The sequence below is a fragment of the Lathyrus oleraceus genome, chromosome 1, assembly GCF_024323335.1.
Source record: "Lathyrus oleraceus cultivar Zhongwan6 chromosome 1, CAAS_Psat_ZW6_1.0, whole genome shotgun sequence".
NCBI classification, from domain to species: domain Eukaryota; kingdom Viridiplantae; phylum Streptophyta; class Magnoliopsida; order Fabales; family Fabaceae; genus Lathyrus; species Lathyrus oleraceus.
The window spans coordinates 132160811-132304989 of record NC_066579.1 but is presented as its reverse complement, the minus strand read 5'-3'; the positions used below and the strand labels follow the sequence as shown (position 1 = coordinate 132304989).

The 144179-nt window shown below is 35.8% G+C and overlaps 6 protein-coding genes, 1 long non-coding RNA gene and 1 pseudogene across 7 annotated transcripts; 3 read left to right on the top strand and 5 right to left on the bottom strand.

Moving 5' to 3' along the window:
• Window positions 1-44874: 44874 nt before the first annotated feature.
• On the bottom strand, window positions 44875-46098 carry LOC127095630 (uncharacterized). Its single transcript, XM_051034299.1, has 2 exons — window positions 45318-46098; window positions 44875-45161 (listed from the first exon to the last, which is right to left on the bottom strand). The coding sequence occupies exons 1-2, from the start codon at window positions 46096-46098 to the stop codon at window positions 44875-44877; spliced, it is 1068 nt and encodes a 355-aa protein (XP_050890256.1).
• Window positions 46099-50318: 4220 nt separating this feature from the next.
• Window positions 50319-50821, top strand: LOC127122047 (uncharacterized). Its single transcript, XM_051052459.1, has 2 exons — window positions 50319-50466; window positions 50546-50821. Exons 1-2 carry the CDS (start codon window positions 50326-50328, stop codon window positions 50819-50821), a joined length of 417 nt encoding a protein of 138 aa, XP_050908416.1. The 5' UTR covers window positions 50319-50325.
• A 482-nt stretch (window positions 50822-51303) lies between these two features.
• LOC127095625 (threonine synthase, chloroplastic) lies at window positions 51304-51894 on the bottom strand (the record flags this gene model as incomplete). The annotated part of the gene is made up of 1 exon (XM_051034294.1): window positions 51304-51894. A coding segment is annotated over one exon (591 nt), but the record flags the coding sequence as incomplete, so codon positions are not given.
• Window positions 51895-52446: 552 nt separating this feature from the next.
• On the bottom strand, window positions 52447-55812 carry LOC127095617 (cyclic nucleotide-gated ion channel 17). The gene is made up of 6 exons (XM_051034288.1): window positions 55723-55812; window positions 53877-54029; window positions 53679-53764; window positions 53536-53620; window positions 53355-53398; window positions 52447-53277 (listed from the first exon to the last, which is right to left on the bottom strand). The coding sequence occupies exons 1-6, from the start codon at window positions 55810-55812 to the stop codon at window positions 52542-52544; spliced, it is 1194 nt and encodes a 397-aa protein (XP_050890245.1). The 3' UTR covers window positions 52447-52541.
• Window positions 55813-56768: 956 nt separating this feature from the next.
• Window positions 56769-60106, top strand: LOC127122041 (cyclic dof factor 2). The gene is made up of 2 exons (XM_051052453.1): window positions 56769-57133; window positions 58232-60106. The coding sequence occupies exons 1-2, from the start codon at window positions 56930-56932 to the stop codon at window positions 59528-59530; spliced, it is 1503 nt and encodes a 500-aa protein (XP_050908410.1). The 5' UTR covers window positions 56769-56929; the 3' UTR covers window positions 59531-60106.
• Window positions 60107-64332: 4226 nt separating this feature from the next.
• LOC127122039 (reticulon-like protein B16) lies at window positions 64333-68391 on the bottom strand. Its single transcript, XM_051052452.1, has 6 exons — window positions 68177-68391; window positions 67500-67584; window positions 66862-67042; window positions 66625-66766; window positions 65671-65740; window positions 64333-64743 (listed from the first exon to the last, which is right to left on the bottom strand). Exons 2-6 carry the CDS (start codon window positions 67534-67536, stop codon window positions 64577-64579), a joined length of 597 nt encoding a protein of 198 aa, XP_050908409.1. The 5' UTR covers window positions 67537-67584; window positions 68177-68391; the 3' UTR covers window positions 64333-64576.
• A 22579-nt stretch (window positions 68392-90970) lies between these two features.
• Window positions 90971-93552, bottom strand: LOC127122035 (uncharacterized). The gene is made up of 2 exons (XR_007803504.1): window positions 93284-93552; window positions 90971-92897 (listed from the first exon to the last, which is right to left on the bottom strand). It is a non-coding gene; the product is annotated as an uncharacterized LOC127122035 (long non-coding RNA).
• Window positions 93553-111812: 18260 nt separating this feature from the next.
• Window positions 111813-120917, top strand: LOC127095609 (uncharacterized; annotated as a pseudogene).
• The last annotated feature ends 23262 nt before the right edge of the window (window positions 120918-144179 follow it).

The following is a 144179-nucleotide window of genomic DNA, read 5'->3' as shown; positions in this document are numbered from 1 at the left end:
GGTACAATATGTCGAATGGGGATACAGTACAACAATTTAACAAAAACAAGCTTGAAAGACATTTGTAAATAAAAAATCTTGTTGTAAGAAGGCCCAAGAGAAAGCCAAGCGACCCGAAATGAAAATAAGAAATTTGAACTACATAATTTAGCGATATGTTAAGAAATCATAAGGTGATTTATGTACGAAACACCCTATCTGAGACCGATCAACAAGACTCTATATTTTAAGAAATTTCTGAAGTTAAATTGAATTTTTAACTCTGAAATTACAACACAACTATGAAAAACTGATGATTTAAGCGACATTTTAAAAAGATAAAAAAGAACAAAAATTAAACTACATAATTTAGTGCTATATTAAGCAATTGTAAGACAATTCATGAAGGAATCACCCTATTTAAGGTCGGTCAACAAAACTTTATGTGTTTAAGCAATTTCTGAAGTTAAATTGAATTTTTAACTCTGAAATTGCAACGCATCTGTGAAAAATTGATGGGACAAATAATCGAATTTTCTTCTTAACAATTTAAAATAAATAATTAATCAAATAAATAATAAAATGACAATAATAATAATAAATAATAATAGTAATAATAATTAGCAATAATGATAATAACTACTTAACAATAGTTAATCAATAATAATCAAAATAGTCATAATTAATAACAACTAATAACTAAAATTAAACAATAAATATTAATAATAATTACAATGATAATTTAACAACAAATTATGAACGATGACAATAATAATAATGACAATAATAATAATAATAATAATAATGATAATAATAATAATAATAATAATAATAGTAATAATAATAGTAATAATATTTATCAATAATAACAATAATAATCATAATGACAATAATAATAATAAATAATAATAATTAGTAGTAATAAATAAAAACAATAATAATAATGATCAAGAACAATAATAATAATAATAATAAATAAATATAATAATAATAATAATAATGATAATGGTAATAATAATATATATTGTGATAATATATATAAGTACTTAATTGACTCATAAAATATGAAAAATAATGATATTATTATTATTAATAATAATAATAATAATAATAATAATAATAATAATAATAATAATAATAATAATGGCGGTGGTGGCAGATAAACGGCGTGTAGTGTTTTCGCAGTGGTTGGATCGAAGGTGGAACGCGGAGGGTATGTTTTTCCGGATCGGAGGCAGTATGTGAAGTGGTCGTGATTGGGCTATGGTGTTTGTTGTTGAGCTATTGTGATGTGCTCGTCGAAAATGCGAAAACGGAGATGACAATGGAGCTTGAAAATGTTTCATGCGTCAATATGCATCTTCATCCACTTTTTAAAATAGTAGTTGGTGATGAATATTATGTTGAAGTTTTTGAGGGTGAAGAGAGTTAAAGGTTGTTCTGAGTGTTTGAAGGCGGTTGACGGAAAATGAATGGTGATGATGGTGTAGAGGCGCGGTGGTTTATAGGTGGAGAAATGTGGTTTTGTTGTTTGCTGCAAGGCGGAAAAAATAGTATGAAGGAGTTTATGAGGTACACGAATGAGGTTGCTTACATGATGAGTTTGAGAGGTTCACGGTGGTGAAGAGAGGTTTCATGACGGTGACGTTTGTATGATGTAGTGAGGTTTCATGGTGTGTTCTGGTGGAGTTATGGTTGTTGGAGGGAAAGAAGTTCTCTGGTGCATAGTTTGATGAGTGTGAGTGAGTGTTTGGATGATGATGGATGAAGTTTGAAGTGGAAGTGTTGGGTTGAAGGAAGATGGAAGAGTTAAAGTAAATCAGGTTGTATTGTTGCTTGAAGTTGTTGTTGTGTTTGTGGATGGATGGAAAGAAGTGGTTGTTGTTGATGAATGAAAGTGAGGTTTGAAGATGATGATATGGTTTTGTTGAAGTTGTGTTGTAGTTATGAAGGAATGTGTGGTTTACATGGTAAGAGGAAATTTTATGTGTTTTAATGGATGATAAAGGCGTGAGAAGATTGTTGTGAAGTTTTGTGAAGGTGAAAATGAGGGTGGCTCAGTGGTTAACGATTTTTGGTTGTACGAAGGTGCAGGGAGGGATAATGGTGGAAAAGTGAAGAAGAATGGATGAAGTGTTGTTTGTGTTAAGAAGGTGATGTGAGGGGGATGGGGGTGTTGAGAGGAGGAAGAAGATAGTTGTGCTTTTTTTGTTTCGGATTTTTCTTTGTTGTGAGAGAGAAAAATGAAATATATTGAAATGAGATGAGAGGGACACGTGATTGCAAGGAAAAATATGAGGAAACAAAAAAAATTTAAAAATGCCAACAAAATCCTCTTCTCCCTTGGTGCCACGTGGCTCCCATGAATTAGGGAGGAGATATTTTGATTTTCTCTAAAAAAAATTATTCTCTTTAATTAAAACTTGATAAAAAAATGCTAAAATTAAAAGTTTATTCATTAAAATAAAATAAATACACAAAATAAAAAATCTCATTTTAAAAAACAAATAATTCTAATTAATTCTACTAACCAATTTGGCAAAAATACAAAAATAATCGGATAAAAAATGGACAAAAGTTGGATGTAAAAGCACCCGGAAAAATAAATGGAATGCATCACAATGACCAACACGAAATAAACTTCTCAGAAACATATAAATTTTGATCAGATTTTGAAATAAAAATTGATCGGTTAAAAGGCTCAAGCTGATTGAAATGCGATCAAAAAAGTAGTCGAAAAAAATAAAACGAGCATGTCAGGTTAAACTACGCGAAACATAGATTAATAAAACTGATGTCTGCAAACTCAAATTTGAAATTTCTTGCCTGTAAATTCGACGTACAATGGAGAAACAGTTCAACCGGTTTGTCTATAGATCCGAAAAATTGTTCTGGTTGACATTTTAAGCGATAGGCGAAACAAAATGCATATTGTGATGAGTAAAAAAATGCATATCACTTATGAGTGCATTAAATTACTGATCGACTAATTGTGAATAGACAATCAAATGCAATGTAATCAACTTTTAGATCGTTTGCTTCTGATTCTTAATCATAATCAAAACTTTGCAAAGATTCAGATGATGATAATACTATTGATTGTTACCCTATGGACCTCTGAAACATGATAAAAATGGAATGAACAATGCATTGAGATTGAGAAATCAACCTTTTCGACCTCTTCGTTAAAAGATGATTGAATGAATGTCATCAGGACCAGATAAAATGCTAGAACTCCTTGTCGCAACCTGAAAAAGGAGATGCGAAAAAACAACCAGCGAGAAAAGAAAATGACAGAAGAGTCGCCACCGTGCGTTATTTATCCCGAGGGAGGGAAAGGAAACTGAAATTCTAGTTAACAGACTTTCGATGTCACATGGGTTGTTATGACATCCAATTCTGCGCAGACAAGGATTATGCAGAAAAATGTAAGTGCAGTAAATAACACGAGTAATTGTTTACCCAGTTCGGTCCAACATGACCTACGTCTGGGGGCTACCAAGCCAGGGAGGAAATCCACTATTAGTAGTATTAATTCAGACCTTAAACCAACTGTTTAACCCTATCACTTAATACCTATCCAATGCAATTTCAATCTTACACGAAGATCAGAGTTCCTACTCACTCCCCCTCAATCACCTCAGTGATTACTACCTTTAATCAATATTAAATACAATTTTGAAGTCACACTTCAAACAACTCTTGATTGTGCTTAACAGCTTTAATCAAGATACACAACACTCACGCTTAAAAGCTTAGAGTGACACAACACTTACAACTCAATAAACACCCTATACCAATGCAATCATCTACGTGATAATAGCTTGGCTTACAAGATATGTCTAATACAAGACTCACAAAAATACAGCAGTGAAGTATGATGGACACACTAAATCTTCACGCCTCAAAAATCCCCAGTTCTGAATGAAGGAATGACTTTCTTTTATATTGCAGCACTTGGGCCTTGTACTTGTATTCTCCTGAATTTAAGGTCACACGAGTTCCCCTAAATTCCACATCTAGGTTACTAACAAATAGGCTATTTGTTAGGTTCATTAAATGTAGCTTGGTTGTTGGTTTCCTGGATTTTCTCTCAGCTGTTGAATCCCTGAAGAATAGCTTGAGAAAAATGCTGAAACAGAAAAACTAAACAACCTACAATTTAGCATATGCTGTCAGGAATGAATGTCACAACATTCAGCTTGACATCAAGGACCATATGCTAAGTCTGTTTTTCCTGAAAACAGACTGTATAAATTTGCTGAACTGTACAGGACCAATCTGTCCATTCTACAGTAACAGCTTACATTAATAAATGTCAAAGCATCCAATTTGACATTTACACATTTAGCCTTAAGTCAGTTTTGTTATCCTCTTGAAGAACAGATTGAGAAACATACTGAAGTGTAGCAGAACACCACTCTGTCTATTGTTCAGTATATGCTGTCAATGATGAATGTCATAACATCCAGTTTGACATTCAGACAGTAGGCCTTATGCCAGGTCTGGTATTTCCTTGATAACCAGACTGAAAATAAATACTGAGTTCTAACAGAACACCAACTGTTCTATTCCTCAGTATCTGCTGACAGGGATGAATGTCATAACATCCAGTTTGACATTCAATACATCCTGTATTAGCTAATCCTGCAGTAAACTACTCAAGTATGTCATGACATCAGTCAAGACATCAGAGTACAGCTAGATATTCTAACCTAAATGCAGTCACACAAACACCTCCACAGCATGTCATGACATCAGTCAAGACATTAGAATCCAGCTAGTGTTTTACCATACAATGCAGCCAATTAAACACCTACGAACTCCCCCTTTGGCAAATTTTTGGCTAAAACACTTTGGTCTCACAACAGAGTCCATAGCAGCGGAAATATCACATCTAGCAGGAAATTAACCTAGCTAATACACTCAGAGTGGCAGCATACTCACACACATGGAAGTTAAATAAAAACTCCACAAATCAGCACACATACAGAAGTTGAATAAAAACTTCTAGTTGCAGCACACATACAGAAGTTAAATAAAAACTTCTAATTGCAGCACACTCATACATACTCACACTCATAGAAGTGGAACATCAGCTGCATAGTAGGGGAGGGAATCTTGAATCTGTCATGAATATTTGTTTTAACAAAACAGTCTGTTGTCCTGGGGTATCACCTGTTACTCCCCCTTTTTGTCAAAAATGTTGCCAAAGCAACACCTTAAATTACAGACCAACTTAACATAAACAGAATTACACACACAAGACAGAATTACATAAAATGATTTATTCCTCAGCCTCATCATCAGCCTCCTCATCAGAACTGGCCTCCTCCTCACCCTCAGAGCTTTGCCTGGCAGCTCCATCTGTACCCTCAGCAGACATCTCCAATTGAAAAATCAGCTTTTCCAAAGCGTGCTTCCTAGCCTCTAGATCTTTGCAAGTCTCTCTGAGCACAACAATGACAGCAGCTTTATCTGGATAGTTGCCGACATTGGATGTTTCTCCAGATGTCATGACAATGTCAGGGACATGCTTACCCAGGAACAGTTTATAACTGAAGGCCAATGGACTCTCTCTTCTTTTCACAAAGTCATTGTCTATCAAGATGTTTGGGAATTGATTCAGCACAATGCCACATATGAGAGAAGGAAAGGCTATAGGTCCCTTCACACTAAAACTCCCAGCATGTTTCATGGTCTGATCAAAGATGTAGGTACCATAGTCAAACTTTGCCTTGGTTCCAACAGCATAGATGAACTTTCCAAGCATCACAGACACAGTTGACTTGTGATTTGTGGGCACCCAGTTGGCCGCTCCAACTTTGTGTAACATGGCATAATTTACACTGAGTTGGCTGGCCACCAGCTTCCCTTTAAGAGGCCACTTCCGGACTTGATTTGCAGTGATGACTTGACAGATTCGGTTGTCAGTCACTTCAAGCTCTGGTTGCACCACATCTGCTCTTCCCAAATACAGATTGATTTCTGAGGGAGAGAAGGTCACACACTTTCCACGCACATAGACCTTTCTGAATTCTCTGGACTTCCCATCTGCACATTCCTCAGACAAATTGATAATGAACTCCTTCACCAAGGTCTCATAGCACTTTGGGAGTTGAGTCACAGTTCTCATCAGCCCTGCCTCTTTGATAAGGTCCACAATCTCCTTACACTCCAAGGCATTCTGAGCCAGTTCCCTCTCCAAAGCCAGCCTCTTGTGGTAGACATACTTCCACCTGTTCACACTAGAGGCAAAGTGGAATGACACATTGTCAATAGGTACCTCTGGAACACTAGCAGCCAGCTTGCTAGAAGTTGGCTTCTTCTTAGACAGGGATGTTGTGACATCACATGGGACATCCGAATAAGACTCCACCGCAACAGCCTTGGTCTTCATTTTCTTGGGCACCTCTTTGCTCCAAGATTTTGCAGGTCCATGTCCTTTCCTTTTACGTGCACTCTCTGTCACCTTTTGCTTGGGAGAGGCTGTCTCATCGACCTCCTTGGTTGGGGACCTCTGCACCACAGTCTTTTTCTCCCTCCTAGTCCTAACCCTTTTGGCTATGCTAGGAACAATTGAGGTCAATAGTTCATTATCAGAGAACTCTTCCAGGTTAACTATGTCAGCTCTAGGGTTGTCATCAACATCTTGAGTGACACTGACCGTCTCACCTCTCACCTTGTCTAAGGGTTTTTCACTCTTAGAACCCTCATGATCATCAGGTTGTTCAGAAACATCCTTTCTTAATGCGACTGCGGTTTCTCGACATGCAACATTATCGGGTATGATAGTGTTCAAGGGAGCGGAAACCCCAGGAACATCCTGATCACCAGATAGAATCTTAGTGACAATAGATGCAATGGCATTATGCACATACCTCGATCCTTCCTTGGTTGGTTTGTCCAGAGCGATCACTGAGGAGATTCTGGAGACCGTTTCTTTCGGTCTTCTTGCATGAGAAGAAGTTGCAGCGTTAACAGCAGACTCCTCCCGGTTAGGGTTGCAAGACTCAGCACTGGGGGAATCGGACAGGGTCGTGTAGGAGGTGGAATCGGATTGGTGTGCCATGCTGAATATCTCGGAGGAGAGTTGAACAGTTTCTTTGGGAGAAGGTTTGCACGACTGAGAGCTGAAGCGACGGAATGTGGAACGCTTGTTGCACGAGTAAGGTCTATTAATTTTTGACCACTCAGAGCGCACTATTAATTGTTTAATAAGTTGACTTAATAAACAGTAGCTAACTAACTTCATTAGTTGCTATAATTTCTCAGACATACACCTTCCCTCTTTGCCCCTACCATTGTCAAACTGAGTAGCATACAATGTCATGACATTCCGGGTGACATTGTACTCAGTCTGCATCAGGTTCATCCATACCAGTGATGACCACCTGCTACCAGAAGCTAGGTATTTAGCTTCTGCAGACGACAATAATACACACATCTGTTTATCCCTTGCTACCACACCATTTGTATGATGACCAATAGGTGCCAATGACTCACAGCTTTCAATCAGACATTTTCCACAGTCTGTTCTTTTATCCAAAGACAGATATGGGATTCCTCTCATTGCTCCCTTGGAAATGCTCTTCTTCATTCCTTTTACATGAAGTTGTCCAAGACTTCCATGTCCCAGCTTCCCTTCCTGCTCTCCCTTGGCTAAGGGGCACTTGGGGAAGTAGAGTGAGTCTTTAGATTTCCATAGATAGCAGTTATCTTTGGATCTGGCTCCTCTCATCACTTCCTGATTGCAACCATTCAACACCACACATCCTCCCTTAGTGAATTCCACATTGAATCCTTGGTCACATAGCTGGCTTATGCTGATGAGATTTGCAGTCAGTCCTTTTACTAACAGTACATTACTCAGTTTTGGAGCTTCAGAACAATCCAGCTTACCAACACCCTTGACTTCTCCTTTAGCTCCATCACCAAATGTCACAAACCTGGTGGTATGGGGTTGTAGATTCACCAATAGGCTGCTCATCCCAGTCATATGCCTTGAGCAGCCACTATCAAAGTACCAGTCTTGTCTGGTAGGTGCCCTTGGAGATGTGTGAGCTAATTTAGCAACACATTGTTGATTCTCAAGGGAGAGATTAAGCTTAGATGCCTGCTGCTTAGGTTTGACTTGAGGTGTTTGATTCGCAGCCCATTTTTGTTTCTTAATGGGGGCATTATGCTTAGACGCCTTCTGCTTAGGTCTGACCTGAGGAGTCTGGTTTGGATAACCATGCAGCCTGTAGCAGAAGGGTTTTATGTGACCGAATCTACCACAGTAATGACATCTCCATCTCTGAAATTTCTTCTTCTGATGTTTACTCATTCTGGTTCTCTGATGTTGAGACATCGGATGTGACTTCTGCTTGAATTTCTGAACTCCAGCCTTAGAATTTTTGAGTTCAGATGAAGAATTCTTAGCAAAGCCTAAACCAGACATGGTTCCTGACTTCTGTCCTTCCTTTAGAATCTCTTCCAAGGTGTCAGTTCCTTTATTCAACATTCTGATGGACTTAGTCATTTGGTCTAGCTTAGAAGTCAGCAAAGAAATCTCACCATTCAGACCCTCTATGACTTTCATCTGCTTCTGTTTCTCAGCTTCCAGCTCTTTGATGAGTTTCTTCTGCTTTTCTCCTTGGATACATACTTCTGCATTTTTAACACATAGTTCTTTATATGAGGCAGCAAGTTCATCCAAGGTAAGCTCATCTCCGCTTGAGTTATCCTTTGAGGCACAGACACTGGTCAGAGCTGTGACATGTTTAGCAGATTCTCCTTCAGATTCACTCTCAGTGTCTTCTTCTGACCAGGTGGCAGATAGCCCTTTCTTTTGCATCTTGAGAAAGGTAGGGCATTCAGCTTTAATATGACCATAACCTTCACATCCATGGCACTAGATTCCCTTGCCTTGAGTGACCTTTTCTTCATATTTTGACTTTCTACTGATGTCATATGAAGAGTTCTTGACATTAGGTCTACCCTGTTGATCAACCTTCTTTATGAACTTGGTAAATTGTCTTCCAAGCATGGCTATGGCTTCTGAGATGCTTTCATTTCCTCCACTGTTTCCTTCTTCTGAATTCTCTTCAGTATTTGATACAAAGGCTATGTTTTTGTTCTTCCTTTCAGTATCCTCACATAAGCCCATTTCAAAGGTTTGGAGAGAACCAATGAGCTCATCCACCTTCATCTTGCAGATATCTTGAGCCTCTTCTATTGCAGTGACCTTCATGGCAAACCTCTTAGGTAATGACCTAAGAATCTTTCTTACAAGTTTCTCTTCAGCCATTTTCTCCCCTAAGCCACCAGAGGTGTTTGCAATCTCAAGAATATTCATGTGAAAGTCATGAATAGTCTCATCCTCTTTCATCCTCAGATTTTCAAACTTGGTGGTCAACATCTGAAGTTTGGACATCTTCACTTTGGAGGTGCCTTCATGAGTTACCTTGAGGGTATCCCACACATCCTTGGCCAGCTCACAGTGGTGCACTAGTCTGATGATGTTCTTACTTATTCCATTGAACAATGCATTCAAGGCCTTAGAATTTCCAAGGGCTAATGCCTCTTTCTCCTTGTCCCATTCTTCTTCAGGGATCTGCACACTGACTCCATCCTCACCTGTCTTCGTTGGATGTTCCCATCCTTTGTTGACAACTCTCCAGACTTTGCTATCTAGAGACCTTAAGAAGGCTATCATACGAGGCTTCCAGTCATCATAGTTAGAACCATCCAGCATGGGTGGTCTATTTGAGTGTCCTACATCCTTGTCCATGGTACTAGAAAGTAACTTCACTAGATCTCACTCAGAACTTAACAGGCGGGGTGCCTGCTCTGATGCCAATTGAAATTCTAGTTAACAGACTTTCGATGTCACACGGATTGTTATGACATCCAATTCTGCGCAGACAAGGATTATGCAGAAAAATGTAAGTGCATTAAATAACACGAGTAATTGTTTACCCAGTTCGGTCCAACATGACCTACGTCTGGGGGCTACCAAGCCAGGGAGGAAATCCACTATTAGTAGTATTAATTCAGACCTTAAACCAACTGTTTAACCCTATCACTTAATACCTACCCAATGCAATTTCAATCTTACACGAAGATCAGAGTTCCTACTCACTCCCCCTCAATCACCTCAGTGATTACTACCTTTAATCAATATTAAAGACAATTTTGAAGTCACACTTCAAACAACTCTTGATTGTGCTTAACAACTTTAATCAAGATACACAACACTCGCGCTTAAAAGCTTAGAGTGACACAACACTTACAACTCAATAAACACCCTATACCAATGCAATCATCTACGTGATAATAGCTTGGCTTACAAGATATGTGTAAAACAAGACTCACAAAAATACAGCAGTGAAGTATGATGGACACACTAAATCTTCACGCCTCAAAAATCCCCAGTTCTGAATGAAGGAATGACTTCCTTTTATATTGCAGCACTTGGGCCTTGTACTTGTATTCTCCTGAATTTAAGGTCACACGAGTTCCCCTAAATTCCACATCTAGGTTACTAACAAATAGGTTATTTGTTAGGTTCATTAAATGTAGCTTGGTTGTTGGTTTCCTGGATTTTCTCTCAGCTGTTGAATCCCTGAAGAATAGCCTGAGAAAAATGTTAAAACAGAAAAACTAAACAACCTACAATTTAGCATATGCTGTCAGGAATGAATGTCACAACATTCATCTTGACATCAAGGACCATATGCTAAGTCTGTTTTTCCTGAAAACAGACTGTACAAATTTGCTGAACTGTACAGGACCAATCTGTCCATTCTACAGTAACAACTTACATTAATAAATGTCAAAGCATCCAATTTAACATTTACACATTTAGCCTTAAGTCAGTTCTGTTATCCTCTTGAAGAACAGACTGAGAAACATACTGAAGTGTAGCAGAACACCACTCTGTCTATTGTTCAGTATATGCTGTCAATGATGAATGTCATAACATCCAGTTTGACATTCAGACAGTAGGCCTTATGTCAGGTCTGGTATTTCCTTGATAACCAGACTGAAAATAAATACTGAGTTCTAACAGAACACCAACTGTTCTATTCCTCAGTATCTGCTGACAGGGATGAATGTCATAACATCCAGTTTGACATTCAATACATCCTGTATTAGCTAATCCTGCAGTAAACTACTCAAGTATGTCATGACATCAGTCAAGACATCAGAGTACAGCTAGATATTCTAACCTACAATGCAGTCACACAAACACCTCCACAGCATGTCATGACATCAGTCAAGACATTAGAATCCAGCTAGTGTTTTACCATACAATGCGGCCAATTTATCACCTACAGAAACGCTCGAAGTAAACATGGAGAAAGGAAAGGAAAAGACAAGGTCTCGCAACCAAATCTTGGGTTCGGGAGTCGATTATGCGAAGGGAAGGTATTAGCACCCCTACGTGTCCGTAGTACTCTACGGGATCCACTCTTGTTGTTCTTGTCTAAGGGGTGTAGGTTTATCTAATGTACTATTTACTAAAAAGGGGTTTAAAGAAAATGACTCATACGGATGTCGCATCCACTTCATACGTATCTCATCTGAATATGAGAATCAGAGTCTTCGTAACTCGGTTACCTAGGGGCTAAAAGGGAGTGTGCTCGGTAAGACATCGCGTCTTATGCCTACGTATCTCATCTGGAATGAGAATCAGAGAAAACCGTAGTTCGGCTAACTAGGGGGTAAGGGTTGTGTTTTGGGGTGAACGACGTTACTACGCAATCTACCGGATGCTCGACCTTTGGAGACTTACTCACCTGTAGTAGAAGGAGTAAACGTGTTCTTAGGAGAAGAGAAATCAATGAGTTGTTGGTGTTTTAGGGATGTTCATGCAAAAAGGCAGTCCTAGACGAAGGAACCGCGCTACCTTAATTGACATGCAAATAGGAGACTATACGAAGCCTAGCAAACCTATGGGGAGACGATCAAACCATACAAAACAAACATGCATAAAGTAAACATGCCAACAGGGGGCTCAAACGTACAGGGGTAGGGCTTTAGTCAAGAGGGGCCATATCAACCTCGACAAACAAGCCATGGAAGGGTAATCAAACGGGCTCTTAACCACTGACATTGACCGTCAGGGTGAGCAGATCAAAAGGGTAATGAGGATAAGACCTCATAGCTCTTAACCCTGGACAGGGTGAGCTCATGACAAGGCGTGGGGGTTCAGAAAGATGGAACCCTCTCCACTGACCGACCGGACAAAAGATCTTGGGCTTTTGTTCTGAAGCATCGACACGTAGTGTGATCTTAAAGAACGACGCACTGACTAACGGGGGGTTGACTACTAATCCCTTTTATCCGTCAATTGCCTCTCCGTGGAGGTCTTTAGCACTGGTGCCTCTTCTTGGAGGTCTTTTAGGCACAAAAGTAAACACACAAAACATTGCCTCCTATCGAGGTCTTCCAGCTAAGAAAGCGGTAAAATGCGGGAAAAATAAAGGGATCGAGAGATCTACCGCACGGATAAAGATCCGAAGTAACAACAACTAAAGAAATAAGAAACCCAGAGATCTCCCCAAGCTAGTACCATCAAAGAAAGTGAGTCAGCACAGGTAATCGGAATAAACCTCCAGATGGTATCCCACAAATAAAGTGGAACACCAAGCAAGCTATCCCTGCAAGAGTATGTGAGCTCTCACAAAAACTCAACAAACAGGTTAGGGTAACAGGATGGAATCAGGAGAAAACAATGCCATAACAAACACAAAACGGGTTAGAGTGAACAAAAAAAAAAGGCAACTGCTGTCGCGATCGCTGCTGCGTCGCTTAGCGAAGCCTCGCTACAGGCTCGCCTAGCGATGGTGCTAGCGAACGCCTGCGGGTTCTGGATTTCCCATTGATAACAGTACGATTTTAGGGACTCCAAACCCTATGGTATCTCTTTCAGAAATCAGGTGATCAGACATTCAAAGCATTATTTTGCACATTCATGCACATCTAAACCCGTGGGCAAAACCTCACGATAATACCTCATACATTCAGAGTATTCAAATGGAAAGCATAGAGTAATGGGTATAAGGGCAAACCTGATTGGAGAGATCAAAGGAAAATGAATTGCACCCTTGGGTTTGCAGAGTAATGTTAGGGTTTGCGTGAGATGGAGGTGAAAAAGTGTGTGAGTCAGAGTGAACTTCTCAGAGCTGCCTGGAGGTTGCTGCAGATTAGTTCGTAGGTTTCTGTCTCTGCCTCTTTTTCCTGTCCCCTTTTTGTTCTACTGAAACTCTAGTATTTATAACCTGATTTCGTGGCTTGGTGGGCTCAAATGAGGGCAACTCAAGCCCATGACTTTCTGTTTTATTTTCAGAAATGCGCGCGCTTCGCCTAGCGAAGGATCTGCTCGCCTAGCGAGCGTGATAGTTCCTTTCGCTAAGCGAACCATTATGCTCGCCTAGCGAGCATGACAGCTCAGAGACAGATTTTTGCTCCTTCAATATTAGCGTTCTGAATGATGAATAGACCCCATTTGAACCTGTTGGAAGTAACTCAAGTCTTTCCCTTGTGTTGACTGATAGCCCGGATAGGACCCGCAAAGTATCTCGGATGACGTTCAAGCTTTTAGGATCTGATTCTGATTAACATGATGAAATGCAATATGAAATGTTAAATGACCTAAAAATGAATGCATGAATGAGGAGGGCAAATTTTGGGGTGCTACAGCTGCCCCTATTCAATCATCATCTAACCCGAGCAGGATGAAAGTGAACAGCTTATCAGACAAACAGGGTGAGCTGTGATTGAATACCAAAGACAGACCGAAAATTTGCGCTCTGAGAACACCACAAAAATGCTGAAATACACCGCGCTGTTTATTTTTCTTCCGATCCTCTGGCTGAATCTGAATCAGTCTTCCAACTTAATCTGGAGTTTCGATCCTCTGGGTGAATCTATACCCAATTTAGTCCTCTGGTTGGATATTAATTCTGATCCTCGAGCTGGATACGATTTCGATCTTCTGGCTAGATCTACTTCAATCTTCTGGCTAGATCTTCTTGTTTTGATTCTCTGGCTGAATCTATTTTGATCTTCGGGCAAGATCTTCCTCGATCTTCTGGCTAGATCTTCTTCGATCTTCTGGCTAGATCTTCTTCGATCTTCTGGCTAGATCTACTTTGTTTCGATTCTCTAGCTGAATCTATTCTCTTTGATTCTCTGGCTGAATCTGATTTTCGGTCTTCGGGCTAGACCTGACTTCGATCTTCTGGCTAGATCTATTTTTGGTCTTCGGGCTAGACCTAACTTCGATCTTCTGGTTAGATCTTCGTCGTTTCGATTCTCTGGCTGAATCTATTCTCGGTCTTCGGGCTAGACCTGACTTAGATCTTCTGGCTAGATCTGGACTGTTTTGATGATAAATTCCCATCATCAGGATCTCGCATCTGAGGCATGCGCTGGTTGACCCTCTTTCGAAATCTACACCCAATCTTCATGTTAGATATGCAGCTTCGAGAATATTCCACTTTTTAGGCTTCGTACATATTCTTCAGGCTAGAACATGTTGTAACGACTCTTCAATTAGACTTTTGTTTTCTAAATTGCGATCCGCGGGCTGGATCCTCTTGTAGGTTGATTTTCTGTTGAGCTGTCAATCTACTCCTCCAGCTGGCTTGCTGGGGAAATAACGCTTGCAGGCGACTCTCTGGCTGAATCTTCAAATTGAACCTTAGGCTGGCTCATTGGAAAACGATTCTCAGGCTGAATCTTTTAAATGACCCTCCTGCTGGATCACACACACTTGATCCTCTTGCTGAATCTCATGACTTTGGTTGTAAAGTAACTCTTCAGTCTGCTTTGAAGAACCTATTTATCAGCTTATGTGTATGCTTGATATGATATGCATGTAGATGCAAATATTATGCATAGTGTAAAAAGAAATCTGCTTGGGGAAGCAAACTCCGGTAGGGAATGGATCGCTGTATCAATCATTGAATGCTCTGTGGGGAATGATCCGTCTGCCGGGACCGGGGAGCCACCGAAAATAAATCGGCTCTTCTTTGGGAAGTTGACCTTGCTGGGGAGTATCAACCATGGGCACTTTGCTTGACGAGGCTCGGTGAGGAGATCTGCGGGAAAAGCATTTCCTAGGGAAATGTCGTAGGAATCGACCTTTGTTGGGGATATGAACTTGCTGATCATCCTCAAGTTGGAGATCAAAACAAATCTGTTAAAAATAATCTGCTGGGGAATAAGATGAACACTGGGAACACCACCCTCTTGTCTGTTGGGTACGCAACTACTCCGCTGTTGTCGGGGATACAAAGTGCAACTCTACTGGGGGACATGCTCTGCTGAGGAGAGACTTTGTCAACCGCTTGGGGATGATGACTTGGCATCCGGTTCCTGTGACCTGCAATCACACACGTATGTCCCGGGGGAATTACTCGGTTTGAATTCACCGTCTGGGATTAAGCACATTCAAAGCAATTTTAAATGTTTTCCTGTGCAAATCATCTGTAAAAGCCACCATTATGTTCAGATGCAATATGTTTCATCAAGAATTCAGACATCTTTTGCAAACAAACTGATAAATGAAAAATAAAGAGGCTTTTTAACTGAATTATTCGACTTCTATTGGTTGAAAAATTTGTGCCAGGAATAGGCGAGTACATCAGGAAGCTGATCCCTGAAAAGAGGTGATCGCTATAAATTGAACAAAAGAAAACTATACTAATGGCAATGTGGAAACGGGGTCCCACTGAGTTTCGACTCTGCTATGGCTCGTATGACCTCAAGACGCTCTGCTCATCTTGCTTTCTGAAGTGGATGATTAGTCGATCTTTAACCTTCGAAGATTGCCGGATTGAATGAAACGGTGATATAACACGGATGAACTTAGATTGCAGTCATTCGCTTATTCCCTAACTTTTGCCTGGACCGTCTTTTTGGGTTTTCAATCCACCGGGATACCCTTTTTTGCCTGAGCCGCCCTTTCGAGTTTTCGACTCACCGGGTGTATGTTTTTTTTTTTTATTTCCCTAATTTTTGCCCGAACCTCTTTATTTTTTGGTTCGTCGGGATGCCCTTTTTTGCCTGGACTCTCTTTTTTTTTGTCCAGCGGGTTAGTTTATGCGAAGTATTTTTTTGACTGCGTCTGAGTTGACAGGGGATGGGAATTCTTCGCCATCCATGGTTGTTAGCATCAGAGCTCCACCAGAGAAAACTCTTTTAACCACGTATGGACCCTCATAGTTCGGTGTCCATTCGCCCCTGTGATCTGTGTTGGGAGGAAGAATTCTTTTGAGTACCAATTCACCGACTTGATACTCCCGAGGGCGCACTTTCTGATCAAACGCTCTCTTCATCCGTCTCTGATATAATTGGCCATGGCATATAGCTGCCAGTCTCTTAGCTGATTGTATCGGGAACGGACCCATTCTGCTTCGTCCAGCTTAACATCCAGGGTTTTAATCCGTAGGTTGATGGCTTCCTCAAGTCCTAGGATACAAGCTTCGTATTCGGATTCATTGTTGGTGCAGGGGAAAGTTATTCTGGCGCAAAATGGCATATGAACCCCCTCCAGCGTGATCAACACTGCACCAACTTCGCGACCATTGACGTTGACCGCCCCATCAAACATCATAATCCATCTAGATTCAGGGCCAGGCCCCTCCTCCGGGAGTGGTTCCTCGCAATCTTTCGATTTGAGAAACATGATATCCTCATCAGGAAAGTCGAACCTCATAGGTTGGTAATCATCAATCGGTTGCTCTGCAAGATAGTCTGACAAGACACTTCCTTTGATGGCTTTTTGTGAAGTGTATTGGATGTTATACTCTGTCAATATCATTTGCCACCTAGCAACCCTTCCGGTAAGCGTTGGCTTTTCAAAAATATACTTGACCTGATCCATCTTTGATATCAATAGAGTCGTGTGAGTCAACATATACTGTCTTAGTCAGCGAGCAGCCCATGCCAAAGCGCAGCAAGTTTTCTCAAGCAGTGAGTATCTTTGTTCACAGTCGGTAAACTTTTTGCTAAGGTAGTATATTGCATGCTCTTTTCGACCTGACTCGTCATGTTGGCCGAGCACATAACCCATTGACCTTTCCAGGATGAGTTCGGCGTAACTTTTGCTTCACCGGCGGCATATCTTCATTCAACGGTAACCTGTGCACAACGATGTCGGTATCCAAACTTGGCATATCTTGATAGGACCAAGCAAAGAGGTCGACGTACTCACGAAGCATATTGATCAACTGTTCTTTCACCTCGGCCTGTAGACTGGCCCCGATCTTGATCTTTTTCTTGTCGTCTTCGGTACCAATGTTGACGGTCTCAATCACCTCCTGATAAGGTGTAATAGCTCGGTCCTCCTGTTTCAACAACCTGAATAACTCTTCAGGTAATTCACGATCTTCCTCAACCCCTTCTCTGGCTTGATAGATAGGATTGTCGAAGTCATACTTGGCCATAACAGTGTCGTTAGCAGTGAGATCCGAGTGATCATCTCTGCATGATGGAGGATCATGCGAGATTTTTGGAAAGAAAAACGAAAGAGAAACATTTCCATTTCTATTGTAAAAGAAAAAAAAATTGAAAGAAAGAGAACACAAAATTGTTTGCAAAAGCTGTCTTTTATTGATGATGAAAATAATTGCGAAATGTAACTAAATGGATGGCCCTACAGATGAGTCATTACACCTTGGGCAAAGTGTAAGACTTTATTATGCATGTAAAAGGAAAACAATAAAAATTACTCTTTCAGTAGAGTAACCCGGACGACTTTTTCGGACGACCAATTGTTGAGCTTTTCTCCCGGGACGCACGGGGCGAATCCAGCTATCTAAGTCACAGTCGCTGTCAGCCTTGTCTTCATCTGCAGCATTGACGATGTGGGGAGAAACCAAACCCCCGCTGGAGAAAGTACCGACTTCATTCTTCTGAGACCCCGGAGTAAACCCCAATCCAACCTTGTCTTCTTTGATGACTGGCTCCACAACTTTGCCCCAGCCTTAGGCATTACCAGCTTTAACCACTTCAACAGCATTAATCCCCTGCCCGCCGTGTGCTGGCATCGGGTTTTGGATAACATTAGGCACTGGAGAAAAATTGATAGCCTGGGCATCTCTCAAATATTGTACCTTTAGCTAGAGAGCCTTGCAATTATCTGTAGTATGGCCAGGCGCGTTGGAGTGAAAAGCACATCTGGCGTTAACATCATAACCTCTAGTCAAATTATTGGGATCGATTGGTGGGGCCAGAGTTCTTAATGTAACCAGATTCAGGTCAATCAGCTTGGGAAGTAATACAGAATAAGGCATTGGGATTGGCTCAATGACCCGGTCCGTCTGTCTTGGACGTTGTTGATAGTGTCTCTGCTGACCCGGATTACCTCCTTGTTGTTGATTGTTGTACCTGGGTTGCTGTTACGGATGATACTACGGTTGTTGTTGTTGTTGAGGAGCAGGTGTTGGAATAGTGACTGCGGCCACTTGATCTTGATAATAATTAGGGCGTCCTCTGCCCCTGCCTCTGCCGGCATACACAACACTTGTCTCGCCTTCTCTTCTTCGCTGACCGCTACCAACAAACGGTTTCTTGGGACCTGATGAGCTGGAAGCACTGTTGTCTTGAATTTGGCCCATCTTCAACAGACTCTCGATTCTTTCTCCAGCAATTACTATCTCTGCAAAGTTGATTGACGGGCAAGCAGCCAATCTCTCAATATAATTGCCTTGAAGAGTGTTCATGAACATGTCCGCCATCTCCCTTTCAGACATAGGGGGTTGGACGGACGGAACAATTTGCCTCCAACGCTGAGCATATTCTCTAAAGGTTTCCTTGGCAGTCTGAGACATTCCTTGCAACAAGGTCCGATTTGGAGCCATGTCCAAGTTATATTGATATTGCTTGACAAAAGCCTCTGCCAAGCCTTTCCAGTTCTTGATGGTAGTGCGAGACAAATGAGAATACCATTCACGAGAAGCTCCAGTTAGACTGTCTTCAAAATAGTACATCCACAGCTTTTCATCTTCCGTGTGAGCTCCCAACCTTCCCAGATAAGATTGGAGATGGGTGCGTGGGCAAGAAGCCCCGTTGTATTTCTCAAAAGTAGGGGGTTTGAACTTGTGAGGAATCCTTACTCCTTGAACCAGACCAAGATTTGTGACATCAAAACCTAAAGAATTTTGAGACTCCAAAGATTTGAGCTTCTCAGCAAGCTCATCCATACGGCGAGTGGTCTCATGAGCTTCGTCGTGCAAAGAGAATTGATCATACTGATAATCTTCAGTAACGGGGCGCCTGTTAATCCGAATTCCTTGATTCACATTGTACCTTCCGCCAATACCATTTCCAACATTCCCCGTGTTGCCAACATTATCCGGGTTTCCATCAGCATTCACGTTACCTGCGTTACCAGTATTCACCGGGTTATTAGCGTTCCCAGGGTTACCAGGGTTTCCCTCAGCATTTGGTATCTCCACCTCTGGATCGGGCCTCGGTTGCTCAACCAATTCCCTCAGCTTTTCCTGGCCTTCTGCCATACCAGTCATCAATGTCATGAACTGATCCATCCTTTCACGCATATCAGCCAGCTCTTTCTGTACCTAGTCCATTGCTAGTTGCGGACGATTTTCCTTTGTCGGGTACCTGTGGACTCGCTTGGGACCAATAATGGCTGAGACAGGGAACAAACATTAGACACTGCGGTAACACCTGTAAAACAAACAAGGGTTAGTATGCATGGTATGCGATGCACTGCTTATTCAATTTTAAGGCACCCCCCCCCCCCTTTTGAAAGGGAATACCCTGCAAATGAATAAGCATCAGATGTAGGATGCAAATATGCAGATGATGTTATGCAATGCAAAGGCATGTCAATCAGGATTGCTGGATCCGCTTGAACATCTGTCAGGTTGCACTGCCTGGAGAGAAACCCACTGAAGAATATAATACAGGATCAACACTTCGGCATGAATTCGGAACCGGGAACCATAGAACACAGTCATCAACTCAGAACCCATACTTTAGAACCAACGGTCACCAACAAGAACCGAACAATAGTCACCAACAGAACAAGTCACCATTAGTATCTGTAAATGATTCATTCCCGCCCCACTCACGGGTCTAATCTAGGCCAGGGTAAGGTGTTCGGGACCAATTAGTACTACTTTTTATATCATTTTATTGGTCCCTTTTACCAAGTTTTGATGTAATTACACACTTTTATTCTCACTATTTTGTATAAATGCAACTAGGTTTAATTTATTTTGTTTTGAATAGTTATTTCACATATTTGTTAGTTTTGTAGAATTTTTGGTTAAGAAGGCTTTGGATTGCAACACCACACTTTGGAGGAAGCTTGCCAAACAAGGAAGCTGGAGAAGCAACAGTTCGCGCCGCGAAGGCTGCGAATCCAGCAAGCTGACTGAGGGTCAAAAGTGTTGTCTTGCAGAAAAAGTTTATTGCCATTTTGATGTCTGCCTTGGAATTGCTTTCCTGCTTTAGATGATAATGACCAATTAGGGAAATGTCAACCTTTTTGTTAGAAAAATACATTATTCTATGGATACAATATTATCATACACACATTGATATTGAGAGCTTTTTGTAAGAGAGAAAAACAGAGTTTTTCTTCTTTAACTTTCTGCTTTGAACAATGATGATGAGGAGCTAAACTCCCCTTTGTCAAGATTGGAGGTAGTAGCTATTCTCACATGTTTATGTATTCCATTTGATTTATATATATGATAAAGATTGTTGATGTATTGAATATTGTTTTTGCCCTAAGTAGAAAACCAGATTTGAGTAGTTGTCGAGAGAGATTATTTGAGTCTTGACATAAAACAGATTTTCAAGTAGTGAATAAGTTGTAGAGATAGATTTATTCATTACTCTTCTTTGGTATTAAACATTAAAGATTGCTATATTGATAGTTAGGTGGAGAGATCGTCTAAGGATCAATATAGTAATTATCACAATATCATTTAGACATAAATGACTTTGAGAGGATACTTGAACATCATCAATAATCTTAAATCCATATAGTTATCATAAGGAAGCATAAACATTTGAAATAGTGAACTCCAATCTTGCCAAGCTTTTATATTAGATTAAAACCATTTTACTGTTTTTAGTGACATTTACTCACAAGATAACTTTCCAACCAAAACAACCTTGTTACTTTCTAAACTTACAACATTTGGATTATAGAACGGCGGTAATATCAACCAATCTCTGTGGATACGATATAAAAATATTTGCCGAAAATATACTTTTCAACAAATTGGCGTCGTTGCCGGGGATTGGTGTCGATATTACAAGCATTGCAATAATTCTTTGTTTTAAGTTGTGTTACAATTATTATTGTCCCTCTTTTGTTTCACTTGGTTTGTTAGTTTTGTAGATTCTAGTGCATGCGAGGAAAAGCAAACGAGGAGCAACTTCAATTCGATCCTGAAATTGAAAGAACACTTCGGAAGCTCAATAGCAAAACACGAAGAAGAAGGAAACTAACCGAAGGGAGAAACCGGAGAGAAGAAGCATCTACTTCCGCACTTGTTCCAATCGAAGAAGTGGTTGTAGAGGCTTGTGACGGAAACATGGCGGATGACAATCGTACCGAAATGTCCGCTAATAGTCCAAGAAGAAATGCTCAATTTGCCCGTGGAGGAAGAAATACGGAGATGAAGACCGGAATCCTCCAACTTCTCTACGCAAATCCATTCACCGGAATGGATCATGAAGATCCGTATACCCATCTCATCAAATTTTATGAGATTGCGGGTTCTACGGGAATTGATGAAACGGGTGAAGAGGCACTATTCAAAAGGATGTTCCCACACTCCTTAGTGGGAAAGACAAAAGAGTGGTACCTTGATCAAGCACCAAGAGTGATGACGGATTGGAATTTACTAGAAGAAAAATTCTTAGAGAGATACTTCCCTCAATCCCGATTCATGGAAGCCAAAACGGCTATTGCGGTATTCACTCAAGGAGGCAACGAGTCTCTGAATGAAGCTTGGGAAAGATTCAAATCAATGTTGAGAAAATGCAAGGGTCATGGTTTTGATGAGCTCACTCAAATCCATATTTTTCTAAACGGGCTCCAATCAACTCACAAGACACTTCTAGACGCCACTGCGGGTGGCTCGCTTATGTCAAAAACTGCGGAAGAAGCTAAAGTCATTATTGAACGGATGGCCCTCAATGATCATCAAGGTCAACATGATCGTAGCCCTTCACAATGTAAGCCGGGAGTTCTTGAGTTAAATACCAATGATGCCATCCTTGCTCAAAACAAGATACTCTCTCAACAAGTGGAGCTTCTCACTCAACAAATGGCCAAGCTTCCACAGCAAATGAAAGAGATTCAAGGGTTTCAAGTTCAGCACCAAGTAGCATGTTGCGAATTATGTCAAGGGGATCACCCTACTGGTTTTTGTCCTCCACCCCAAGAAGAAGTGAGTTATGTGAACAATCAAAATCAGGGCTATCAGAGACAACAGCCAAACAATCAAGGCTATCAACCAAGAAACAATCAAGGCTATCAACCGTCAAGGTTCAACAATCAAAATTTTCAGCAGCAAAGTCCTTACCAACATCCTAATTCTCAAGGACAGCAGTCGCAAGGAGGAAATTCTAAGCTAGAAGACACTCTTCAACAATTCATGCAAGCTTCCATGGCAAATCAGAAGAGTAACGAAGAAGCAATTAAAAATCTGGAAAATCAAGTAGGCCAACTTGCGAAGCAACTGTCAGAACAAAACGCAGGACCTTCTTTCTCTGCTAACACTCAACTGAATCCAAAGGAGCATTGTAAAGCAATCGTCACGAGGAGTGGTAAAGAGTTGGTAAGTGAAAAAGGTGAAGAGATTATAGAAGAGAACATCACTAATGGGATGTTGGAAGAAAAGGACATGGTTGGTGAAAAGAAAAATGCTACTAGAAATGCTCAGTTCGCGCCGCGAACCACCTTCGCGCCGCGAAAAGAGCAGGTTTTGCCAACTGAGCAGCAGATTGATTTGGAAGGAAAAAAGGATGCTGAATCAAAGAAGAAGAAGAAATCTGAGAAAGGGGTGAGCGTCATTCCAACTCAACATCTACCCTATCCACATGCTCCATCAAGGAAGGATAATGCTAGGCACTATGCACGATTCATGGACATTTTCAAGCAACTTCAAATCAACATTCCATTTGCTGATGCATTAGAACAAATGCCACGGTATGATAAGTTTATGAAGGACATTCTTACAAAGAAAAGGAGACACGTGGAAGATGAAACCATACTGCTTGATGCACGGTGTAGTGCCATCATCCAAAAGACCCTACCAAGGAAGGAGTCCGATCCGGGCCGGGTTGTTCTACCGGTAACCATTGGAAGCACTTACGTTGGAAATGGTTTGATTGACTTGGGTTCTAGTATAAATTTAATCCCCCTCTCCATTGTAAAAAGATTGGGGAATGTTGAGATTAAATCGACAAGAATGACTCTACAACTAGCCGACAAGTCTACCACCTCACCATACGGAATCGCTCAAGACATGCTTGTGAAAGTGGACAAATTTTTGTTTCCGGTGGACTTTGTAATAGTAGAGATGGATGAGGACCGTGATGTACCCCTAATTCTTGGAAGACCTTTTATGAAAACAGCTCAGATGATGATTGACATAGATGATGGGCTAATGAAGGTAAGAGTGCAAGATGAAGAGGTGACCTTTAATCTTTTTGAAGCTATGAAGCATCCAACCGACAAGCATGATTCTTTCCGAATCGATGCAATTGAAGAGGAAGTAGTGGAGGTCGCGAACCAAATTCATATCTCTAATCCTCTAGAAAGATCCCTTATCGGAGCATACAACGTGTTAACCGACAATGAGGAACGAGAGATCGAAGCAATGTTACACGAGCTAGAATCTTGTGGTGAGCTGGCCTACCAAGAAGAATTAACGGAAGACTTGGATGCAAAGAAGAAAACGGAAGAGCAAAAGTTAGAGTTGAAAATGCTTCCGTCACACTTGAAGTATGTGTTTCTTGGAGACGAGTGTACTAAACCAGTGATTATAAGCAACACGTTATCCACACAAGAGGAAGACAAGTTGATTCAAGTATTGAAAAAGAACAAAGGTGCAATAGGGTGGGTGTTATCCGACTTGAAGGGTATTAGTCCGGCCTATTGCATGCATAAGATCATGATGGAGGAAAATTTCAAACCAGTTGCGCAACCTCAGAGGCGTCTGAATCCATCAATGAAAGAGGTGGTCCGGAAAGAAGTTGTCAAACTATTGGAAGCCGGAATGATTTATCCTATATCTGATAGTGCATGGGTGAGTCCGGTACAAGTGGTCCCGAAGAAAGGCGGAATGACGGTGATCAAAAATGATAAAAATGAGTTGATTTCGACAAGAACAGTGACCGGGTGGAGGATGTGTATCGACTATAGAAGATTGAACCAAGCCACAAGGAAATATCATTTCCCATTACCCTTCATGGACCAAATGTTGGAGCGGCTAGCCGGCAAAAATTTCTACTGTTTCTTGGACGGATATTCGGGGTATAACCAAATTTCAGTAAATCCGGCAGATCATGAGAAGACAGCTTTTACGTGTCCTTTTGGCATCTTTGCTTACCGAAGAATGCCTTTTGGGTTATGTAATGCACCGGCCACATTTCAACGGTGCATGCAAGCTATATTTTCGGACTTAATAGAAGAATGCATTGAGGTGTTCATGGATGATTTTTCTGTTTATGGATCATCTTTTGAATTGTGCTTAAAACACCTTGATGTAGTTTTGGGGAGATGCGTGGAGACCAACCTAGTGCTCAACTGGGAAAAATGCAATTTTATGGTCACCGAGGGTATAGTTCTTGGTCACAAGATTTCTTCTGAAGGGTTAGAGGTGGACAAAGCCAAGGTGGAGGTTATTGAGAAACTACCACCTCCAGCTAACATTAAAGGGATAAGAAGCTTTCTAGGACATGCCGGTTTCTACCGGAGATTCATACAAGATTTTTCAAAGATCGCAAAACCATTGAGCAATTTGCTCAACAAAGGTACGCCTTTTCTTTTTGATGAATCATGTCTTAAAGCTTTCTTAGATTTGAAAGAAAAGTTGGTCACCGCACCAATAATCGTAGCACCAAACTGGAACCTTGATTTCGAACTCATGTGTGATGCCAGCGATTATGCAGTTGGTGCGGTGTTAGGACAAAGAAGCGATAAAGTTTTCCATGCCATACACTATGCTAGTAAGGTGCTAAATGAAGCACAAGTTAATTACGCAACAACTGAAAAGGAATTACTAGCCATAGTATATGCATTGGAAAAGTTTAGAGCTTATTTGATTGGTTCAAAAGTTGTAATTTACACTGACCACTCGGCGATAAAATATCTGCTTACCAAGCCGGATTCAAAACAAAGGCTTATTCGTTGGATCCTTTTATTACAAGAGTTTGATCTAGAAATTCGGGATAAAAAAGGTTCTGAAAACTTGGTGGCAGATCATTTGTCTCGGTTGGTCAATGTAGACATTACAAACAAGGAAGAGGAGGTGAGAGAAGAATTTCCAGATGAAAAACTCTATGTGATTCAAGTGAGGCCTTGGTTTGCTGATTTTGCTAACTGCAAAGCAACCGATTTAACACCGGAAGACCTCACTTGCAATCAAAGAAGGAAATTCTTGGCAGATGCAAAATATTATGTTTGGGATGACCCTTATCTGTTTAAAGTAGGAGCAGACAATATTTTGAGACGGTGTGTAACAATTGAGGAGTCAAGAGACATTCTTTGGCACTGTCACAACTCTCCGTATGGAGGTCACTATAGTGGTTTGAGAACAACCACTAAAGTACTCCAATCGGGTTTTTATTGGCCATCCTTATTCAAAGATGCGCACGAACATGCGAAGAGTTGTGATACATGCCAACGGAGTGGAGGAATAGGAAAACGGGATGAAATGCCTCTAACCAACATGCTAGAAGTGGAAGTTTTTGATTGTTGGGGTATTGATTTAGTTGGCCCATTCCCCTCTTCTTTCTCAAATGAGTACATACTAGTAGCTGTTGATTATGTTTCGAAGTGGGTAGAAGCAATTGCCTCACCTAAGGCCGATGCCAAAACTGTGATTAAATTTTTAAAGAAGAACATATTTTCACATTTTGGTGTGCCTAGAGTGTTGGTAAGTGATGGAGGCTCACACTTTTGCAATACACCCTTAGAAAAAGTTCTGCAACATTATGGTGTAAAGCACAAGGTGACCACTCCCTACCACCCACAAGCGAACGGTCAAACTGAGGTTTCAAACCGGGAAGTCAAACGGATCCTTGAGAAAACATTCTCGAATTCAAGAAAAGATTGGTCCTTAAAACTGGATGAAGCTTTGTGGGCGTATCGCACTGCCTACAAAGCACCTATTGGGCTGACTCCGTTTCAAATGGTGTATGGGAAGACTTGTCATCTTCCAGTGGAAATGGAGCATAGAGCATTATGGGCTCTTAAGTTCTTGAATTTCGACTCCACTCTAGCTGGAGAAAGAAGGAAAGGTCAACTCCATGAATTGGAGGAACTAAGGAACGATGCATACCATTCTAATAAGCTGTACAAGGAAAAGGTAAAGGCATACCATGATGGAAAGGTCCGCCATAAGGAGTTTCATGTTGGACAAATGGTATTGCTTTTTAACTCAAGGTTGAAGTTATTTCCTGGTAAGTTGAAGTCGAAGTGGTCAGGACCATTTGTTGTCAAGGAAGTACGGAATTATGGAGCCATTGTGATAGAGGATCCAAAGTCACAAGAGAGCTGGACTGTCAATGGTCAAAGACTGAAAGTCTATCATAGCGGTGACATAAACCACGATGTGTGTGTCATTTCCTTATCTGGACCAGGCTAATCGAGGTACCGTCGAGCTCTTAACGACGTTAAACAAAGCGCTTGTTGGGAGGCAACCCAACGTTGTAAGTTTGCACTTTATTTTTTTCTCTGTTGTGTGATTGTTGCCTCTATTAAAATTTTATTTTGGGGTTCTGTTTTTCAGAGTTCGCGCCGCGACCCCCAGTTCGCGCCGCGAACAGAATGAAGAATTTTGGGGGGTTCTGTTTTTCACAGTTCGCGCCGCGACCCCCAGTTCGCGCCGCGAACTGAGGGAAGAGTTTCAGTTCGCGCCGCGAACACTGCGTGACAGAGTCACTTAAATTCTGTTTAGGTCACTTTCTTTTCTCATTTCAACACTTTTTAAAAATACCAATTCTGCCGCGCTTTCACCCCACTCTCAAAATCCCACCAAATCTTAAAATTCTTCAGTTCCCATTGTTCAAATCTTCATTTGTTAGCAAGATTTAGTGATTCAAAAGGTATGTACTCTTCAATTTTTCTTTTCCAATCCCTTTTAGGTTTTTCAATTAGGGTTGGTTAGAAATCAAATTTTTCTGTAGATTACCTCTTGAAATCACTATGCATGTTTGATTTAGAGTAGGATTAGGGTAGAGTTGAGAACTTTGATTGATTGGGAGTAGATTGCTTCCCACTTGTGGAACCCTAGGAAGCTCTGGGAAATTTCCTGGATTCGCAGAGTTCGCGCCGCGAACTGGCCTTCGCGCCGCGAACTGTGAATTCCAGCACCATGTTTTTGTGTTGATTGTTTGCTAATCTTGTTCATGTTTGTTCTGTGGTTGTTCTGGTGTTGATTGCAGATGTCCAAAAGAACTAAAACCACGACACCTCCTCAAGCTCGTTCAATCAGAAAGTTCATAAGTGATGAACACGAGGCACGATTCGAGAGCCTCATTAAGAGAACCATTTTGCCTGAGAGGTTTATCCGGCTAGCTCCAACCGGGGTGTATCATAGCGTGGTTGCGAATTTTGAACGACGAAAGTGGATGAAGTTATGCGAACCAGAAGCAGCAATCAACTACGATATTGTTCGAGAATTTTATGCGAATGCTATGCATCGCGAGGAGGGTACGGCTTTCATCTACCGATCCAGGGTAAGGGGAAAGATCGTTTCCTTTGGAAGGGATGACATTAATTCTTATCTAGGTAATCCCCTAACTCTCGGAGAGGGTGAGTGTTGTGAGTACAGTACCATGGAGGCAGCTAACAGGTGGAATCTGGAAGCGGTCAATGCTACCCTATGTCTCAGCGGAAAATCCTACGAACTAAATGATCAAGGACATCCGAAATTGTGGAAAAGAGAAAATTTTAATTTGGGAGCTAGGGCTTTTCTGGTGCTACTGTTGACTAATATCCGACCAAGAAGCCACACCACCACAATTCCTATGGACGTAGGGTGTCTATTGTACTGCATCATGGTCGGGAAGTCTGTGGATGTCGCAGCCCTCATTGCAAGCGAACTGAGAAAGATAGTTTTAAGCGGAACCAATTTCGGTGGCAAAGCTGGTGTACTCGCATATCCAGGACTTATCATGGGGCTGTGCCGTAAGGCAAATGTTCCCATCCCTAAGGAAGTACACTTCTCGATCACTAGTGTGATCAATGACTCATATCTGAACAGGTTTCTGCAAAACCAAAATGATAAGACTGATGCACCTGGAACTTCTTCGTCCAGAGCCCGAGCCAGACCTCGACCTCAACCTCAACCTCAACCGCACACTACCCCAGGTTTTGATCAGATGGCGTTTGCCAACTACTGTTGCGAGAGCTTTGAGGCCTCCAGGAGGTCTCAATCATTTCTTTTCGATGCCATGCAGCAGCAGTTCCAGAACACGTTTCTGGCACCAGAGGCACGCACTTTTCCTTCGCAAGCGGACTATGCAGCTTATGCAAATTGGCCTGAGGGCAGGCCAAATTTTATGGGGGGTGTAGGAGGCAGTGCTTACCCAAATGAGGAGATGGAGGATGTTCTTGGAAATGTAGGTGGTGACGAAGAGGAGGAGGATTGAGAATTCGGAGAAGTGGGAAGTTGTTGTATTTCTGAGTTTTTTTGTACTATTTCTGTTTTTGTTTTTTGGGAATTTGGATGTACTTTTGGGTGGCTCTAGTTCACCATAACTTTATTTTGGCACTTTATTTTTGTTAGTAATTTGACAATTGCATGAATGCTAGTTGAGATTTAAGTGTGTTTTAATCAAATTTTGGTTTATCAACATTTTTGTTTAATTGTTCTTATTCTTAAGTCAAGCTTTAAGCAACCGAGAAATGATCGCAAAGAAAGAAGCATAGGACACTTCGAGTGGTGATGATAAGAATTAATGTTGGCATTTCAAGGTACACTTTATCGCTCTCTAAACTTAACATGAGTAGTTTGATGGTGTGTGCAAATTCCATTTCATAAAGTCATTGAAGTATATGTCAGTTTTGAATCAAAATAGGACGTAACCAATTGTGAGGAGACTTTCCATTATACACTAAAAAGCGGGAAACCGAGCATTATTTTAACTCATTCTTATCATGCCAAATCATGCATCAATCTATTTTTGTGTGAAAAATTTGAAAATGATAGAGGCATTGTTTGTGAGAAAAACCACTTGACCAAAAAGTTGAATCAACTAACCTTGTGAGGAAGAGTCCTTAGTTAAACCCCTTTGAGCTTATTTTAGGATTCATTTGATTGATCATTGTAAAATCAATTGAAAATTGTGGAATAAATGAATCCTAATTTCTTTCGTATCAATTGAAACCTCAAACCAAGTTGTTTGAAATTTTTTGCCTTTTGCTTATGTCTAAGTAGGGAGCATTATTGAATAAATTTGGTTTTGGAATCTAAGGTTGGGGAGAGTAAAGTGAAAAGTTGATTAGAATCTTGGAAAAGTGAGTTTTTATGAAAGGGTGAAAATTTGAAAAGAAACAAGAAAAAGAAAATACCCTTGAAGCCATAGAGCAAAGAAAAAAGTAAAGAAAAAAAATCAAAGAAAATGCTCATGGTTGTGTGGATGTAAAAAAAAAAAATAGGGATCAAAGAAAGGGAAATTGTGTAGAGTCAAATGTTTGGGAATGCTCCCTTAGGATAGGCAATTTGGTTGAATTCTCTTAATCATATCCTTTCTTGTGACCTAAGCCACATTACAACCTTGGAAAGACCTCTTGATTCTCATTTTTCACATGATTTGGTACTTGTTGTGATAACCGCGTGATTTGAGTTGTTGTTGATTTAATTGCTTGGATGAGTGAAAGTAACCCTTCATGTTATTCATCATTATTATGATGTGTGTGTAAGTTTGATTCAATTTTGACATATATGGCTTTGAATTCCTTGGAATGATTTTTGCACTTTACCATTTCCCTTATTCATGTTTTGTCTAGAATTGAGATAGGTGAATTGAGAAAATGCCAAACGCTTTTGAACCATTTGAATGTCCTTGATAAATTCTTGTTTAAATCTTTTGTGTCATTGCTTTGGTTGTAAGGGTGGAAACTTTTGTTTAGGGACAAACAAAATGCTAAGTTGGGGAGAGTTGTTAGGGACCAATTAGTACTACTTTTTATATCATTTTATTGGTCCCTTTTACCAAGTTTTGATGTAATTACACACTTTTATTCTCACTATTTTGTATAAATGCAATTAGGTTTAATTTATTTTGTTTTGAATAGTTATTTCACATATTTGTTAGTTTTGTAGAATTTTTGGTTAAGAAGGCTTTGGATTGCAACACCACACTTTGGAGGAAGCTTGCCAAACAAGGAAGCTGGAGAAGCAATAGTTCGCGCCGCGAAGGCTGCGAATCCAGCAAGCTGACTGAGGGTCAAAAGTGTTGTCTTGCAGAAAAAGTTTATTGCCATTTTGATGTCTGCCTGGGAATTGCTTTCCTGCTTTAGATGATAATGACCAATTAGGGAAATGTCAACCTTTTTGTTAGAAAATACATTATTCTATGGATACAATATTATCATACACACATTGATATTGAGAGCTTTTTGTAAGAGAGAAAAATAAAGTTTTTCTTCTTTAACTTTCTGCTTTGAACAATGATGATGAGGAGCTAAACTCCCCTTTGTCAAGATTGGAGGTAGTAGCTATTCTCACATGTTTATGTATTCCATTTGATTTATATATATGATAAAGATTGTTGATGTATTGAATATTGTTTTTGCCCTAAGTAAAAAACCAGATTTGAGTAGTTGTCGAGAGAGATTATTTGAGTCTTGACATAAAACAGATTTTCAAGTAGTGAATAAGTTGTAGAGATAGATTTATTCATTACTCTTCTTTGGTATTAAACATTAAAGATTGCTATATTGATAGTTAGGTGGAGAGATCGTCTAAGGATCAATATAGTAATTATCACAATATCATTTAGACATAAATGACTTTGAGAGGATACTTGAACATCATCAATAATCTTAAATCCATATAGTTATCATAAGGAAGCATAAACATTTGAAATAGTGAACTCCAATCTTGCCAAGCTTTTATATTAGATTAAAACCATTTTACTGTTTTTAGTGACATTTACTCACAAGATAACTTTCCAACCAAAACAACCTTGTTACTTTCTAAACTTACAACATTTGGATTATAGCACGGCGGTAATATCAACCAATCTCTGTGGATACGATATAAAAATATTTTCCGAAAATATACTTTTCAACATAAGGTCAAGAGAAATGCAGGATAAACAATCCTTTCAAGAATATCATCATATGCACACCAGGTGTATGCAACGATAATACCCTATCAGAATCTGAACTGCTCGTGATACCATGTTCCGCTAAGTGGCGCCATACCACCCGCTTCCCATGAATCACTATATTCCTAGGTGTCCTAAAGTTCACTCGTAGCTTGTGTATTGGGCCTTTTACCTCTCATAGAACATCCCATCCCAACAAACAACCCAATAGAGCCAACAGACACAGCAATGATATGTACACAAGTGCTGAAAAATAATAAACTGTAAAAAAGAAAAAACTCCCAACAAACAAGAAACCTACAAAATCTAGGAGGGACTCGCTTAGGGAAACAGGATCCCCAGCAGAGTCGCCAGCTGTCGCAACCTGAAAAAGGAGATGCGAAAAAACAACCGGCGAGAAAAGAAAATGACAGAAGAGTCGCCACCGTGCGTTATTTATCCCGAGGGAGGGAAAGGAAACGCTCGAAGTAAACCTGGAGAAAGGAAAGGAAAAGACAAGGTCTCGCAACCAAATCTTGGGTTCGGGAGTCGATTATGCGAAGGAAGGTATTAGCACCCCTACGCATCCGTAGTACTCTACGGGATCCACTCTTGTTGTTCTTGTCTAAGGGGTGTAGGTTTATCTAATGTACTATTTACTAAAAAGGGGTTTAAAGAAAATGACTCGCACGGATGTCGCATCCACTGCATACGTATCTCATCTGAATATGAGAATCAGAGTCTTCGTAGCTCGGCTACCTAGGGGCTAAAGGGGAGTGTGCTCGGTAAGACATCGCGTCTTATGCCTACGTATCTCATCTGGAATGAGAATCAGAGCAAACCATAGTTCGGCTAACTAGGGGGTAAGGGTTGTGTTTTGGGGTGAACGATGTTACTACGTAATCTACCGGATGCTCGACCTTTGGAGACTTACTTGCCTGTAGTAGAAGGAGTAAACGTGTTCTTAGGAGAAGAGAAATCAATGAGTTGTTGGTGTTTTAGGGATGCTCATGCAAAAAGGTAGTCCTAGACGAAGGAACCGCGCTACCTTAATTGACATGCAAATGGGAGACTATACGAAGCCTAGCAAACCTATGGGGAGACGATCAAACCATACAAAACAAACATGCATAAAGTAAACATGCCAGCAGGGGGCTCAAACGTACAGGGGTAGGGCTTTAGTCAAGAGGGGCCATATCAACCTCGACAAACAAGCCATGGAAGGGTAATCAAACGGGCTCTTAACCACTGACATTGACCGTCAGGGTGAGCAGATCAAAAGGGTAATGAGGATAAGACCTCATAGCTCTTAACCCTGGACAGGGTGAGCTCATGACAAGGCGTGGGGGTTCAGAAAGATGGAACCCTCTCCACTGACCGACCGGACAAAAGATCTTGGGCTTTTGTTCTGAAGCATCGACACGTAGTGTGATCTTAAAGAATGACGCACTGACTAACGGGGGGTTGACTACTAATCCCTTTTATCCGTCAATTGCCTCTCCGTGGAGGTCTTTAGCACTGGTGCCTCTTCTTGGAGGTCTTTTAGGCACAAAAGTAAACACACAAAACATTGCCTCCTATCGAGGTCTTCCAGCTAAGAAAGCAGTAAAATGCGGGAAAAATAAAGGGATCGAGAGATCTACCGCACGGATAAAGATCCGAAGTAACAGCAACTAAAGAAATAAGAAACCCAGAGATCTCCCCAAGATAGTACCATCAAAGAAAGTGAGTCAGCACATGTAATCGGAATAAATCTCCAGATGGTATCCCACAAATAAAGTGGAACACCAAGCAAGCTATCCCTGCAAGAGTATGTGAGCTCTCACAAAAACTCAACAAACAGGTTAGGGTAACAGGATGGAATCAGGAGAAAACAATGCCATAACAAACACAAAACGGGTTAGAGCGAACAGAAAAAAAAGGCAACTGCTGTCGCGATCGCTGCTGCGTCGCTTAGCGAAGCCTCGCTACAGGCTCGCCTAGCGATGGTGCTAGCGAACGCCTGCGGGTTCTGGATTTCCCATTGATAACAATATGATTTTAGGGACTCCAAACCCTATGGTATCTCTTTCAGAAATCAGGTGATCAGACATTCAAAGCATTATTTTACACATTCATGCACATCTAAACCCGTGGGCGAAACCTCACGATAATACCTCATACATTCATAGTATTCAAATGGAAAGCATAGAGTAATGGGTATAAGGGCAAACCTGATTGGAGAGATCAAAGGAAAATGAATTGCACCCTTGGGTTTTCAGAGTAATGTTCGGGTTTGCGTGAGATGGAGGTGAAAAAGTGTGTGAGTCAGAGTGAACTTCTCAGAGCTGCGTGGAGGTTGCTGCAGATTAGTTCGTAGGTTTCTGCCTCTGCCTCTTTTTCCTGTCCCCTTTTTGTTCTACTGAAACTCTAGTATTTATAACCTGATTTCGTGGCTTGGTGGGCTCAAATGAGGGCAACTCAAGCCCATGACTTTCTATTTTATTTTCAGAAATGCGCGCGCTTCGCCTAGCGAAGGATCTGCTCGCCTAGCGAGCGTGGCAGTTCCTTTCGCTAAGCGAACCATTCTGTTCGCCTAGCGAGCATGACAGCTCAGAGACAAATTTTTGCTCCTTCAAGATTAGCGTTCTGAATGATGAATAGACCCCATTTGAACCTGTTGGAAGTAACTTAAGTTTTTCCCTTGTGTTGACTGATCACCCGGATAGGACCCGCAAAGTGTCTCGGATGACGTTTAAGCTTTTAGGATCTGATTCTGATTGACATGATGAAATGCAATATGAAATGTTAAATGACCTAAAAATGAATGCATGAATGAGGAGGGAAAATTTTGGGGTGTTACACTCCTTACTTTTTATCTAAACCTTGATGAATGCTTTTTGATTGATGTAATGCATGATAAAATGAGATGATTATGCTATGCTGATGCAAATTAAAAAATAAGGGTAAAGTTTAGGGTATTACAGTCGCCCCTATTTAAACATCTTTAACTGAAGGATATGAAGAACTCTTGTCTTCAAATCAACATGGTGAAAGATAGTTTAAATACCAAAGAGACATGAATTTTTCCCTCTTATGCAATATAATGATATGTTCATGGTTATGAATGAATGAAACTTTACTGGGAATGGATTTGTTATAGAGTATCATGTTCAACTATTCTTCAAACGTTCTTCGTTGAAGGTAGACTCTCATGGGTAAGAAATGATCATACGCAACTGCTCTTGGTTGATGGTAGACTCCTCTAGGGACTGAGATATTCAGCTACTTCCGTTGCTCGGATCTACCACAAAAAGATCTCTATGGCTACCGGGATTTCATGATAACGAGGAACCGAGACTAAACTAAAGTATACCCCCTCAAAGGAGAGAAGCAAAAGAGAAGAGTCACCACTGAATTTTATTTATGTGCCTCTATTGGAGGGGAGAGGGGAAATAGTCTATAAAAACCCTTGAAGAAAGATACACACACATGAAGCGCTAGAAAGGGATAAGGAATCGGTCTTGCAACCGAGATTTGGGTTCGGAAGTCGTTACGCAAGGGGAAGGTATTAGCACCCGTCACATCCATGGTACTCCATAGGAACCATTTGGGATATTTCACGTATGCGGGGATTTATCATAATTGTTGTATTATTTTGAAAATGATGTGTGTGAAAGAGAGGGGTTTTGGTTTTTATTATTATTGTGCTCGCTAAGGATTGTGGCCCTTATGCCTACGTATCACTCATCGGGGATGAGGAATCAGAGCTCCGTAGTTCAGAGTAGATAATGTTTGTGTGATGATTGATTTTACCTTTGAGAAAAGGGTTTTCGGGATAATGCCCTAAGGCACAAAAGTTAGGTTTGATGGGTTGTGTTGATTTTACCTTGAACAAGGGTTTATGAAAAAAATGTTTGTGATTAGATTGCACTAAAGTCTAGGGGCGGAGGTGAATATTCTAGACAACAAGCCAAGTGTCTTACGTCCAAAATAATCAGAGTGAGGGTAGAAATGCTCCATTCTCACTCATTCACCACCACTTAAGGCTCGTCGCGCACAATACTAATCGTAGTTATTAAGTGTATTAGTTTTGATTAAGAAAGAATCGTTTAATGTTGGATCAAGGGTTTGTTTATTTGATTGAGAAATTTGGCTTATTCAACATGAATGCAAAGTAACCAACAAGAAAATAAAAGGTTCTCATTGTAAGGTATCCCAAGAGAAAGCCTTGTGTGTGCAAAGAAGTGACCTAAGCTAAACAAAGGATAATGGTCTTACAAACATGCCCCCCTAAGGTGGTGCAATGATGTCATTCTTACAACAAGTATGTAAGTACAAATGAAACCCAAAGTTCACAAAGTGTCACAAAGATAATGGAAAAGGCCTCCAAGAAAAGGTCATAATAGGATGAGATCTTCTAAGTCCAAGTGGATTAAGTGAAATGGATTATTTTTTGTCTTATCATTTTATCATGTTTTTTTTGTTTTCAATTATAATGATAACAATAAAGTAAAGACAAATAAATAAACATGCATGATGAAGTTTATACAATGATGATGATAATAAATACTTGAATGTAAATGACATAAAAGTAAATGAATAATGAATATAACAATGATAATAATAATAATAAAAGGTTAATAGTAATCAAAAGTTAGTAGAGTTATGTTAAGTTAGGATTATGAACAATGGATCGACACTTGAGGATTATCTATCCTTAGGTCAATAGATTCAAAATATGGCGCATCAGGGGATAACTTATCACTGATGCAAAGTACGGAAGATGATCAATGGATCAACTTACCATAGATTTTTAACAATAAAAGTTATTCAACCCTAAGTCCATCTATTAATAGATTGGCAAAAGGAAGACTATAATAAACCCAAGGTTGAAAGATTATGATTGATTAAGTTAGAAAGTTAGAAAGTTATAAGGACAAGGTATAATATTGACAAGGTAATAAGATTTAGTGTATGATATAAACAAGTAAGTATAAAATGTTAGTGGGTTAGTATAAACAAAAAGGAATAATAATGTATCATATGAATCCATAAGTTAACAAGTACAAATAAGACTTCACCCACAAGTCAAATGACCCAAGTTATTTGAAATAGGGGCAACATATCCATGCTTCAAATTAACACGGATGAATACTTGATCATCCAATGGTAAATTTAAAGTATGGAAGATTTAATCAACCCTAAACCAAACAAATTATGACCTAGGTGGATTTCATTAGTCCATGAGTTCAAGACTCTATAAGTCCCTCAAAATAATCCAAATGACTTGAAATAAGACAAAATCAAATACTATAGGCAAAAATAATAAGGGTCTATGTTGGACATATTTTTCAGAATAAATAAAATAAGTGATATAAAAAAATAGAAAGAAAAATGGAAATAAATGGTGAAAATAAATAAATAAAATGAAACAAATGAAAAAATAAAAAAGGAAAATGCACACATCGGGGGTTAAACCCTTGACCTTGGGGTCATGGGGGGATCAACCCCCTCTCCCACTGGGCCAATGGATCGATAGTGTTCATAACCACACCGAAATGAATAAATATTAAAAACAATAAATAAGATGGATGTGCGCGCTGATCAACCAACCAGAGTGGGACACGACACAGTTTCAAATTCAAATTTTGCGCGAAGCAACGACCTCGATGTCGTCTTCAACCTTAAAACTTCATAAATTAAAACTTGGAAATACACATTTTCAACCAAAAAAATTCATGGAATCACATTGCATAATCATAGACAAAATGTCCTCCACACTCATGAGCCATTGATTGGCTCTGAGTGTGGAGTATTCTGCCACGAACCAGAAGAATGAACTTGACCTAATCTAAAAATTAAATCCTAAATATTCAATAATCAAAGATGGAAACTTAGGGGAAATTATCAGAAGATCATTTCGAATTGAAAGGTAACTTGTTTGGATGCTAGGGGTGAAGGGAACTACCTGATCAGAAACAGCTCAGGGAGGTTTTATGATGACTTGACTTAGCTCAGATGAAGCTTGGGGAAGGTGAGTTAAGAGTTTGGAAAGCTTGAATGATAGTTAGTGAAGGTTTCTGGATGGTTGTTTGGAGTTAAAGCACTTTGAAACTCAAAAACACGGTCTCTATTTTGGATGGTTCAACTCGAATGTTCAGCAGAGGTTTGAGGGGCTTTAAAGCTTAGAAAATGAAGGGGACACCTTCACCTATTTATAGGGAAGGTGTGTGGATGGTTTTGGAGGGAAAATGTGAAGGATTACTCAGAAAAAGGAAGTAGCTCGAGGCATGGTTGAAGTTGGATCATGGGGGACAAGTGTGGTTGTGGTCTAAGCCTGTTTGCACCACATACCACTTTGCCTTGGTCCTTAGCATTAATCTAGAATAGACCAGGGCAAAGAGATAGCCTGCAATGAATTTTGCTTATTTTGGGCAAAATCTTATTTTTGCACATGGGATCGGTTTTGGCATTGTGAGGATTTTTGGCATCCAAGTTGACTTCCTTCTACATCACACTACCATATTCGAAGTGTTTGTGGACCATTGGGATCAGAAGGGGTCGATTTGGAGACTTGGTGAATCCATTTGCACATTCTGACTGGTTGTGATTTGTCTTGCACATCAGGATGAACCCCCATGTTTGAACTAAGGCAAATAAAATTGGCTGATGAATTTTGTCTCAATTTTGTGACATTTGTTCCTTGCCATGATATTGATTGAATTAAAAAAGAACCAGGTCAAAAGGGTTTGTGGTTTGGAAAAGGTAATGTGTCAAAGTAGTGGTCATGACATGATTTTAAGGCATGGTGGACCAGTTTGGCCAATAGAAAAATTGAACCCCTTCCTTAATGAATTAGGTCTTGGACCTTGAAACAAAGTTGTAGAGGAAGTTATTTAGGACACTTGGCTTGAAGTGTAATTTAAAATTCTTAAAAAATGAGAAAGTTATGGTCTTTGGAACTTCTCATAGACCATTCTTGCCAAAATGTGACCAACCAACGTGACCTAAAAATGAGATTTTGTGATTTCTTGATTTCCAAGGCATAATTGTGGATAGTTTTAGTTCATATGATCATACCATGATTAGAAATGAGATTCGGACCTTTATGGGATGATTTTAGGTCAAGTTGATGGGTGGATCAAAACATTGAAAGTTGAAAAATCATGAACAAACCAACTACTTGTAACATGGGTTGAATGGAGGTTTAAATGATGGATTTTGGTTGTAATAGGTATGAGATGATATTGAATGAATTGTAGTGATTGGATGGTAAAAAATGAGCAAGTTCAATGATCAAGGGATCCCTAAATTACGATTTCTTGAGCCACAAGTTTTGTCAAGAACCAAAGCCAAATGAATTAGGGTTTGAGATGCAATGATCAAATTGAGATGTTTCAAGGATGTGGGGTATAAAAAACTTTGAATTTGAGGGGTCCTAAATGGCATGGTCAAGATTCATGGTGAATCATGACTTGCACACGCCAAAATAGTGTCAAGAACTAAGGTTTGGTCCTTGGGTGACCAGATGAACCTTAAAGCTTCTTCAAAGGGGACTCACCACCCGAATTGGGTTTGGGGAGTGAGTCAGATGCCTTGAGTGATACTCTAAGCTTTTTAGGGTGCTTGAGAATGATATTAGGGTTTAGGTGGCTTGGGCACACCTCAACATGATCAGGTCTTAGGGCTTTGTAGATGAATCACATACCTTGAACTTGAGGGTTATTGTGGTCATTAAGCATAAATGCATATGAGATGATATGTATGGGATGTATGCTTAGGGTTTAGGGCTTAGGAAAGTGATATGGGGTAGGGAAAATTTGAGGGTATGATAATCTTCGCCTTTTGTTGTAGATGAATACTCTAATCTATCACAAAGAGATCTTCATACTGTTGGGAAATGGATGACAGACCTAACACAAAGACACAAAAACAACCTTCTTGAAATTATAAAGCTCTGATCTAACATACAAAGGTCTTCACATTGTTGAAAATGATGCTAAGATCTAACACAAAGAGATCTTGGCAAGTCTAGAAATGATGTTAAGATATAACACAAAGAGACATTGGCATCACTGAAAATAAACTCTGATCTAACACAAAGAGATCGCCAATTTGTTGATAAGAAACATCGATCTAACACACATAGATCTTTGCTCTTTCTGAAAATTAACTCTGATCTAACACAAAGAGATCTTCGTATTGAAAATGATGATTTGATATAACACAAAAAGATCAGTGTACTGCTTGAGAAGATGCTAAGATCTAACACAAAGAGATCCTCATATTGCTGAAAATAGAGGAACTATGATTTACCATAAAGAGATCTTCGTCATGTTGAGAGTGATGTTTAGACCTAACACAAAGTGATCTTCACATGCTGAAAAAGAGACTTTGATCTAACACAAAGAGATCGTCGCCCTTAAATAAAGTTGTTTGGATCTAACATAAATAGTTCCTCACACTGCTGAAAAGTTTGATGCTAAGATCTACCACAAGGAGATCTTCATAATGATGAAAATAAAGAACTAAGATATAACACAAAGAGATCTATATAATAAATAAAAATGATGCCCAAAATTTACCACAAAGAGATCTTGGCATTGCTAAAAGGGAAGCTCTGATCTAACACAAAGAGATCATTGCCCTGAAAATGATGCTCTAATCTAACATAAGGAGATTGTTTCGTTGAAAAGAAATGTCGATCTAACACAAAAAGATCTTCGTTTTGAGAAGAGAATTTGATCTAACACAAAGATATTGTCGCCCTTACAATGTTGCTCCGATCTAATACACAGAGATCATCGTACCATTGAAATTTTGATGCTCAAATTTATCACAAAGATATCTTGCACGATCAAAAGAAACTATGATCTATCACAAAGAGATCTTCGTCTTTGAACAAAGATATTTGGATCTAACACAAAAAGATCTACAAATGTTGGGGATAAATGCTCAGATCTAACACAAAGAGGTCCTCACATTGTTAAAATCGAAAGTTCCGATCTGACACAAAGAGATATTTATACTGAAAAAGATGCTAAGATCTAACACAAAGAGATCTACACTCGGTTGAAAAGAAATGTCGATCTAACACATAGAGATCTTTGTATAGCCAATAAGAGACTCTGATCTAACACAAAGAGATCGTCACCCTATTGAAAGTTAATGTCATACATAACACAAAGAGATATTCATAAGCTAAAGAAATTATAAGATCTAACACAAAGAGATTGTCACGTTACTAATGTTTGATACTCAAATCTAACACACAGAGATCTTCATTCTGCTGATGATGAATTATATTGATTGTCATCTGCTCGAAGGTTGTTGCTTACATAAAACATAAAGATTCTCTGGGGATTGAGAAAATACCAGAGATTTGCTAGGGAATGAAAGGTTAATATTAACCAAAATGTTTAGCATTACTCTCAACTATCAGACTAAAGAGTCCAATCCAATTTCTTCTTTAAAGAGTAGATCAGTAAAGACCACAGACTTTGACGGGAATTGACTGAAGTAATCTATTGAGGAATATAAGAGAATCCCTGGGAAATAAATGCACAGGAGACTTGCTGGAGATGTATTGAGGATCATTCAGTGGAACTTGTTCGTTGGGGAACTCCTGTCCATTAGACTCATTGGGGAGATTGCTAGCTTGTGAAAAGATGACCATCTTAGACAAATACTTTAGAGATACTTGCTAAGGATAAAGCTACTAGGGATACCTTTCTTAAGGAATCCTGCTGGTATGAAACTCGTATGGTGAGTTCATGAATTTTTGATGGAGAAAATTACAGGGGGAACTCTATAGGGAAATATCTACTTGGGAAACCAAGTAGAAATTCCGTTGACACCAGAGTTCAATTGGGAGAATATAAATCACCTTGATGGGGAAGAACCTCGCCTTGACAATCATCACTAACAATGATCGAGTTTTGAAAGAACTTACTAAAGAAAAGAATTGTTATACTCTTAAGAACACCTCTTGAATGTTGATTCTGCTAAGGATTACACTGAAATTCCTTGAGTGGTTGCTGAATTCGGATGAGGTTTATGCCTGATTTGTTTTATACATGATATGCAAGAATAAAAATGAATGCATGAATTTACTGGTTTATGCATTTTGTGGGTATCAAGCTATGATTCCCCAACGCCACTGGCCTTGAATAGTTTTGACACCATGAAGATGGTTTGCAAAACTCTGATTTTTGCTTTGCCGCCTGGCGAGCTTTAGTGAGGACTCTTGTCTTTGGAAGAGTAGCAACTTCTGACTAGCTTAGATCAAGATGATAATTAATATGCTTCAACTCTTTGTGAACTTATCATGCCCCAGTCTGTTACGGCTTTGAAAAATCTTCCCTTGAAAATGAATTTGACAGTTGTTTTCCAAAATATGACCTTAAGACGGTTTGCCCCAGTATTCTGAATCCTACAACAGTATGCCCATGATTGATTGACTTTTGGAGTGGCGGGCTTTCCTGTACTATGAAAGTTGCATTCCCCAGTATGAGCCTTGGAGAGACCTATTGCATCTCGAAGTGATTGCCCCAGATTCACTGAATCTTGAAACGCCTTGCACCAAGCTGACTTCTCTTTGAAAGAATTTCCTTGATGCTAAGTGTCGATTTGAAAATGAAATTGTTTATTCAAAAATGGTAATTTTAACGCAATTCTCATGCAAATTTCGAAATCAATCATTATGGAAATGAAGGTGATATACAGTGAGAGAACCACTGGTTTTATTTGAAATGTGAAAGATAATGGGATAAGACACCGATACAAATGATTAGCAAATATCTAGGAGTTAGATTAATGCAACCTTGTTGAGTATGCTTTCAAAAGGAACCTTGCTACAATTAGGTCATTTGAAGGTTGTAACATAATCTGGTTCACGACTTTTGAACAAAAGGATATATGCTCAAATTTTAATTTTAACCTAACCCATTCTCCATGATGATCTCCAGTCCTACGTTCATCTAATTGGATACAACATTCAATTTCAAAGAGAGATTGAAGGTGTCAACATAATGACTTGAGAACCAATGATAATCATTCATTTGAGGTGGCAGTCACCTATCTTGTTTGGTAATCATAAATTTTGATTATATCAGGAATTTTGGTGACCCCTTAGTTCTTGATATGATGGTCACCTATTTTCATCTTTATTTCTTTTCTCTTTTTCTTCTTTTCCTAGACGTTTTGAACTCTCAGTCCACCGAAATGCCCTAATTTTTGCCTAAGTCATCTTTCAGATTTTCGACTTAGCAGGCTTTCTTCTTTACATTTTTGTTTAGATTATGACTGACACATCATTTGTTATTGAGGAATAACTATAATACTTTTTTATGTCATGCTTTGAAAATTCTTTGATGTGTGTGTAGAAAAGCATGTGGTTACCCTCTTAGTTGTTCAGAATGATTCTCTTAAAATTTGAATGCATAATCTCATTAACTGAAAACTACCCTACCCCGAGTTCAGATTAAAGTTTTTTTTTCATTCAGAAATAAACACCAACTTCTAGGCTCAAAGGGGTTCGTAAGGGTATATCTTCCTTATATCTCCGGTGTTTAGGAGTTGAAACAATGCCTTACATCATCAGCAAACTTTGTTTGAAAGCACACTTGTCAACAATTTTGGGTATTTCGTTTTTATCATTCTCCCTCCGATTTATGCTAAAAAATAGTTTGATAAAGAAAAAGGAATAGGAGAAATAAAGATATGTCTTTTTTTCTTTTTTGTGATAAAAAATGGAAAAACGAGTGAACACGAAATGATAGATTCAAAATAATGCATGTACATTTCATTACTATTACCATTAATATTTACAATATTTAAAAGAAAATAAACACTTAGCAAAAAAGAAAAAACTACAAAATGCAAATGATAAAGGGGCCTAATGATCTGCTTTGATGATGAGTTATCTTGTCTGATTCATTAGCTTTGCTTCTTGAAGTCTTCATATTTACCCAGATAGAGGATTGTCCACCATATTTGGAACATCCACAAATGACAATACTTTTTTATCAATTAACTCTTGTACCATGTACTTGAAAGCTTTGTAGTCATCTGTGGTATGCCCTGGAGATCCATCATGGTATTCACATATATCATCATGCTTGAAGTAGGGCGACAGGTATATCATCAGTAGATTAAGCTTCTTGGGAAACACCAAAGATCTCTGAATCAATTGAGGAAGCAATTCAGTGTACACCACCGGAATTGGATCAAACTGAGGTGGCCTCCGGGGACCTGTTTGGTTGTGATTATAATTCTAGTTCTGACCCTGTTGGTACTGTTAAGGTGTTGGCTATTGATATTGCTAAGAAGCCTGTAGCCAATGTTTTAAAAATCGGACCGAACCGGTCGGTTCAATCGGTTGGACCAGGAACCGGAGATGAATCAGGTTGGATCAACGTTTCAAAACCGTTAGTGGGTCAAAACCAGAGTAAAACCAAAATCGGATTGAACCGTCCAAAATCATTTAAACCAAAGAATCGGAGCCGATTTTGTAAAACTGTCTGGTTAAAAAAATGCATCAAATTGACCATTTTTTAAAAAAAATAATTAAAATTTTAACATGTCAATATCAAAACTTAACATACATTCCCAATCATAAAAAACAAATTCAATATTTTTTTACAACCATACGAACTTCTAAGTTTTGTCACTCCATTAGACTTTTTCTTTCAACCATACTTCATCATTATCACGCTGTCTTTTTAAAACATAATCATGGTATCCAACTCATTATTGATTGTCGTTCAAGTCAATATTGTTTTTTGTTGTCAATTAATATTTATTTGTCGTAGTTCAATTCAAATTCGTTTTTTTATTGTTTAATGAAGTATATTATATTATTTATTTTTGGTATTTTATCTTATTTAATATAGGTATTCTTAATTATTTGAACATTATTTTAGTTACTATATTCTATTATTTTAATTTTGGTTTGAATTAGTTTAACTTAGTTTATTGTAATTCTTTAATTTGGTCAAATTATTCTTAAATGAACGTTGAAATGAAGTGTAGAACTATGTTATATTATTATATGTATTATCGATATTATTGTATTAAATTTGTAATGAATTTTTGAAATATTTTTTTTATTACGTTGTGAACATATGATTATGTGTGACATATTTATGAAATTTAGTTTTATTTAATAAACGGTTCGACCGTAGGTTTAATCGATTGAACCAATTAAACCTTAAACCACAAGTTTCACCGGTTCAATCTCCGGTCCAATTTTTAAAATATTGCAAGTAGCGGATGCGGTTGAGGAGCTCTTGGTCGATACTATTGAGGAGCTTGTGGCTGATACTATTGAAGAGCTTGACGCGAATATGGCACTGCAGCTGGAAACGGAGCCCAAGCATCTTATAGATAAGGCATATCAGGATATTGTGTCGCTGCTATATAAGGGTACGAAAAGTAAGGCATTGGGACTGGTGCCCTTTGTTGTGCTTTCCCTCTTTGAGAGGAGATTGAATTTGCCTCGTACTCATTCTTTTTATATCCGTTGAAGGGTTTCCTCACTCCATTTTGGCTACTAGAGCCTCCTTGAATCTTTCCACTTTTAAAACCTTCTTCCACCCTTTCACCAACAATCACCATGTTAGAGAAACCTGTAGACACACTACTGATCAGTCTTTCATAGTATTGGCCTTACAAAGTTCCCATAAAGATGTCAATTAATTCATGGTCTACCAGAGGTTGGTGCACTCTTGTAGCCAATCCCCTCAAATGTTGCACATATTCCTTAAAGGATTCATTTCCTTTCTAGGACATATTTTGGAGTTGGGTATGATTTGGAGTTATACCAGTATTGAATTTGTATTGTTTTGCAAATGCATCATCTAGTTCATCCCAAGTACCTACGTTGTTGCGCTCCAACTGCATATACCATTTTACAGACGCTCTAGTCAGACTGTCTTGAAAACAGTAAATCATGAGTTTATCGTCCCTGGCATATGCACCCATTTTTCTGCAATACATTTTCAAATGGATATTTGGACAACTGGGGGCCTTGTACTTCTCGAACTCTAGCACTTTGAATTTTAGGGGAAACACCACATTAGGAACTAGACACATTTCCAGAGCACCCAAATTGGTTGAATTATTCCCCTTCATGCCTCTCATTTTCTCTTCCAAGGCGTCACACATTTGCATAGCTTCAGGATCCTGAGTAGAAGTAGGATTGACTACTAGAGCAGCCCTTTGATAATTCCGCATTTCATACTCATTTTGGATATCTTCATCAGTGAGAGGATGGGGGATTTGATTTACAACAGGAGACCTTTGTGCAACAAATCCATCAGCGACCCCAAAAGTATAAACAGGTTGAGGCACATGAGTTCCCTCGAGCGGAGGAGTGAAACTAGGAGGAAGACCGTAAATCATGGGATTGGGAATGGGAACTGGAGGTCCTGATTGGAGATGAGGCCCTTCAACATGAGCGTCATTCCTTGCAGCAGCGGAAACACGAGCCTTCTCCTCTCTTCTAGCCAGAGCTTGTATAGTCTCAAAGATCTGATCTATTTTTCTTTTGACATAGTCGATTTCCCCTTTGATAGAAACTTGTTCTTCCTGAACTAGATCCATTACTCTTCTTGTGTTGACACGAGTAGTGTGCGGACGTCGAGGAATCAACTTGAGTTATCTGGAGATGAGGGGAGATGAAACTGAGTATTTTTTTTTATATGCATGCATGCTGATGAAATGTGAATGCATAAATTTTTTATATGAAAAATTCATTGTCATGCCACGTATGGATGCAATGAAATTTCATGTGCGGGTAATAGTATGAGGTAACACTGGTAACAACAATGCAACCTAATTTAGATAGGCCTCCTACATCGAGGTAGTTCTAAGTTTTGTTTACCCATGAAACCCACTCACCAGGATAGCTCTAAGAGTTTGGATATAAGGGTTCCTAGAGTCACAGACCTTAATCAGAACTTCGTTATGCAACAGGAGAACCATTTTATGACAACTTCATGAAAAAGGTCTACTATAGGCAAGGTCTTTGCGTTGATCATACAAGGTATTTCTCCTTGGGGATCAATACTACACAACCATCATAGATGGAACGGGTTCTAAAAGGTCCTTAGAGTCATCGATCTTAATCAATGTTCTTCCATGCAACGGGCAAATCGTTTTATGACGAACTCGACAAAAAAGATCTACTCTAAGTAGGGTCTTTGTGTTAGCCAAACAAGGTGTGCTCCTTGGGAACTAACACTACACAACCATCTCCTAACTTATGTTCATTCTATTTTTTTCAAAAGCTTGGGAAGAGAGCTTCACTCAAGTAACCAATTCCCAATGCCCACACATAAATATATACACATGTATAGAAATACGATAAAACAAAACTAAAGGAAATATACAACCAAAGAAAAATAAACAAGAAAACCTAACACATAACAAAAAGCTAACCAAACTAGGGTGGGTTCACTTAGGAATAATAGTCCCCAACAGAGTCGCCAACTGTCGTGGCATGAAAAAAATCCAAGTGTAAGAAACGCTCGAAATATAAACAAAACAAAGTCTTCACCGAACTTTATTTATTCCCAAAGAGGTAAAGGTAAAATATCGATAAAACCAACAAAAAACAAAATGAAATGGTCGTCGCAACCAAATCGGGTTCGGGAGTCGGTTATGCAAGGGGAAGGTATTAGCACCCCTCACATCTGTTGTACTCAATGGAACCCATTTAGTTAGTTTCATGTTAGAGTGTTAGTGTGATATTGTTTTCGATCTTCTACTTATCGAGTTAGAAAAGAGAAAGAAAGAAAGGAAAATATTTTTTTTATTAAAGGGGTCTTTTTTAACATTAATGTGTCTGACAAGATTTCTCAATCATGCTCTTACGTATCTTCAGGTGCTATGGATAACTCAAGGCTACGTAGTTCTGCTTAAAGAGAACTACTGGGTTGATTCCTTTTAGGGAGTGATGCTTAGATCGCATTTGAGCGGTTAAACCTTTACTTGATACTCGCTCTTGGAGGTTGAAGTCTTTGTTTGTTTCGCGTCGAAATGGATATATCATACTCGTTTCTAAAAATGTTTTCGGGGTCGCACAAGGGCGAAAAACAAGTTTGATTGGTTAAGTTGCTTTTATCATAAAGATTTGATCTTTATAGAAAGTGAGTAAACATTTGAGCAGAGGTGTGCACTAAGCACACGTTTACTCGGGGTATGTATGGATGTTGTCCCGTTGTACCCTTATTCCAAGTTTGTTTTAATGTGTTTTTTATTTTAAAGACTAATAATTGTTTTATATCCGGTTTGCTCCAAACACTCAACCATCAAGGGGTCTGAAGAGATGTCCATCTTTTGGTCCTTTGTCTTTCAATTTACGAAAAAAATATTGCAACAACGACATCACATTGGATTAAGTGTTGTAAGTTGATTATAAAAAGAGTTTGGATGTGGCGGGGAAGGTCATCGACTTTCCATTCAAATTAGATTTGATTTGGGAAAAATACTCGACGTTGGATCGAGTGTTTTTTTTGTTCTCTTCTTAAAATGGTTGATTTTAATCTTTGGTTAACAATCAACTATTACAATAAAAATAAATGAAAGTTGCAAAATTATTACACTTTTACAGGAATGGGGGTATAATCTGTCGAATGAGGATACAGTACAGCAATTTTAAAAAAACAAGCTCCAAAAACAATTGTAAATAAAAAATCTCGTTGTAAGAAGGCCTAAGAGAAAGCCAAGGGAACCGAAATAAAAATAAGAAATTTGAACTACATAATTTTGTGTTATGTTAAGCAATCATAAGGCGATTCATGTAAGAATCACTCTATCTGAGGCTGGTCAACAAGACTCTATGCATTTAAGTAATTTTTGAAGTTAAATTAAATTTTTAACTCCGAAATTGCAACGCATTTGTGAAAAATTGATGATTTAAGCGACATTTTAAAAAGGTAAAAAGAACAAAAATTAAACTATATAATGTAGCGCTACGTTAAGTAATCGTAAGACGATTCATGTAGGAATCGTCCTATATGAGATCGGTCAACAAAACTTTATGCGTTTAAGCCATTTCTAAAGTTAAATTTATGTTTAACTCCGAAATTGCAACGCATCTTGAAAAATCGATGGGACAAATAAATCGAATTTTTTCTTAACAATTTAAAATAATTAATTAATCAAATAAATACTAAAAAGACAACAATAATAATAAAAAATAGTAATAATAATTAGTTAAGAATAGTTAATCAATAATAATCAACATAAGAATAATTAATGAAAACAAATAACTAAAGTTAAACAATAAATATTAATAATAATTTAACAACAAATAATGAACAATAATAATAATAATAATGACATTTTATTCTAAAGATCCGAAAAACTATTATGGTTGACATTTTATGGTTTGTGATATTTAAACTTTTTCTGTTAAAGAGGAGTGGTTTTTTAGACAATGTGTTCTGCAAAAAAAACGTGAGAGGAGAGAGGTATTGATGTGCATTTCATCATGTATATATAAAAAAAAATTAAATGAGAGAGTGAGGTTTTGTGGTGTGTTCCGGTGGAGTTATGGTTGTTGGAGGGAAAGAAGTTCTATGACGCACAGTTTGGTAAGTGTGGGTGAGTGTTTGGCTGATGATAGATGAAGTTTGGAGTGGAAGTATTGAATTGAAGGAAGACGGAAGAGTTGAAGTAAATGAGGTTGTATTATTGCTTGAAATTGTTGTTGTGTTTGTGGATGGATGGAAATAAGTGATTGATGTTGATGAATGAAAGTGAGGTTTGAAGATGATGATATGGTTTTGTTGAAGTTGTGTTGTAGTTATGAAGGAATGTGTGGTTTACATGGTAAGAGGGAATGTTATGTGTTTTGATGGAGGATGAAGGTGTGAGAAGATGATTGTGAAGTTTTATGAAGATGAAAAATGAGGGTGGCTCAGTGGTTAATGGTTTATGGCGGTACGGCGGTGGAGGGTGGGATAATGTTAGAAAAGTGAAGAAGAAAGGATGAAGTGTTGTTTGTGTTAAGAAGGTGATGTGAGGGAGTTGTTGAGAGGAGGAAGAAGATAATTGTGCTTTTTTGGTTTCAGAGTTTTTTTGTGAGCGAAAAAAATGAAATATATTGAAATGAGATGAGAGTGGCACGCAATTGCAGAGCAAAATATGAGAAAATAAAAAAAAAATTAAAAAATGCCAACAAAATCCTTCTCTCCCTTGGCGCCACGTGAGTGCCATGAAGTTAGGAGGAGATATTTTGATTTTCTATAAAAAAAAATAGAAAATGCTAAAATTCTTAAAATTTCTTGATAAAAAAATGCTAAAATCAAACGTTTATTAATTAAAATAAAATCAATACACAAAATAAAATTGAATTTTAAAACATAAATAATTCTAATTAATTCTACTAATCAATTTGGCAAAAACAAAAAAAAATAATCGAATAAAAATGGATAACAATTGGACATAAAAACGCCCAAAAAATAAAGGGTTAAATACACTTTACCCCCCTGTAATGTTAGCGAGTTTAGGATTACCCCCCTGGTAAAGTTATTTTTTCAATACCCCCTTATGTTATGTAGATTCCTTCATAGAACCCCCTAATATCCAGGTGGCATGGAATCTTGGTTTTTTATTTCAGACGTGGCTTTTTAATTTTTTTATTTTCACATGTGAATCTCCAGCATGGCATAAACTAGATTTTAGGGTTCCAAATCCATCCCTCTCTCTCTTCGTGAAATCCATCCCTATCCCAAATCCATCCCTCTCTCTCTTCGTGAAATCCATCCCTACCCCAAATCCATCCCTCTCTTTATCTTCGTCCGTGTCCCCTTCATCTGGGTTATGGGTGGCAGCAAGGCATCTTCCACGAGTGAAGTTGGAAACGGCTTACCAAGATGTGGATGCAATGAAACCATGAAGTTGTTCGTCTCCAAGTCAATTGAAAACCCCGGTCGCAAATTTTGGAAATGCAGGAATTATATGGTGAGCAATTTTGAAGCATTTTATTATTTTGAGTTTGATTTCGAAATTAATTGTTGGTGGTGTTTGTCTCAAATTGCAGAATGGGTGCGGTTTATTTTTGTGGGATGATTTGGTCAGTGAGTTTGCAGTGAAAGAAACCAATCCGTCCGGATGCCGCCAATGTGAAGTCAACAAGGCTTATTTGATTGAATTTGCTAAAGAGATTGTTGAGGAGATAGATTGCAGAGTCGGAAAGCTTAACAAGTTAGAAAAACTGAAGAAAAAGATTGCAATGGAAAAGAGGAAAAATTTATGGTTAATGTTTGTAATTGGTCTGTCATGGATGTTGATAGCAGCTATGGTTAAGTTAGTCTAATGAGTCTGTCATGTAATTGTTATGTCATTAGTGTTTTTCAGCAATGTAATGAGTCTGTCATTGTTGTAAGATTAGTGCACAGATATCTGAGTGAGTATTGTTGTAGATAAGTAGCTCCAGTGAAGTATAATGTTCTGTCAAGGGAAAACAAGTTGTTCTGTTCTGCTTCTAAGTACATGTTTGGATTAACTGTGATCTAATCTAGGTGCAAAATCACAGTGCAATTGAAATTTCTGCAAATGCTGTAGGAGGACTATTTTAGTTAGATTTTATAACATGGAAATAATGTATATAGTTGCAAATGCTTCAAGAATTTTCTAACCTAATAGAGTAATCCTTTGAGACGAGTTCTTTCTTTATAAATAACAAAATTGTATATAGTTGCTTGATAGTACCAACATTTAGCTTAAACCATCAGGATAAGAAGCAGGAAAATTGTTTTATGGGGCATTGATCTATATAATAAAACCAGCAGTGTCAACCTAATGATACTTGGGTGCCTTGCTCTGCAAATACTTGGACAAAACATCCATAACAGATCCAAAATCAGTGTGAGGGCAAGTAAACATTCCAGTCGAATCAGCCTGAGCCATAACATCCATCAATTCTTCCTCAGTAGCCTCCTCAACGATACCATTACAGTTCTTCAAAGCATGAACAGCTCTATCAATAGAAACAGGATCCCCAATCTGAATAGCAGATGCAAAAGTTGTCTGTGCTCTAACTGGCTTAAACTCTTTCCAACCCGACTTAAAATACAAATACAAAGGATTTGCATTTGCAGCTTGAGCACAAACAAGCCTTGGAATTCTATCCACAAGACCTAACTCTTTACACATCTGAAACCCTTTATAAAAAGCATAAATATTCCCAAGATTCCCACCAGGTACAATAACCCAATCAGGTACCTGCCAATCAAACTGCTGCAAAATCTCAATAGCAGCAGTTTTCTGTCCTTCAAGCCTCAAACTGTTCAGAGAATTAGCCAAATAAATAGGCAATTCAGCAGTTACTTCACGAATCAACTGCATACACCCATCAAAATCAGTATCAATGCTAAGAACAAACGCATATGTTTGTTACATTAGAATTGATCATCACAGTAAGTGCATATGTTTGTTACAATTGATTTAGTCATTAGTGAATGAGATTTTCATAACTGACCCAACTTGTTTTTATAGTTTTGACCACTCACTATTATGATTAAGAAGGGCTTGGCCCATTTCTTTGGACAAATATGTCTGTCATGATAATATAGTTTACCAATCACAGACCTAAAAGGAAATAGTAGCTTACCAATAACAACAGTATATCATTTTTTTATCCCCTCATAATCAACACTTTAATCTGAATGTAATGAAAAAGTTCAGGATAATACTTTAAGCCATTAAATCAAGTAATCTTCAAAGTGCCACCAAAAGTTCATTACAAGACAGAAACATAAAGTAAGCACACCAAATCTCCAAAGACATGAACAAAAAGTATAAACATTATAACAATAGAGCAGTGTGATATACATGTGGTATGGTATGTCAAGAAACTCTAATATACAAGAGATCAAACATTTTTTTGAAGATATACAAGTTTACAGCGCCACCAACTATGTTAAATGCGACCGTTCATATTCAGACTAGGAGCAATGCATTTAATTCTTGAAGATTATATGGAACTGTTGCAATATCAGTTGAAATGTCAGTTACTTAACATTGCAGTATTGAGCTTAATCGTCTTCATGCTCTACTGAGAAATCTGGCTCTTCGGGTTTTTGCAACTTGAGCATCTCTACATCCTTGATCTTCTGAACCCCTTTCCTTGTGTTTGCAGCAAATCTTGAAGCCAATATAGTGACACCAAGATTCTGTTTTACTTGTGCTGTGTTACCGCGCTCTTCTTTCTCGTGTTCCATACGATTTCTTGCTTGTTCATCGATGAAGGACTTGTATTCTCTCAGGCTGAGGCTATTTGCCAAGACTCTCTTCTTAAACCGGCGCCAAGCGACCTGAATGAAACAAGCAGCCCATGTCCTCCAATGGTAAGAGTAGAAACGGAACGTATGCTGCAACTTCTTGCTGTGAAGACGTCGAAACTGATTTGCCACGAATTTAAGATCTTCTGCTCTAAGTTCAAAGGCTTCAAATTCAACAAGGGCTTTAACTGTTCTTGTAGAAGAAGGCAAGTTGAGAGTAGATTTCGGAAGCAATGCCCAAGCAAGTAACTCTTCTCCACAGAAATCACCAGGCCTTAAGGTAATAGAGTTAAAGAAACCAGTTCTGCCACCATTTGTGGTTGAGCTTTCGAGTTTCCCTCTGATGATAAAAAGCATCTCGGTAACTGGATCTCCTTCTCGGACAATGTATGTGCCTTGAGTACTCAAAGATGACACCAATCGCTCGGACAATGTATGTGCCTCACAGTAATAGATTGCAAATATGTCTGCATTGATCCAAACATGCTTGCTTATGTACACATATAACAGTTCAAAAAATTGAAATGTTTCAATGCATTATTTTAAAGATTTAGAAACTCCAATTACCTGCATGTTACCATAATAGTTGGAACAGGCATATCAGTTGGAGGCTGTGGATCAGTTGGAACAGGCACATTTGTTGGAACAGTCATATCAGTTGCAGTTGAAGTTATTCTAAAAAAAATCATTTGAACTCAATGACTTTGCACATTAACTTTATTCTATATTACTGTGTTTAAAAACTGACCTCAAGAGATTGATCAAGTTTTCCAGCCAATGCCATTAGTAAGGTAGTTTTCCCACAGCTAGGTGGACCCAGAAGAAGAGTAAGCCTGCATGAATACCGAATTCATGTGAATATGAGTGCATCCTTGTAAAATGTTCACTTACCTTGCCGGCTTTATGATGCCACTGACATCTTTAAGAATGCCCAATTTGGTTTCTTGAGAACTGCATGATATAGTCTTCACTAAATCCTGTTTGAATCACAAGTTAGTTCTGTTTGCTTGTACAAATAAGATGAGGCAGTGATAAATGTAGGTTGTGGTGCATATAAATAGAAAGAGAGATTGAAGGAAGCATACTTACTGAAAATAAGCTAGAAAAAGAATTCCATAGAGTAGGAAGTGGCTTCCCTTGAACAACCTCACATTCTGCTTCTACATTCAGGTTCTTGTACCTTACCTCCACACTAGGTAACTTCACATTCACTCTGAAAACAAACCAATCTATCAGCCAATTCTTCAAAATAATCCACTAATATAAACTGAAAAGATAACCCCCTTCCTTCTTTTAACTGAGTGCCATAAATGTAACAAAAGTGCTTATCATATAAGTGCTTATGTATAAGCTATTTCTATAACAACAGTTACAAGTTATTCCGAAGAATTTATTATGGAAATAAGCTAAAAACAGCTGGTGCACATGTCAGAAGCTATTTTCATAAGCTCTCTCAAACAGTCTCGTAAGTGTTTATGTGAGTAAATAAGCTCGAATAAGTCAATCAATCTATAGTACAAAATCTACTCAACTCCAGAATTGGATGCCAAAAATATCATAATCAGTTGTGAATACTCCACTCAAACAAAATGTCAACCCTAATTTGTTAGTAAAACAAAAACAACTTATTTTGCAGCATGATCTCGTTAATCTGTCTTCATCTTCGTCTTCACTGCGGTCGTCTTTCTCGTTTGCTTCGTTCCCTGCATTCTTCTTCTTCGTCTTCGTCTTCCCCTGGAAATTTCGTCTTCGTCTTCCCTGCTATGTTCAGAACCCTAATTTTCTAAGGGGGTATTTGAAATTAAAAAGTGTAAAATGACACATAATCACTTTAACAAAATTAAAAATATGCCAGGTGTAGGACCTCTTATTAGATTCCATGCCACCTGGATATTAGGGGGTTCTATGAAGGAATCTACATAACATAAGGGGGGGTTTACAAAAAATATTTTTACAGGGGGGTAATCCTAAACTCGCTAACATTACAAGGGGGAAAAGTGTATTTAACCCAAAAATAAATTGAATGCATCACAATGATCAGTGTGAAATAAACTTCTCAGAAACATATAGATTTTGAAATAAAATTTGATCAGTTAAAAGGCTCATATTGATTCAAATGCGACCGAAAAAGTAGTAAAAAAAATAAAACGAGCATGACAGGTTAAACCACGGGAAACATAAATTAATAAAACTGATGTCTGCAAACTCAATTTTGACATTTTTCTCCCGCTAATTCGATGTACAGTTGAGAAACGGTTTGATCGATTTGTTTGTAGATCCGAAAAATTATTTTGGTTGACATTTTAAACGCTATGCGAAACAAAATGTATGTTGTGATGAGTAAAAAATGTAGATCTCTTGTGAATGCATTGAATTACTAATCGACTAATTATGAATAGACAATCAGATGCAACATAATAAACTCTTGGATCGTTTGCCTTTGATTCTTAATCATAATCAAAATTTTACAAATATTCAGATGACGGTAATACTCTTGATTGTTATCCTCTGGACCTCTGAAACATAATAAAAATGGAATGAACAATGCATTGAGATTGATAAATCAACCCTTTCGACTTCTTAATCAATAGATGGTTGAATGAATGTCGTAAAGACCAGATAAAAGACCATACCTCATAACTTTTTATCTAAATCCCGATGAATGCGTTTTGACTGATGTAGTGCATGGTAAAATGAGATGATTATGCTATGTTGATGCGAATAAAAAATTCAGGGTAAAATTTAGGGTATGATAATAGTTACCTACTATTATATCTGATATAACGAACCACGTTGTTTCATGCCAAGAAACATGGATTTGTTATAGTTGTCTCCCATATATAATGTATCCACTAAAAGATCTCTAAGTACATTTTCAACCATATATTGCTTAACTATTTGAATTTATTGACTAACTTGCACGTTGGATGCTAACCTTGCAGATTTTCTTCTCTACTTTTATCTCGTCAAAGAGGATCCTCCCCCATATAATAGTACAAATTAGTTTCACAATCTCAGCTATCATTTATGGTTCTTTGAACGGTATAATGTGTGTAAGATTAGTGGGAATATCTAATTTCCCACCTTTGTTTAGAACTTGTCAATCAACTTTGTGATTTAATTACAAGGAATATTCAATCATAGATTTTCTATGTTTTTGTGGTTTAGTTACATTTTTGGTCATCTTATTTTTCATCATTCATATTTCAATTTCAAATTTAAACAGTTTTGTTTTTTTTTCTAATTTTCTTGCATTGAAAATTAATAGCGTATTAATTTTTTAATGAACTACAAATTATATTTTTTATCTATAAGTTTTAAATAAAAAATTATTTTGATTTTTTTCTCACATTTTCGTGCAAAAAATTGATGAGAGGCCCATAACATATAACTTATAATTTTTAATTTGTCACATTTGTGAAATGACACATTATTTAAAAATGAATATATAATAATTTAAATAATAAATTTTAAATTATAAATTATAAAAAATAATTAAAATTATTTAAATTTAAAATATAAAAATTAATTTTACAAATACGTAAAACAAAGATCAAAACTATAATTAAACATGTTTTATTTATAATTTCACTATTTTTTTATCCTAAAAAGTTTTAGCATGAAATGTATACCCACTATATATTAGAAAGTGCTAAAAGCCATTTTTTTTATTTAAAAAATCGAGTTGTAATTGAGGAACAAACTTAACCTTCAATTGAAATAATCATATGAAAACAAAATGGGACTGAATGAATGATGAGTGTCCATGAGTTTATCTCTATCTTGCCACTAAATCTGTTGAAAAAGTACTGACTGAATTAAAGTGGAAAAGCTATGTGTCATTCATTCATATATGTGAAATTTAGCTATTCCCAAAAGAAAGAGTGAAAAAGTGAGAAAGAGAAACATCTTTTCAAAGCCACAAAACAACTTGTGGCTCAAATTCATTGTTGCATCTGATGTAGCAACTTTTTGTAATGACAAAAGGAGCACACAATTTAACCACACAACTTACAATGTGTCACTTTCTCTCTCTATCTAAACTTTCTCTCTCTACAGCTTTTTTCCAAAAAACAAAATATATGCTATTTTAGTTTTATCCAAAAAATTAAAAATTAAAAAGAAACAAAAAAAAGTGAAAAATGTTGGAAGCTAGAGACCCTGCGATCAAGCTTTTTGGGAAGACGATTCCGGTGCCGGAGATCTCTTCTGGATCCGGTGACTCCACCGGTGCTCCGGATTCATCTTCCGGTGATGTTGTTGATGAAGGTATCATTCAGAACCATGCTTCTTCCATTAACTCTTCAAATACAAACATGGATGAAGAAGAGCGAGAAATTGATGAGGTATGAAGAAATTTTTGATTTTGAGAGTGACCCTTTATTTGAAATGTGAAAATATTTAGTGGGTTGGTGTTAGTTTCTTAGTTTTGTGACATTGAAGATTCTGTTGACTTGCTCTGTTATCTTGTTTGTGTCAAGGGTTTAGTGTTTTTCGGTTGGGATTTAATGTTTATTGGATCTGTATTGTTGATTTGTTTGTTTCAATTTTGAAATTTCTAGTTAGGTGATGTTTTGTTTCAATTTTGAAATTTCTAGTTAGGTTTGTTAGGGTTTTCAATTTTCATGCTGTTTTTTACTTGATGCTGTTGAAGTTTCTGATGGCTTAAGCTTGAATATTAAATGGTTAGTAGGTTAAGTATATTGGATAAATTCTAGAGGTGCTTGATTTTATTAGCATTTTCTGAGAAATTACTTTGTGAGCATAGTTATTGGGAAAAACCCTAGTAAAACGGTCTGATACTGCGAAAACGTCAGCGACGAAACGGTATTGGAAGGTGTCGATACTGATATAGTTATTCACCGTTTATGTGATAAATAACAAATTGTGATTAATTCACACTGCGATGACCACAATTAGTGTCGCACCCCCTGGACTGACCGAAATTGCAAAAGCCTTTACGTGACCGCGACCGTTATTCAAAACCTTGACCCTAGTTTAAGTTAGTCTTAGAACCTAAATGGTATTATCAGAGTCTATCTTAGATTCGTATATTAAGTAAAGGGGGATAATCTACGCACCGAGTCTCATTATGGATTAACTGGAGCTTATAATCTCAAGTTCATTTTTTGCAAATTGTTTGCTTTGTCTTCTAAAACCTCTTTTTGTTGTGTTTAACATGGACAACTACGGGCTTCAATCTAATGCTTCCTTTCTATGTCTGAATACTTTCTATGATAGAGTATTTCAATTTTTCCAAATGAATAAAGATAAGATTTAAGAACTTCTGTTTCTGCTTTTGTTTTCTTGTTCGTTGTACTCTTGTTTAGAGTCAATTATCAGTTAACCTTTAGTTTTTCATAATATAATGCATTGTTTGTACTTTGTACCATTTATTTTTTGGTCAAAAATGTCGTACTAATTAAAAGTTTTCGTGAATTCAGGACACAATGGAAGAGGAACCGGCCGAGTATAAGAAGGAAAAAGATGAAGCTCTAACCCAATTATCAGAAAAGAACGCCGATATAAACACTGCTTCAAGGTTAGTGGAAGAATCTATTAACCTCTCTGCCGAGGAGGAGCAAAAGAGTAAAGAAGAACAAGGCGAGAGTTCACAAGATAAGACACTGAAAAAGCCAGACAAAATACTTCCTTGCCCCCGATGTAATAGCATGGACACGAAATTCTGCTACTACAATAACTACAATGTCAATCAGCCGCGTCATTTCTGTAAGAACTGTCAAAGATACTGGACTGCCGGTGGAGCCATGAGAAACGTGCCTGTTGGTGCCGGTCGCAGGAAGAACAAGAATCCCGGTTCTCAGTATCGTCAGATAACTGTCCCGGAAGTGGCAGTTCAGAATTCTCAATCCAAATTGGCGAATGCAGTCCATCATCCTTCCTTGAACTGTAACGGAACAGTCTTTACGTTCGGGACTGATTCACCCTTGTGTGAATCAATGGAATCTGCGTTGAACCTTGCTGATAAAGGAATTAGCATTTCCCCGAAAAACGGATTCATTAGACCTGAAGAACTGAGAATCCATGTTCCCTTTACTGGTGAAGAAATGCGCAATGATGATTCCAATAAATCTTCTGATGGATCAACGACCCCGACAGAAAAGGTAACTTCCAGCAATTCTCTAGAACAAGTTATGCCGAATTGTCAAAGCTTCCCACCTCAAGTTCCCTACTACCCGGGTGCCCCTTGGCTTTTTCCGTGGAATCCAGCTCAATGGAGCTCTCAAGTACAACCACCGCCTGCTTTTTTCCCACAAGGATTCGCGGTGCCACTCTATCCTCCACCAGCTTATTGGGGTTTTACTGTGCCCGGTGCATGGAACAATCCATGGCTAGCGCAACAATCGTCGCCAAATAGTGCATCCCTTAACTCGGGTCCTAACTCGCCAACCTTAGGTAAGCATTCAAGGGAAGAAAGCACGGTCAAATCGAACGACGCAGCAGGTGGTTCTGACGAAGGAATTGATAAAGAAGAAAAGTCCCTTTGGGTTCCCAAAACATTGAGGATTGATGACTTAGGAGAAGCAGAAAAAAGCTCTATATTGACAACTCTAGGGATTAAAAACAATAAGACAGACTTGATTCGCGGGGGAGGAGGACTTTTCAAAGCATTTGCGTCAAAGGGTGACGAAAAAGACGGCATGCAAAACTCAAACTCACCAGTTTTGCAGGCCAATCCAGCAGCATTGTCTAGGTCAATTAGCTTCCGCGAGACCTCATAATTATGTATCTTGTAAGTTTGTTTTTATTTAATATACGCAGCAAATGAGCCAATTGACACGGTAGCTATGAAACACCGACAGGACACTGTCATCGACATTTGAGAAAACATCTCTATTGGTGTCATGCAAGTGTCGAACATCGGTCACATGCCAATCTGAAGTTTCGGTACTACGTAGCACAATGGCGTTCTACAGCTCTTGAAGAAGTTACACGATCTAAAATCACGTTGGCTCTCGTTTTTCTTCTTGTTAATGTTGATCAATGGAAGGAATTAAGATGGTTCTTCCCCGCATTCGCTTTACGGAGATGATTCGAGTCTTCTCTTTGCAGAGTAGTTTCACCCCCTTAGGTGGCGGAGGCTATGCAATTTTTGATTCTTCCCTCTCATTTAGATTGCTTTCTTAGTTCATGTACATATATGTGACATAGTGAGACATAGTTATCTATCTTCCTAGATCTTAGATGTATGTAAATAAGATTGAGAGTTCAAAGTGAACATTTTTGTTTTTTGATATATTGTTTCACTATTATGATTTTTGTGTAATAAGATGGAAATATTTTATCGTTTTGAATAACTCTGCATGTGTTTGGCATCTCAAGTGCTAGTATTTGATTGGTAGTTTAATTTTCTTGTTGACTTTAAAACAAAGCTTATCTAGTTGAAGATGACATCACATACTTACAAAAAGTCCAAATCCTATCAAGATATCAATTTCTAATTGCTTCAATCATTCATCATAAACAATTAAATTCAGTATTAGTATTACCATTCCACTCCTCATATTCATAATCCAACTATGCTATAGACATGTTCTAAGAAAACAACATTATTTACCATTATTATAGTACAAATTTTGAAACTCCATTTTTAAAGCATTTTCAAAAGCTTTCTTTACAACTAGTCATAGGGGTACGAATCTTTATTAGGAGTTTTAGCACTCATGAAACTTTCGAAGTTGTTCTTCTCTTAGTATTCTCTCTTTTATGTTTGTTAGAAAAACATTGTCAATATACAAACTTTGTGGAAACACATGATACTTCTAATGTGACAAGCCTAACATCCACACATGACAAACAAATAGAAAATTAGGTTCTTTTATTAAAAAAATTAAAAGAGGATCCTATGTAGTTTCCACGTTTTCAAAATTAGAATCATATCTACGAACATGTATCACCACCATCCAAAATTTCAAATATAACACATTCTACATTCCAAAATCACACACACATAAATTACACGAATTAATAACCCTACCAAAAGTTAGTAAGAATTACAAATATGAATCTAACTTTTATTATATATATATATATATATATATATATATATATATATATATATATATATATATATATATATATATATATATATATATATATATATATATATATATATATATATATATATATATATATATATATGTTAAAATCCATGTATCATGCTTTGCATCAGACTAATTAATGAGAATCAAGTCTTCAGCCTCTTTGTCCGAGGTTGACTATTTATACTCCTCGAATGCTCTGTCAGCATGTTAGATTGCATCAGTCAGAAGTATGATATGTTGGTTTTAGGCTTGCCTGCTTGACTTGGCCCATTAAGCTGAACAAGCTTGATCTTTCCCCATGGGACAAATTAAAATCGGAGCGGCTATGTCGAGTCTAGGTTGGGTCTAGTCCAACTTATCAAATAGTTTCTTACGCACGAGGCTTGTAAGGGCGAGATGCTTTAAGTGAGAGATCGGATTGTACACAATCCTTCAAGCATGAGGTTTATAAGAAAAAACTGATGTATGCCTATGTAAGGGCGATGCGTCTAGTCTTTTGTAAGGGCGAGATGTCTAATCTTTTGTAAGGGTCAGATGTCTAATCTTCTATGAGGGTGAGATGTTTAGTCTTGTGGTGTTGTCACTTGTAGTTGAGACCGATTTTGTTGTGGTTATTTTCCTTTCTCTTGATCTTTCTATTTTCAATAGGGTTTAGCTTTGGTTAGCCCTAGTTATTGCTAAGTGCCTCAAGACTTCTATAAAAACCAGGTTCATCATTAACCTCTACATCATGTACTCTTCAATAGAATCCTTATGTGTTATTTGCTCAGTCCTCTTCATCCTTTCTCGTTCTTCAATTTTGAAAAATCATAAGTAATACCTCGACCCATTTTACATTTTATTTATCCTTTTATTAGTTATGATGTTTATTCGGGAGTGTGATTCATTAGAGAGAACCATATAACCCCAAGCCGTTTTGGAGAAATATGAGTTATGAAATCAATGCTTGCCAGCTTTGAAACATGGAACAAGAAAAGTGGATATGAATTTTGTGGATAGGGATGTGTGCGGTTTTTTTATATATATTTTGTCTAGCGATGGTGACACTAATTTGGTGTTTTCTTCCCCGTACTCTGTCATATTCAATACAGAACTCTCTTCTTTTCCCTCGAGTTCCTTATGTGAGGAAGTCCTGAGTTTGGATTCCATTTGTCTTAAAAATGACTATGTGGAGGCTTTTTGAGTGAGTATGGAGTTGTCTAAAATTGATAAAGAGGTCAATGTAATCTTGGAGCCTTGTGTTCGAAGTGTGAGAGTTTTCATGTGGCGACCTCCTGGGATAGATAATGAGTATTTCAATGTTTACATTGATGTATTTGAAGAATTTGGTGTTCTTTTCCCTTCATCCTCTTTGAACTTGAAGTGTTGTGGATACTCAATGCCACCCCTCTTAGTTACATCTAAGTAGCTGAGCATTTATCCGAGGTTTTTAGATCCTTTATTAGGGTTCAATCTTACACCCACAACCGAGATCTTCTTTTCTTTTTATGGCACAAAAGGTGTGGCTCGGGGTGGATGGGTTTCTATGAGCGATATCCCAGGGAGAGCTCTCCTTTCCTCATACACCTCTAACTACAAGAATTTGAAGAATAAGTTCATTAGGATTAGAGATAGAAGCTAGTGCTCATAGGCTATCTGTGGGGAAATGGGTGGTATAAGTTTCCCATATACTTGACAGATGAACCATTCTCCATCACGGGTTACAACCCGACTAAACTTAATGAGCAATTGAACTCTTTGAGTAGTTTCGTATCATGTAGTAAAAGATCTGTTTAGAAATGAGATGGATTACCCTATGCTGATGAGTTTTCAGGTAGGGTGTTTCCTCTAATGAATGTTCTTCTGTTTATGTTTAGTTGATTTTGAGTGACTTGTTTTCATCTTATATAAGAAGGATGACTCTGTTTACCAGTGATTTCTGATAAACAACCGCTAGTCTTCCAAATTTATATATTTTTGGTAACTTACAGGATCGACTAGATTGATCCTAGGACATGTGCCTCAAGAACTGTTATTACGGTGATTTGACTCATGGTTAGGTTTGTTTCTGGTTTGTGGACAACAAAAAGTGTCTTGACAACGATTCTAAACGAAACTTATGATTTTATGAACAACGTAAATGACGATAATTTTGTAATAAAAGGTTTTTTAAAGATAACAAAAATACTTGGGAAGGGTAAAGATAAATGACTCGAAGTAAATGCTTTAAGTTTTGAGAAAGTACAGGAAATGAAGACTTGGCGAAATGTAAATGCAGAAGTAAAAGTGATGATAAATTACTAAAAATAAGGGCAATTCGACATAATAAAAGGCAGTGAATAACTTTAATTTAAATAATTGGTATGAAATAGATAACATGAACGAAACTTATGGTGTTCTTCATACATACATTTTCAGTGTAAAACTCTTTTCTCTCGCTCTGGTACTTCGAGTGTATTTTGTGAATTTCTGTATATCTGTTTGAACACCTTTGAATCCAAAACTAAGATCCCTATTTATAGCAATTCGACCCTAACGACCTTTACACATATGACTGCCACGTTCGTCATTCTCAAGCGTTGCATATCTCAGATGTTTCCACGTGTTGGCCTGACGAAACGGCTTTGTTTAAATTTCAAATACTTCCCGCTTGAAGCTTCGACTCTGTCGACGCCTATGTCGAAGAGAGCTTTGTGGAAATCCAAAAATCTTCTAAGTCTCAAGCTTCGACAACAAAGAATTGTTTACCCACGAAAAGAATTAAACAACTTCGACACAGCCATCTTTTATTTATTCTCCAAAACATAACACTTCCAAAGAACTTCAGCTATCTGTCAAAATCTCCAGCTAACAAATTGCCCCCAAGAAATGTCTATTTCGAATTACGGTAGAAATTGACATTTTTTGTATTCACCAGATTTCGACCAGAGACCTTTCATAGACCTAAAAGTCCATATTTGTCAGTTAATCATGATTACTTTTTCAAAACGTCTCATCAGAACGTGTCCGCAGTTATTTGTCATCATGAACTTCAACTTCCAAGAAAATGAATAGTATTCCCTGTACCCTTTTCTCAGAAAAAACCACCACGTAGCCCACTACCCTAGTAAAGCGTAACCAGTCAGCTTCGCAGGTTTACCACTATAAAAGCTCACTTGTCATTTCTCTCTTTCTTTTCACGAAAATCTCCATTTTCCATCTAAGTTCATCTTCTTCAACTTCTCTGAAAACGCTTCTTCTTCCCTAAAACCCTAATTCTTCAAAATCTCCAAAACCCATTACAATGTCTTCTGATAAACAACAAAAACAATCAAAGAACATCAAAGGTGCTGGATAATGAAATTACTACAAGCAATCAGGGCAGACTCAACACCAATGAAAGTTGTGAAGATATTTAGACTTTCAAACGTGACAAAAGATACCCTATATACATAAAACTCCTTGGTGTATATTGTTAAATGATTATTGTAACACATTATGAAGTTCAATATACTCCAATATACTCAATTCGATCATTCATTACCTGTTTTTATGTCATGAGTACACAAAATTTCCTAACAAATCTTATCAAATGATTACTAAAAATTGGCTCAAATATCATCAAAGTATACTATGAAAACAGCTAGCATAAAGTTGGCTCAAACAGCATCTGAACTACAAAATTGTCTCCTAAAAGTAACATGTCAAGCCCTAGTTTAGACTTGATATCAACAAGATTGAATAGTTGATTTTCACAGATGATGTTCAAGAATCTTTGTCTTTCGGTATATTATGAGGCAATCTGTTGAAAACATTCTCATCGACAATTCTATAATGTTTTGAAAATTGGTGGTTGATAACTCCGCAACATTTATCTACATAATCTCCATATTTTCTGTACAATGCAGGGATAGTAATCATCATGAGGGTTCCTGCACCATAAGCAAAATACAAATGAGAACAAGAGTATTTACAAAGAGTCAAGAGTTTTGTCAGAATACACTTTAGGGTATATGTTGTAATTTAGACTGTAGTATTTAAATACCTAAACTAAAAATAATAAAAAGGAACTGCAGTTACTCTTCTGTCGAAGACTTGTGCCTAATTAGCCAAAACTTTGTTTGTGTTTTTCTATCATTATTCCTATGAATCGTGCTTTCTGTTCTAAAAAATTTATATATAAATTGCCGAATTGTGTTGAAACTAGAAATATTAACAAATGCTGTTCACACTTAGAAAAGAAAAATTGATTTTAAAAACTATTCTTCATATAACTTAACATGATGGATTGAGATGGAAATTAGGATGTGACACTAACACAGCGTGTTACCTATTATACTCCCTCTGTTTCAAAATGATTGTCGTTTTAGGCAATAAAATTTGTTTCGAAATGACTTCCATTCTGACTTTTCAATATAGAAATGATTGTTACTTTTCCAATTATGTCCTTTAATTATTACTCTTTATGCTACTTCCAACATATTAATAGAGCTAATTTAGTAACAATGTAACATCTTACGACAATATCATTGTATTTCTTAATCTGTGTGCAAAAACCTTAAACGACAATATAATTGTATTTCTTAATCTGTGTGCAAAAACCTTAAACGACAGTCATTTTGGAACGGAGGTATTAGTTTAAAACAACCATATGCTTGTACAAATATCCGATGAGTAATAATAAAACCATGCAAATGCAAAGAAAGTTGGACAGCAATTACATTGTGCAGGGTTAGACAAATGCCAAACGATAAAAGGCACCAAAATGGTATGGAATTTTCGATCCGTTAAAAAGAAAAGGTCTCAGTTAGAGACATAACAAACTCTTTTTAATAGATAGACTTGTAATGCAAACATACCAATATAGGCGAGTGTGAAGAAGGAGAAGATGTTGCCAATGACAGACAAGAGCCACAAGCAAATCACCACCTGTTAAGTAGAAAATAAACACTGAATAATGTTTTTCAATTTCCAAATTCCTTAGTCATATTTACAAATTGAGAAGGAGAATTACTATGTTATCATTTCTAAATGTTAAAATTGCATTGTTGTAGCAAAATAAACACTTGAGACATGAATAGTCATAATAGATCATAAAGTTCTGTCATAACAGAACATGTAAGCAGCTATTGTTGAAAAACCAAATGATAAATTTGAGGAAATAGATTTAATAGAAAAGATTCCATACCATAAGTTAAGTCTTCTATATCGTGGGAAGAGGCCAAGGAGCTCAAGAGGGGCCACTTGACCCACATTAGGTGTGACTCGCATGAGCTTTGGCACAGGCCCAACGTATTAAATAAACTATAAGTTAAGTCTTCTATTTTTCAGGCAACATATAAAGCATGTTAGAATTTTGTTCAAGTGGCAAGGAGTTTGATTCCTCTTAAGCAAGGTCTCGGGATCAAGTATTGTGAATGGAAAAAACAAGTGTTGGATAGGTATAAGTCTTTAAAAAATAAGTATATGGGTCCACCCGGCTAGACTCTGATTATAGCGAAGGACCAGACACAGAAAAAAAGCTAAAAGAAGCCTTAAAATCATATATTCATTAAACTATTTACAGGAATTGAAGCAAAATAACAATACTATCATTTGCCTTATAAAAAAAAAATTGGCTTTAGGGCTACGCTAACAAATGGCTTATGTAAAGCTGAGTAAGTTACGCTTATTTAAGGCAATTTGTTATAAAAGTAGGTTAGGCTTATATAAGGCATTTCCACACCTTAGAAAAGAAAAGTATCACTATTTATTAAGATAATAATTCCCTCATCAACAATCCCTAAAACATTGTAACCTGAAACAAAACTTACCTTAAAAAAAACTCTAAAGTCCTTGCCAATAGTGATGTCGTGGGCTATAAGAAGGACATTATTGATTTTCACCCGAAATGAAGCAGCTACGTTGCTAACCATCTCCTCTGACACTACTAGCTCTGGTAATGTTGGTGGTTGTCTGCTCAGAGAGAAAAAGGATAACCAATAACATAATGTTAGTTTTAAAATTGTGAAAAACATAAATACAAGCACAGGAAAGGTTACTAATCATACCTATTTCTAAGTGTGGCATAGTTAGAATGCAGAAAGAGTAGTACGATCAAAAGCAGCAAGACATCAGAACAAATTGTTAAGAATGGTAAATCAGTCCACTCGAGTAGGAGCCAGGCAACCGTAGAAACAACAATGGCAGCGAACGAAACTTGCCACCGCTTCCACAGTAGAACATCGGAAACTAATAGAGAAAAAAAGGGAAAACATTAGAACTAACATAAGCATATTAGATTAAAAAAACTGCAAGAAAGTAGAATGATATTCCTCAGCAAACGTTTTCCAATTTTCTAAAGATAAATAGTTTAATTTGTCAAATATATATTGTCAAATTTGAATTAAATTTTAAATGGGAATATCAAACCCTCATCTAAAACAATTTTCAATTCCGAATCCAAACCATATTAAGATTAGGCCAACACAAGAGAGTAACAAAATATGCTGACCGAAAACAGAAAGATGCATCAAACATGAACGGCCATATGTACATACTGAAGCAAAGTATCTATTTTAAGCAGAACTATAGAAGATTCAAATGTCGAGCAAGGAGGATTTATTTTTCTTAAAAAAGAAAGGTTAATATTTGTGTGTAACTATATCTATCCCTACTGAGAACAGTTATCAGGAAGTTACAACATTACCAAAGCTGCTCGCAGGCTGAGCTTCTGTCTCAGACATTAAATTGATTCTTTAAAATGGAAACTGTACCAACTAGATATTGTAGATCTGGATACAACAAAATCAATGTGTTAGCTAGTTGAATTACTAGGATAACAAGCTTCACTTTAATACAGCATCAAAATGATTTTTCAGCATTCAATCATCTAACCCAAATCCCAACAATCTTCCAAAAACCAACACAGACAATCTTGCATCCAAACAAAGAAAATAAGTGATTCAAACATGCAAAGAAAATCCGGTTTCCATCAAAGATTAGTCACCGCTAAACAGTAGTGGAAACTTTCTACCAAGTCATTATAATAATTTTTTTCAATGACCAGTTTAGACATCTAATCTAATAATTACTTAATGTTTAAAAAAAATTTATCCCCAAAGACTAAAAGTCAATGATGATGAAACACATGAAGAATTTCCAAGAATTTGAAAAACTTCTTCAGGGTTAAATTACCAAAATCAAAATCAAAACAAATCCTAAAAAAACTGAAACAATAATCAAGAATTATGAATAACAAAAGCTAGCAGCTACATCAAATCATCAATTTTCACTAGCAAAAACAACTTTGAAAACAATAACAACAATAATAGTGATAAAATTAACAAAAAGAAAAACTTGAAACCACAAACATAGCTTCTGTACCTCGAAGATCTAAGGAAAATCAAGATTAATTCCAGAAACGACAGTGGAGTGCGGAGAACGCAGAGCAGGGAGGTGAAAGGGAGAATCTTGAAACCAGAATCGGAGGGAGAAAGGGAAAGAGTGGTAAAACCCTAAGAATAGTTTGAATTGAATTCATTTAGGAACATCATATCCAAGCGTATATCCCTTTTCCCCACTTCGACGATGAGTACCATTGGACTTTTTTAAAATAAAATTAATAAAATTATAAAAAAGAAAGTTAAATGTTTAAGTTTTAATGAAATGAGCACAAATTTTTGAAAATTTTATTATTCCCTCACTTTTAAAATAACTGTTTTTTAATAAATAAAATTTATTTTATTTTTAATATAGGAATGATTATTATTTTTAATTATATTATTTAATTATTACTTTATACATTATTTTTAATATTAATATTAATTTAATAAAAGTATAATATCTTAAGATAATATTATTATATTTTTTAATTTGTGTATACAAAATTTAAAACATTTTATTTAGGAAATAAACATGAATTTAATGGGATTTTTTTAATTAGCTTTAGATTGATATCCAATACAAAATCATCATTTTGGAATATAAATCTAATTTATTTATAGAGGACTTCTCAACCCACTTCTTAAAAATAAGGTTAAAATTAGTGCAATTAAATAAATTCTATTTTTCTTTGAGTTTATATCCATTTTTAAGTTATACTCCCATAAAAATTTATTGGCGGGTGTCATTGTATCAGACTCTTGGTTGATGAGGCGGGTAATATTCTTCATTTTGTTGTTGTTTGATAATAATTCTTAAACATGATATTTTTATTTACACTATACACAAGTGTGAATGTACAGTTCATCCTATTTTTCATATGCACCCGTAGAAGTAAATAGTTATAATATACACTCTTGTGAGTATAGTTATGTTAGTTAGTTTCTAATTAAGTCGCCAATAGTTTAAAGTTGAAATATTTTTATTTCAAAGTTTATTTTGGTTTCGTAACTTTTACAAAAATCAATTTGATTTTCTATGTCTTCAAAAAGTGTCACGTTAGTCCTTTTTGTTATGTCTGTTAGTCAAAGTCAAAATAAGAGACCATTTAGTATACACCTGACGCTGATGTGGATAAAAATTATAATAAAACTGAAATGCAAAAGGAAATTCAATTTGAACGACTGGAAAAACGAAACCCTAGCAAAGAAGGCGGATGCGATTTCGAAGGAGTCTAGGGTGTGAAGGGGAAATTGAAGGAGAAATTGAAGGCGAAATCAAAGAAAAGAAGCGAAGACACCGTTGTTGACAACGGTTAGTAGTTAGTTTTAGATTTTTGTCTTGCAACTTGTAGGTGTTTAATTGGCTGCATTATATGGTAAAACACTAGCTGGTTACAAATGTCTTGACTGATGTCATGACATGGTATGTATGTGTGACTACATTGTAGGTTAGAATATCTAACTGTACTCTGATGTCTTGACTGATGTCATGACACACTTGAGTAGTTACTGCAGGATTAGCTAACACAGGATTTATTGAATGTCAAACTGGATGCTGTGACATTCATACCTGTCAACAGATACTAAGAAATAGAACAGCTGGTGTTCTGTTAGAACTTAGTATTTATTTCCAGTCTGGTTATCAAGGAAAGACCAGACCTGGCATAAGGCCTACTGACTGAATGTCAAATTGGATGTTATGACATTCATCATTGACAGCAGCTACTGAACATTAGACAGAGTGGTGTTCTGCTATACTTCAGCATGTAACTTAGTTTGTTCTTCAAGAGAATAACAGAACTAACTTAAGGCCAAATGTGTAAATGTTAAGTTGGACACTTTAACATTTATTAATGTAAGCTGTTACTGTAGTATGGTCATTTTGATCATGTACAGGTCAGCAAAATTGTACAGTCTGTTTTCTGAAAAAACAGACTCAGCATATGGACCTTGATGTCAAGCTGAATGTCGTGACATTCATTCCTGACAGCATATGCTATATTGTAGGTTGTTCAGTTTTCTGTTTCAGCTTTTCTTGGGCTATTCTTCAGGAAGTCAACAGCTTAGAGAAAAACCAGGAAATCAACAACCAAGTTACATTTAATGAACCTAACAAATAGACTATTTGTTAGTAACCTAAATGTTGAATTTATGGGAACTCGTGTGACCTTAAATTCAGGAGAATACAGGTGCAAAAGCCCAGGTACTGCAATATAAAAAGGAAGGCGTTCCTTCATTCAGTTTCGGGGATTTTGAGGCGTGAAGATTTTGTGTGTCCATCATACTTCACTGCTGTATTTTTGTGAGTCTTGTATTAGACGTATCTTGTAAGCCAAGCCATTATCAAGTAGATGATTGTTGTGGCATAGGGTGTTCATTGAGTTGTAAGTGTTGTGTCGCTCAAAGCTTTTAAGCGTGAGTGCTGTGTATCTTGATTAAAGTTGTGAAGCACAATCAAGAGTTGTTTGAAGTGTGACTTCAACTTGTCTTTAATATTGATTAAAGGTAGTAATCACTGAGGTGATTGAGGGGGAGTGAGTAGGAACTCTGATCTTAGTGTAAGATTGAAATTGCATTGGGTAGGGATTAAGTGATAAGTTGTAAACGGGTGAGTTTAGCTTTGGATTGATACTACTAATAGTGGATTTCCTCCCTGGCTTGGTAGCCCCCAGATGTAGGTCATGTTGGACTGAACTGGGTAAACAATTACTTGTGTTATTTACTGCACTTACGTTTAAGTTCTGCATAATCCCTGTCTGTGCAGAATTGGATGTCATAACAACCCGTGTGACATCCAAAGTCTGATAACTAGAATTTCAATTGGTATCAGAGCAGGCACCCTGCCTGTGATATTCTGGGTGAGATCTAGGGAAGTTACTTTCTAGTACCATGGACAAGGATATAGGACACTCAAACAGACCACCCATGTTGGATGGCTCTAATTATGATGACTGGAAGCCTCGTATGATAGCCTTCTTAAGATCTCTAGACAGCAAAGTCTGGAGAGCTGTCAACAAAGGATGGGAACATCCAATGAGGACAGGTGAAGATGGAGTCAGTGTGCAGATTCCTGAAGAAGAGTGGGACAAGGAGCAAGAGGCATTAGCTCTTGGAAATTCCAAGGCCTTGAATGCATTGTTCAATGGAATCAGTAAGAACATCTTCAGGCTGGTACACCACTGTGAACTAGCTAAGGAAGTTTGGGATACCCTCAAGGTAACTCATGAAGGTACTTCCAAGGTGAAGATGTCCAAACTTCAGATGCTGACCACCAAGTTTGAAAATCTGAGGATGAAAGAGGATGAACTATTCATGACTTTCACATGAATATTCTTGAAATTGCAAACACCTCTGGTGGACTAGGTGAGAAAATGGCTGAAGAGAAACTTGTAAGAAAGATTCTCAGATCCTTGCCTAAGAGATTTGCTATGAAGGTCACAGCCATAGAAGAAGCGCAGGACATCTGCAATATGAAGGTGGATGAGCTCATTGGTTCTCTCCAAACCTTTGAAATGGGCTTGTGTGATAATGCTGAAAAGAAGAACAAAAGCATAGCTTTTGTATCTAATGCTGAAGAGGAGTCAGAAGCAGGATATACTGAAGGTGATGAAAGTATATCAGAAGCCTTAGCCATGCTTGGGAGACAGTTCAACAAGTTCGTGAAGAAGATTGATCAAAGAGGGAGACCTAATGTCAATAACATCCCGTCTGACATCAGGAAAAGATCAACTTCTGAAGAAAAGTTCAACCAAGGCAAGGGAATCCAGTGTCATGGTTGTGAAGGGTATGGACACGTCAGAGCTGAATGTCCTACTTATCTCAAGATGAAACAGAAGGGGCTAACTATCACATGGTCTGAAGGAGATTCTGAAAGTGAATCTGAAGGAGAATCTGCCAAACATGTCACTGCACTAACCAGTGTCTGTGTCTCTGATGATGACTCAAGTGCAGATGAACTGACCTTTGATGAACTTGCTGCAGCCTATAAGAAGCTGTGTACCACCAGTGTAGAAGTGCGTGCACAAGGAGAAAAGCAGAAGAAACTCATCAAGGAACTGGAAGATGAGAGACAGAAGCAACTGTCTGTCATAGAGGGTCTAAATGGTGAGATAGCCCTGCTGACCTCCAAGCTGAATCAGATGACTAAATCCATCAGAATGATGAATAAGGGAACTGACACCTTGGAAGAGATTCTAAAGGTGGGATAGCAGTCTGGAACCAAATCTGGCCTAGGATTTGGGAAAAGATCCTCAGCTGAACACAAACGCCCAAAGGCAAAAGTTCAGAAGTTCAAGCGGAAGTCAAAGCCAATGTCTCAACATCGAGGAACTAGGATGAATGATCATCAGAAGAGGAAATACCAGGAGTGGAGGTGTCACCACTGTGGTAGGCTTGGTCATATAAAAGCCTTCTGCTACTGGATTCATGGTTTCCCTAACCAAGCCACGCATGTCAGGCCTAAGCATAAACCATATAAGCGCTATGTTCCCATCAAAAAGCAACAATGGTATGCTAGGATAGCACACACTGCTCTAAGGGCTTCTACCAGAGAAGACTGGTACCTTGACAGTGGATGCTCAAGACATATGACTGGTATGGAAAATCTACTGGTGGATATTCAACCTCACACTACCAGCTATGTGACCTTTGGTGATGGTGCCAAAGGTAAAATAAAAGGTGTGGGTAAGCTGGACTGCTCTGGAGTTCCAAAACTGAATAATGTGTTGTTAGTAAGAGGACTAACTGCAAACCTCATCAGCATAAGTCAGCTGTGTGATCAAGGGTTTCATGTTCAGTTTACTAAGGAGCTTTGCATTGTGGCTAATGGTGACAATCAGGAAGTTATGAGAGGAACCAGGTCCAAAGATAACTGTTATCTGTGGGAACCTAAAGTCTCTAACTTTTCTACAATATGCTCCTTAACCAAGGAAGAACAGGAGGTGAAGATGTGGCATAGACGTCTTGGACATCCCCACTTAAGGGGAATGAAGAAGATTATATCCAAGGAAGTAGTCAGAGGGATCCCAAAGTTGCTTATTGATGAAGGAAGAGTCTGTGGTGAATGCCAGGTGGGCAAGCAAACCAAGATGTCACATCCGAAGCTGGGACATCCTACAACTTCCAGAGTTCTGGAACTGTTGCATATGGACTTAATGGGACCTATGCAGGTTGAAAGTCTTGGTGGGAAGAGATATGCCTACGTGGTGGTTGATGACCATTCCAGATACACGTGGATAAGCTTCATCAGAGAGAAGTCAGATACATTTGATGTCTTCAAAGACCTGTGCATCAGACTTCAAAGGGAAAAGGACAGTTGTGTGGTCCGAATTAGGAGTGATCATGGTACGGAGTTCAAGAATTCCAAGTTTGATGAGTTTTGCTCGTCTGAAGGAATAAGTCATGAGTTCTCCTCCCCTATAACTCCCCAGTAGAATGGAATAGTTGAAAGAAAAAATAGAACTATTCAAGAATCTGCCAGAGCAATGATTCATGCAAAGAAGCTCCCCATGCACTTTTGGGCTGAAGCAATGAATACCGCGTGCTATGTTCACAACAGAGTCACCTTGAGAAAAGGAACCTCCTCCACTCTGTATGAAATATGGAAAGGCAGAAAACCTATTGTGAAGTACTTTCATATCTTTGGAAGTAAATGCTACATTCTCACAGATCGTGAACAGAGAAGGAAGCTAGATCCGAAAAGTGATGAGGGGATATTTCTGGGATACTCCACTAACAGCAGAGCCTACAGAGTGTTCAACTACAGGACCAATGTCCTGATGGAATCCATAAATGTTATTATGGACGATAAAGAGGAAGGAACCGATGTCATGGAGGATGTTGAAACATTCCTTGACAGTTCAACTGACATTCCAGTCAAGTCTGAAGAAGTAGAGGAACCTCCTCCTGAATGTGAAGTAGATGCAACCACCAAAGTGCCATCTATCAGAATTCAGAAAGACCACCCTAAGGATCTTATCATAGGGGATCCCAATAGTGGTGTGACTACCAGGTCACGGGGAATAAGCTCATATTCCTGCTTTGTATCCAAGGTTGAACCAAAAAATGTGAAAGAAGCCCTGACTGACGAATACTGGATCATTGCCATGCAAGAGGAACTTGAGCAGTTCAAAAGGAATGAAGTATGGGAGCTAGTTCCAAGACCTGAAGGGACCAACATCATTGGTACCAAGTGGATCTACAAAAACAAATCTGATGAGAAAGGAGTAATTACTAGGAATAAGGCAAGACTAGTGGCTCAAGGATACACTCAAGTTGAAGGGGTAGATTTTGATGAGACATTTGCTCCTGTGGCTAGGCTTGAGTCCATCAGATTACTGTTAGGGGTAGCATGCATCCTGAAGTTTAAACTATTCCAAATGGATGTGAAGAGTGCATTCTTGAATGGTTACTTGAATGAAGAAGTCTTTGTGGAACAACCTAAAGGGTTCTGTGATCCTAACCAACCTAAGCATGTATACAAGTTGAGGAAAGCCTTGTATGGGTTGAAACAAGCACCTAGAGCATGGTATGAAAGGTTGACCGAATTTCTGACCTCAAATGGATACAAAAAAGGTGGAATAGATAAAACCTTGTTTGTGAAGGATGAAGACGGCAAAATCATGATTGCTCAAATCTATGTGGATGATATAGTCTTTGGTGGAATGTCAGAACAAATGGTTCAACAATTTGTTCACCAGATGCAATCTGAGTTTGAAATGAGTCTAGTTGGAGAACTGACCTATTTCCTTGGAATGCAAGTAAACCAAATGGAGGACTCTATGTTTCTCTCCCAAAGCAAGTATGCCAAGAACATAGTTAAGAAGTTTGGTATGGATAATGCTAGGCACAAGAGGACTCTTGCGCCTACTCATCTGAAGTTAACCAAAGATGATGGAGGACCTGGTGTTGATCAATGCTTGTATAGAAGCATGATAGGAAGCCTACTTTACCTAACTGCAAGTAGACCTGACATTTCTTATGCAGTTGGAGTATGTGCTAGATACCAAGCAGAGCCTAAGGTGAGCCACTTGAATCAAGTCAAAAGGATTCTCAAGTACATCAATGGGACTTGTGACTATGGGATGCTGTATTCACATGGGTCTGAACCTGTCCTATCTGGGTACTGTGATGCTGACTGGGCTGGGAGTGCTGATGACAGAAAAAGCACATCAGGTGGATGTTTCTTCTTAGGAGACAATCTCATATCTTGGTTCAGCAAGAAGCAGAATTGTGTTTCTCTGTCCACTGCAGAGGCTGAATACATAGTTGCTGGAAGCAGTTGTTCCCAACTGGTTTGGATGAAACAGATGCTCACTGAGTACAATGTCACTCAAAATGTCATGACATTGTTCTGTGATAATCTCAGTGCCATCAATATCTCCAAGAATCCCATCCAACACAGCAGGACCAAACATATTGACATTAGGCACCACTTCATCAGAGATCTGGTGGAAGACAAGGTGATCACTTTGGTACATGTAGCCACGGACCTTCAACTGGCTGACATATTTACAAAGGCTCTGGATGCTACTCAGTTTGAAAACTTAAGGAGCAAACTGGGAATATGTCTCTCTGAGACCTTATAGCAATCACTGATGTTTGGGATGTATTGTTTAATATCTCTGCCTATTAAACAATTGGTACTATGCTCTGATTGTTCAACAGATCACAGCTATGCTACTTGTAACAAGTGTGGCTACAAGAGGGTAAGGAGACACCCTACCGTGAGAAGGCCAATGTACCTGCAGGAGTTCAAGGATGTTGTTCATGCAGGAGTGGTTCTGGATGTCAGAAACAAAATCATGGCATCTGATATGGTGGTACCTACTGTAAAGCAAAAGTGGATGATTACTTGATCAAAGCTGTGAAGCAAGATCAAGTGGATGCTAACTTGGTTGAAACTGTGGAGTAAAACCAAGTCTGTAACTTTGTCATTATTCTCTGGTTTTGTTGTTGGCTTTGGCAACATTTTTGACAAAAAGGGGGAGTAATAACCACCACCCCTGACAAACAGAGTGGGTCTCTACAACAGACTCTCGTGACAGATTCCCTCCCCTGCAGCTGCTGTGTGTTGAAGTTTAGATTTAACTTCTGTATGTGTGTGCTGCTGTGTGAAGTTTTTCTTTAACTTCCATGTGTGTGAGTGTGCTGCCACTCTGAGTGTATTAGCTAGTATTATTTCCTGCTAGGTGTGTGATTCCGCTGCTATGAACTCTGTTATGGGGATCAAAGTGTTTTAGCCAAAAATTTGCCAAAGGGGGAGTTTGTAGGTGTTTAATTGGCTGCATTATATGGTAAAACACTAGCTGGTTACAAATGTCTTGACTGATGTCATGACATGGTATGTATGTGTGACTACATTGTAGGTTAGAATATCTAACTGTACTCTGATGTCTTGACTGATGTCATGACACACTTGAGTAGTTACTGCAGGATTAGCTAACACAGGATTTATTGAATGTCAAACTGGATGCTGTGACATTCATACCTGTCAACAGATACTAAGAAATAGAACAACTGGTGTTCTGTTAGAACTTAGTATTTATTTCCAGTCTGGTTATCAAGGAAAGACCAGACCTGGCATAAGGCCTACTGACTGAATGTCAAATTGGATGTTATGACATTCATCATTGACAGCAGCTACTGAACATTAGACAGAGTGGTGTTCTGCTATACTTCAGCATGTAACTTAGTTTGTTCTTCAAGAGAATAACAGAACTAACTTAAGGTCAAATGTGTAAATGTTAAGTTGGACACTTTAACATTTATTAATGTAAGCTGTTACTGTAGTATGGTCATTTTGATCATGTACAGGTCAGCAAAATTGTACAGTCTGTTTTCTGGAAAAACAGACTCAGCATATGGACCTTGATGTCAAGCTGAATGTCGTGACATTCATTCCTGACAGCATATGCTATATTGTAGGTTGTTCAGTTTTCTGTTTCAGCTTTTCTTGGGCTATTCTTCAGGAAGTCAACAGCTTAGAGAAAAACCAGGAAATCAACAACCAAGTTACATTTAATGAACCTAACAAATAGACTATTTGTTAGTAACCTAAATGTTGAATTTATGGGAACTCGTGTGACCTTAAATTCAGGAGAATACAGGTGCAAAAGCCCAGGTACTGCAATATAAAAAGGAAGGCGTTCCTTCATTCAGTTTCGGGGATTCTGAGGCGTGAAGATTTTGTGTGTCCATCATACTTCACTGCTGTATTTTTGTGAGTCTTGTATTAGACGTATCTTGTAAGCCAAGCCATTATCAAGTAGATGATTGTTGTGGCATAGGGTGTTCATTGAGTTGTAAGTGTTGTGTCGCTCAAAGCTTTTAAGCGTGAGTGCTGTGTATCTTGATTAAAGTTGTGAAGCACAATCAAGAGTTGTTTGAAGTGTGACTTCAACTTGTCTTTAATATTGATTAAAGGTAGTAATCACTGAGTTGATTGAGGGGGAGTGAGTAGGAACTCTGATCTTAGTGTAAGATTGAAATTGCATTGGGTAGGGATTAAGTGATAAGTTGTAAACGGGTGAGTTTAGCTTTGAATTGATACTACTAATAGTGGATTTCCTCCCTGGCTTGGTAGCCCCCAGATGTAGGTCATGTTGGACTGAACTGGGTAAACAATTACTTGTGTTATTTACTGCACTTACGTTTAAGTTCTGCATAATCCCTGTTTGTGCAGAATTGGATGTCATAACAACCCGTGTGACATCCAAAGTCTGATAACTAGAATTTCACAACTATTATCTATTTTAGTTTTTAAGGTTTCATCGTTTTCAAATGTTATTTGTTTTAGATATTAGGATTCTATACATTAAGGTGTTAAATGTTTAGGTTTCAATTGTTAGGTGTTAAATGATTAGGTTTCAATTGTTAGGGTTTATCATTTGATGTTTTAGAAGCTAACATGATATAATGATATTCACCCCATTGTAATTTCAAATTTGTTGGAAATAGGTAGAAATGAAATAATACTTGTATCTGAGAATTCATCGTGGTGACGAATTTATTGATAATAAATTAAGTGTGTATAGAGGAGGATCAAATTATGATTTAAAATTTGATGTTGACAAGTGGAGTTTTTTTAAGTTGGTAGTTGTACTCAAGGAATTAGGTACCCCATATTTTTGGGATGAATGATTTGGTTGATGACAAATGTGTATTAGATATTGTTGATCTTTGTATGGTGCATCTAAGTGTTGCTATTTATATCCAAAAATATCACACCAGTAAATCTTTTCAAAAAATAATACACCAGTAGATTACATAATAACAAAGCAAATATGTCTTCAACAACTTACGTGACAAGACAAGAGACATCTTGATTAAATTTTTACCGATGAAAGTAAGTTAATCCATATGTAATGACAAAAATGATGATTGTGAAAAACAAACCTAGAGATCTTCGGACTAAAAAGGAAAAATAAAAGGTTCACTATGGTTCGAAAGCTAAAAATGTTATCACTACCGCTCTGGCAATGATGAGTTTTTTCGTGTTTCTCATTGTAATTCTACAAAAGAAATGTGGGTCATCCTTCAAGTTATCCATGAAGGTACAATCGAGGAAAAAGGGTTAGAATGAATACATTGACCCACGAGTATGACTTGTTTATGATGAAACTTGAGGAAAATATTTAGGACATGGAAAATTGGTTTATTCACATTGTTAGTCCCTTAAAAACTCTGGGGGAAATTTCCTAAATGAATATTTAATTAACAAAATCCTTAAATGTCAAAACTATAGTTAGTAACCTAAAGTTACTACGATATTTGAATCTAAAGACTTATGTTATATAGATTTGGCTACCTTGTTTGGAAAAATTGCATAAACATAAGAGTGAATTAAAAAGGCTGGGTGAAAATGAATAAGGTAACAAGAAGAAGAAAAGTCTTCCACTCAAAACCGAAGAAGCCAAAGATTTAAAAACTTATGAAGACATGAATATATTAGTTTGAAAGTTTAAGAAGTTCATCAAGCATTAAAATCAACTACAAAGCTTTCAACACAACAATCAAGAAAGATCTTTGTTCGTGTCAACTTGCTTCCAATGCAGAAAGAAATGTCACAAAGCCAAATTACCCTCTAAATCAAAAAAGCTAAAAAAAATTCAAAATACCTAAAAAAACAAAGAAGGCATACATAGATTTGAATGATAATGATACAGACTACTTTGATGAATTAGAGAAGGAGGGACAAGCCAACATATGTCTTATGGAAAAATATGAATACAACGAGGTAAATGATTTAACTTCCTATTTTACTTATCATAAACTCTTCCTCGTTTGTAAAAAATTAGAGAGTGGGTCAAACAAATTAAAAGTGATTGTTTTTGTCTCCAATTCACCTATATCATTTCTTTAAAGAGGAAATAAATATTTTATTAGAGTAAATAATTTTTTTAAAGAAAAGAAAGTCTCTTAATTCATAACTATATTTTCCCTTCTTCTCCTTCTTATGAAGGTTATGGGAAATCTATCAAGTGTGAAAAATGCAATATTTTAGAAAATAAAATTGATGATTTGCATAATACACTTGATAAATCTACCAAAGGAAGAGATAACTTGAATCTTATTCTAGGTAATCAAAGAGAAACATATAATAAAGTTGGTATATATTATGAATCGAAGAACAATTTTAAGTCGTTTAGTAATCTTTTCCATGCTAATAGGACCTCTAAATGTAATATGCTGAAATGTAACTATTGTAGTAAAAAATTGTCATATTGCTTTATTATTTTTTATCAAAAATAATCATGAGAATAAAAATAATTTTTTATGCCTTATCTCTATAAGAAAAATCAGGAAAATAGTTTAAGAAACAATTCTTCTTCATCTTAATTCTATGATCATAATTGAAAAACAAGAAATTATTTGCATTACACTAACATTAGAGAATCCAAAATGATTTGAGTACCTAAAAGAAAACTTAAGTTCATATTATGGGTACACTTTATAGTCTCAATCACTAAATGATATCTTGATAGCGGTTGTTTAAAGCATGGTAGAACTTTTTTTCTTCCTTTACTCCTAACAAAGGAGGATTTGCTTCGAATGGTGATAATAGCAAAGGAATGATCATAGGTTCTAACACGATTGGTAAGTATCTCAATCCAACTATTTGTAATGTGATTTTAGTTGAAGGTTTGAAACATAAATTGCTTAGTATTAGGCAGTCATGTGCAAAGGTAATAATATGATTTTTTGTGTGCAAGTGTCCTAGGTACTTCTAGGGAGCCCTTTTTTGTGTGCAAGTGTTTTAGTTGAAAATGATGTTTGCTAAAAAAGAATGGGGGAATGAGAAAATAATTCATTAGTTACAATTTTGTGTTTGACAAGACCTTCAGTCTTATGCCTACGCACCAACATAAAAATGAGGGATCAAAACCTTGTAGTTCATGGTAAAAATTTCAAAGATTAGTGGATTGGTTTTAACAAAAGCTTAAAGATCTTTTGTTATCCATGGGAGAATACTCAACCAAACATCCACCAATAATGAATGCTTTACAATATTAAAGAGGGAGGACTCCAACTTGGATTCAATCAACAAGTATGCCACTAACCCCTAATAAATGGAAAGACTTATAATCAATATATCATGGAATGCGAGAATTATATCTCAACCAAAGATAACTCAAATCTAAATGCTCTCTTTTGAAAAGTTTAAAAGCAAAAGGGCACAAAAAATGGCCAAAAGGATTAGATGAGGTTATTAGTTCTTTTTGTCTTTTGAAATTAAAGTCAATATGATTAAGTTTATTTACAAGTTTGATTAAGAAAGTATTTTGAAAATCAATGGCATAAGGCCAAAGTTTCTACTCATTAAAACAAGTCTAAATTGGAAACACAAACAAAAAAGGTTTTAAAATGAGGGAGAGATTTTGAAATTAAAGAAGTGGGAGGAGATGAAGGGACTATCTTAGACAAAATTAAAAAGTTTAGAGTTGAAAAGATCTTACCAATGGGATGCAATCCACAAGACAAGAATGTCAGATAGAAACTCATTTCCTTTGGACTATTGAGCAAGCAACAAGCATAACCATCCAAGCAATCAATATAAAGATTAAATGCATCAAATAAAGATAGCCAAAATCCAAGCAAGCACTCCACAAGCAAGCAGTCATCAGTGTTTTCAATTGTATCAGATGGAATATTCCTTATGGAAAACTCATAGAGACAATCATCAAATATAAACAATAAGATCAAAATGACAACTTAAGCACATAGACAAAATAGCAGATAAACCAATGGGGTTCTCAAGATTTGTATCAGATGAATGGCATTGGCCAAGATAATTCAGTCTCAGATAATGGCATTGGCCAAGATGATTCAGTCTCAGATAATGGCATTGGCCAAGTCCTTCAAAGCATAGGGATGTTGCATATTCTAAGTCCAGAAGCTCAGATTAAGTCAAGGGCAAAGGTCCAACAGTCCACCAATATATTTTTTAGGTTTTTTGTTGTTATTAGATATTTTAAAGTCCTAAGACCATAAAAAGAACAAAATCACAAGCACACAATATGATACAAGCACAAAATATGGCTCAAGTGAGCAAAGTGAAAATGACTGAAACATAAACAAGTTGCATTAAATGAAAACGAAAATGAATGATAAAGTGCATAATTTTAAATTGCATTAAAGTAAATGACATGAAAAAATAAAGTCATTACAAAGTAATGTTAGTTAAGTGTTAATGGAAGAAGAAAAATTATTTAAGTCATTCTTTGGAGAACACTCAACCATCCACTCACAAGCATGAAGATATGAACCAAGACATCATCCATGAGAAAGGCTCAAACTTGGATAAATCAACAAGTATGTCACTAGCTCTCACAAATGGAAAAAAGGTTAAATCTTCATACAATGCCATGAGGAATGAGAGACTTACAATCTCACTTACAAAAATGCTATGCCTTTGGATCAAAATTTAGCTCTATGTTAAGCACCCGTAATTGGACTTATGTAGAAGTCACAACTATCTGAGACCGGGCAATAAAAATATTGGTGTTAATGCATGCTAGAGACATGGTATAATGAACCAATCTCCTAAAGCATACCACGCACAAAAATAAAATGGGATGGACTTATCTCAATCAAGCTCGTGTTGATTCATCTGACACAAGATCATTGATGAATCAACTAGCATTTTGATTTGTTGAGAAATCATTGGTCAATGATGGATAGGGGGAAGGAGATGAAGATGAAGAGAAATGGAAATGGAAACCAAAATTGATCAAGGGAGGAATTTCATCTGATCAATACTATCCATTCATCTTGAGGAATGAAGTTTACACTTCACCAACCCCCAAAATCCAATGTATTGATCAAATGGAAGTTCAAATCAACCATGATCAAGGCCAAACAGAAGATGAAACATCACAAGATCAATCAAATAGCTCAAAATAATATTCAAACAATTAATCAAATTAAAATCAATTTTTAAATGAATAAAAATGCATTTTAAAAGAGGAAAAACCTCAAATCCCTTCAAATCACCAAATAAATGGACAAGGGATTTATCCAAGACCAAAGGACCTTAGACAAATTTTTTGAGAATTTTTGGAAAGTATTAAGTATTTAAAAATAATTAAAAACAAGCCAAAAACTATTAAATTCCCAAAAAATATCAAATCCAATCCAAAAAATGATTTTAATTTAAAATATGGAAGAGGAAATTATTTAAAGATTTTTGGTGAAAGCCCCATATTTTTTGGATTAAAATTGAAATTATTATGAATATAATAAGAAAGGGGTATTTAAAATATTAAAATGAAAGTCAATTAAATCAGAAAAAAGGAGGGCCATCAGATCTTCCTCATTAATTGAGGTGGCAGATCTGATGGCCACGCGCATGAGTCTTATAGTGGACCAAAGTCAATGCGCAACAAACAGGGTAATCAGAACCAAGGGCCAAGATTAGAAGCTATGGACCAAATTAGATGGTCTAGATCATTCCAGCGCACCACCGAAGCCCTAGCTCCGGTCATCTTCTCCGGTGACCTTCACCGGACTGGTCCAACCAAAAGCTTCACAAAAATGGAAGATCCACACATGGTTTTAAAGAGAAAATCACAAGGAACACGAATCTGACCTCCATTTCTTCCAATTCTCACTATATAGAAAGATATGTGAAATTGAAAAATGAGGTATGCAAACTCAGTTGCTTCAATTTGACCTCAAAGCAACACAATCTTGTTGCATACATTGGTAGAACTTCAGCCAACCATAAATCAAGTAAAATTATGGAAAATTGAGAGAGAATCGAAGACTTGAAGTTTCTGAAAATTCCCCTTCGGGTGGAGAATTCTGAGCTAGATCTCAATGCAAATGATGTTGGCCTTGCTTCCTCTTGCTTACAAGAGATGATTGGGACACAAAAGACTTTGAATCCTTGGAGTTTTAGTTCAAAAACAGAAAGAGAACTAAAACTTGATTTCAATTGAAACCTTCAAGGTATTTTGTCAATGGAGGTTAGAGGTTTACAGATCAAAGCTTGGGCAAGGGGCCTGTAATTTGAGGCAATGAACATGTATATATATATGCTTGTGAATTCATTTCCCCACCATTTCAAAAATTTGCCAAATTTAGAAACTTGTATGTATGGGTGCATGGGCATGCATTTAGGCCTAAATGATGATTGCAACAAGTCCAAATTCGTGTACAAATGATGATGAGATCACTTCATGAAGCCATGCAATATTGGTTGAAAATTGAGTTCAAAAGTTTCCAAATAGGGCCATTCAAAATAACCATGCGCAAGTCCCTCAATTTTGATCCAAATGCAATGATCTTGGACTCTTTAGAAAGCTAGCATGAAGGGGAACAACTTTTATGTTGGAACCTTGGATCATGATGAATTTTGGTGCGGAAGTTGGAGGAATCAAACATATTTGAAAATTTTCTAAGTTAAAAGTCAAATGACCCCCTTTTCCCCCCTTTAATAACTTTTTATATGAGCTTGAAATGAATTTGGTTCCTTCTTCAAAGTTGTATCTCTTTAAATGATATTAAATTTGGTCACAAATTTGAAACCATTTGGAACTTGCATGATGGAGTTATGGATTTTAGAAGTTGAGGAAAATTGTTTGTTCAATGGTGATGACCCAAAATGACCTATAATGTTTCCTCTTAGTACATGCCATTGCAAGTGAAATTTGACCTTCTCAAATAAGAAAAGTTGAAGAAGAAATCTTGAAATTGATCATGAAACTTGGATCTATTCATATCATAAATATTGAGAAAGTTATGGTTCTTAGAAGTTGACCTTCTATCTAGGGCACAAACAAAATGAGTCATAATCTTTCACCATAAAAAATGACTTTCCAAGAAAAATTAGCTCTTGATACCAACATGAAAGTTGTTTGTAATGTCATAAAGAATAACATTTCTTTTGGAATTATTTTCATATCACAAAATTTAGGAGATAGAGACTAGGGAACCCTAGATTTGACTAATTAACTTTTCTAGTCAAACTCCTTAAACCAACTTGCAAATCTGAAGTCCCTTTGCTCTTAGAAGCTCATGGAGGATCATATATGCATAAGGTGAAGTACAATGGTGCATCCCTTGATAATATTTTATCAAATGTTGAAGAAACTTGCTGAGGAAGGCCCACAAGATACCCAAATGAATTAGGGCTTCCATGACAAACAAGCTCCAATCTCTTGATGAATTCTTGATCAAAATGACAAATAAAGAACACGGGGATCCATATATGATGATTGGAACCAATGTGAACCTTTATTTGGTTGATCTTTTGCACTAAGGTCTCAAACTCTAGATGTGAGCTTGATGAGGCATATGTGGATACATACACTACCTACAAAAGAAATAACACTACACTAAACATATTTTTGGTATTTTGGTTAGTAAACAAAGAAAAACAAAGTATGATACAATCACAAATGCTTGGTGATCTCTCCTAATGCAAACCCAATGAATGAGGGGTGAGGATGATGCCAAGGTGTGATCCCAAAGCCAATGCAAATGATGAGATGGCATGAGGGATTTTAGGGGTCAAAATTGGGGTCTTACAGCTGCACCTATTTAAGGTCATTCTAGCCGAGGATGTGAAGGTTAAAATATTCGTATCAACTCGGTAGAATGGACTTAAATAAAAACATCAAGAAACAAATTTTGGTCCGTAAGAGACCTCATGATGCATATGATATGAATGCAAAAATAATATTTGTGGGGAATATATTGCCATAAAGGAAAAGAATCTGGAAGAGACTGAAAGTCCACAGGAGCATAATTCATTCCATAAGGAAAAGACTTCAGGGAATAAAAAGCTATGCGTAGGCCAGGCTACATCTTAAAAACTGTCGGAGACACAAGGGGATTTCCATGATAATAAATTAATGGAAAGAATCAGACTGAGGAAAAAAAGAATCTGCATGTATTGAGATAACACCAATACAACAAGAAACACCCGTTGGGGAAATGCGTAAATCAGAACAAAGCTGAAATACACAAACACCCAAAAGGAAATTCGATTTCACAAAGAAATATGAATCTAAACTCAACTGGGGAAGAAGAAGCTTCAACACATGAGAAAAAGAGATATATTATCTACCACTTGCTACTGGGTAAGAAGATAATATACTCGAGCAGACAGATATTCGTTACCGGTTAAGGTAAACATATCAAGGATGACTCGCTGAGGAAAAAATGAGGAATATTCATCACCGGTTACTGGGTAAGAATAGCCTACTGGGGAAAAATGAAATAATAGGATTTACAACTACCGGTTTACTGGGTAGAAGACCAAAGAGAGAGCATCTATCACCAGTTAAGATGAACATATCAAGGATAAACTCAAAGGAAGAATATATGTTACTGGTTAAGGTGAGCATATCAAGAATAAACTACCGGGGAAAATAGGATTTAGAACTACCGGTTTACTAGGTAGAAGATCAAAGAGAGAGTATCTGTCACCGATTAAAGTGAACATATCAAGGATAAACTCGAAGGGAGAGTCACCAACTATCGATTAGGGCAGCTTAACAAAGGTGACCGTCCTCAAAACAATTAGATTTATATCTACCATTTACTAGGTAGAATACCGAACAGGAAGAATATCCATCATTGGTAAAAGTGAACATATCAAGGATAGACTTACTGGAAAAGAAGGATTTACAACTACCGGATTACTGGGTAGAAGACCAAAGAGGGAGTATCTATCACCTATTAAAGTGAACATGTCAAGGATAAACTCAACAGGAAGAATATCCGTCATCAGTTGAGATGAACATATCAATGATAGAATTCCTGGGGAAACGAAAGAAACGAATCCACTGGAAAAAGAAGAAGTAAATTACCTTTTATCGGTTACTGGGTAAATCACAGGTAAAGTACTCAACATCAAGAAGGATATTACTGGTTATTGGGTAACAAACTCTTGGGGGACCAAAAGATCTATCTAGGTAAGAACCAGAAAGAAACGGTCAAACAAGACTCAACCCAATGAGGACATAACTCAAGGGGAGCGGTTCCATCAAGATAATGCACTAAGGAGAAGACAGAAATAATAGTCATCCACGAGGAAATAACTTAGTGGGGAAAGAGAAAGGATAAACTCTTTCTGCTTAAGGGGCTGGCACTCTATATCGAAAGAGGACAGACACACCCAATCTACACGGGGAAATGATATCACCAAAGTAGGGGATAAGATAAAAAGGTCAATGGCATAAAATGCATAATGAAATATCTGATGTTATGTTTTATGCATGTGTATGCATGAATATGTATATAATTATGCTGACAAATGAGCACAAAGGATACAAACAGGAAGACCCAAACATCATAACTAGATACTCGACTAATCTCAACAAGATGGGAACACCAACTGAAAATCCTGCTAGGGATGAAAATAAATCATCGAGGATATAAATCCTAACTGAAATATATTCAATTCCCTGGGGATGGCATACAACCAAGTGCTCAAGGAAGATTGGCTTGACTTCAGAAGCTTGCAGGAGATGAATGGAGGCAAGGAAAAGCTTGAACTCTTGGAGTTTCAATCTCAAGACAGAATGAGATTTGAAGCTCGATTTTCAAATGAAAACCTTCAAGATTATCCTTTAATGGTGAGGGTTTGGATTGCAAGTTCAAAGCTTGGGCATGAGGTCCTCAATTCTGAGCCATGAGGGTTGTATTTATAGCCAATGTGATTCATTTCCACACACTTCTAAATTTTGCCAAATTTAGCAATTTCCATTGCATACTTGCATGGGTGTGTGATAGGCCCATTAAGTGATGTATTCAGGCCCAAAAATGTGGCCATGCATTTGAATTTGAAATCATGTCATGTGGCCATGCATTTGAATTTGAAATGTGAAGGTGAAATCCATCCAAATGGTCCTTTGAAAAGAACCCATGCACAAGTCTTTCATTCTTTGACCAAATGAGATGATCTTAGACTTTTTGGAAAGGTGAGATCAAGGGGAACAAATTTCATGTTGAACAATTTTCCTTTTGAAGCTTGGATCATGATGAATTTTGAGGTGGAATTTTGGAAAATCAAACATATTTGAAAATTTTCTAAGTACCAAGTCAAATGTTCACTTCTTCCACCTTGAATAACTTTTGCTATGGACTTCAAAATGGAAACGTTCCTTCATCACAGTTGTATTTCTTTCAAACCTATTAAATTTGGTCACAAATTTTACCTCATTTGGGTTTGGGATGAAGAAGTTATGCATTTTAGAAGTTGAGGAAAATCACTTGTTCAATGGTAATGGCCCAAAATGACCTATAAAGTTTCCTCTTGGCACATGCATTTGCAAGTTTAATTTGTACTTCTTCCAAAAATCAAAGTTAAAAAGGACATCTTGAATTTGATCATGAACTTGAATAGCTTTCATCTCATAAAAATTTAGCAAGTTATGGTCCTTGGAAGTTGACCTCCTAACTAGGGTTTAGATAAAATGACCTATAATTGTTCACCATAAAAAATAACTTTTCAAGAAAAACTAGCTATTTACTTCAACATGAAAGTTGTTTGGAATGTCATAAGGAGTAATGTTGATCTTGGAATCATTTTCATATGACAAAATTGTAGGAGATAGAGTCTAGGGAATCCCAGTTTTAATATGTTGACTTTCTCTGGTCAACCACCATGAACCATCTTGAAAACTTGAAGTTATCTTCATATTTAGAACTCATGGAGGATCATATATCTGTAAGATGATGTAATATGAATTATCCCTTGAAATATTTTATCAAATGTTGAAGAAAATTGTTTAGGAAGTCACACAAGATACCTAGATGAATTAGGGTTTCCAAGGCAAACAAGCTTCAAACTCTTGATGAATTCTTGATCAAAATGATATGTGAAGACCGTGGGGATACATATATGATGTATAGAGTAAATGTGAACCATCTCTTGATTAGTCTCCTTGCATTGAGGGTCTTAAACCCTAGATATGAGCTTGATGGAGCATGGGTGAACACACACACTACCTACAAAAGTAACAAACTATACATAGACATATTTTTGGCATTTTGGTTAGTAAATAATGAAAAACAAAGTATGATACAATCAAATATGCTTGGTTACCTCTCTCAATGCAAACTCAATGAATAAGGGGTAAGGAGGATGCCAAGGTGTGATCCCAAAGTCAATGCATATGATGAGATGTCATAAGGGATCTTAGGGCCAAAATTGGGGTTTTAGACAATCCACCAATATATTTTTTTATGGTTTTTGTTGTTATTAGGTAATTTAAAGTCCTAATACCACAAACAGAATAAAATCACAAGCACGCAATATGATACAAGCACGAAATATGGCTCAAGTGAGCAAAGTGAAAATGACTGAAACATAAACAAGTTGCATGAAATGTAAATGGTAATGAATGATAAAGTGAATAATATTTAATTTCATTAAAGTAAATTACATGAAAAAATAAATTCAATACAAAGGAATGTTAGTGAAATGTTAATGGAAGAAGAAAAATTGTTTAGTACATTCTTTGGAGAACACTCAACCATCCACTCACAAGCATGAAGATATGAACCAAGACATGATCCATGAGAAGGGATCCAACTTGGATAAATCAACAAGTATGTCACTAGCTCTCACAAATGGAAAATAGGTTAAATATTCACACAATGCCATGAGGAATGGGATACTTACAATCTCACTTACAAAAATGCTATGCCTTTGGGTCAAAATTTAGCTATATGTTAAGCAATTGCAATTGGACTTATGTATAAGTCACAACTATCTGAGGTCGGGGCAATAAAGATATTGGTGTTAATGCATGCTAGAGACATGGTATAATGAACTAAGCTTCTAAAACATACCACACACAAAAATAAAATGGGATGAACCTATCTCAATCAAGCTCATGTTGATTCATCTGACACAAGCTTATTGATGAATCAACTAGCGTTTTGATTTGTTGAGAAATCATTGGTCAATGATGGATAAGGGAAGAAGGATATTAAGATGAAGAGAAATGGAAATGGAAAGCTAAATTGATCAAGGGAGCAATTCCATCTGATCAATACTATCCATTCATGTTGAGGGATGAAGTTTACACTTCATCAACCCCCTAAATCCAATAGTATTGATCAAATAGAAGTTGAAATCAACCATGATCAAGGAAAAACAGAAGATGCAACATCACAAGATCAATCAAATAGCTCAAAATAATATTCAAACAATTAATCAAATTAAAATCAATTTTTAAATGAATAAAAATGCATTTTAAAAGAGGAAACCTCAAATCCCTTCAAATCACCAAATAAATGGCCAAGGGATTTATCCTAGGTCAAACAAGGCCAAAGGACCTTAGACAAAATTTTTGAGAATTTTTGGAAAGTCAAAAGTATTTAAAATTAATTAAAAACAAGTCAAAAACTATTAAATTCACAAAAATTATCAAATCCAGTCCAAAAAATGATTTTAATTCAAAATATGGAAGATGAAATTATTTAAAGATTTTTTGTGAAAGTCCCATAATTTTTGGATTAAAATTGAAATTATTATGAATTTAATAAGAAAGACGTATTTAAAATCTTAAAATGAAAATCAATTAAATCAGAAAAAAGGAGGATCATCAGATCTCCTTCATTAATTGAGGTGGCAGATCTGATAGCCACACGCATGAGGCCTATTGTGGACCAAAGTCAATGCACAACAAACATGGTAATCAGAACCAAGGGCCAAGATTAGAAGGTATGGACGAAATTAGATGACCTGGATCATTCAAGCGCACCACCGGAGCCCTAGCTCTGGTCTTCTTCTTCGGTGACCTTCACCGGACTGGTCCAACCAAAAGTTTCACAAAAATGGAATATACACACATGGTTTTAAAGAGAAAATCACGAGGAACACGAATCTGACCTCCATTTCTTCCAATTCTCACTATATAGAAAGATATGTGGAATTGAAAAATGAGGTATGCAAATTGAGTTGCTTCAATTTGAACCCAAAACAACTCAATCTTGTTGCCTACATTGGTAGGACTTCAGCCAACCATAGATCAAGTAAAATTATGGAGAATAGAGAGAGAATTGAAGACTTGAAGTTTCTGAAAGTTCACCTTCGGGTGGAGAATTCTGAGCTAGATCTCAATGCAAATGATGTTGGCCTTGCTTCCTCTTGCTTGCAGGAGATGATTGGGACACAAAAGGCTTTGAGTCCTTGGAGTTTTAGTTCAAAAACAGAAAGAGAACTAAAAATCGATTTCAATTGAAACCTTCAAGATATTCTGTCAGTGGAGGTTAGGGGTTTGCAGATCAAAGCTTGGGCAAGGGTCATGCAATTATGAGGCAATGCACATGTATATATAGGCCTGTGAATTCATTTTCACACCATTTAAAAAATTGGCCAAATTTAGCAACTTGCATTTATGGGCATGCATTTAGGCCCAAATAATGATTGCAATAAGTCTAAATTCGTTTACAAATGATGCTGAGATCACTTCATGAAGCCATGCAATGTTGGTTGAAAATTGAGTTCAATAGTTTTCAAATAGGGTCATTCAAAATAACTATGTGCAAATCCCTCAATTTCGATCCAAATGCAATGATCTTAGACTCTTTGGAAAGATAACATGAAGGGGAACAACTTTTATGTTGGAATTTTTTCCATTTGGAGCTTGGATCATGATGAATTTTGGTGTGGAAGTTGGAGGAACCAAACATATTTGAAAATTTTCTAAGTTAAAAGTCAAATGACCATTTTTTCCACCGTGAATAACTTTCCCTATGAGCTTCAAATGACTTTGGTTCCTTCTTCAAAGTTGTATCTCTTTCAATGATTTTAAATTTGGTCACAAATTTGACACCATTTGCAACTTGCATGACGGAGTTATGGATTTTAGAAGTTGAGGAAAATTGCTTGTTCAACGGTGATGACCCAAAATGACCTGTAATGTTTTCTCTTAGTACATGCCATTGTAAGTGGAATTTGACCTTTATCAAAGAAGAAAAGTTGAATAAGACATCTTGAAATTGTTCATGAAACTTGGATCTTATTCATATCATAATAATTGAGGAAGTTATGGTTCTTGGAAGTTGACCTTCTATCTAGAGCACAAACAAAATGACCTATAATCTCTCACCATAAAAATGACTTTCCAAGCAAAATTAGCTCTTTATGCAAACATGAAATTTGTTTGTAATGTCATAAATAGTAACTTTTCTTTTGGAATCATTTTCATATGACAAAAATTGTAGGAGATAGAGTCTAGGGAACCCTAGATTTGACTAGTTGACTTTTCTAGTCAAACTCCTTGAACCAACTTGCAAACCTGAAGTTCCTTTGCTCTTAGAAGCTCATGGAGGATCATATATGTATAAGATGAAGTACAATGGTGCATTCCTTGATAATATTTGATCAAATGTTGAAGAAACTTGTTGAGGAAGGCACACAAGATACCTAGATGAATTAGGGTTTCCATGACAAACAAACTTCAATCTCTTGATGAATTCTTGATCAAAATGACAAATAAAGAACATGGGGATCCATATATGATGCTTGAAACCAATGTGAACCTTTCTTTGATTGATCTCTTGCACCGAGGGTCTCAAGCCTTAGATGTGAGCTTGATGAGGCATAAGTGGATGCACACACTACCTCCAAAAGAAATAACACTACACTAGACATATTTTTGGTATTTTGGTTAGTAAACAAAGAAAAACAAAGTATGATACAATCACAAATTTTTGGTGATCTCTCCCAATGCAAACCCAATGAATGAGGGGTGAGGAGGATGTGAATGTGTGATCTCAAAGCCAATGCAAATAATGAGATGACATGAAGGATCTTAGAAGTCAAAATTGGAGTCTTACATGTTGCACACATATCTGGTTTTGAAATTGTATTTATTAAAACAAAGTAACAAATAATTTCCTTAATTGATTTACAGAAGACAACTCACTTGCTTTGATAATTGCATCAATGTATTTTTTTTATTATCTTCCAATAATCCCAAAGCGTAACACACATCTTAAAAATTAGTGTGGGTATAACCATCAATAGTATTTATAATTTTATAGCCTGTACAACCACTTGTTAGCAATATCCTCCTATAGTATAATTCACCTGTTCCAAGTATATAGGTAAGTCTCCCAATAGATAATCCTTGTTTCCTTGGCTGCCACCTCTTTTATTGTAAGAAATAAACAAACATGGATGGAAATTCAGCATAACTGAGATCTCTTCCCACTATAAAAGTTTTATCACCCTCAAACCAAGCCAAGAACATTTCCTGAGCATATTTTAATTAATTAACAACACTATCAATTGGGTATTTATCATCAAATGCAACTGATTATCCATTTTCAAGATAAATGTAAGTTAACCACATATGACCACCTTTCATGAATATTAAAAAAGCAAATAAACTCCAAACAACCTCACACGGTGATAGATTTGTAGTCATAGTATTGTTTGATCTCATCAACATCATGTTTTTTCCAAAAGATTAAATAATTTTTCCAATCTCAATTGTAGCTCAATCAGGACCTTTATTTATATTTTGAACAAATATTTTATGAGAAAATACATAATTCAATAAACTATAAGATTGTAATGAATAAATAATGAAAATTTATGAATTGAAATAGATATTAAAATAGTTAATAGAATACATACCTCAAATGACCCATTATATTTTCTAATTTATTTTCAGGATCATCAATATTTAGTTGAGCAAAATTCGGGTTGGAACTATCTTTTGGCTATAAACTCCCAATTCGATGATAATTTTGACCACTAAGAATGAATTTGAGGAGGACCACCTCCATCATTGATTGAGTTTTGAACCTTCACACCAATTGAGGTAAATTAGAACATGTTGTTACAGACTATAATGTGATTAGTGAAATGTTTGTTCATATATGATGTTTTTCACAAATAGTGAGAGAAGCAATTTTGGTGGTATCTTCAGAAATGGAATATCAATTTTTCCTTTTTAATAACATAATAAAAAATATACCTATCAGTAGGGCCGGTCCAAATAAATTAGAGGCCCGTTCTAATTTTAATAATAGGTCATTAATAAAATAAATTATAATTTATTTTAATTTTTTGATTAAGAAGAATAAATATTATTAATATAATAATATTTTTAGTGCGTAATTATAATGACAATATAACATTATAAAAAAATAAATGAATAACAAATATTTAAATTTGAATGAAGAGATATTAATATTTATCCGTTTAAACAAATCTTACCGAAACTACTATAATATTTATATTGATAGAATATATTATAAGAGAAAATAGATGATTCACTGACAGTGTTAACAAAAGACGATCATATATTCATCAAATCAATTTGAAAAATTTAAATTATTTGTATGATATGACAAAATAATATATTCTATTAAATAACAATGTAAAACAATTTTACACTATCGATGCATATTGATTAAACTCATATTATAATTTATAATATATAAAATAAGTTGATAAACCGTATAATATTTATTTAAGAGTTCATAATTAAGAAATATCTTTCTTAAAAATTACAAGACAATCAATATACAACTTAACTTTGTGTTACATCAAAAGATCATTCATACCTTAGTAAATTTTAAATTTGGAGAATTCAACATATGAACCATTAATATAAAATTGATATTAATTCAATGACACCAAATAGTAAATACTACTACTATTCTATTGTATAATTGAATGTTATGCTGTTATACTTAAACACGTATTTTAAAGTAGTAATGACATATTAAAAAATTAAATCAATTATATACTATACAATGTAGTGTTAGTTTATGTATTAAATTATCATTATTCATTCAACATGGAGACGCAAAAGTAGCAATATATAACAGTATTGGTGGAGCACAAGATACATAATACCAAGAATAATAGCATCGTCCCGAATCCTGTACTATACTATATATATTTTTATTGTATTGGTGGAGCACAAGATACATAATACCAAGAATAATAGCATCATCCCAAATCCTATACTATATATATTTTTATTTTGAGGCCCCATGGACATTTGAGGCCTTGTGCTGTGGCACCAGTTGCACAGGCACAGGGCCGGGCCTGCCTATCCGACTCTGCTTGTCTTTTATGATCTTTCTTCATACCATAAAATTGCATTGCAGTATCAACATCAAATTCAACATTGTCCAATATTTACACACTCTAAAATGGAACATTCATATGGAATTAGTAAAAGATAAGCATACCTTAGCCTTTTCAAATATTTATTTAAGTATATCAAAAGGATAAATATGTTAGACAAATGACTTCAAACACAAGAGAGAAAGTGAATTATTGTATTCAAAATTCACAATTAAATTTTAAGTTTTATTACTTAACAATAACTTGTGTCACTAATCAAAGTAAAATAAACAATGGAAAATAAAACACATTAAAGTAAATATCATATATTAAGAGATAAGGGTTGAGAGAGATGACATCAGTGATTTATCAAAGTTCGATCGAACATTGGCCTACTCCTGTCTGCACTAGTGATTTTTACTATGAAGTTGAGCTCTTACAAGTTATTTCCACAAACCTTCAATACAATTGAATCTAGAGATTTTACAATGGCTTATCCCCAACCAAACAGGAAGCTTTTATCCATACTGAGCTAACAAATCGGTTAGAGATTTTTTAGGATGATTTCAAGAACCAAACAGAGATTTTATGACTGGTTAATCTCAAAAACCAATCTCAATTTCCCAAGAATAAGACACTTTTGACAGTAATAACAACAACACTACACCAATGCGATTTCCCAAAAATGCTTCAAAAGAAGTTGACACTTTTCGAATCGACTGGGTCATTGAAAATATTTTTAAGAGTTTTGATAGTTAAAAAAGGTTCAAAAGAGATTTTAAGTGTGTGTGTGTGTGTGTGTGTGTGTGTGTGTGTGTGAGAGAGAGAGAGAGAGAGAGAGAGAGAGAGAAGAGAATGAGAGAGAGAGAGAGTATGCGTGTGGGAGATAGATAGTGTGTGTATGAGTGTGCGCATATGTGTGTATGTGTGTGTGTGTGTGTGTGTGTGTGAGAGAGAGAGAGAGAGAGAGAGAGAGAGAGATAGAAGAGAAAGAGATAGATAGATAGATAGATAGATAGATAGATAGATATGCAGAGAGAGAGAGAGAGAGAGAGAGAGAGAGAGAGAGAGAGAGAGAGAGAGAAAGTGTATATATGTGTGTGTGTGACACACACACACACACAAAAAGAGAAAGAGAGAGAGAGAGAGAGAGAGAGATTTGCCTTAGTATTTTAAGAGTTACTCTCGTGCTTTTACAAAACTATAGTCACTCATACAGACACGACCAAACAAACTTTCACACTTTCTCTCTTTCATAACTCAAAGGATTTCCAAATTCTTTGCAACATACGTTGATTATATAAACACTGTAATAGAATCTTGAATTTCCTACTTGATGAGCCTTGATATGTCTTCAAGCTTGGTTACCATCATCAGAGAGTTGTAAAGCAATTACCACTGGCTTCAACAATCATTGGTGTTGTTGTCACTAAAGCATTTAGAAAGGTTCTCAATAGGATCATATGCTTTATACATGCAAGCACCTAAATCCACATTCTTCTCCTTTTTGATAATGACATTTCATCTCTCAAGTAGGTGGAAAATGAAACAATAAGTAGATAAAAATGTAGTGTTCAAACTCCCCTTCAAATGATTAGAGAGTATACTCTACTTTTCTTGAGAGTATACTCCTCCATTGTCATAATAAAAACGTCGGAAAATAAATAAAACACGTTGATCACCTATTAGTAGAAACTAAATTTACTAAGCAATTAATAAATCACTTACTAGAGAGTGAATTTGATATTTCGAATTTTCAATCTCTCTTAAGTGTACTACTTTAAAACCTCATGATAACTTGAGAAAACCTCATGAAATACACCATCAACGTCTTGTTCAAATCCATCACGATTGACAAGTGCCATCAGGTAACCACTTTTTCTTCTACACCTAAGGTATTATATATAACTCTTTCATCTTTCAATTTTAATCTGCATCATATCATAAACATCCTTGCATAAGGATCCGTTAGTAGCATCGAATATGCAAAAATAACATGCACAAGAAGGAAATGGATTTGAAAAATGTTATATCATTCTTCCTTCTTAGAAACTTGCTTTCAAGCATAAAACTGTTCAGATTATCAAACAAAGCTCTAGAAGCTTGTTTCATATCATAGAGAGCCCTTTCATTTTTAAAGCATGCGTAAAATCGGAAGAATGATCAACATACACTTCCTTATGGATGTGATTATTCAATAATGCACTCTTTACATTCATTTGAATGATTTTATGAAAATATAATGCACGAGAAATCTAGAAACATCCTTGTCGCTTCTAGTCGAGCTACTAAAGCATAAGTTTAATATAAATTTATGATTTGCTTTTTATTGTAACCTTTCACAACGTGCCTTATTTTATTTATCAAAAAAATTCCAAAAAATCAAGTTTGTTGTTAAAGATCCACTAAGGTTCCAACCACTCAATTAGCTTAGGAATGGGTTCCCATATGTTATTTCTCTCAAATTAATTTAACTTTTGTTGCATAGAAAGATACCTGTGTTCTTTGACGATGGCTTCATCAATTTTCTTTGGCTCAATTTGTGAAACAAAAGCCATAAGGTTACATACCTTGATAAGGGAGAGTTGATATGCAATTACCTTAGAAATATCTTCATTAACATTCTGAATGGGATGGTCCTTAATGGTCCTCCATTCTAAAGATAGACATTGATTCTCTAAGTTGACTTCTTAAACTCGAGTCTCTCAATTTGGACATCTAGCTTCCTCTTGTCTTTGAATATTTTTATTTCCTTTTATTATCATCTTCGAAAGGTGTTCTTTCAGGGACACCTGCACAATTAACAACATATACTTCTACCTACTAGGGGTTATTTCTCCAAAGGTAATATGTATGAGTCCTTCTATAGTTATGGTCTTTTTCAAATGAAGTTTTACAAATATTTTACATTAAGGTTTTTAAGTACCATGCATATAGAAAAAATGAACATACTCTATTACCTTTGTTACACAACTTACTTAAAACTAAGTAACTTGTGCAATAAAGCTTTATTCAATTAGAACAACTAAAGGCTAATATTATTACCGAAAAATAAAAATTCAATGATTATGTCTTATTTTTTTTATTCAAAGAGATTTCTTCTCTCGTAGGAGTGGAACAATAGAACACATTTATTTCTTTGTTTGTGTGATTTGAAGTGCAACTATCAATATCATAATATGCATCACAATGTGACTTTTCTACCTTTAGTATCCAAATCTTTTTGGGTTCTTTGATGTTAGTGGAGTGAATATTATGAGTAGTTATCTTTTTATTTTATATTCACAATTCTCTTTATAAAAGTATGAAGGAGGATGTCCTTCTTTGCTCACATGGATTTTCTTAATAAAACAGAACATGACAATATGACATTCTTTATTATATTAGTTGCATTTTAAGGTCTTCAGTGGGAAGGGGACTTAGCATTGCAAATGTTACTAAAGATTTTACTGTTTTTCTTAGGTTCTTAATCAAGACCAGCCTTATTATAAGATTCTCTTTGGTTTCCTAATAAAAGATTCAAGTTGTTTCTTCCTTTAGTGAGTTTATCAAGTATGTTTTGAAGATCATCAATCTTATTTTTCACAATGTTATATTGATCCCACTTGATAGATTCATCTTAGTCTTTGTGAAAGGAGGAAGAATTGTTAATTAGATCGTTTTTTCTCTATGTAAGGTTTTCTATTTCTTTCAACATGTTTTTATTTTTTAATACAAGGGAAGAGATAATGTCTTTGGAGGTAGAGATAATTTTTTCTAATCTACTTGTTTCTTTTGTTAGCTTCATACAAAAGCGAAATATACCTTGATAGGAAAAGTGATAATTGATCTCATCTTCTTGATGATTTACCATAAGACAAATGTTTTATTCTACCTTATCTGAGGGGTCCATATCATCGTTATCCCATTATATGTATGCACTCTTTTCTTTTCTTTGGGATTTCTTGAACTTTATTTAATTTTGGTTTCTTCTCTGGTTTTAATGGCAACTTTGTTTGATGTGATCTTTCTCTCCGCATTGATGACATATATGAATGAACATGGAGTTTTCTTCACTTTGCTCTTGGAGACTTGGAGTTTATTTTTCATGCTTTATGAACTCCTTCAGTTTTAGAAACATGAATTCCATGAGTTCATTACTTTTACTTTGACACTCTTTATCTTCTGGATCCATATCTTAATGCTTGTGGATTTTAGTGTAATACTTTCTTATTTATCTTTTCTTCTTCATCATCAACAGTCTCTCTAGCTCCATCTCATATTCCTGCAACTTACAAAAAAGTGTATGTGTGTCCATAGTTGCAAGATCCCTAGCTTCACAAATTACAGTGACTTTAGGTTGCACACTACAATTTAAGCATTTAAGAATTTTCACAATTAGCTCCTCATTTGAAAATATTTTTCCAAGAGTTCTCATATGACTCACGATATAAGTAAATCGTGTTTGCATTTGATTTATGTCTCTTTAGGTTTTATTCTGAAAAGTTCATACCCGTGAATTAATGTGCCCAAACTTTTCCTTTTTATCTCATTAGTTCCTTCATGGGTAACTTGAAGGATATTCTACATTTCCTTCGCACTCTCTCAATGAGAAAATCACAAAAACTCATCAATACTGAAAGTGCTAGTGATGAAAGCTTTCGCATTCAAATTACATTGAACATTTTCTTTATTAACATTGGTCTAATCCATTTCAGGTTTGTTTTCTGCAACACCATTAACTTTGTGTGTAGGAACAAACAAACCTTTCTTCATAGCCTTCCAAATACCATAATCCACCCCTTCTATGAAAAACTTCATTTTCTCTTTCAACAAAATATAACCTTATCCATTAAAGGACGAGGGATTGTTTAATGAATAACTTGATGTCATTTTTCCTTCTGGGATAATTAGTATTTAACACGATTTAGACTTTGGTGCTACTAGTTGGGCAAGTGACTACTTCAAGCACAAGAGGGGGGGAGGGGTGAATTGTGGTATTCAAAATTCAAAATTATATTTAAATTTTTATTACTTAACAAAAACTTGTGTCAATAATCAGAGAGAGAGAGAGAGAGAGAGAGAGAGAGAGAAAGAGAGAGAGAGAGAGAGAGAGAGAGAGAGATAGATAGATAGATAGATAGATAGATAGATAGATAGATAGATAGATAGATAGATAGAGAGAGAGAGAGAGAGAGAGAGAGAGAGAGAGAGAGAGAGAGAGAGAGAGAGAGAGAGAGAGAGAGAGAGAGAGCTTAAGATTTTTTTTTGTGAAATAGAGAGATGAGGTGCCTCATGTATAAAGGAGAAGAGAAATCTAAGAAAGGAAATGATCCATGGGCAATTTTTTTGGCCCAATCGATTTAGTCATTATTCAAATCGATTGAATGACCTAAATAATTGATTAGTTTTTATAATTATGGAAATTTTAGATAAAGAGCCATAATCAATCATTAACACATTGTCATAATAAATTATATAATTTATTTTGCTTCTTCCAACTGATTGGCTTAAGGTCCCAACTGATTTGATAGTTCAAAAATGCTTCAAAAGAAGATGATAGTTTCCTAATCGACTGGCTTAGACTTGAAAATATTTTAAAGAGTTTTGATAGATAAAGAAGAGGTTCAAAAGAGATTTTGTGTATGTGTGTTGCTTTAGTATCTTAGGAGTTACTCTCATACTTTTACCAACTCTGGTCACTCAGACAAACATGACCAGACGATCTTTCACACTTTCTCACTTTCACAACTTCGAGGCTTTCAAGATTATTTGCCACATAAATCAGTTACATAAACACTTCAATGGAATCTTGAATCTCCTGCCATATGAGGCTTGAGATATCTATAATTTTGGTTACCATCATTAGAGAATTGTAAAGTTATTACCACCAACTTCAACAATCTTTGGGTGTTGTCGTCAACAAAACATTTAGAAAGGTTCTTAGTAGGATCATCAACTTTATACCTTTAAGCACATTGATTCACATTCTTCCCCTTTTTGATAATGACATCACATCTCTCAGGGAAGTGGTAAATGAAACAATAGGTAGATAAAAAGGGAGTGTTTAAACTCCCCCCTCAAATGAGCATATAGTATACTCTACTCCTTCTAAGAATATACTTCTCTCGCTTTATCATAATAAAAAAGGCAGAAAATAAATAAAGCACATAGATTACCTATTATCTTAGGAGCGAGTTACCTGATAAAGAGATGAACAAGAATAGTCAAACATAAGGCACAAAAAAATAGGACCTAAGGTCTTACTTATCCACATGGAAGGTAGCATCTAGCATTGAGATCAACAATAGGTAAGGTTTAGAGAACTTCTCCCCCTTGATTCTTTCTCGAACATAACTCAAAAGTCTTTGAAACTTTCTAAACCGAGATAAAATTCTGGAGTATACTTCTTTCTTTCTTAAATTTATCCAAGAGATAAACATTTCCCCTTAAGGATCTTTTGAAGAGTCTCTTTTCAGTCTCCTTTGGGCCTTTTACTAATATATGGCTCTAGGTGTTTTGCACCACTTTGCTCCACAAATACTTAAAAACCAACCAAAGGTTAATAGAAAATAAATTGACTAAGCAATTAAAAAATCACTTGAAAGAAAGTCAATATGAGTTTTTCGATTTTTCAATCTCTACTAAATGTACTAAACAATTAATCTTTTGGATCTTTGATGGTGTTTAAACTATTATGCTATTTGGTTGTTTTGAGTTGTAAAACAACACTCATACTTTATTATGTACCTATAAGTATGGTATATTATTATGCATGGTCTTTTTAAAGTTTAATCCTATTCAATTTCTTTTATTTCTTACAATTTGAGAAACTAAAGCGAGTGCGCAGACATATTAGGTCATCAAACTGTCTCCGTGCGTATACACGAGTTTGTTACTAGTTGATAAAATATTTCCATATGATATATAATCATTCTAGTTATAATAAGAAATATAACACATAAATAATTATAATTAAATAAAATTTGAATAAAAACTATTATATTTTTGGTCATTTTTTATTATTAACAATTTGAATATAAAGAGATAAAAATTCATTACCTATAAAATAAGAATTTGTAATGGTTAAATTAGAAATTATAATAGTGTTCCTTTTCTTCATTGCATATCTTGAAGTTTGTGGATCCACTTTAATTTGTTGGTTTTAAATATTAATTAGACCATAAGAAGAAGATACATTATTTTTAAATGTTGTTCTCTCTAGTTGAAGGAAAACACAAATATAAATAATTCATATTAAATTCAGATAATGAATTAATGAAGAATGAAATATTCTAAACAAGGAATATATGTAATAACAATATAGACAACAAAGCTAATAATGATGTAGATAATAAAGTTCCATTAACTTGGTTGAAGTTTATAACCCCTCCCAAATAATGTAGATGGTGTTATCGTATAAAATATTTAATTTGATGTTGAAAATTAGGTCAATATTAATCATTCTCATCTTATAAAGACCAAAGTTTTTGTGTGGATTAAAGTGTGTAAATGTATTGTCTTTGTCTAATAGTTTAATTATGCTTTTTGCCTATGTATTATGAAGCATATTAGAAATAGGGATAGTCTTATGTTAGTTGTTGATTTATTCTTCTTAGCCTATATTTCAGTTTGTAATGTTTATCACATAGAATGTATTACATGCTTGAGTTACTCAAAATTTATCATAGAGGATGTATTAAAAGGGGTGAAGTTCGCAATACATTATTTTCACAAAACTAATCTATTTAAAGAATTTACCTTCTAAATTAAATAATGAGAGTAGAACTTACTTTTTCTTGAGTTTCATACATTTTATAACATGACTTCTTCAACAGTGTCATTCCATCATAGTAAAAAAGAACAAACTTTACATATTTAGATTCATCATTAATAACCACTTTGATTCAATATCTATGCATATTTAATACACTAAATTGGTGAAGATGATAATTTTTAATTTTGCATAGAGAAAAATGATAGAATAAAGTGATAAATTAATATACCTTGGAACAACCTTCATAACTGATATAAAAGTAAAGATGCTGAAAAATAAGTGCAGAAAATAAAGAACATAATGATATATCTTGATTTCTCTTTACAAACAAGAGTACTCAAGTCCCCTCACACTCTGTGAGAGATTTCATTATGTAAGGTATGTTATAATCGATCAATTTAACTCTCTTAACTATCTAACACAATTACAAATAACACTTAATAAATAACTCTGAATTTCTAATAAGTAATGAAGAAGATTCATACTTGTATCAATTATGAGAATTGATTTTCCCTTTCAAGTAAACAACTTACAATGTATAATACTTAAGTGTAAGAATTTTTAAAATAAAACTTTAATGATGCTGTAAAAATTTGTGCATAAAGTTTCACTTAAGTTTTTAACTAAAAGCACTTTAGATGAAAATTGAGAAAGTTATATATTTGAATTGTTAGGAAGATGAGTAATTTGGAAATCCGAATCACTAACTATTTATACTTTAACTATACCTTTTGGAAAGAATATAATATCGTGAATAATTTCCATAATTGGTAGATGAAATTTGGAAATCATTAAAATCAGATTGATATGAAAAAGCACTAAAAAAACAGCTAAATTGTGGCGGTCAAAATATGAATATTATGACGGTTTCAAAAGCCACAATTTACAAAATGGCGTTTTCCAAACAGTATATTTGGTTGCCGCTAAGTATGAAATGGCGGTTTTCAAAAGAACGCGGCACACCTATAGTTGTAATAAAATGGCGGGTTTTTTTGGTAACTAATGTCGGTTTTAACCGCCACAATAGTATCACTTTATTTTTTTAAAAAATAATGACAACTATAATATGCTTAATTTGAAAAAAAATTCAAGAAAAATACCTTGACAAAATAGACTAGTTAATAATGATATAACAACATTGCATTTATCATTCAATGTGTCTCTAAGCGTTATAACTAATAACAATACATCATCATCAATAATAAATTATAATAAACATCTTCATTCTAAAATACACAAATATACAAAAAGAACAAGTCGTATTCACCTCAAGACAACTTTCATCATGCATACTAGTCAAAACATTGATATTCTTCACATCCCAAAACATTATTTAGCTATCTTGTACAAAAGAATCTCATTCATTACTTATCCCACAAGTGTCATAAAATCGCTTTTTATGTGTTTAGATTATGGATTAGGAGACAATTATTTTGCAATCATCCCAATCTATTTCAAATGTAGAATTTAGGATCCTCCATACTAATTTAATTGGAGGAACCTCCATACTAATTTAACTGGAGGAAGTAGAACCTGATAAATGAAAACACAGTATATGTAATTATGACAAACATAAACAATGTCATCTTATTACAAGGAGAGCATTTACACACTTTTCACCAATTAGTAGCACTATAGGAACCTTGATTAAGAATATAGTTAATCATTTTTAATGAGTTTAAGTCTAAGGTGAAAAATTTTAGGTTCAAATCTCTCATAAGTATGTTTCTTTATGATACTATTTTGAGCGAGGTGAAAAATCTTCACCATGATGTAATCTGTTAAAGAAAATTATCAAGTGGACATGAAGTGAAAAATAACCACAACACAATAAAATAAATATTAATTTTTTATTATCTAAATAAGATTGTAAATTAGAACCAAGTGAGAGTAAAGTTATGTACTGACATACATTTTAATATTAAACAACAACAACAATATTAAACATTTTACTTGATATAACTACAATATCAAGTAAATTTGTTGTTGTTGTTGTTCTATTGATTTTGTTTATATGTTGTTGTTGTTTTGGTTGTTGTTGTTGTTGTTGTTGTTGAGATTTAATGTCTAAAGATTCCATGGGTTTGGTTGTTGTTGTTATTGTTGTTGTTGTTGTTTTTGTTGTTTTTGTTGAGATTTAATGTTTAAGGATTCTATTGATTTTGTTTTTGTTGTTGGTATTGGTGTTAATGATGATGGTGATGAAGAAGATTTAGAATTTATCAAAAAATTTGATGTTTTACAGATTAAAACGAAAAAAAGAGGTTAAAAATAAAATTTTGTAAATAGGACTTAACCCATCGATTATTGTTAAAAACCTAGGTAAAAAGTAGCGCAAATTTGAAAATCCAAAAAATGTAGTTGTTGGGGATCAAACCCATGACTAGTGCCACATTTCCCCTCGGTTATTCAAAAATCGAGGGGTAAAATGGTACATTTTCATGTCGCCCTTCATTACCTTGCCTGTGTAACCGAGGTTATATCTCCTTCGCATCCGAGGTGAAATGGGGTTATTTGTAGTAGTGAGGGGTTTTCAAGCAAACCTACAAAACAAATTAAGATTTGTTAGGTATCCAACGTGCCTTGGGTCCTTGATGATTAGTTCCTTTATTGATCTATACATAATTCCCACTAGCAACACAAAAATTCCTTTCTTAAAAAGCATTAGGTGTGTGACCTATTAAACCATAATAAAAACATGTAGGAACAAAGTTGCTTATATATCAAGGAACATAAGATTGTTTTCTAACAAATATTTTCTTAGGATGATAATGAACATTTTGTACTTTATTCACTTTCTCTTTATTGGATTGGTCATTTACCTTAACAAAGATGATTTTACTAGTACTTGGATTGTCAAATTTTGAATAACAAAGTCCACTTTTATCATTAGAATATCTTTGTCTACTAAGGACACTTTCCAATCCAATTTGTCCATTTTCATTTCTTTCAATAACTCTTTTTAATTGGACATTTGTAACTAAGAAAATTAGTAGCAAACTTTTACTCTAAACTTAACATCTAACATCAACACACACAGAGTAACAAATTTAAACAATAAAAACAAACATCTATTTTCTAAAACAAACATCAGATTTCCAAATACAACATTATGAGCAACAACAAATTAAAAAATACAGTAAAGAGTCAAAAGCCTCAATCTTTGAAGATGAACATGATTGAAACCTTAATGATGACCAAGTAATTATAGTTCCATATGATATGTCCCCCTCTTTCACGGTGAAGAAATCAAAGAACACATAACCAAACACAAAGTAGCATCAAAAGACAATGTGATAATACCAAACCAAAAACTACAAAATCTATGACAATTACTTTATATTTAAGTACATACTCAGAACTGCAATTGATAGTTGCTTTATATTTTTTATTATATAAGTACATGTCCGACATTACATTTGGTGGTTGATTTGATTTATCTATAATGAGTTTGCCAAATGTTTTGGCGGATAAACGTGACAAATCCGATATAAATAGAGGTGTGACGTGATTCTTTTTTTCACATCCCTTCTCGGTTTCTTATAACTTTTTATCGATAATTTGTTCTAACATGAATCACTGCAACGAACATGTTATTTATTCGAGAGTCAAGCCTCCGATGAAGATGTTTTTTTTGGAACATACAAAGTTTGGAGAAACTAGAGAGGAACTTGATTCGTTGGTTAGACGGAGAAATTAGTGATGGTGAAAGAATTAGAAGTATTGAGAGACTTGTTTCGTACATTTTTGTTGTAAAAGACAACAATGATATCCAGCGTATGTGGATGCGAGTTAAAGATGACGTTGATGTCAGGGATATGATGTCTGCAATAGATGATATTATTTTGATATTTGTAATCTCTTAGAAATGCTATGGTGTCAAGTGTTTTTATCTGTTGTATGTGTTGTTGTTTTATACGTGTTGTTGTTCGTTTTGTGAAAATTGGATTCTTGTTTTATATATATATATATATATATATATATATATATATATATATATATATATATAAATGTGTGTGTTTTATACGTGTTATTGTTCGTTTTGTGAAAATTGGATTCTTGTTATATATATATATATATATATATATATATATATATATATATATATATATATATTAAATGTGAAACATCTTTGTATTCAAAAAACAACACATTATAACGATAGAAAAGGCCAAAGAACTATTGTTGGACCCACAAATGTGACATATACTAGGGCTGAAGAATTATTGGGGGTAGAATTGAAGGACATAGATAGAAAAGGCCAAATTATTAAAATAACTTGGCTCAAGATCCATCATAACAATATGTAATTAGACGAGAATTTTTCCACCGTCAAACAAAAACTTAGAAAAACTATAATTTATCTTTTATTGCTTTTTGCTAGCTTATTATTTCCTAATACTAATGGTAACACTATACATATTCCATTTTTACCATTATTAGAAGACATAGATAAAATAAGTAGATATAGTTGGGGCGTTGCAACTTTAGCGTGAGTATATAGAAACTTGTGTAGATGCGCTAAACAAATATGCATAATTTTGCTGGTTATGGAGTCTTACTTCAAGCTTGGGGATGGTCCAAGATGCCGAGACTGTCACCAAACAATATCAATCCATTACAATTTCCATATGTGACCAAGTATGTTTAAAATAAATTATTTTTTAAATATATTTTTTGTGTGTATTTTTCGAATAACTATTTCTTTTTAAATGGTTTGCATATGGAATGATTTACGAAAAAATACTCCATCATTATGTTCCTGGATATCAGACGTTTTTCGATTATTTTGAGGCAGATGATTTATCATCTTTAAGACTAAACTACTAATATTTAAAGTTTATTTATAATTTATTTGACTAATCATTTAAATTTATTCAACAACTTGTATGAAAGCCTTATATTGGACTTGGATATGAGGATCACACTAAAAGTGACACGTGGAGTTCAACAATGCTTCTAATCTACATAATTATTGAAATGCATCATTCAAAAAAAGGTTAAACTCCAACAAGACATACGGGTTCTTCCTAGATGCATGAAGGAGTATCACACAAGTTGAGCGACCGACCAATGGAATTTTATAAATTTGAAAGACCATTTTAGACAAGAGCGTCATCAATGGAAAAACTGTTGGAATACAGTCTTACAAGGCTATATCATGCCAAGATAATTTAAACCGAGTAGGGAATACTTGAATTGGTATAGATATGTGTCAAGTTTGTATTTATCACAAAATAGATTACTGTTTGACCCTCATAACCAACCCTCATCTTCAAACTTCCAACACATCAGACCATCCACATACACTTAAACCCAATAACCTATCTTTAACACCCAACCTTTCAACCCAACATAACCACCTTGTACCCCAAGCCAACACTACCATCAATAATACCCATCATTTTACCCAACTCCCTACAGCACCCAACAAGAAAACCCAATTTTTACCCCCTCAACATCATACACCCAACCAGAAACACCACGTACCATCCACTATAACTAATACTCATTCACACAACCCACACCTCAAGAACACAACTTCCAAACACCCCAACCACAAATCCCTTTTTTTCAATCACAAATATTTACACCTAATTCATCCCAACCACAAATCCCTTTTTTTTAGTCACAAACATTTACACCCAATTCATCCCAAGACCAACAATCATGCTTCCCCTTCATCCATAGCTAAATGTCAACTACTACACAACCAAACTGAAATCATGAAGGAATCATATTAAGTTATGGCAGTGCGGCGGTGGAATTAACTAATGACAAGGTCACTGATTTCATGGATCATAAAAATGACATGCGACCTTCTACTTAGCCATCAAATATTGATGAGAATCAGGTACATCTTAGAAGGTCTACACGAGTTGGACAAGCTCTCGTGGTAGTAACCACCACTTTTAATGATCAGATCAAAATCAAGGTTAAATGGAGGTTTATTGTCATTTTATTTTCATTAAATAAATAAATAAATATAGCTTTAATTAATATTTTATTTATTATTATTATTTTATTAATTAATTAACTATAGCTTCAATTATTTAATTATAAAAAATATATATTTTGTTATCAAAACATATAATTCATTATAATCAATTATAATTAATTAAAATAATTAATATTAAATTTATTATAATTAAAAATTAAATTAAATTTAACTATAACTTAAAAAAATGTTTCAAATGGTCCTCCAATGCATTAGACCGACCCTCTAAACTTTTATACACTTCTGTCAAAGCATTGGACAACTTTCTTTTTTTGCAAGCACCTACCAAAACAATGGACAATTATTTTATATCAATTTTTTAAAATTTAAAACAATTATATATATATATATATATATATATATATATATATATATATATATATATATATATATATATATATATATATATATATATATATATATATATATATATATATATATATTATTGAATTGTAATTCCTTGTGTCGAAGTAAGTTGCTCGACAAAGCAAGGAAGTGTCGAACCATCCAGTGTATTGAGTAGTGTTAGCTATTTTGGGCTTTTATAGTTTTGGATTTTGACTTGAGGTCCAAGTTAACCTAAATCTATAAATAGAATGAGTAACCCTTATTTTGTAACAGAGGTGAATAGAGTATTCACAACACATTGTATTCACAGTATTTTGCAGTTGCAAAGTGAATAACAAGTTTTCCACAGTTTGTGGGCAGAGAGAAACTCTGCAGAATTTTGTTACTCTTCTCCTTCATCGTTCTTTACTTTCTTTCTTTCTCCATTATTCTTCTCTTTTCATTGTTATTGTGTGGGTAGTTACAATCTTGTTCATCAAGATTGATTGAAATTCTCCATAGATTTTGGGGGATTTCCAACATCTGGTATCAAGAGCTCCAGTTTAATCGATTCGTGGGAAGAAAATCACCATGGCAACGAATCATCCAAACGAACATTTTCCAACAAATCTTCCGATTCTCAAGAATAACAATTATGAGAATTGGTGCAAGCAGATAAAGGTTGTATTCTGTTATCAAGATCTTTGGGATCTTGTGAAGGAAGGAGTAGAAACGTTTGCAGAACCCGTGACAAATCAAGAAAAGGCCGTACATAAAGAATTGAAGAAGAAAGATTATAAATCTCTCTTTATAATCCATCAATATGTTGATACAAATAACTTAGAAAAGGTTAATGATGCAGAGTCGGCGAAAGAAGCATGGGAAATTTTGGGGAAATCGTTTGGAGGCGCGGAGAAGGTGAAAAAGGTGAGGTTACAAACTCACAAAAGAACGCATGAATTTCTTCAAATGGAAGACAATGAAAGCATAACTTATTTTTTCACGAAGGTTACGAAGCTAGTGAATCAAATCAAGGTATGTGGAGAACTGTTGACATCAAGATCTGTTGTTGGAAAGATCTTAAGGTCGTTCGCTCCAAAGTTCGACCACGTGGTAGTAGCCATAGAAGAGTCGAAAGATTTGTCAAAATTGACAAAGGAAGAGCTTCAAGGGACGCTTGAATCTCATGAACAAAGAATGGCTGAAAGAGCTGCAGGAAAGTCAAAGAGTGATATCGCTTTGCAGGCTCAATCAACAAAAGAAAGAAAAGGCAAAGGAAACTGGAAGGCAACAAAGGCAGAGGAGGTTACAACAATTCGACTGGTCGAAATCAGCAAGAAGGAAACTGGTCGAATCAGAGAAAACCCTGGAACCAAGGCAACCAAAGAGGTGGTGTTGCAGGTAGAGGAAGAGGTGGTGGTCAAAAGCCATACAAGAGTCACATTCAGTGTTACAATTGTCAAAGGTATGGTCACTATTCTAGTGATTGTCCAGAAAAGCAGAAGAATCAAGAAACTTATGCAAAGCTGGCGAAACATGAAGAAGAAGAAGAAGAGACGTTGTTGATGGTTACAACAAGAGAAGAAGAGAGATACGAGGACCAGTGGTACTTGGACTCAGGATGCTCATCACACATGTCTGGAAGGAAAGACTGGTTTGTCAACATAAAGCCCTCAATGAAGAACATGGTGAAATTTGCAAATGACAACACTCTAGCAGCTGAAGGTGTTGGTGATGTTCTAATTATGAGGAAAGATGGCAAGAGGTCAATAATTTCAAATGTGTTATACATACCAGGCATGAAGAGTAATTTGCTCAGCATAGGGCAGTTAGTCGAAAAGAACTATAAAGTGTCGATCAAAGACAAGATGATGAGAGTTCTCAACTCAAATGGAAGGTTGATCTTGAAGGCTCCAATGTATCAGAATAGAACCTTCAAGATTGAGCTTAATGTGATGGACCATAAGTGCCTTGCAACAACAGCCAGCAGAGATGAATGGACATGGCATTATAGACTTGGTCATCTCAATTTCAAAGACATCAGAGATTTGAAGAGAAGAAATATGGTTTCAGGATTACCAGAAATCGATATTCCAAACGAAGTGTGTGAAGAATGCGTGCAAGCGAAGCAGCATAAGAACAACTTCAGTAAGGATGCAGGAAGCAGGTCGAAGGAAATTCTTGAAGTCATATACTCTGATGTATGTGGCCCTTTCCAGGTGGATTCGATTGGAGGTAACAAATACTTTGTTACATTCATCGATGATTTCAGTCGAAAACTGTGGTCTTACTTGATCCATAAGAAAAGTGAAGTGATCGAGATATTTGCCAAGTTTAAATCTATGGTCGAAAGACAGAGCGGTCGAAAGATTAAGATTTTGAGGACTGATGGTGGTGGAGAATATGTGTCGAAAGACTTCGATGCATTATGTGTGAAATAAAGGATTGTGCATGAGGTGGTACCACCCTACACTCCATAGCAGAATGGAGTCGCAGAAAGGAAGAATAGAACCATTATGAATATGGTTAGAAGTATGTCGAAAGACAAGCATCTACCCAAAGAATTATGGGGAGAAGCTGTGTCGACTGCGACATATATCCTGAACAAATGTCCGACGAAGAAGCTAGAAGGAATCACGCCAGAAGAATGTTGGTCTGGTGTCAAGCCTAGCTTGAGTCATCTGAGGGTGTTTGGATCTATAACACATAGACATGTGCCAGATCAGTTGAGAAGAAAACTTGATGACAAGTCCAGTCAGATGATCCTGATAGGATATCATTCGACTGAAGGACACAAGTTGTTCGACCCAGTGAATAAGCAAGTAGTGATCAACAGGGACATGATCATAGATGAGCTTAAGGAGTGGGATTGGACTGAGAATGTCAAGAAAGATCCAGTGAAAATCTTTTGTGATGAACCAGCTAGTGAAGTCAAAAGAGAAGTTCGACAGGAAGAAATTAGAGGTGAAGCAAGTACGAGCAGACCTCAGAGAACAAGACACATGCCTGCAAGATTGCAAGAATGTGTGATTACATCAACTGATGTGATCGATGAAGAAGGTGAGCTGGTCCATTATGCTTTCTGCGCAGATGTCAAACCCGTCAATGCAACTCAGGCATTGAAAGATTCGAAGTGGATGAAAGCAATGGATGAAAAGATGAAGTCAATCGAAGTCAACAACACCTGGTCACTTGTCGAATTGCCCCCAAACAAGAAGGCAATCGATGTGAAGTGCGTATACAAGGTGAAGTTGAATCCCAAAGGAGAAGTGACTCGACACAAGGCGAGACTTGTGGCGAAAGGATTTCTTCAGAAAGAAGGAATCGACTTTGATGAAATTTTTGTACCTGTTGCTAGGATCAAAGCAATCAGGTTGGTTGTTGGTCTAGCAAACACGAACAACATGCAGATGTGTCAGATGGATGTGAAATGTGCATTCTTGAATGACCCCTTAGAAGAAGAAGTTTATGTTGCACAACCAGCTGGGTTTGTGAAACATGGTCGAAGCAATCACATAGAAATGAGGTTCCATTATCTTCGAGAGCAAGTAGTAGATGGGAATAAGAAAGTGGAACACTGCAGAACTGAGAATCAGATAGCAAACATCATGACGAAGGGAGTGCAGGTCAAAGTGTTTAGAAGGCTAAGAGATATAGTGAATGTAGATAGCTTAGACACAAGAGTTAGGTGGTATGTTGAATTGTAATTCCTTGTGTCGAAGCAGGTTGCTCGACAAAGCAAGGAAGTGTCAAACCATCCAATGTGTTGAGTAGTGTTAGCTATTTTGGACTTTTATAATTTTGGGCTTTTATAGTTTTGGGGTTTGACTTGAGTGAAGGTGAGAAAAACAAGAAAGGGGGGGGTTTGAATTGTTTGAAAAATAAGCGCTTTTCCAAAATGAAAATCACACAATGATTTTATACTGGTTCGCTTATAACACAAAGCTACTCCAGTCCACCCGGCCAAGGTGATTTCGCCTTCAACAAGGACTTAATCCACTAATCTTGAAAGATTACAAACAACCCCTAAGAGAGAAGAAAATCTCTTAGTCCTCTCAAGTCTACAGACTACAAAGAGTCACTTGAGGAAATCAAATAAAAATTAGATACAAGATGTGTAATCTAGAGTGCTTCTAAGAAAGCAAATATTACAAACTTAAGAACAAATTTTTCACTTGATAAGCAAAAGCTTAGTGAAAATCTTTGAAGAACAAGGATGTTTTTCTTGAGCGTGATATAATTTCAGTATAGTTTTGGCTAGTGATTTCTTGCATTGCTGAATGAGATTTCTTCTCTATTTATAGGAGTTGAAGTAGAGTTGAAGTAGCGTTGAATCTGTTGGATATTGAGATGTAGTTACGCCATTCCATTAATAGCTTCTGCAGTAGACTTTTTCTCTTAGAAGTGACTACTTACCACAATTAGTATCTTCTCTCTTGGAAGTGGAGATTAACGTCTCTTTCTAATTGAGGAAATCCATTTGCAGAACTTTAACTTGGCTTAAACGTTACTTCATCATGATTAACAATTTTGATTAGAGTCTTCGTGTATCTGGAGAATCTTGCTTCTGATGTTATTTCTTGAAAGTTCAGATGGCGCTGATAACTTCCAGAGTTTACAGAGGGCATTAGTTCAGAGTCAGAGCTTCTAGACTTTACTTCATGTTCAGATGCTTCTGATACTTTGCAGTTTTGTCCAGAGTCAGAGCTTCTTGAATGAGATTCCTCTTTAGATGCTTCTGATACTTGAGATTTTGCATCTGATCTTGTTTTGCATCTGATGACATCATCAGATTTATTTCTTCTTTCTTTAGAACCTTGCACACTTAGAAACTTTTCGTTAGGGTGCCATTTTTGGTTTCATCCTTTGTTATCATCAAAATCATGGAATCTGTTGTAGAACAATTTTTGTTCTTACATTGAGGTCCAAGTTAACCTAAATCTATAAATAGAGGTAGTAACCCTTATTTTGTAACAAAGATGAATAGAGTATTCCCAATACATTGTATTCACAGTATTTTGCAGTTGCAAAGTGAATAACAAGTTTTCCACAGTTTGTGGGCAGAGAGAAACTCTGCAGAATTTTGTTACTCTTCTCCTTCATCGTTCTTTACTTTCTTTCTTTCTCCATTATTCTTCTCTTTTCGATGTTATTGTGTGGGTAGTTACAATCTTGTTCATTAATATTGATTGAAATTCTCCATAGATTTTAGGGGATTTCCAACATATATTATATATATATATATATATATATATATATAATTTAATTGATGATGGGTAATTTGTGTTGGAAATGAAGCATTATTTTTGTCATGCAAATTACTCTAAATGATTAAAAATAATGAAAACATATTATTTTAATCATATAAAAAAATTGATGTGTCATGTTGTATGATTGACACATGTTTATTTATTCCTTTTTTGCGTTAATTTACTTTTATAATATTGAGATGAGATGAGAGTCTATCCCTTTCTCCAGACTCAACTCTATTTATATCATTCCATACTTAATTAGCATGATAATTACTTCTTTTATTTCACTAATGTGATCATTTGAAATCTTGTAATAGTAATAACAAAAATCAACCCATAAGGATTGACATATATAATTGAATCTTAATTAAATTCCAACACACACCTTAATTAGAATCTTTTATTTCACTAATGTGATCATTTGTAAGATTTATATCCATATTAGTCACACCCACCTTAGGGTCCCTATCACTCATGCATTGTGGCCAGCTAATAAAACCTCACTACATGCTTCCTTTCAATTCATTTTTAGCAATTAGTCTCACCAATGGGCCTTCATGTTACTCTATTTTTGCACATATTTCACCTAAACCCTATAAACTCTTATCACCCAAACCAAATAAGTAATGAAATACATTGACACCTCAACTACCTCATTGCTTCACAACTCATAAGATAAGTGACATTTCATAGCAGGCAGTGTAGCTTGTCTAGGATTAGGATACTTCGATGTGGTATTTCCTTTATAATAAATGATAATTTAAGCATTAATTTATTCTTCCGATTAAAATAATAATTTAAATATTAATAAAAATGATAATTTATTTTAATTTAGTAAATAAATGATATGAAAAATAAAAATCTCATAAACCTCATGTCACATTATCAAAAAAGTATTTTTTATTAAAAAAAATACACTTCAATATTTTTTAGACTAAAATTGAGAATGAAGAATAAAATTGTTTAAAAATAAAATGAGACTAAAATTGTAATTTAGTCTATTTATTGTATACTAGCGTTCAAACGGGCACTCCGTGCCCATTTGTCCGCTTTTTTTTATTACGCTAACGCGTGAAAATATTAACAACGTCTTTTTTTATAAGTTTGATTTTAATATAAATTACTTATCTACTTTTAATATATAAAAGTTAATTATCACCATAATTACTTAATTATCCTAATTACAATCCATAATACAGCTAATTTCATGTTCCTATAAGTAATCTACTTTTAATGTATAAAAGTTAATTACCACCATAATTACTTAATTACCCTAATTACAATCCATAATACAGCTAATTTCGTGGTATAGCCAACGTTGAAGTAAGTCGTCAACTTCATTCGTCCTTAAAGACTAAGCCAAGTACCAATAATAATATCAGATCAAAAAGGATATCAAGCAGAAACATTACCAAATTAGGAGTTAACTTATCTAAGAGGTTTGACAATACATTTGCTGCAACAACATCAAACCAAGATCCAATACCAGAATTGCAACTCAATGAGCTTTTTGCATCTGATAGTGGAGACGATAATATGAATGATGAATCTGACGGTATATTCTTAATTATTTTTCATTTGAGTTAATTTGTTTATGATATGTCATAGAATATTACAATATTCTTAACACAATAAATGTTATGTCAAAAGGTTACAGTTCAGCAACAAATTCAAGTTTTGATGAAGATGAAATGTCTAATGGAACAAATGCTATGGAAACTTTTGAAATTACATCAGGTATTTTAAAATGATTTACTATAAATAATATTTTATTATTATGAAATACAACTCATTTAACATATGAATTAAATACTATTGATGATCAGGAGGGTATTATGATATAGGGGATCCTGTCATTGAATGTCAATATTGTGGTGCAAATATGTGGTATTCGGAAAGGAAAAACAAATGTCGTCATGCGTCCAATCCTAAATTTTCCATGTGTTGTGGATCAGGAAAAGTTCAGTTACCTTTGTTAAAACCCGCTCCTAAAGTTCTACAACATCTGTTGTTTGACAATGAATCATGTGAATCAAAAAATTTCCAACAACAAATTCGAATGTACAACGTTATGTTTGCATTTACATCTCCCGGTGCGAAAGTGGACAATCGATTTAACAACGGTAGATGCCCTCCCAATTTTCGTATCCAAGGTCAATCATGTCACCGAATAGGAAGCATGTTACCGATGCCAGGTCAAAATCCACGATTTGCACAACTATATGTTTATGACACTGAGAATGAAATTGAAAACAGAATACATGGATTCAGGTTAGATATCTATTATTTTCCAAACTTTAAATTTATTTATTTAAGAAACTTGCAATAAACTGTTTCAACTCTTTTCATTATAGGTCAAAAAGTGGAGTTGATGTTAATATTGTGAGAAAACTATCTGAAATGTTATATGAACATAATGTTCATGCACAATCATTTCGCATGGCAAGGGACAGACTTTGTGAAGAAGGTGTTTCTGATTTAAAACTTCGTTTAATATCTGAACGAAGAAATGATGGAAGGATATATAATCAACCAACTGTATCCGAAGTAGCTGCTTTAATTGTTGGAGATGTCGACACTGCAGAAAAAAGAGACATTATAGTGCAAAAACAATGTGGCGAACTTCAAAGGATAGATGAGTATCATACCAGTTATTTAGGATATCAGTACCCATTATTATTTCCATATGGTGAGGATGGATATAGACCTAATGTGAGGCACCGTGATAAAGGGACAAATATTCGCCACTTCACAGACATAACACAGTCAGAACAGAACAATAAAGATATTCCTTGGGAAGAAGCAACAAAGCGAAATCGACTTACAATAAGAGAGTGGTTGGCCTTTAGAATTCAATCAAGATCTAATGAAGCACAAACATTGTTGCGATCAAGGAGACTTTATCAACAATTTTTGGTAGATGGTTTTACAATGATGGAATCAGAAAGACTTAGGTGGCTTCGAAAGAATCAGTCAAAACTGAGGGTTGGCAAGTATCACAATTTGAATGAATATAATTCAAATGGAGAAACGCACGGGTCAAACACATGTAAGAGGGTTGTGCTACCTTCTTCATACGTTGGTAGTCGTAGATATATGGATCAACTATACTTTGACGGAATGGCAATATGCAGCTATGTCGGATTTCTAGATCTTTTCATTACATTCACATGTAACCCCAACTGGCCTGAAATTCAGCGTTTGCTTGGGTCTGTTCATCTAAAAGCATCAGATCGTCCTGACATCATTTCAAGAGTCTTTAAAATGAAATTTGATGAGCTTTTGTCTGATCTCACAAAGAAAAGTCTATTGAGGAAAGTTCTTGCATGTGAGTAACTTATTCCATATTCAATTAATCGTATTGTTATTTTCAAATTTATCATTCGTGTGCTGACTATTGTATATATTTTATATATTTATTTTTATATATATGTATACAATTGAGTTTCAAAAGAGAGGATTACCACATGCTCACATCTTAATTTTCCTCCATCCATCTAACAAATATCCAACTCCAAGTGATATTGATCGCATTATTTCAGCTGAAATACCTGACCAAGATACCAATGAAGAGTTGTATAATTTGGTTAAAACTCACATGATTCATGGCCCGTGTGGATTTGCAAATCGATCTTCACCGTGCATGAAAGATGGAAAATGTTCTAAATATTTTCCAAAACAGTTTCAGCCCGAAACAATTGTTGATCAAGATGGGTTTCCGGTATATAGAAGAAGGGACAATGGACATACAGTTCTTAAGAATGGAATTCAAGTCGATAACCGGAATGTTGTTCCATACAATGCAAAGTTGTTGACAAAGTACCAAGCTCACATAAACATGGAATAGTGCAATCAAAGTACATCGATTAAGTACTTATTCAAGTACATCAACAAAGGTTACGACAGAATCACCGCTGCCATTGTACCGAATGATGATGGAACTTCCAACCATCCGCAGAATATTGATGAGATCAAACAGTATATTGATTGTAGGTACGTTTCTAATATATCACTTGAAATATGATGTCATGCAATTTATCTATTTCAACTAAAAGTGTGCAATTTTTCTTTACATGCATGGTGTAGAAAATTTTATATGTACACTGTTTTGACTATATGTGTTATAATAAAATTTATATATTCTGTCTACAATAATCATTCTATTAATTTTAAATCCATTGCCTTTCATTATATTATTTGTAGGTACGTTTCTCCGAGTGAAGCATCTTGGAGGATATTCTCCTTTCCAATCCATGGTAGAAAACCAGCTGTTGAGAGACTGTACTTTCATTGTGAAGGTCAAAATTCGGTATATTACACTGATTTTGATCGTATCAATACAGTTCTGGAAAAACCAAGTGTAACTGAATCGATGTTTACATCATGGTTCGAAGCAAATTGCAAGTATCCTGAAGCACAAAATTTAACTTACAGCAAATTTGTTTCAAAATTTGTTTATGTTAAGAAAAAAAGAGAATGGAAACCCCGTCAAAAAGGTTACACAATTGGTAGGCTTATATGGGTTCCTCCAACAACTGGCAAATTGTACTATCTTAGATTGATGCTCACACATGTCAAAGGCCCCCGCAGTTATAATGATATAAAAACAGTGAATAACGTAAAATATGATACTTTCCGGGATGCCTGTTTTGCTATGGGTTTTATCGGCGATGATAGAGAATTCATTGCAGTTATTAAAGAGGCAAATCATTGGGGTTCAGGTCAATATTTGAGATTACTATTTGTTCACATGTTATTATCAGGCAGCATTAACAGGCCAAGACATGTATGGAGTAAAACATGTCATCTCTTAGCTGATGGAATACTATATGCTCAACAGCGAATTGCAAACAATAGAGGTATTATTTTTCCTATATTGTGAATTTTTATTATATTTATTTGTTTGATTCTTAAAAGTAAATTTGTTTTATAGTTTACACTTACAATTACTATTGTATAAAGGTTTGAGGTTGTCGGATGAAGAGATAATGAATTTAACATTAATTGAGATTGAACGAAATCTTCAAAGGAAGAGCCGAAGTCTAAAGGAATTTGCTGGAATGCCTTATCCAAGTGGATATGTGGTTGAGCAGTTGGGAAATAAGCTCATATACGAAGAGCAGAGTTACAATCCAGCCGAACAATTGCAAGAATACAATAATTTGTTCTTAAATCTTACAGGTAAATATGTTAAATGTTTGTAAGTTTTGTCATAATTTTATAAAGTTAACTTTTAAAGTATGATTTTATCTTACAATTTTTTTTAATGTATAATTAATTTATTCACTACATGTTTGCTATGTATTTTTTTTAAATTAGATGAGCAAAGAGGTGTATTCAAGCGAATAATGGAAGCAGTAAACAATCAACAAGTAGGCGTATTTTTTTTGTATGGATACGGTGGCACAGGGAAAACCTACATGTGGAGAACTCTAGCTTCCTACATAAGATCAAAGAAACAAATTTGTTTAACTGTTGCTTCATCGGGCATAGCTTCACTACTACTTCCAGGAGGTCGAACGGCTCATTCAATGTTCAAGATTCCAATACCTACAATGGAGTCTTCTACATGTAATATCGACAAAGGTAGTGATCGTGCAGAGCTACTAAAAATGGCAACGTTGATAATTTGGGATGAAGCTCCAATGGCACACAGATTTTGTTTTGAAGCGTTTGATAAAACCCTTAAAGACATAATGGGGCGTTCCAATTGTTCTGACAAATTATTCGGAGGGAAAGTAATTGTATTTGGTGGAGATTTTCGGCAAATATTACCAGTTGTACCATGGGGCAGCCGTTCAGATATAATACATTCTACAATAAATTCATCATACATCTGGGATCATTGTGTTGTGCTGAAGCTTACAAAGAACATGCGACTCCAACAAGCCGGCAATACTTCAAGTACATCTGAATTAGAATTGTTTTCTAATTGGATATTAAAAGTTGGCGATGGGAAATTGGAAGAACCTAACGATGGTTACACGGATATTCCTATTCCAAATGATTTCTTAATTTCTAACTATGATGATCCACTAGAAGCCATTGTTAGTGAAACATATCCGAATTTTCTTAACAATTACAAGAATCCAGAATTTTTGCAATCAAGAGCTATATTGGCAGGAACAATTGAAACGGTTGACATCATAAATCAATACGTTTTGGGATTCATACCAGGTATGCGTTATCCATTGTAAACATATTTATAGATACATTCATATATTTATATGTACTAACATAGATTTATAATAATAAAATTTCAAAAATTTTCCCAAAGGTGAAGAAAAGGAATATTTAAGTTCAGATTCTGTAGACACTTTTGACGGTGAAGGAAATGAAGCTTTTGATGTTTTGACCCCGGAATTTTTGAATACACTTACAACTTCCGGTCTACCTAACCACAAGATTAAATTGAAGATTGGGACCCCTATTATGTTGCTTCGAAACATTGATCAACCTGAAGGTCTCTGCAATGGAACAAGGCTTATAGTTACAAAATTGGCAAACCACGTTATCGAGACAAAGATTATATCTGGAAAGAATATTGGAGGGGTTATCTATATTCCAAGAATGGATATGACTCCAACACAATCTCCGTGGCCATTCAAAATGACTAGAAGGCAATTTCCCATAACTATATGTTATGCTATGACAATTAACAAATCTCAAGGTCAGTCATTGGATTATGTTGGATTGTATTTGCCTAGAAGTGTATTTAGTCATGGTCAACTATATGTTGCAATATCAAGGGTCAAAAGCAAAAAAGGGCTTAAGATATTAATCCATGACAAGGATAACCATCCATTGAATTCTACAACAAACGTCGTGTTCAAAGAAGTTTTTGAAAACTTATAGAACGTAAGTTTTTCATTAGTTATATTATATCAACAAATGTCGTTGTTTATTATTAGAATTTTATTGAATGAGTTGTATAAAATATACATTATGTTTTAACATTTGTTTATATGGATGTAATTGTTTTTTACAGGGTAATGAATCATCACTTCCTAAAAGGTTGCGGGCAAGTTTTGTATAAACCCAGTTTTTTAAGGACCAAAGAATTGTACGAAGTTAAATCATTTTTGTTGCTGGACTTATTTCTCACAATTTTAACTAAAATTGTGAACCTTTTGTTTCAATATCTTTTGTTGCATTAAACCTTACTGTATCAATTGCAATTAATTTCAACATTTGGTAGTATTCATTACTATATTTTAAAACAAATGAGGTTCTGGTATTTCTTTTACATGGTTTATGTATTTTGGTTAAATAATCATTTATTATGAAGGTTAATATTTGCGCTTTTATACCTCAAATTAGTAACAGATTGGAAAATTTCATCCATTACTAAATAAATATATTTTTATTTCTTATGTCCAAAATCTCAATCATAAATGGAATGTTTATTCATAACATTAACAATGGAATGTTTATTATATATCAATATACCAATAAATTGTAAAAATATTTTTGTATTATATTTTTTGATTATTTCCTTAATATAGTATACAAAAAAATTAAGCAAATTATATTACTATAAATTAATAATGTTTTACTTTATTATGTCCCAAACTGGAAAAAGTTATTTGTGGAATTTTTTTGAACCCATTTATTGATCATTTAACATCCATTACATTAAAAAAAACTCTTATGCAATAAATTTGTGTACGTTGATTCAACCATATATATATATATATATATATATATATATATATATATATATATATATATATATATATATATATATATATATATATATATATATATATATATATATATATATATATATATATATATATATATATATATATATATATATAAACAAAAAAATATATTATATTTTTAATTTTTTTAAAATAAATTATTGCACTTGCGCGATCCGTGCGAATGCACGGGTCCTTTATTTAGATGCATATTAAATTTTATTTATAATATATAATATCTGCGTATTAAATTTTGTCTGAATTGAGAAAATTGCAGTGTGACGTGACTTTATTTAACCATTTTTTTTTCAAGCAAATCAATAAATAACTCAATGTATAAACTTAAATTCTTCTTTAATGTTTTTGAATTTGTGTTCTTTAATGTTTTTGGTATGAGGATGTAATGCACAGTACATACACATGGAAACAATTAAACTTCTCTTCAACAACTGAGTAAGAATGCAAGGGTAATAATCATCAATATTCATTTTCTTTTATGGAAAAACCACTCAGGTATTGTTTACCAAAATCCCCTATGAATAAATATCATGTTATATCAGTATTCCCTTTACTCTCTCTCTCTCTCCACCATGATAATCAAGCTAGTATTATGTTTTAACTTAATAATTTAAATTTAAATTTAAATAATTTATATAATAAACCTTTTTGACATGAACTCTCATGTCCGTCCATCCGCTTTTTTTAGGGAGTGTTTGTTTCCAGGATTCATAAAAAAATCTCATGAATAAATTACCTAAAAAAAATAAAGATTTAATTTTCGAGTACTTTTCTAAAAATGAATTTAGCATATAGTTTGATATAATCTTTAGAAAATGAATAATGATATATTTTTCTCAGAAAAATTATGTGAAATTTCATGGGAATCAACATTCCCACTTTATTCTCGTAGGAGTAAAACTATGGGAATTATGAAAGTTATGCAAGTTCTTATATTTTATGGAATTTTGTGGTTTTTTTTTTCAATTTTGTAACAAATATAGGAATAATTTTTTTCACCCATGTATTTTCGAGAATATAATTTAATTTCTAGACTTGAAAGAAATATCACCTTAAAGCGCACACGCCAAAAACTATAAAACACATTTTTTTTTAATAAATTTTGACGTATTTTTGAAATTAAATTATAAGTATCAAACGTGATATATTTATCTTGCATTCTATTTTGACACTCTCTCGGTCTCAACAATTTATGATATTTATCATATATTTCGTACAAGGCTTAAAACTCGCATAGTATTATAAGATGATGATTACCATGATTTATAAAATATTAAATAGCATAATTTGTGAAATGAGTTTATCACAATAAATCATTTATGAATTCCTGATACTCCTTAAACAACAACACCATTTTTATTATGCCATTTTTTTCTTCCGCCTCCTTATGTCCTCGCCATGTATTTCTTTCCATTAGTAATATGTAGTTACTTCTCAACTTTTTACATTGCCACTTGTTATGTTTGAAAAAAGAACAATTAGAGTACTACACACTGTTGTTTTATTTTTATTGATCCCTGCATTTTTATGATAAGAAGTGAATTGAACGATTTAAACAAACACAAAGCAAATTTTATTTTTTAAAGTATGAACATGCAGCAATAATGAAATACATAATTTAAGAAGTTTTGATATTCTTTATAGGCAAGAGTAAAGCAAATTTTATTTTTTAAAGTATGAACATGCAGCAATAATGAAATACATAATTTAAGAAGTTTTGATATTCTTTATAGGCAAGAGTTTACCTTAATAGTGAATGTTTAAGAAAACAAACTATCAGACTTCAAAGTAAGTATATTAAATTATAGGGAAAGATAGTGAATGCCCTATCTAACATGTAATAACTGCTAACAAAAACATAACATTTTTTTATTTTTTTTCCTTCACAACCTTTACATGTTGCTAGATTTTGATTGCTAGGAGGGATAAGAATGATTATGTTTTGTTTTAAGCAACTCCTTTCATTTGCGTGGACTGCAGTTACGGTATATAAAAATAATTATCAATTTTACTGCAGAGTATCCACAAAATATCATCAAAACAACCATTACGAACACAAAAACTTTTATATGATGGAAAAATTCATATCAATTTAAAATGAAAAATGAAAGTATTTACATTGAACCTTATGGCAAGCACATTATTTTCAAGATAAAGTGGATACCAAACCAAAATTGAACATTTACAAAGCACAACGAAAAGCAATGTTATTGAAGAAATAATATGAGACTAAACTATTTTAAACCTCATAAATGAAAAGAAACCCAAACTGAAAACATTTTTTTCATCATAATTCCTAAAAACTCTCTTCCATCTCATACGATCTTTGCCTGTTGCAACCATGATTTAAACATACATAATTAATAAAAAGAATTGAAACAGACGTGGTAGAAAACTTAAATAATATAATAGATAAATTGGTATAATAATAAAAAGTGATGAAAATATAAACTGTATAACTCTTCTCCAACATGTTCTTCTTAAAATTAAAATTAAGAAAAAATGATCAAAAGTTTCTATTTAAAATCAAATCTTGCAACAATGTTCTTCTTTTATGAGAAGTTTTGAGAAAAAGAAATAATAGAAAACTTTTGATTTTTATTTGAAGTTTTTTTTAAAAAAAATTCCTTTTTTAAGAGCAAATATATATGATCATATCTTGCAACAATGAGGTGTTTAAGTTGTGAAAAAAATTATCATTACCGTTATTAAAAGAAACTATTGCCAATTAAAAAAATATGGTGAGAGGTTATTAAAATAAATTATATTGGGAGTAAAAAATACTCCATATTAGAAAGTTACAATAGAAAATCAAAAGTAAGATAGAAATATAATAGAATTAAAAAAGTTCAACAAAAAAAATAATATGCTGATTGAGAAAGAGATGAAATTAAAAAAAAAATAGAAGAGAATTTTTAATTTGTGTCATCATTCAACGGTTAATGGAAGTTATAGATTTTTTTTTTTGAGAGATGAAAGTTAGTTTATCAATTGATAACCAACAAAAGATACTAATCACTCAAGTTATTTATAAAAAAAATAAAGAGTAATTTTGGAACAAAAATAGGCCACTCCAAAAACTTATATCCCCTTTATATATAGTTATAGATAATCATATGTGTAAGACTTTAAGCAAATTCTATCAAATATTACTCCACGAACCAGTTTTATCAGGTTAATTTAGTTTTTTTTTACTAAATTCTAGAATGATATGGAGTAATATAGTAGTTCTATTGGGCACTCACAGAATTGATCATAATTGAGAAACTTCAACTCAAGAATTAACATTTTAGGAATTATCCAAATTTAAGAGTACCAACCGCACCAGATGTGTTTAACTATTTCTTCTTCCTTTTTGATATTAAACGGAGGTTTCGATACTTCATAAGTTAACTTAAAAAATACTAATCAAATTTAAACTCTAGTCAACTGATCAGGAATTTGATCATCTTAAACTATAAGGAAAAAATGATTGGAATGAAATAATGTATATTGTGTGTTCCACAAATATTCAAACAGATGAGATTAATCACCACTAACCAATAGTGCTAACTACATTTCTAGAACATGATTTATATACAGAAGAATAGTGAGTGTACTTACTTGCATTACAAGGAAACAACTTAGTAACTAACTAAACAGAAAGTTAACTAATTGTAACTAACTATTGTGAATTAGTTAATATCTTTCTACAAGTTGAATTTGTTAGTGCGTGAAATATTTTTAGTGAGAAGAGAAAGAGAGAAAGAGAATGAAAAATAAAGATTGTTATTATTAAATGCTATAAAATTGATATATATATATATATATATATATATATATATATATATATATATATATATATATATATATATATATATACACACACACAAAATTATCTATACTCTAAGTAGCAAACTAATTGACTAACTTGGTAACTAAGTAGATAACAAACTCTAACCCTAACTAACACTTGGTCTTAGGCTACAACTTGGATTATATCACAACATACTCCCTTATGATCCAAGTTGTCGAACACAAACTAATCATAGTCAATTTGAATTATTCCTAATTTCTTTCTCAGAGCTAGGAATATGTCGATCTTCAGCTCTTTGGTGAAAATATCAGTCAAATGTGCTTCACTCGAGCAATGTCTCACTTCAAGTTGACCCTGATTTACCTTCTGCCTCAGAAAATGAAATCTAGCCTCAATGTGCTTACTTCTCCCATGTAGAATTGGTTTATTTTCAAGATTAATGGTTGACTTGTTGTCGATCTGCAGCACCAGAGGTTTCGTCACTTTGACCTCCATCTCCTCCAACACAGATTTGATCCAAATTATTTGACACGTAGCACATGATCTTGCTATATTTTCAGCCTTACATGATGATAATGCCACACAGGTTGCTTTCTCGAGCACCATGAGATTGGGGCACCAAATACTTGAAAGAAATAACCAGTTGTGCTTCTTCGACCTTCCTTATTTTCACACCAATCAACATCTGAATAACAAGTAATCTCATTTTTTTGATTTCAGAATCTCGTGGAAATAGAATTCCATAGTTTGTCAACCCATTTAAGTATCTCAGGATTCTTCTTGCATCCTTCATGTGTGACACCCTTGGTTCACTCATGTATTTGCTCGCTAATCTGACTGAGAAACCTATATATGGTCGACTATTGCACACATATCTCAAAGATCTGACTATTTGTTTGAACAAAGTGACATCAACTTTGTCTTCCTCTCCATGCTTCTCTAGTTTCAAATTTGGTTTGACAGGTGAGGATGCAGGATTCAAGTCTTCCATCCCAAATCTCTTGAGAATCTCTTTGACATACTTTCTTTTATGTAGTACCATACCTTGCTTTGACATTTAAAATTTTATGCCTAGGAAGTACGACAACTTTCATAGATCTGACATTTCAAATTCCTTCTTCATCATCTCTTTGAACTTAGACAAGTTCTCCAAGTTATTTCTAATTACTAAAAAGTCATCGACATATAAAACGATGATTGTTATATCTTGTACCATAACCTGAACATAGACACCATACTCATATTTGAATTTGATGAATCCCAATTTGACCAAATATGAGTCGATCTTCTAGTTCCATGCCATAGGTGCCTGCTTGAGGCTATAAAGCGCTATGTGCAGCCTGTATACTTTCCTTGCTTCCTCTTGTATCACAAACCCAAAAGGTTGTGTGACATATACCTCTTCATCTAGAGGACCCATTAATAATTTTGATTTCACATCTGAGTGAAATGTCGACCAACATTGCTTGCATGCCAAGGCTACCACCAATCAGACAATTTCCAATCTTGCTACTGGTGCATATACTTCAGAGTAGTCAAATTCTGCTCTCTGAAGAAATCCTCAAGCTGTTAATCCTGTCTTATATCTTTCTATTGATCCATAAACATTATGCTTCAACTTGAACACTCATTTCACTTTGATAGCTTTTGTATGTGTTGACAATTTGACTAACTCCTATGTGTTGTTTCTTTCGATCGCTTGTAACTCTTCGACCATAGTGTAACGGTAAATTCATGACCATTAAGCTATGGATAAACTTAACGTCAATAAAACCAGAATCACCACCGCGCTTTTATTGTTTCCAAAGGAAAAGGGAAAAGTACGAACAAAACCCAAAGATAAGAAGTTTTCAAATCAAAACTAATAAAATGCCAAATATTACAGGTAAGGGGGTTGGTTACACAGAGGAAAGGTGTTAGCATCCAAAGTGTCCTAGGTACTCCTAGGGAGCCCTTTATTATGTGTGTATATGTTTTGGTATAAAAGATGTTTGCAATAAATAGAATGTGGGGATGAGAAAAGAATTCACTAATTATATTTTTGTGTTTGACAAGACCTTCGGACTTGTGCCTACGTACTAACATAAAAATGAGGGATCAAAACCTCTTAGTTCATGGAATCAATTTTAAAATGAGTGGATTGTTTTTAATCAAAATTTAAATTTAAAAGAGGCACAAAGGCCCAAAAGAGTTTGAATGAGTGTTAGTTCTTTTGTCTTTTGAAATTTTAGGTCAAATATGGTTAAGTTCATTTACAAGTTTGACTTAAGAAAAGAGTTTGAAAATTCAATGGAATAAGACCAAAGTTTCTAATTTGCAAAAGAGTCTAAGTTTGAAATCTCAAGCAAAGAAAGTTTTTGAAAAGGGGGAGAGATTTTGAAATTTAAGAAGTGAGAGGAGATGAAGAGACTAATCCTAAGCATAAAATTAAAAGTTAAGAGTTGAAAAGATCTGACCAATGGGATGCAATCCAAAAGACAAGAATGTCATATAGAAAACCCACTTTCCCTTTGGACTTTGAATCAAGCAATATCAACAAGCAAATAGCAATATGAAGAGCAAGGCATCAAATAAAGATAGTGACATCCAAGCAAGCAACTTCACAGCTAACGGTCTTCTTTGTCTTCTCATGTATGAGATGACATACTCCTTGATTAGCTCAGAATAAGGCATTAGACATAGGTTCAAAGTCATATTTGCATCAAGACCATGTAGCATATGAAAGCAAATAAATCCCAAGACTTGCATCAGATGAAAAATCAAATCACAATAACTTGATCTCAGAAATGTTGGCATTGGCCAAGTCCTTTTGCATATGGAATGTTGCCTAATTCTAAGTCCAAAAGTTTAGATCAAACCCAACAGTCCACACAAACATTTTTTAGGGTTTTTGTTGTTTATTAAGTATTTTAAGGTCCTAAGACCACAAACACAAACAAAATACACAAGCATATATATACAATCACAATATATGGCTCAAATGAGCAAAGTGAAAATGGCATAAACATAAATAAGTTAAATGATAGGTAAAATTAAAAATGAAATGGTAAATGACTTGAATTTAAATTGAATAAAGTAAATGACTTGAAAAATAAAAGCAATATTAATACAAATTATTCAAATGTTAGTTGATTAGATGTTAGTGATGTTTTGCTTTCAATTGATTAAGTCATTCATTGGAGAACACTCAACCCTCTATTCACAAGCATGAATCCTTGAACCAAGACATCTTCCAAAGGAAGGAAAAAAGGCAAAGTTTCCATACAATACCATGAAAGGGGGGAGACTTACAATCTCACTTACTAGAATGCTATGCCTTTGGGTCAAAATTTAGCTCTATGTTAAGCAATCGTAATTGGACTTATGTAGAAGTCACAACTATCTGAGGCCGGGCAATAGAAATTTTGGTGTTAATGCATGTTAGAGATATGGTATAATGAACCATACTCCTAAAACATACCACACACAAAAATAAAAAGATTAAAGGATGCATCTATCTCATCCATACTTGTATTGGTCCATCTAACACAAAGTTACTGATGAACCAATTAGCCTTAGGATATTGAGACTTCATTGGTCAATAGAAAGGATGGGAGAGAATTGGATTGAAGATGAAGAGGGATGGGAAATGAGAGAAACACAAATTGGTCATTGTCATACCCTAAAATTCACCCTACCCCGATACAACTTTCATCTGATCCATGGCCCTACTGCACATGCATGCTTTCATAATTTCATCATCATAATTTCATTGAAATTTCATAACCAAATACATATTACACGGACTCAAGGCATGGTGTTTACACCTGGAAAAAATGGGGGTTATCCGGTTAAAGTTCTGGAGGAAAAAAACCAACAAAATAAGGGAAAAAACAATTTTTGGACTGTGTAATCGATTACCCTAATCATGGTAATCGATTACACAGGCAAAAAATTGATTTCCAGGCTATTTTGGATGGTGTAATCGATTACCCCAATCATGGTAATCGATTACACCTGTGCAGACAACAGTAGTAACTCTATTTTTTCACCACAAAGTAATTTTCTTTCACCCATTTCAACCCCTTTGCTTCCTCTATAAATAGAGCACTACCCCCCCTCATTTTTCAAGCTTGAAAGCCACAAAACCTCTGTCCAAATCACATTCAAGCTCCCTTTTTTCAACCTAAACCCTAACTCACCCAAACCCTCTTTTCTCCTTTGAACCACCCAACCACCATGTAAAAGTCCACAATCTACACACAACAAAAACAGTAGCAAACTTGTGACCTTCACTTATATAATCATTCACCACCATCATATAAACATACACCTTCCTTCTCTTCCATTTTTCTACCACAACAATCACAACCACCTCCTTCCAAGCTTTTTGCTTCATTCTCAAACCCAAACACAACAATAACCTAGTTTTGACACCACAATCTTGGTAATATTTTGGACTCAAACTCCTTAACATTTTTGGTTTTGTTTTATGTTTGAAAATGGCTTTTTACTCTTGGGTTGTGTTTTGAGAGAGATTTGAGTCAACTTTGAGATAAGTGGGTTTTGTTAGGTTTACACCCTTTTTGGGGATTTCTTGCTCTTGCTACTTTTATCCACCATCTTTAATCAAACTTTGTATTTTGTTTCATTTGCTATTTATTGTTGACTTGTTTTCACATTTATTTGGTTGATGAGATCTATTAGATCATGGCCATGGTTGCTTAGAGTTGATAAAACCTTTAATGTTTCAAACCTATTGATGATTGATCAATAGATCCTTCATGATACTTTGAGGCATTTATAGGTTGCCTCTATTTCAACCATATTTGGGTCATTTGATACATAGATGAAACCATTTTCTTTACATTAACTTGTTATGCTATTTTCTTTTTGTTATTCTACTAACCACTAACTCCTAACATTTATATTATTGCACTTTAATTCCTTGCAATTTATTTTATTGTTACTAACCACTAATTATACTTCACTAACTTTTTTTATCATTAACCTTTGTTATTGCGATTTTGTTACCATTAACTTGTGGTTTATTTTGTGTCATTTACATTCACTAACCATTATTATTGTGATGTTGTCACTCTTTATCTTGTGATTTACTTTTATGTCATTACCTTGTAATTTACATTCAAGTACTCATTATCATCATCATTGTACAAACTCATCATGCATGTTTATTTACTTGTTATTTATTTCATTGTCATCATACATTAAAAATAACAAAAACATGATAAAATGGTAAGACCAAAAATATTCACTCCACTCTTAATCAACTTGGACTTAGAGGATTTCATCTTAGGACCTTTGCTTGGAAGCCTTCCTTTACTCTTCGTGAAACTTTGTAAACACTTGGATTTTCATCCGTAACTTACATGCATGTTGTAAGAATGGCATCATGGCACCACCTTAGGGGGACATGTTTGTAAGACCATTATCCTTTGTTTAGCGTAGGTCACTTTTGCACACAAAAGGCTTTCTCTTGGGCTACCTTACAATGAGACCTTTTAATTTCTTGTTGGTTACTTTGCATTCATGTTGCATAAGCCAAATTTCATAATTAAATAAAACAAACCCTTGATTCAACGTCAAGTGGCATTTTTATAATCAAATTCAAAACACTTAATAATTACGATTATTATTGTGCGCCACGAGCCTTAAGTGGTGGAGAATGAGTAAGAATGGAGCATTCCTATCCTTACTCTGATTATTTTGGACGCAAGACGCTTGGCTTGTTGTCTATAACAATCACCTCCGCCCATAGACTTTAGTACAATATAATCACAAACACTCATTTCATAAAACCCTTATTCAAGGTAAAAATAATACAACTCATCAAACTCATTTTTGTGCCTTAGGGCATCATCCCGAAAACCCTTTTTTCAAAGGTAAAATCAACCAACACACAAACATTTTCTACTCCGAACTACGGAGCTCTGATTCCTCATCCCCGAATGAGTGATACGTAGGCACAAGGGCCCCAATCCTTGGCGAGCACTATAATAATAAAAACACCCCCTTCCTTTCACACATTCTTTTGAAAATAAAACAATAATAGATAAATCCCATGTATGTAAAACAACCCAAATGGTTCCCATGGAGTACCATAGACGTAAGGGGTGCTAATACCTTCCCCTTACGTAACCGACTTCCGAACCCAAATCTCGGTTGCGAGACCGATTCCTTATTCTCTTTTAGCGCTTCCCGTGCGCGTCTCTTTTCCGAGGATTTTATCGACTATTTCCCCTCTCCTCTCCGATAGAGGTAAACTAAATAAAATTCGGTGACAACTCTTCTGACTTTGCCTCTCTTTGGCATCTCTTTAGTCCCGGTTTTGTTATCGTGAAATCCCGGTAGCGACAGTCATGAGAGGAAATTTATCAAATTAAAATCATTCATTAATTTTGGGAGATCAAATGTACATTTTATCAATCCCCTAAATCCAATGATTTTAACTCAACAAATGTCAAATCAATCTTGACCAAGGTCCAAACACATAATCAAACTTCAAAAGTCAATAAATATGGCTCAACATGATTTCTACACAATTAATCAATTAAAAATAAAATTAAAAATGCATTTAAATTAAATTTGTTTTGGTCAAAACCTAAAACCTCTTCAAAACACCAAATAAATGGCCAAGAGATTTATCCTAGGTCAAACAAGGTCAAAGGACCTTACACAAAAAATTTCATAATTTTTGAAAAGTCAGAAGTATTTTTAAACAATTAAAAATATGCATAAAAACAATTAATTCATGAAAAATATCAAAATTAATCCAAAAAATAATTTTAATTCATAAAATGAAAGAGGAAAATATTTACAGATTTTTGGTGAAAGTCCCATATTTTTTGGGTTAAAAATAAAATTAATATGAATTAATCAAAATAAATGGATTAAACATAAAATTCAAAAAACAAAAAAAACAAGGGCCATCAGTTCTCCCTCATTAATTGAGGTGGTAGATCTGATGGCCAAGCGCGCGCGTTCCACGAACATCTTAGTCAACTGTGCCACACGCTTGGTAATCAAAAGCAAGGGACGAGATTAAAACATTTCAACTGGATCCTATGACTGAGATGCATGAAAACACATCACCGGAGCTAGGGCTTCGGTCTGCTTCTCCGATGGACCTCATCGGACTTGTCCACCATTAACCATCACCAAAATGAAAAACAAAGACGTGGATTTAAATAAAAAATGCTCAGGAGCTCGAATCTGGCCTCAATTTTCTCCAAATCTAAGTATATAAAAAGATACAGGGATTTGAATTTTGAGGATCATGAACTAAGTTGCTTCAATTTGATCTCAAACCAACTCAATCTTCTTACCTACATTGATAGGACTTCAGACAACAAAAATTCACAAAGAATGGTGAAGAATTGAGGGAGAATCTAAGAGAAGAAAATTCTGAAAATTCACCTTCAATAGAGCTTCAGATTGGCACGATCTTGATTCTAATTGTGTTTGGCCTTACTTCAGATGCTTGTTGGAAGTGATTAGGATCAAGAAAAGGTCTGGAATCCTGGAGTTTCAATCTTAAAACAAATGGAGATTTGAAACTCGATTTTCAAGGCAACCTTCAAGATTATCCTTCAATGGTGAGGGTTTGGGATTGCAGGTTCAAAGCTTGGGCATGAGGTCCTTAATTCTGAGCAATAAGGGTCTTATTTATAGCCAAGGATATTCATTTCCACACACTTCCAAATTTGGCAAATTTTGAGAAATTCCCTTGCATGTTTTCATGGGCGTGTGATAGGCCCATCAAGTGATGTAATCAGGTCCAAAAATGAGTGAGGATCATGCTGAAATCATGTTACAAAGCCATGCAATCGTGTATGAAAAGTGGAAGTGGAAATCATCCAAATGGTTCTTCATATTGCACCCATGCGCAAGTCCTTCATCCTTAGGTCAAATGAGATGATCTTGGACTTTTTGGAAAGGTGAGATCAAGGGGAACAACTTTCATGTTGAACACTTGTTCATTTGAAGCTTGGGTCATGATGAATTTTAAGGTGGAAGTTTGGGAAATCAAACATATTTGAAAATTTTCTAAGTCCCAAGTCAAATGTTCACTTCTTCCACCTTGAATAACTGTTTCTATGGACTTCAAATGAGAACAGTTCCTTCATCAAAGTTGTATCTATTTCAAACCTCTTCAATTTGGTCACAAATTTGACCTAATTTTGATTTGGCATGAAGGGTGTATGCGTTTTAGAAGTTGAGGAAAATCTCTTGTTCAATGGTATTGGCCCAAAATGACCTATAATGTTTCCTCTTGGCACATGCACTTGCAAGTTGAATTTGAATTTCCTCAAAACATAAAAGTTGAATTATATGTATTGAATTTGATCATGGAATTAGAATGGATTTCATATCATAAAAATTGAGCAAGTTATGCTCTTGGGAAGTTGACTTCCAAACTAGGGTTCAGAGAAAATGACCTATAATCTTTCACCATACAAAATGACTTTACAAGCAAAAATAGATCTTGACTTAAACATGAAAGTTGTTTAGAATGTCATTTTGAGTAACATTACTCTTGGAATCATTTTCATATGATAAATAGTGTAGGAGATAGGGTCTAGGGAACCCCAGTTTTGACCAGTTGACTTTCCTTGGTCAACCACCACGAACCAACTTGCTAACTTGACATTATCTTGACTTTTGGGACTCATGGAGGATCATATATGTGTAGGATGATGTAATATGAAGTATCCCTTGAAATATTTTATCAATTGTTAAAGAAACTTGTTGAAGAAGTTACACAAGATACCTAGATGAATTAGGGTTTCCAAGGCAAACAAACTCCAAATTCTTGATGATTTCTTGATCAAAATGATATGTGAAGATCATGGGGATACATATATGATGCTTAGAGCCAATGTGAACCATTTCTTGATTGAACTCCATGCACTGGGGGTCTCAAACCCTATATATAAGCCTGATAGAGCATGGGTGAGCACACACACTACCTACAAAAGCAACAAACTATACATTGACATATTTTTGGTATTTTGGTTAGTAAATAATGAAAAACAAAGTATGATACAATCAAATGTGCTTGGTGATCTCTCCCAATGCAAACCCAATGAATGGAGGGGTAAGGAGGATGCCAAGGTGTGATCTCGATGCCAATGCATATGATGAGATAGCATGAGGGATCTTAGGGTCAAAATTGGAGTCTTACAGCTGCCCCTATTTAAGGACATTCTAGCTGAGGAGATGAAGGTTAAAATCTTCGTATCGACTCAGTAAAATGGACTTAAATAACAACAATAGAAACAAATTTTGGTCCCTAAGAGACCTCATGATGCATATGATATGAAATGTTGAGACTGAAAGTCCGCAGGAGCATAATGCATTCCGTAAGGAAAACTCACTGGGGAGACAGAGACTCTAGGGGGTAAAAAGTTGTGCGTAGGCCAGGCTACGACTTTAAAGTTGCTGGAGACACAGGAGGATTCCATGAAAATAAATCAATGGAAGGACTTAGCCGGGAATAAGAGGAAAATCTGCAGGGGAAACGGGTAAATCAGAACAAAGCTGAAATACTTGAACCAAACAGGAAAATGGCGATTTCACTGAGGAAATACGCACTCAAGCTCAACTGGGGAAGAATGAACTTCAACACAGGAGTACCAAAAGTACATTATCTATTACCGGTTACTGGGTAGGAAGATAATGTAACCTGTCAGAGAGGACATCCGTTACCGGTTAAGGTAAACATATCAAGGATGACTCGCTAAGGGACACAAGAGGTATATTCATTACCAATTACTGAGTAAGAATAACCTGCTGGGGGAAAGCCAAATAGGATTTATAACTACCGGTTACTAGGCAGAAGACCAAAGAGAGAGAATATCCGCCACTAGTTAAAGTGAACATATCAAGGATAAACTCAAAGGAAGTATATCCGTTATCGGCTACGATGAATATATCAAGGATATACTGCCGGGGAAAAGTAGGAGTTATATCTATCAGTTATTGGATAGAATACCGAAAAGAGAATATCTGTCACCAGTTAGGATGAACATATCAAGGATAGACTCAGTAGGGGAAAGCGGGATTTACAACTACCGGTTACTGGGTAGTAGACCGCAAAGAGGAGAAAACTCGTCATTGGTTAGCATGAACATATCAAGGATTAACTCTCTGGGGAATGAAATAGGGATTACGACTACCTTTTTACTAGGTAAAAAAACCAAAAGAGGAGAATATCCGTCACCGATTAGGATTAACATATCAAGGATAGACTACTTGGGGAAACGTGAAACAAATTCGCTGGGAAAAAGAGGGAATAGATTACTATTACTGGGTATTGGGTAAGAGTAACGTACTCGCAAATTGAGAAGAATATTACCAGTTACTGGGTAATAGACTCTCAGGGGACCAAATCATCTATCTAGGTAAGAGCTAGAAAGAAACGGTCAAACAAAGACTCGACCCAGTGAGGATATACATTAGGAGGACTGGTTCCATCCCGATAATCAACTAGGGAGGAAGCTGAAATAATAATCATCCACGAGGAAATAACTCAGTGGGGAATGAGAAAGGTTAAATTCTTTCTGCTTAAGGGGCTGACACTCTACAATTGAGGAAGGACAGACGCACCAAATTCTGCATGGGGAAAGAACACCACCATAGTAGAGGACCAGAACCTAGGGAATCAAATGCAATAATAATGAAATAATGAAATATCTGACGTATGTATATGTATATGATCAATCATTATGTTGACAAAACAATCATGAAGGATACAAATGTCATTGATCTAGGTCATCACTACAACACTCGACCAATCTTGATAGGATGGAGGCATCAATTGGAGAAAAAGCTAGGGATGAACATAAACCATCCACCACAAACCACTCGACCCTGACTGGGGAAAGAGAAAAGATCTACTAAGGATCTGCATCATCAACTCTGCAGGGAATTTTAGGTCAACACCATACCAAAATGGGAGACGACCTTGCAGAGGAACAAAAATACCGCTCAAGAAACAGTGGGCGAGATTCAGGAGTGGACTTTGCTGGAGACTTGAGGGGAATATAATTTTGTGTTGAATCTACGCAAACCGTTGAGTACACGCGCTTACAACTCGGCCGGGGAGGCGATCACAAAACTCGGTTGGAGAAACTGAATTGCTGAAAAAATGACCAAGCCAATTGCTTGGGGAAAACCAACAATACTTCGCACTTTGGGACTCACCTGTTCTCAGGCTGCTGTTGATATTCCTTACTAAAATCAACTGATTTTAAAAGTAATTGCTTTTATTATTTTAAGAAAAATGATTTTAATTTTTATTGATTCAAAAATTTCAAAATTATCATCATAAAAATTTAATTCTATTTAGCTGAAAGATAAATAAGAGTAGAAACAATTGGATAAAAAGCTCAACTTTATTTAAATAGAATGGTAGTCTGTAAATGACAATACTCCATAGATCTTTACAAAAGTTGAAAAATGGTAATTTATATGGAAAAGGGCTACATTGAATACAATGATCACTAATCCTTTTACCAACTTCAATGTCCATTTTGCTCTTGGCTTTGGTTGAAGATGATGAATCAGAATCGGATGACTTGCTCAAGAATGCTCCAATGATCAGGACTAACCGAATGCAGTTACTTGCTAAACCCCTAATTTTTGCATAAATTTCCCCAAGGTGGGGTACTCAATCTATCAGGATAAATTTTTTCTATTTTATGTCTCTAATTTTTTTCTGGATCGCCCTTTCGGGTTTTCAATCCACCGAGACGCTCATTTTTGCCTAAGCCGCCCTTTCGGGTTTTCAACTTAGCGAGTTGTTCTTTTCTTTTTAGGCGAAGTATTTCTTGACTGCATCGGCATTCACAGGACGTGTGAACTCTTCACCATCCATAGTTGTAAGAATCAAAGCACCGCCTGAAAAGGCTCTCTTAACAACATATGAGCCTTCATAGTTAGGAGTCCATTTTCCCCTAGCATCTGGTTTGAAAGATAAAATCTTCTTGAGCACAAGGTCAACTTCTCTGAATACACGAGGCCTGACCTTCTTGTCGAATTCCTTCTTCATTCTTTGTTGATATAACTGACCATGACACATGGCCGTCAATCTCTTCTCTTCAATCAAATTCAGCTGGTCATATCTGGTCTGGTACCATTCAACTTCAGTCAACTTGGCTTCCATCAAGACACACAATGATGGGATCTCAACTTCTACTGGGATCACAACTTCCATACCATAAACAAGTGAGAAAGGGGTTGCCCCTGTTAAAGTGAGGATGGATGTACGATACCCGTGCAAAGCAAATGAGAGCATCTCATGCCAGTCTTTATATGTCACAACCATTTTCTGGATGATCTTCTTAATGTTCTTGTTTGCAGCTTCAACAACCCCATTCATCTTAGGTCTTTAAGGAGAAGAATTATGATGTGCAATCTTGAAGTCTTTGCAAAGAGCTTCAACCATATTATTGTTCAAGTTGGATCCATTATCATTAATGATCTTACTCGGCACACCATAACAACATTTAATCTGATTTTTGATAAACCTCACAACAACTTGCTTAGTTACATTTGCATACGATGTCGCTTCAACCCACTTTGTGAAGTAGTCAATTGCCACCAAAGTGAAGCTTTAGGCTCAATCATGCCAATCATATCAATTTCCCATATGGAGAAGGGCCATGGAGATGAAATGACATTCAACAGTGTCAGGGGAACATGAATCTTATCTGCATAAATTTGACACTTATGGCATTTCTTCACAAACTTGCAACAATCAGATTCCATTGTCAGCCAATAGTAACCTGCTCTCAACATCTTCTTAGCCATAGCATGTCCATTGGAATGAGTACCAAAGGAACCTTCATGGACTTCAGTCATCAATAAGTTTGCTTCGTGTCTATCCACGCATCTGAGCAAAACCATATCGAAATTTCTTTTGTAAAGCACATCACCATTCAGGTAGAAGTTGCCAGCTAATCTTCTCAAAGTCTTCTTATCTTTCAAAGATGCCCCAAGCAGGTAAATCTGACTTTGGAGGAAACACTTGATATCAAAATACCACGAATTTTCATCTTTGACCTCTTCAACAGCAAACATATGAACTGGCCTATCAAGACGCATCACAGTCAAATTAGGAACCTCATTCCAAAATTTTACCACAATCATTGAATCCAACGTTGCAAGAGCATCTGCCTTCCGGTTTTCATCTCGAGGGATATGATGAAACTCAACCTTTGTAAAGAAAGTTGAAATCCTCCTCGCATAATCTCTATATGGTATCAAACCGGGTTGATTCGTCTCTCATTCGTCTTTGATCTGATTCACGACCAAAGCTGGATCTCCATAGACGTCCAAATACTTGATTCTAAGATCAATGGCCTCTTCAATCCCCATAATGCAAGCTTCATACTCAGCCATATTATTTGTACACTTGAAAGTCAATCTAGCTGTAAATGGAAAATGAGTTCCTTGAGGAGTAATAATCACTTCCCCAATGTCATTACCATATTGATTAACAACTCCATCAAATACCATGCCCCAACGGGAACCAAGTTCTGGCACTTCTTCAAGCAATGGTTCATCATAATCTTTCATTTTCAGGTACAAAATTTCTTCATCGGGAAAATCATATTGTACTGACTGATAATCTTCAATCGGTTGGTGAGGCAAATGGTCATCCAAGACACTACCTTTAATTGCTTTTTGAGATCGGTATTCAATATCATACTCAGATAACAACATCTTCCAATGGGCAATCCTCCCAGTTAAAGCATGCTTCTCAAAAATATACTTGATTGGATCCATTTTGGATATCAACCAAGTGGTATGATTCAACATATACTGACGCAGACGCTTAGCAACCCAAGCCAATGCACAACAAGTCTTTTCAAGCATAGAATACCGAGTCTCACAGTCGGTGAACTTCTTACTGAGGTAATAAGTATCATATTCTTTCTTTCCAGTTTCGTCTTGCTGACCCAGAACACAACCCATACTCTCTTCAGGCACAGCCAAATACATGATCAAAGGTCTTCCTTCAGCAGGCGGAGACATAATCGGAGGCTCAAGAAAATACTCTTTGATACTAACAAAAGCTTTCTGGAAATCTTTGATCCAATCACAAGACTGATCTTCCCGAAGGAGCTTGAATATAGGTGCACATATGGCAGTCATATGAGATATAAATCTCGAGATGTAATTCAAGTGGCCAAGAAAACCTCTAACTTGCTTCTCAGTTTTGGGCGCAGGCATTTCTTGTATTACTTTGACCTTGGCGGGATCAACTTCAATACCCTTCTCACTGATGATAAAGCCCAACAACTTACCAGAACGAACACCAAAAGTACACTTATTGGGATTCAAGCGGAGTTTGTACTTCCTTAAACGCTAGAATAACTTCAACAAATGCTCGACATGTTCTTCTTCATCTCTCAATTTAGCAATCATATCATCAACATAGACCTCAATCTCTTTGTGCATCAAATCATGAAAAAGAGTGGTCATGGCTCTCTGGTATGTTGCACCAACATTCTTTAAACCAAAAGGCATCACTTTATAATAGAATATTCCCTAAGGTGTAATGAACATGGTCTTCTCCATATCTTTGGGTGCCATCTTGATCTGATTATAACCGGAAAATCCATCCATAAACGAAAATACTTTGAACTTAGATGTATTGTCTACCAACATATCAATGTGTGGTAGAGGGAAATCATCTTTCGGTATGGCTTTGTTCAAATCTCTATAATCGACACACATGCGGACTTTTACATCTTTCTTAGGAACAAGTACAATATTGGCCACCCACTGCGGATATTCAGAGGTAACAAGGAAACCAACATCAATCTGCTTCTGCACTTCTTCTTTGATCTTCACTATAATATCAGGATGAGTTCTCCTCAATTTTTGCTTGACTGACGGACATTCTGGCTTCAACGACAATTTATGCTCCACAATCCCAGAATCCAAATCAGGCATGTCTTGATAGGACCAGGCAAATACATCTGAATACTCTCGAAGAAGATCAATCAATTCTTTCTTAGCCTCTGGACACAGTTGAGACCCAATATTGACTTCCTTCACATCATCTTCGGAACCCAAGTTGACTAACTCAATTTGCTCTTCGAACGGCTGAATGGCTTTTTCCTCGTGCTCAAGTAGGTGAGACAATTCACCAGACACTTCTTCATCGATCTCTTCCTCAACCTCAAACACAGGGAAATCAAAGTTTGGAGAGGGAGTAAGATCATTGTATTCAATGGGTTTAGAAACCAACCTGCATAATGATTTTATATTTTGATTTTAGAGAAGTGACTTGTGACCAAATATTATGCAGATGGACAATTATTATTTATTTATTTATGTTTTTTGTGATTACCATTTTCAGAAAAGAAAAAAGTAAAAATAAAACATCATAGATGTGGATGAAAATAGAATTGCATTTTATTGATGATAATTGAGAAATGCCTAATAATGTTTACTTCTCCCTTAGGCATAGGAGAAGGATTTTTCTTAAAATAAATGAAAAACAAATTACTTAGAGCGATGGATAATAACATGAACATCAACAGCAACCCAATTGTTGCAAGTCTTGCCATGCGTCACAAAGTTGGCGCGGTCTTCATCTTCATCATCCTCAACCACAACAACAGAGTGTTATTCATTACCATGGATGAACCCTTCGCTACGGAAACTCGGTTGCACTTCTTCAGCTTTGACATTAAACGACCCTTTCTGAAATTCCAACCCGGCCCTATTCTTGTTCTCGCGGACTTCTACCATGCGACCCTACTGATCTGTACTTCCTGCCTTAATAGCCTCCTGAGCATCTTTGAAAGAAGACATGGGTGCCCCAGTTTTCTTCACTTCAGCAATGGACAAGGCTTGGAACGGAGTTCTAACCTCCTCCTCAGCTTCCACATATGTAAAAGATGACATATGGCTTACCAAAAGCGCTTTCTCCCCACCAATGATGACAAGCTTACCATTCTTCATAAATTTCAAATTCTGGCGCAGAGTAGACGTTACAGCTCTAGCCTCATGAATCTATGGTCTTCCCAACAAGCAGCTATAGGCCAGGTGGATATCCATTACTTGAAAAGTAATTTGAAAATCACTCAGACCTATCTTCACTGGAAGGTCCACTTCTTTAATGACGGTTTTGCGAGAACCATCAAACGCTTTGACAATTACGCCACTATACTTCATCGGGGCGCCTTGATAGGATAATCTGGACAGAGTTGATTTTGGGAGTACATTCAGGGAAGAACCAGTATCAACCAACACATTAGACAACGCGTCCTCCTTGCAATTCATTGATATATGTAGTGCCAGATTGTGATTTCTACCTTCCTCAGTAAGCTCTTCATCACAAAAACTCAGATTGTTACAAGAAGTAATGTTAGCCACAATGTGGTCAAATTGATCCACAGTAACGTCATGCTCAACGTAGGCTTGCTCTAACACTTTTTGCAATGCTTCTCTGTGCACTTCAGAATTCATCAGCAGAGACAACACTGAAATCTTTGAAGGAGTTTGGAGCAGCTGCTCCATCAAATTAAATTCACTCTTCTTGATCAAATGTAGCACTTCATCATCATCGTTAGGCTTTAGCTTACTGGATTCACCATGAAATTCTCGCATAGTCAGAGTTCAGATGTTCTACACGAAGTCATGACATCTGATCCAACATTATTCCTACTACAGCAAGACAGTTAGGAAAAATAAAACCCAGTACTCATATGCACACAGTCCCAGATGTCACGACATCTGCTAATCTACCACCATGGACAGAAGAACATCCAGTTTTGTCCATCTAGTACAAAGACACAGTAGAGATCAAACATAGCCCTTTTGTTTATTGATCCTGCCCAATTATCAGCATGATGTCTCAACATTGATTTGAACATCACCTGTTCCAACATTACAGAAGGATGAACTGTAGCAGACCAACCAGTCTATCAGTAACATCAGTCAATAATGAATGTCATAACATTCTGTTTTGCAATCAGACTGCAGGCTAAGTGTCAAGTCTGTTATTCTCTTCATAAACAGACTAGAAACAGACTGAGTAATAACAGACAAAATATAGTGTGCAGAAGGTAAAAACACCAGTAATTGTTAACCCAGTTCGGTACAACATTACCTACTCTGGGGGCATACCAAGCCAGGAAGAAGATCCACTATTAGCAGTATTAATTCAGAGTTAAACTCCCCCGTTTACAACTCCTCACTTAATCCCTACCCAATGCAATCTATACCTAGGCACTCCTAGATAGAAACCTCCAGTTTCCATTCCTATCACTACAATTACCATGTAATGCTTAGACAACTTGAACATGCTTCACAGCTTCGTTCAAGAACATAACCACTCTTGCCTACAGGCTTTGAGTTACAAATAATCTCATGCTTTCAAGCACTGAGAAACACCTGGTAACCTTCCCACAGGTTGGGAGGTTTACCTCTCACACACACCCCTAATTTTTACATTGTTTGAGGCTTACAAATCCTAGGTTACAATCTACTATTTATAACCTAACCACCCAACTGGATTTGGGCCTTCAGAAATTGCAGCAAATCTTTCCTTTGCTGTTACAGAGCTGGCAGAATTCTTCTGCTACAATCAAGGTCTTCAATCTTTTATTTCCTAAAAGATCTCCATATTTGGGAACTGTATATTCACCAAATATATTTACCAAATCTTCTGATTGAATCTTCAAGATCTTCACATAGGAGATAGGATATTCACCAGATCTCCTAATTAATCACAAACCAAACCAGAATTAACTGATTCAGTTTGATACACATGTGAGATGTCACAGTCCCGATGTCGTGACATCTTACATGACATGTTGGTCCAAATGTTGAACTTCTTCAACCCAACATATTAAAACAACAGACCCAACACATAAAAACAACATAGGTGATTACATTATTTGTTTTACAAAATTAATGCCAATCCTAAGGTACTAACAATTTCCCCCTTTGGCAAATTTTAGCTAAAACAAATAATCCCAATGTGGGTCTGCACTTCCTCTTTGTTTTTGACAGCCCCAATGCCACCACCACTGTTGGTGTACATGAGGAAGAAGATGTACAAGGATCATCTCCACCACAACCCTTCCCCTCAACAGTAGGGCTTCCTGAAGAATATGTAATGCTGAGTACATAGACAATGTAACTCAGATCACAAGACACAACTGTCTTCTTAACTTAGATCATAAGACACAACTGATATACCCAGTTAGTGACTGTTGTGTCTGAATCCATCTTCTCCTTGCTACCAGATATTGCTTGCTTCTGGTGCATCCTCAGGACAATGTTTCTCTCCCCCTTTTTAGCTAAACATTTATAAAAGACACCCTCACAAAACCAGATCCAGGAGCAGTATGACCAGATCTTAACAAACCCCATGGTTTAGAGGTAATGAAATGTTGCTCTTGTGAGAAGAGGAGTGCTGATGCATCCTTTAAATAGGCCAGACCATGCTTAGGAATTAACGGTAGGAGTAAATACTTGGTCAAGATCCATAAATATTTGCTGAGAATCCGTCAGAGAATCACCACCAATATCCCAGACTATCTTTGAATACCTTTTACAGCTCTTGACTGTTTC

Coding starts and splice junctions, on each gene's coding strand:
- LOC127095630 (XM_051034299.1), bottom strand. CDS start 46,098: ATGGATCTAGTTCAGGAAGAACAAGTTTCTATCAAAGGGGAAATCGAC. Junction 45,162..45,317: donor ACAATACAAATTCAATACTG/GTATAACTCCAA, acceptor GAACTTTGTAAG/GCCAATACTATGAAAGACTG.
- LOC127122047 (XM_051052459.1), top strand. CDS start 50,326: ATGGGTGGCAGCAAGGCATCTTCCACGAGTGAAGTTGGAAACGGCTTA. Junction 50,467..50,545: donor GGAAATGCAGGAATTATATG/GTGAGCAATTTT, acceptor CTCAAATTGCAG/AATGGGTGCGGTTTATTTTT.
- LOC127095617 (XM_051034288.1), bottom strand. CDS start 55,812: ATGATAGCTGAGATTGTGAAACTAATTTGTACTATTATATGGGGGAGG. Junction 53,621..53,678: donor GGCATCATAAAGCCGGCAAG/GTAAGTGAACAT, acceptor GTATTCATGCAG/GCTTACTCTTCTTCTGGGTC. Junction 53,399..53,535: donor AACTTGATCAATCTCTTGAG/GTCAGTTTTTAA, acceptor ACTGATCCACAG/CCTCCAACTGATATGCCTGT.
- LOC127122041 (XM_051052453.1), top strand. CDS start 56,930: ATGTTGGAAGCTAGAGACCCTGCGATCAAGCTTTTTGGGAAGACGATT. Junction 57,134..58,231: donor AAGAGCGAGAAATTGATGAG/GTATGAAGAAAT, acceptor TCGTGAATTCAG/GACACAATGGAAGAGGAACC.
- LOC127122039 (XM_051052452.1), bottom strand. CDS start 67,536: ATGTCTGAGACAGAAGCTCAGCCTGCGAGCAGCTTTG. Junction 67,043..67,499: donor TCAGCCTGCGAGCAGCTTTG/GTAATGTTGTAA, acceptor TTTCTCTATTAG/TTTCCGATGTTCTACTGTGG. Junction 65,741..66,624: donor ACTTTAGAGTTTTTTTTAAG/GTAAGTTTTGTT, acceptor TCTACTTAACAG/GTGGTGATTTGCTTGTGGCT.